Source organism: Camellia sinensis, chromosome 12, assembly GCF_055761805.1.
Source record: "Camellia sinensis isolate YWXY chromosome 12, ASM5576180v1, whole genome shotgun sequence".
NCBI classification, from domain to species: domain Eukaryota; kingdom Viridiplantae; phylum Streptophyta; class Magnoliopsida; order Ericales; family Theaceae; genus Camellia; species Camellia sinensis.
The window spans coordinates 33196072-33340250 of record NC_138972.1 but is presented as its reverse complement, the minus strand read 5'-3'; the positions used below and the strand labels follow the sequence as shown (position 1 = coordinate 33340250).

Genomic DNA, 144179 nt, shown 5'->3' with positions numbered 1-144179 from the left:
TGGCTTTAAGCCCAGAGATATACAGAACGGCCTTAAGCCTGACAGATTTTACAGATTGGCCATAGGCTTAACAGATTCCACAGATTGGCCGTAGGCCTAACAGAGTTTACAGATTGGCCATAGGCCTAACAGAGTTTACAGATTGGCCATAGGCCCAGATATCATCAGAGCAGACTAGTTTCCGAGTCTTACAAAGTTTTAGAGGCATATGAAGATACACACATTCTTTCAATCGTTCATATAAGTTAACATAGTTAATTTACGATTAACAGGGTGCTAATGGTAACATTAGTGATAGGTAAAGTGTACTACTACAGTACTACTACTCACAGTGTTATGGCGGATATCTACTTCCTCCCAGAGGGTGTCTTACACACATACAAAGTCACACATTAATCCAATTCCTTCTTAAATTCACATTTGATTCGATAACTTCAAGTAAATTAAGAAGCATTTTAAAGATTTCAAATACTAATTTTAACCATCCCAGAGGGTCAAACACGTAAAACGGAGTGGGTAAAATTTTACAGCATGGGCCGCACGTGCGGTGGTTGGTCCCACACCTATGGTTGGGAAGTCCCCCACGTGCCTTTTTAGCAGTAGCCAAAACCCAAAATTTTCCCATTTCCCGCACGTACGGCCATGACTCCCGCACGTGCGGCAGTGCTCCCGCAAGTGTGGCAATGACCCCCGCACGCGCGGCGATTCTGTACAATTTCAGTCCGAAATTTCAAGCAACTCTTTACTTAGCAAATTCAATATAAAGCCCAAATTAAGGAAGATTCATGCAACATAATGGTTCAATACTATAATAACATGAATTATAAGTGTATAATGTTACAAGAATTGTAAGTTACAAACCCAACTAAGTTACTTCTTTCAATTTCAAGAACACAACCCAATCCTCTTAATCATACAAACAATACACATGTACTCACATGTAGTTCCAACATGAGAATTCTAGGCATGAGTTACAATTTCCCTCATATAACCCAAATTAGATCCCAAACAAGCAAATAAGAAGTATAATTTTCCAATTAGGCAAGCATCACACACAACTTCAATCATAAACCCTAGTCCTCACAAGTGAGAGGAGAATTCTCACACATGTTCAAAAGAGAGCTTATGTAGAGTAACTTTTACATACCTTGAGTTCAAATTCTACAACCCTCACAAAGTTTCCCAATTTTCTTCTTGAAGAACTTCCTCTCAAACCCTCTTCTTCCCTAAGTTTTCTCTCTCAGGATATTTCCTTGTAATGACTCTAAGTCAAAGGTCCAAAGAACATAGATATATATATATAAAGTGAGTAAAGACAAAAATCAATCAGTTTAATCATCCCAAATCAAATTTTCACAAAAATGCTTACTATGACTTAAAAATTATGCTGATTTCAAATGTAAAATCAATTTCAGATTATTAAGCCTCTAAGGCTCTCAATTCTTGATCCAAACATTATAATCGTAACAAATACTTTCTTATTAAACAGATATAGGTCTCTAATCATAAGACCCATTTGCTTAAACTTAATTTCACATGAACTTTCACATTAAGCATTTAAATGCACAGAATAAGGGACTAAAAGTATACCAGAAACATATGCGAGGGTCGGGTTATTACAGTTCCAGTAATTAAAAATTGGGCTCATCTTGCCCTGTCATCATTCTTTAAAAAAATTTGATTCATGAAGCCTGATTTGAGAAAGGTAAAATGTCGCAAAGCAACTGTGATCATCGGGATAAGTGATTTTTTGATGTTTTAGAATTATATTTGTTTTTGGTTTATTGATGCAAAATAAGAAACAATACATCATCAACATTTTTTTTTTGTTTATTTGGTGTATTAAGGAAATGAATCATTATCAATATCTTTTCTGCAATTGGGGTTGTTGTAGCTGATGAGCATTACAAGATTTCTTTCGGTCCTTTTTTTATCAACTAAAATCAATAACATGCTTGTTCTTTTTCTTTTTGTGTCATCAGAAAAATAAGACTCTTGCAGTAAAGGCAGAACAATGTTGAGCAACATTGATCAAAATTTACCTGAAGATGTTATGAATAAGTTACTCTCAAGGTTGCCCGTGAAATCCCTATTGCGATTCAAATGTGTTTGCAGGTACTAGTACACTCTAATTAAAAGCCCTGATTTCATTAGCAAGCACTTTAACCAGGAAAATTGTTGGGTATACCTCCTTAGTGGAGTAAGGGACCCAATTAGTTTATTAAAATATTTAGTTTGGTTTGGTGTTATTTATAATATATTATTCCTAACTTTTGGAGGCCCAATGGGTATTTAATAATCAGTTTGATAGCAACTAGGGTTTTGTTAAAAAGCCCAAGATTGAATAATATATTGATATATATATTTGCTAGGAGGCAACAGTTGATTATCTTTTATTTTTGGGTTTGGTTTTGGGCAACAACATAGAACTTTGTAAAAGTTCAATTGGTGATTTCCATTGGTACAATGGCTGCATGTAATTTGCTTTGCTTCACTTTGTTTGGACGTTTTGACGACTCTAGCTCCACATTGAAGGTGTTGGTTTTGGTTCATTGTTTTGGATCTTCTACAACTCTGTTTTGAAGACTTTTTGGTAAGGTCTTTCCTTTTGATTATTTGTGATTATTTGGAATTCACCTAAGGGTGGTTTTGTGAGACCATTCGTGTCTCATTTGTAATCGTTTAGAAACTTTTTGGTTGATAGTGGAATCGGATTTCGATCCCGTGGATGTACCTCACATTAAGCGAACCAGGTAAAAATTCCTGTGTCAGTGTTGATTTAATTTTTATGCGTTAGTTTTTATTCCCATTGATTGATTTACTTGTGATAAATCATCTATTTTCCCTAACAACTGGTATCAGAGCTTATGGTTTATTTGAGTTTATTTATTTGTGTAAATCAATGGAGGGGAATGTAGGTCGCATATCTAGCTTCAATGAAAGCAATAGGGTAACTTGAAAAACTAAAATGGAGGACTTATTATTTTGTAAAGATATGTATGGGCGTATTGAGGGTGATAGTGACAAACCCAATGGTATGAAAGATGATGAATGGAAGGGGCTTAATCGAAAAGCCGTTGGTGTTATCCGTCAATGGATTGATGACAGTGTGTTTCATCATGTTGCTATTAAAACTTCATGTCACGACCCAAACTAGCCCCTAAAAGTTTAGACATGACCGGCCTGAACTTAGGCCTCGAACTCAAGAGCAACATATAATCCATATCATAGTAGGGCCTAGCAGAAGAAAATAATAACCAATTGAAACGCCCATTGAGCAATTTCTAAATGCCAGGATCTCAAAACATTTCATCACATTTCATCACACATCATAATACACATATGGTCCACATATATATCTACAAATATATACAAACCCCCCCTTCATGGGGTATAATCAAAACGTTGAGAAATTTAAAGTTATACATATTAAGAACACGTTTGACAAGATCATTAATGACCCATGTGCTAAAAGAGGGAATTCTGCAAAAAGCAAAAGACTCTACTTTGCTCGGCTTGACACAGTAGAGTTAACAAAAGGTTATAGGAACTGAACTAGGGCTGGCCCCCGGGTCCATCACCTACGTAACATACACACAAACGAGTGAGCGAGGCTCAGTGAATAATAGCAATATAAAAGGATTCATATGAATAGACATAAGATACGTAGCATATAAATTCATAGGTTATTTGTTTGCCTCAGACATGAATCCATAGCAAAACAGCCTCGGGCCCAACTTTATTCAGAACGGCCTTAGGCCCAACAGAATACAAAATCAAAACAACCTTCGGTCCATATTTCATATGCTATAGTTCAATCATTTCAGTCATACCATCGAACACAACTCATATAACATATGCCATTCACTAGCAAACTAGATTAGTAATTGAATAAAACATATGAGTACAATACGTGTATAAAGCATATCGTTATACTACTATTACTCACAGTGATGTGGACAAGTAACAGTTCCTTCTTGTACGTGACCTACACATAGCATACACCTCACAAGTAAGTTACTTCCCTTTAGCTTTTTTTTTCTACTAAATGTTCGATTCATTATTCCGTGTGAAATTGTGAGCATTTCTAAAAGATCAAACGTACATATTAATAATTTTAGAGTGTCAAACAGAGCTAAATAAAGTGACAGAAATTTTCTCCATGTGCCGCATGTGTGGAAGTCTCCCACCGCACGTGCGGCCCGCACGTGCTTTTATTGCAGAAAGTTCCAATCTGTCTCCCCTGTTTTCCGCACGTGCGGCTGTGAGCCCCGCACGTGCGGCAATACATCCCGCACGTGCGGCTATACATCCCACACGTGCGGCCATGGCCCCCACACGTACGATCGTATGCTCTGTTTTGAGCAATCCGAACATCTCCAAACACCAAACTTTCCAAGACCAATTTAAGGTGAAAAACAAGCAAATTTTTCCTTCAATATCACCACATGTGAACATAATAAACATGAATCTCATACATAATTAGATCATGACTCATTTAAAAGGAAATTCATGCAATTTGATGATCATATTTCATTTTATCCATTTACATTTTCAAGGTTAACCAAAAGAGAGACAAACATATAGAGATCAAAACTTGAAAGCTTGAAGATATCTTCTCAAGTTAACTCAAACAAACCCAAAATACAAGAATTAACTCTCAAATTAGATAAATACAATGCATCTTGATGCTTTCCATGGATATTTCCTCAAACAAGGTTTTTATATCAAAACCCTAACTTATATGAGTGAAAAGCTTCATTTACATGCTTGATAACAATCAAATGAAGGGAGGTTTAGGATATTTGAGTTGATATATACTCACTTTGATCTCCAATCTTTGAACTCCCTCAAATTCTTCAAGCTTCTAGTTGATTCCCCTTTTCTCTCTCTCTCTTTTCTCTTCTCTTTTCTTCTTTCTCCAGGAATGTTTTATGTTTTTTATTCTAAGTATTCCTTATATCTCTTATATCTAAGGCTTATCTAAGGCTAGTCCAATTAAATCAATTTAATTCATTACGAATCAAATTTTTTTACGAAAATTTATATTATGTCCTAAAAATCATGCTAATCATAAATGTAAAGACAATTTCGAGTTATCGCGCCCCTAAGGCTTTCAATTTCTAGTCCAAACATCTCAATTTCAACAGATTTTCTCATAACCGACAGATATGATTTCGTAATTATATAATTCACCTAATTAAACACAATTTCACATAGAATTTCACATCAAGCATATAATCACACATATAACTAAAGACATAAAGCATATATGAGGGTCAGGTTATTACACTTCAACACATGATTTATGGAAAAAATTAGAAGGCCTTTATGGCAAAAAATCAGCCACAAATAAAGCCTTTTGTAGACACCCCATTTTTTGACCGACCTTAAGACTCAGACGTCACCGATTGAGCGCTCGGTGATATTGCATGTTGTGCTCGTTCAGAAGTTTCAGAGTCTCGGCTGCGAGCCTTGCCTCCGGACTTTCGGGCACTTTCGTGTCTTGTCTCGGTTTGCGAACCAGGCTCCGTTTTCTCTGTTTTCTCTTCCCGAAGGGAGGGAGTGGCCTCGTAGATCATCTCTCAGTGGCCGTAGGCTATGTTTCGTGGTCGTAGGCCATTTTTCCCGTTTGGAGCCCTGTTTCCGGTTTTTCGGAGCCAACGGCCGTGTGCCTCGGTTCGAGACCGCATAACCACCTCCGTTTGCTCCGGTTTTTGGTATACACCCCACCACCATACATTCCAACAACTTGGAGCTATTTTTTAGAGCTTAGGAGCACCATTTCTCAAACCAAGAGCTGCTGGTCCATTGGTCTTCAAGGGTAAGCTTCTTTTCCCTTTTTTTTGTTCCTATCTTGCTCTATATCTAAGCCTTGCTTGCAAGCATTTTTGGGCTCCGACCCAAACTGTAAATAGTCATATTTTGAGCTCCTTTTCATGTTTGATTAAGGACCTTTTGCTGTTTGGGATCTCCTACTATCACTTGCCTCTTTAACTCTCTTTTAGGCCTATTTTTGAATGATATTTTAGGCCGACTTGTGTTTATTTTCGTGGCTTCTCATAAACTATAAAGTGCCTTGTTTTGGGCCCCTCTTCAACATTGTTGAAGGGCCCTCATCTGTTTGAGATCAGCAGTTGCCACTTGCTTCATTATCTCCCTTTCGGGGCCATTTTTGCATGCTAGCTTAGCCCCATTTGTGTTCACTGTTTGGCCTTGCTTAAAACTGTAAATATGCTTTTTTTGGGGCTACCTTGCTTCTATATTCATTCTTCATGGCCAAATAATGCATGCTTGATGTAGCTACAAGTCATTTCATGTGCCTAATCTTGTATTTCGGGATCATTCCTTGCATCGGGTGCCATGTTTCCATGTTTCGGGATTGTTTTGTGTCACATTTCAGTGCTGAAATTTGCATGTTTGCATATCATGTTTCATACCTTGCCATGCTTTGGTAGAGTGGCATTCGTGCCTTAGGTTCGGTCCTCGGTTTGCGTGCATATGTGCACGCATTTTGAGTGTCTCATTTTCATCTCATGGCCACTGATGTGAGTGCGGCTGAGGTCCACTCACATTGGTATAAGTCCATCTTGCATTGTGTATGCCATGTTTCAATGCGTTGTGCATGTTATGTTGTTAGCATTGTGAGTGCCATGTAGTTGCATTGCATGTTTGTATGTTTGCTTGCATGCTTAGGTCGCATGTGCATTGTTGTGCATTGCCTCGCCTCTTGATCAACCATGATTGAGGTTGGGTCCCTTGTATGTTTTGTGTGCATTGCATTTGACATTGAAATGCATACTTGACTCTTTGGCCATCATGCATCGAAATGCGTGATTGGTGGCTCGAGGGTCGAAGGCCACGTTCCCTTGAGTCCATTGCATGATAGGGAGTGTGTCCGTGCATACATTTGCTTGAAATTCCATGCCATACACTGCTTGCCCTCTGCTGCTGTCAATTGTAGGTTCTGCAGGAAGTTTTGGCCGGTCGGCTACATACAGTGCCGACCGGCCAGTATTCTGTGGCCGATGGATTAAAATGCAGCCGGTGATCATCTACTTCAGCCGGTGGTGTTCCTCTTCAGCCGGTGGTACTCTACAGTGTCCAGGGAAGCATCCTTGGGATTTGTGCAAATTTTCGAGGAGTAGAGCAGTGCAAACAGAGGCAGTAGTGCTATGGCAGCGAGTTTCCGGGCAAGATGAATCCGAGCATGCATCATTCGCGCATCCCGAGGCAGGGGCTGCAGCCATCTTCTCTTTGCATTTAATTTTTTAATTAGATTAGAATTTTTGTAATAATTTAGTATTATTTATTCGGTCTGTATTATTCTTTTGGTCCCTCCGAGCGAGGGCAAATTTGTAATAAGTGTGGCTGCGTGTGTGCATGTCTTCCAACCCTCCACTTCTTTCTCCCTTTTACTTACCTGCTTTTGATGGTTAGTATTAGGGCATATTTAAATTAGCATACAGTATAATAACATGCGTGCATCCATACATTTGTCTTACATGCATTGGGCTCGGCACATCATGCTAACTGCATTTGTATTTCAATTCCGGATTAAGTACTTGTTAGTTGCAGCATTTCACATGCCATGTTTAGGATAGTCGAGCCTGTTTGGATTGCATTTTTGCATGTGTTGCATTAGCCATCTTAACATGAACTAGGATCATGCATATGATTACTAACTAGTTTCTGTTTTGGCTTGGAGTACTCGGTAAGCATTTATGCTTTAGCATATCGCATGCGTGTGAGTGTTGCCATAACAGCATGATTACCATGAGGCTAGCTGCTTATGTGATATAACTGCTTGAATGCCTGTGGATGGAGGTTGAATTACCTAAATTGGAATAAGACATTAAAACTGTGAGTTTTAAGCCCACTAAATAGTGGCAAAACCATTTTTTCTAAAGCCCACTCGAAAGTGGCAAAACCTGCATTTTAGCCTACTTGCGAGTAGCAAACCATTTTCAAAACAAACATGCTATGTTTTGTTCCAATTTAGGCGATTTGGTCTATACTTGTTTGCTGTGCGCACAACATAGTAATTCTAGGCTAATAACCGGAATAAGAACACATAACGTTTTCAAAATTGGATATCATGGTTAGTAGAGGCCGATCTTCGGATCGGGCGAGAGGGGGTGCTCATAGCTGACCTTCCCCAATCGTACCCAAGTTCCCGAGTCGAGGCAACTTTGGTGATGACGGACACGTGGCCTTTGGCACCGAGTCAGGGTTTCCTAGATTCCCCCAAAATAAAATATTTAGGTGGCGACTCTGTATCTGGCAAAGCAGTTAATGTTTGGCAATTCTTTCAAAAATCTGTTTTCTCAAAATGATTTGCCGAATTTGGACTCGTTGGTTCAGATTAAGAACCGTGACAATTTGAGTCCGAACTGTAGTAAACCCGCAAAACGAACGGAACGGGACCTCATCCTCTCGTGGCGTTCGGGGACGTCTACAGTTTCTGGCGACTCTGCTGGGGATTTAGAGAACTTGACTCGAACTCGTGATATCCTGTTTTGACTACACTTATGTGTTTCTTTGCATTGCATGTGCATTAGTGCGCCTAGGACACCGTGTTGGCCATCTACTATTCCTGAGCGGTTTGCTGGAGGCTTGTCTTGTCAAGGCATGACCATAAGGCTGACCGGTTGCAGGCTCTGCCAGTATGGGAACACAAACCCCGGTTTTACCGGGGCACCCTTTTTGACCATTCGACCTAGTGCATATTCGAATCTATAGTGACCATTCCAAACTAGGACAGGTTGCTTACCCGATATAGGTTGTTTGAAACCACTGCGTGTGTAGTGAAACCCTAGCTCCTGACAAAATAGGACAAGGAAACCCTACCCCAACATAGGGGTGTTTTGGCTCTCTTTGCTTGCTATGTGCTTTTAGAGTGCGTCTCTACAGGGAATGCATGTATCAGTTTGCAAGTTTGAGTATCAGGCCTGTGGGCATCAGGATCAGTATTTGGGGAATCAGTTTTACCTGAGGGTATCAGTTTACAGGCAGAATTTTGGGCAGAATTCAGTAGAGAGCACACTCATTCAACTATGCTCGTATCTGTTCAGGTGAAATCAGGCTGAGATGCTGTCTATTTTCTATCTTGCTAAGTGGTCTTGGAACCATAGCTTCAGAAGGGTCTGATTTCCCCCGGGTACTCTAGACTTATGTTGTTATGTGATCGGGGATGAACCACTTGCTGTTAGTGCTCAGTTTACTCCAGATGTGATGGATGGCACGCACTATTTTGAGCATTTGTGAGTGCTGCTTATTCTACTTTCTGACTTGGGTATTGAGTCTGTCTCGTTGTGTCGAGTCAGTCCTGTTGAGTCTACCTTGTTATATCAAGTCAATCCTGTTGAGTCTGTCTTGTTGTACCGAGTCAGTCTTGTTTTATTGGAGTCGGGTGATTCTGGGGGTGTTACCTCGGACATCACCATTTTGTTTTGTGTTTGTCTTTTTTGCTTTCTTTTGAGTCTGTTTCTGCCTTGGAGCCAGTTATGCCAACAGATCTGAAGAGAACAGCAGTGATTTTCACACTCTTGTGTTTGCTTCTGCCGTGTGCCAGTTGTGCCAGAATTTCTAAATGAGATGGCAGTATTTGACTAGAAGCTGCGTCTTTTCTGTGCCTTGAAATCATTGTAATGACCTGAGTTTTTCAAAACTTTTCGAACATTGTGGTGAAAACGAAGAGGAAGGAATTCCTCGGGTTTTGCAAAACTTGATCAATTGAGAGAAAGAGAGGCGTGCTAAGCCCTTAATGAATGAGATCATGCTCGTTAGTATGAGTACTAAGAAGGATCCTGACTTGATCCAGATTGGTCCTACACTGTCTTCTGCGCGAGCGATTTGTCGCCTTCTTAAAAAAAAATTTCAAAAAATATTTTGCGCGGTCCTGCGAAGACTTGTGTGGGATCGCTCTTGAGATTGTGCAGCTTAGGATCGCTCTCAGCCTCGAGATTCGACCCCTCAAGCCTTGAACCTGAGTTCAGAACGTTCAATGGTCAACCACAACGTGAGGCCTGTGTGGCCATTTTGAAGCAGCCCTCGAACAAGAGGCACCAAAGTCAGATCAAGAAGATCAGATCAAAGGAAGCTTGTAAAGCTAGATCAGAAGCCCCCCCCCTCAAACTAGGGGCAAAAATGTCAGATATGCTCAAAGAGCCGAAGATGGATCCTTCAGTAAATCAATACAACGGCCACTCTCTTGGATACAGATGGCTTTAAAACCCTAAAACCATTTGGCATGGACTTGTTACACTTTTACCCTTTGAGAGGCTCGCTGGGCCGAAAACCCGGAAGGGCGACCCAGGCAAAAGTTAGAGCAATAGAAAAATACAAAAATAGAAAGCAGAAAATGCAAAAGAAAAGAAAAAAAGAAAGAAAAAAAAAATGCAAAAAAAAAAAGAAAAGAAATGGAGAAAAAAAAATTGAAAAGAAAAGAAGAACAAAGCTCGCAAGGTCGAAAACCCGCAACGGGCGCCTTGGCAAAAGTTAGAGCTTAAAAAGGAGAGATTAATACCCAAGTGTACCTTAACCCCGAACTACGTAAGGCTTGATTCCCATCTTTGGGATACGTAGGCAACTTCATTCCGAAGTCCAGCCATAAACACTTCCAAATCGACTGTGTCCATGCGATCGTTTTGGTCATCTTTGTCTTCTCTGTATCTGAGAGTCTGGTTGTGTTCGTCACTTTGAGGACTGACTACAATGCGCTGCGGCATCATCCAAACAAGGGGCAACTCTCCGTTGCCATTCAGTGTGCTGCGGCGCCATTCAAACAAGGGGCAACTTTCCGTTGCCATTCAATGCGCCGCGGTGCCGTTCAAACAAGGGGCAACTTTCCGTTGCCATACAGCTCTTTTCAAGCATGGGGCAGTTTTCCTTTGGATCCGAGGTTGTGCATCTTAGGAGTAAGTTTCATGCTCGTTGAGCAAGTAGCCGTTTGCGAAAATAGTTTTTGAGAATTTTTACTGAGGTTGACTAATTTTCTCGAAAATTATTTCATTTTCCAAAACTGGACCATTTTCTTGGACCCAAAAAAGGGAAAATTTTCATTTCTCATAGCCTGACTTGCGTGATTTCAAATCAAAAAGTTGAACAAGCATGTTAATCTAACTCTCATGTTGGTCAAAACTGTTTTAGTAGAAAGCAAAAACAAAAAATGGTCCAAATGATGAACTAGGGGCACAGTTGAGTCAGGCTTCCTGTCTTTCCCCATTGTCAACATACTTGCCAAGAAGGACACTCTACCTGCCAGAAAAGGGCACAACAAATGGTAGAAAGCTCTTACATCCTCCAAGCAACGAGGTATCAAGCAAAGTGCGAAGCACGAACTAGAATGGGGCAAGATATTCCACTTCATCATCTGGACAGATCTGATCACGTCCAAACTCCCCAGCAGAGCATCGTCAACCGATGTCAGCTGCAAATTTGCTACACGCCCAGTTGTAGCGCAGCCCCTCTGTGGAAGAAACTCACTGTTGTGAACAAGAAGAAGAATCTGGTAGAATACCAGGAGCAAGAGCCCACAACTTCCTGCTTATCCATCAACCACCCAGGGGAGGGATTGAAAAATGAGAGATTGAAGAATAGAGAGATGTGCGATGAGAGAAAAAGTGAGAAAAGGGCTTTTTCAGAAAAATAGAGCTTGAGGGCCGAGTGATGTGAGGATCACAAATGAGAAAGGGTACGAAGCAATACCCGGTGAAACAGGCTCCCTGTGCACGTCAGTGTGTCGTGTCTTTTGTTTTATTTCGATTCTTGTCTTGAGTCGTTCCGAGCGTGTCTCGATGTATTTAGGTTGTTTACCTTTTGTTTTTCGTTGTTGAGTCTTTTTCACTCTGTTCAGTAGTCGACTCAATACCTGTTTAAGAACTCATTTCTTAATTTCAAAAATAAAATTGTTTTGTGCTCAGAGTGCTGTGCCATTCTTCACGTTTGTGCAAAACAAGATTCGTTCTTTCATAAAACCACAGGGTTCAACCTAGGTCATGTGAGAACAGTAAAATCAGGATCTATCCGAAGCTATATAGGTTCCGAACTGCAAAGCAAAAGAAAAGAGGGAAAATCGAAGCATCTGAGTATGTTTCACCTTCAGCAAATTCCGTGATTGTACTCCGGATGAACTAGGGGCACAGAAAAGCTTCGCTCAAGCCAAGAAAGCCTTGCTCGAGCCAACAACCCAGAAGCTCGCTCGAGCGAAGGAAATCTCGCTCGAGCGAAGAACTCAAACCCTCAGGTCTGTAACCAGACACACGCTCGAGCGAAGGAACTCTCGCTCGAGCGAAGAACGAACCAGCTCGCTCGAGCGAAGAAAAGCTCGCTCGAGCCAAAAACCACTGCTCTCAGGTCTTACTACTAGACGCAATCCTCGCTCGAGCGAAGAAACCCTGGCTCGAGCGACGGACCAAAACAAAGAGCTCGCTCAAGCGAAGAACTGCTCGCTCGAGCGAAGGGTCAAAATTCTGGGCAGCAACCCTTTGCTCCCAAGCTCAACCAACCTGCTACAAACCTGCCCATTGCATCCCCTAACTCAGAAATAGGAAATTAAAGGACGGTAACAACCATAATACAATGACAGGAGCTACGGAACCTAAGTCCGGATACAATAAACTAATGGGAAAAGACCGGGGTCGCTATAACCTCCCCCTCTTAAAAGAATTTCGTCTCCGAAATTAAGCATAAGTTTGTAAAAAAAACAAGTTTTTCTCAATTCCCAAAGATATTATATAGCAATAATAAACAACTTGACCCAATACTGGTCACTTCATCTCTTTATCAAGAGGCATCTCACAATATATATAAAACGACATATATTTCAACCTGCATCACTATTATGCATTATTCCTTTCAATGTTAACAATTCCCATATCATATTCAATTGCATGATATATACAACACATTCAACAATGTAATCAACATATGCAATGTTACACTAAACTTCTATAATGAAGCAAGTTTCAAGATACACCCATTTACCAAAACATACTCAATGTTTTACAACTTAAGACATATGTAAAGCTCTTAAGTTCAACAATATAACAGAATCTAATTATAAGATTACAAATCAACAAACATGTCCGGATATTTCTCGCGGACTTCCAATTCACGTTCCCAAGTGGCTTCCTCCACTCCGTGATGTTTCCACAAAACTTTTACCAAAGGGATGGTTTTTCCTCGCAAAACTTGATCCCGCCTATCCAAGACTCGAATCGGTCTCTCCTCATACGAGACATCCTCATCAACCACTAAATCGGTCCAATCCAACACATGTGATGGATCCGGCTCATACTTCCGAAGCATACTCACATGAAACACGTCATGTACTCCGGACAGCTGCGGCGGCAAAGCTAAACGATAAGCAGCCTCGCCAATCCTCTCAAGGATCTCAAACGGACCAATGAACCGAGGGGACAACTTCCCGCTCTTCCCAAACCTCATCAAACCCCGTCTAGGTGATATCTTCAGAAAGACATGATCACCCACCTCAAACACCAAAGGTCTCCTCCTACGGTCGGCATAAGATTTTTGACGACTCTGGGCTGTAACAAGCCTCTTACAGATAAGCTCAACTTTCTCCGTCGTTTCCCTCACCAACTCCGGACCCAACAGAGGTGCATCCCCCACCTCGGCCCAACAAACAGGAGATCTACAAGGTCGGCCATACAAGGCCTCAAACGGTGCCATACCAATGCTAGACTGGAAACTGTTGTTGTAGGCAAACTCTACCAATGGCAAGTGCCTCTCCCACGACCCACTGAAATCAAGGACACAACCCCGAAGCATATCCTCAAGGATCTGAATAGTACGCTCGGACTGCCCGTCAGTCTGAGGATGATAAGCCGTGCTAAAGGTCAATTTAGTGCCTAAGGCACTCTGCAAACTCTGCCACAACCTGGCAGTGAAACGAGGATCTCTATCTGAGACGATCGTCACTGGGACCCTGTGCAACCTCACTATGTCCCGAATATATAAATCGGCAAGATGATCTATGGAATCTCTAACGCGCATAGATATGAAGTGCGCCGACTTAGTCAACCGGTCTACAACCACCCAAATAGCATCACTACCCCGCTGAGTCCTCGGAAGACCCACAACGAAGTCCATAGTGACGTGTTCCCACTTCCACTCGGCAATAGGCAAGGGTTGCAACAAACCCGCTGGCCTCTGATGTTCGGCCTTCACTTGCTGACAAGTAAGGCACTTAGATACGAAAGCTGCCACATCTCTCTTCATACCCCGCCACCAGAACTGGCGACCCAAATCCCGATACATCTTAGTGCCTCCCGGATGCACCGCAAGGCGTGAATGATGAAACTCTCGGAGTACCTCCTCTCGGCAAGACTCCGGCACAAACAGATGGTCTCGGTATCTCACACTCAGGTCGGAATACACTGACAGACCCTTCTCAACCTTCCCACTGGAAATCTTCTCCCGAAGGGACTCTACCTCAAGGTCACCCCTCTGAGCCTCTAACACTCGAGTCACAAGTGTAGGCTGCGCAACAACAGAAAACAAGGCCGCAGTCTCAACGGATTCGCTCAGAAGCAAATCAAACTCTCCAAGGGCACCCAACATCTCCCACTCTCAGATGGCTATACTAGCTATGTCACCAACAGGTTTCCTGCTAAGGGTATCGGCCACCACATTGGCCTTTCCCGGATGATAATGCAACTCAAAGTCATAATCCTCTATGAACTCCATCCACCTCCTCTGCCTCAAGTTCAAGTCTTTCTGTGTAAACAAATATTTCAGACTCTTATGATCCGAGAATACCTCGAATCTCTCACCATAAAGATAATGCCTCCAAATCTTCAAGGCAAATATCACAGCTGCTAACTCTAGATCATGCGTAGGGTAATTCTGCTCGTGAGTTGTCAACTGACGTGAGCCATAGGCAACCACTTTCCCCTCCTGCATCAACACACAACCCAGACCCTCTCGTGAGGCGTCACAATAGACTGCATAACCCAACCCTCTCTCTAGAATAATCAATACTGGAGCGGTGGTCAGTCTAACTTTCAACTCCTGAAACGACTTTTCACAAGTCTCACTCCATACAAATTTGACTCCCTTCCGAGTCAATCTAGTCAAAGGCGAAGCTAATCTGGACAAATCTTTCACAAACCGGCGATAATACCCAGCTAACCCCAGAAAACTACGGATCTCAAACACACTCTTAGGCTGTGCCCAATCCTGCACTGCCTCAGTCTTAGATGTATCAACAGACACCCCTTCCCCAGAAACTACATGGCCTAAAAACTTCACCTCTTCTAGCCAGAACTCACACTTCCCAAACTTAGCATAAAGCTTATGGGCTCTAAGTAACTCAGGCACCACTCTCAAGTGTTCATCGCGCTCCTCCTCTGAAGGTGAATAAATCAGAATGTCGTCCACAAAGACGACTACAAAACCATCTAAGAATTCCCGGAAAATCCGGTTCATCAAATCTATAAACACTGCTAGTGCATTGGTGAGCCCAAATGGCATCACCAGAAACTCATAGTGGCCATACCGCGTACGGAATGCCGTCTTCGGAATATCCTCCTCCCTGACTCTCAACTGATGATAACCCGATCTCAAGTCTATCTTAGAGAAACAACGGGAACCCTTCAACTGATCAAACAAATCATCTATACGAGGTATAGGGTACTTATTCTTAACCGTAGGCCGATTCAATTTCCGGTAATCTATACAAAGTCTCAAAGCACCACCTTTCTTTCTAACAAAAAGGGCCGGTGCACCCCACGGCGAAACACTAGGACGGATATAGCCCTTATCTAGCAATTCCTGGAGCTGAATCTTCAACTCAACAAACTCGACTGGGGCAAAACGATAGGGTGCCATAGAAATCGGCGCCGTGCCGGGCACTAGGTCAATAGAGAATTCAATCTCTCGATGCGGTGGCAAACCAACAAGATCCTCGGGAAAGACGTTCGAGTACTCACAAACCACCCTTGGCAACACAATCTGAGTCTCATCATCCTCACTTATCGAAAGGTTAGCAAGTAGACCACTAAGCTCACTCCGTCCTCGCGGAACATACCCCGGTGGCAACACACTACCAACCCGGTCCCCCAAAAAATGAAAACACTCTCCGCTCACGGTACAACAAGTGACCCTCTGGCGGTAGCAATCAATAACTGCCCGGTATGACGACAACCAGTCCATACCCAAAATTACATCGAAGCCCCTCATAGGCATAACTACAAAGGAAAATGGGATTCTATGATAATCAACCTCTATATCACAACCCCTAACACCTTGTTTCAAAATCAATTCACCCCCAAGAGGTGACACTACACAAATAGGAGATGATAACTGTGCTAACTCCAACTCCAAAACAGATGCAAATACAGCAGACACAAAGGAATGAGATGCACCCGTATCAATCAAAACATTAGCAACCGAGTTGCAAAACAAAAAGGTACCTCTCACAACCGATGGAGCCGGTACGAGATCCTGCGCAGTAACAGCATACACGCGCCCAGACGACCTCTGATCAACTTGCTCACCCCTAGGAGCATAAGACTGCTGCACAGACTGGGACGATGAAGCCCCCTGATTGGCCCTCGAGGCCTGACCCGACTGTGCTGGCTGCTGACCCTGAGTCTGCCTCAAACCAGATGCACTAGGTGTGCCTCCCAACTGCGGGCAATACCTCTTCAAGTGCCCTGCCTGACCGCACTGAAAACAAGTGAGCGGCTGGCCTCTACCCTGACTCTGGCTCTGAGATCGAGCCGAAGAAGATGCTGCTCCCTGAATTCCTCCCCTCTGAGGACAAACTGGAGACTTGTGGCCCAGCTCACCACACTTGAAGCAAGTGATGTCTCCCTGACTGCCTTTCCCCGAACTAGCACTCGACATAGGAAAAGTAGATCTAGAGAAGCTACTCAGAGACTGCTGAGGAGTGAAACCTCTCTGCCTCCTGCCATCACTCTGGCCATCCTGACTCCTCTTGGAGCCTTTCTGCCCTTCCTCCTCCTCCTGTATCATAATCTCAGTATGAGCTGCCGCATCAACCAGACGCCCATAATCTCGGATCATAGACGCCACAACTCTCAACTTGAGGCCGCGCCTCAACTTCTTCTCAAACTCAATGCAACGGCGTTCCTTAGACGCCACCAACTCAGGTGCAAATCTGGACAAACTAGTGAATGCTGCCTCAAACTCAGCCACAGAAGAACTCGCCTACTTAAGCTGACAAAACTGGTCTCTCAGCTTCTCCCTGACTGCTGGAGATAAGAACCTCTCCTAGAAAGCATTCACAAATGCCTCCCACGTACCTCCAACACGAGCCTTAGTGAACTTCCACCACTGACCCGCATCCCCCTTCAGCTCGAAAGATGGCAAGCTCACCTTCAACCCCTCGTCTTCGATGCCAAGCATCTCAAACGTTTTCGTTGTCTGTTCGAGCCACTCATATGCCTTAAGCGGCTCTTTAGGATCCCCCAAAAATTCGTTCGGATTGGACCGGAAGAACTCCCTCTTCAGAAAAGAAGGTCCTACATCTACAGCAACAACCTGGGCTGGATTCGCAGCCCTCAGAATGCCAACTGATGCCTGAATTGCCCCTGCTATCTCCCGGGCCAAAGCACCCATAGCCTGTTGGCCCACTGGCTCGGCCACATTGGCCTGGCCAACTCCCTCCTGTACTTCCGGAATCTGAACTGCCGGAATCTCCTGTACCACCGGGACCTCCTCCGGCACAGGCACTTCCTGCCTACCCGGCCTACTACGCCTACCGCGTCCTCGTCCTCGTCCTCGTCCTCGTCCTGACATCCTATGAAAGGAAACAAAGACGTTAGCACATTAATAAATGTGCCGAAGCTAAACACTCACGCCCTAATGCATTGGACAACAATAATTCATTCCACGTAAGCACATAATCACATAAGCACCTACGAATTTCATTCCCGGATAATGATAGTCCCAATGCGTTACTATAGTTCCGGTTGGAAGCAGCAGTGATCAAGTGCCTTTCCAACAAGACTACTAGAAACTCAAGGGTCCAATCAACATCCTAGAAACTACATTCCATACCCACATAATCACATAAACATGTTATCACATAAGCATATAACATTACACTAAGTCTCTATCAAACGAGACGAACCCAATGTGATACTAATCACTTCCCACGTACCCAAAGTATTCAAACCCGGTACGCTCTGATACCAAGTTGTAACGCCCTCAAAAATAAACCCATTAAATATATATAACATCAACATGGAATGTTAAAAAGGAAACAATTCATTATAACATTCATCAGAGTCTTACTAAATAAAAGCATTACATGTAACATCAAATTAAATGCCCTACAGGCTTACATCTTTCCAAGCCAACACTTGGACACAAAAGTATGAGTTCTAACTCAAATACAAATAAAGCCCTAGGCTTGAGTGTTTACATGTACTAACAAATAAAAACAAATAACTGAAAATAGTCTTCAAAATCCAAGTCCTTCCAAGCTAAGTCCTTGGAGGTAGCTTATCACCTGAACCTGAAAATGATGTTCCCATATAGGGTGAGCCACAGCCCAGTAGAAATATACTAAACCAAATATAAGCAATGAATAAAACGATAGCATTCAATAGATGATTAACCTAGATAATCAATTACATCATTAAACTGTCTCATGACATTAATGTCTAAGACACGTTTTACTTTCCAACATTATCAATATGGCTCAGAACCTGGCCAAACTTACAACAGTGAACTATATATATCATATTCACATTCTTCCAATGTCAACAAACAAATGAGACTCAGGCTCAAATCAAAACACTTCATACTTCCAGTTTGATACACATTTTAGTGCTGTATCAATAAAAACACTTCAATATAAATAAGCACACATAAAAGTGATGCTAATGGAGTCCATCCCCTATCTCCTCCCAAACAAAATCCGGTTTAGAGGTCCATCCCCTATCTTCCCCTAAACCGTGGAGTACATCCCCTATCTCCTCCCACACAAAACAATGTATGTAAACACATAACATATACAACACACAATCAATACACATAATGTCTGTATTAATTCAACAGTCAAAATTGATGACTTAATCAATGATTAGTTTCAGTTATCCCTAATCCACATGCAGTGTCTACAACAATCACGACTATCCTCCACCGATAGCCCAAAACAGTTATTTCTAGACTTGGAAATAAATAACTCAACAATTAAATGGACGAGTGATTTAAATTAACCAACTACCCCATTTAATCAATAAATTGCTCAACCTCATGAATTTAACTAGTTTCCCCAATGTTCCTTAAATTAAATATACAATTCAATTTATTTAAACAACTAGGGTTTTTCCCAAAATTACCAAAATACCCCCAACATATTAAAATGCCAGAACTTAGGACAAAATGTATACATTGGAGTAGGAAATCCCTACCTCGAAGAAATCAACAAAAATGGAGAAGACGGAGATGACAACCCAAAACCCAAAGTGCTCCAAACTCAAGATTGTTCCGATCAAAACGAAGCCCTCGACCCACTCTATCTTTTTAATAAAGGATCTAAGGTAGAAACTCACACTAAGTAGATCAATCCTAAGAGATAAGGTTTGTAGAGGGAGAGAGAACTCGTACCTAGGGTTTTGGAATCTGAAAGTGGATGAAAAACTGATCTGAAACACGCTGCTGCCTATTTAAACCTGACAGGCTCGCTCGAGCGAAGACTTGGTCGCTCGAGCGACCAGACATAAAAAAGCTTCGCTCGAGCCAAGAAAGCCTTGCTCGAGCCAACAACCCAGAAGCTCGCTCGAGCGAAGGAAATCTCGCTCGAGCGAAGAACTCAAACCCTCAGGTCTGTAACCAGACACACGCTCGAGCGAAGGAACTCTCGCTCGAGCGAAGAACGAACCAGCTCGCTCGAGCGAAGAAAAGCTCGCTCAAGCCAAAAACCACTGCTCTCAGGTCTTACTACTAGACGCAATCCTCGCTCGAGCGAAGAAACCCTGGTTCGAGCGACGGACCAAAACAAAGAGCTCGCTCGAGCGAAGAACTGCTCGCTCGAGCGAAGAGTCAAAATTCTGGGCAGCAACCCTTTGCTCCCAAGCTCAACCAACCTGCTACAAACCTGCCCATTGCATCCCCTAACTCAGAAATAGGAAATTAAAGGACGGTAACAACCATAATACAATGACAGGAGCTACGGAACCTAAGTCCGGATACAATAAACAAATGGGAAAAGACCGGGGTCGCTATAACCTCCCCCCCCTTAAAAGAATTTCGTCCCCGAAATTAAGCATAAGTTTGTAAAAAAAACAAGTTTTTCTCAATTCCCAAAGATATTATATAACAATAATAAACAACTTGACCCAATACTGGTCACTTCATCTCTTTATCAAGAGGCATCTCACAATATATATAAAACGACATATATTTCAACCTGCATCACTATTATGCATTATTCCTTTCAATGTTAACAATTCCCATATCATATTCAATTGCATGATATATACAATACATTCAACAATGTAATCAACATATGCAATGTTACACTAAACTTCTATAATGAAGCAAGTTTCAAGATACACCCATTTACCAAAACATACTCAATGTTTTACAACTTAAGACATATGTAAAGCTCTTAAGTTCAACAATATAACAGAATCTAATTATAAGATTACAAATCAACAAACATGTCCGGATATTTCTCGCGGACTTCCAATTCACGTTCCCAAGTGGCTTCCTCCACTCCGTGATGTTTCCACAAAACGTTTACCAAAGGGATGGTTTTGCCTCGCAAAACTTGATCCCGCCTATCCAAGACTCGAATCGGTCTCTCCTCATACGAGACATCCTCATCAACCACTAAATCGGTCCAATCCAACACATGTGATGGATCCGGCTCATACTTCCGAAGCATACTCACATGAAACACGTCATGTACTCCGGACAGCTACGGCGGCAAAGCTAAACGATAAGCAGCCTCGCCAATCCTCTCAAGGATCTCAAACGGACCAATGAACCGAGGGGACAACTCCCCGCTCTTCCCAAACCTCATCAAACCCCGTCTAGGTGATATCTTCAGAAAGACAGGATCACCCACCTCAAACACCAAAGGTCTCCTCCTACGGTCGGCATAAGATTTTTGACGACTCTGGGCTGTAACAAGCCTCTTACGGATAAGCTCAACTTTCTCCGTCGTTTCCCTCACCAACTCCGGACCCAACAGAGGTGCATCCCCCACCTCGGCCCAACAAACAGGAGATCTACACGGTCGGCCATACAAGGCCTCAAACGGTGCCATACCAATGCTAGACTGGAAACTGTTGTTGTAGGCAAACTCTACCAATGGCAAGTGCCTCTCCCACGACCCACTGAAATCAAGGACACAACCCCGAAGCATATCCTCAAGGATCTGAATAGTACGCTCGGACTGCCCGTCAGTCTGAGGATGATAAGTCGTGCTAAAGGTCAATTTAGTACCTAAGGCACTCTTCAAACTCTGCCACAACCTGGCAGTGAAACGAGGATCTCTATCTGAGACGATCGTCACTGGGACCCCGTGCAACCTCACTATGTCCCGAATATATAAATCGGCAAGATGATCTATGGAATCTCTAACGCGTATAGATATGAAGTGCGCCGACTTAGTCAACCGGTCTACAACCACCCAAATAGCATCACTACCCCGCTGAGTCCTCGGAAGACCCACAACGAAGTCCATAGTGACGTGTTCCCACTTCCACTCGGCAATAGGCAAGGGTTGCAACAAACCCGCTGGCCTCTGATGTTCGGCCTTCACTTGCTGACAAGTAAGGCACTTAGATACGAAAGCTGCCACATCTCTCTTCATACCCCGCCACCAGAATTGGCAACCCAAATCCTGATGCATCTTAGTGCCTCCCGGATGCACCGCAAGGCGTGAATGATGAAACTCTCGGAGTACCTCCTCTCGGCAAGACTCCGGCACAAACAGACGGTCTCGGTATCTCACACTCAGGTCGGAATACACTGACAGACCCTTCTCCACCTTCCCACTGGAAATCTTCTCCTGAAGGGACTCTACCTCAAGGTCACCCCTCTGAGCCTCTAACACTCAAGTCACAAGTGTAGGCTGTGCAACAACAGAAAACAAGGCCGCAGTCTCAACGGATTCGCTCAGAAGCAAATCAAACTCTCCAAGTGCACCCAGCATCTCCCACTCTCGGATGGCTATACTAGCTATGTCACCAACAGGTTTCCTGCTAAGGGCATCGGCCACCACATTGGCCTTTCCCGGATGATAATGCAACTCAAAGTCATAATCCTCTATGAATTCCATCCACCTCCTTTGCCTCAAGTTCAAGTCTTTCTGTGTAAACAAATATTTCAGACTCTTATGATCCGAGAATACCTCGAATCTCTCACCATAAAGATAATGCCTCCAAATCTTCAAGGCAAATATCACAGCTGCTAACTCTAGATCATGCGTAGGGTAATTCTGCTCGTGAGTTTTCAACTGATGTGAGCCATAGGCAACCACTTTCCCCTCCTGCATCAACACGCAACCCAGACCCTCTCGTGAGGCGTCACAATAGACTGCATAACCCAACCCTCTCTCTGGAATAATCAATACTGGAGCGGTGGTCAGTCTAACTTTCAACTCCTGAAACGACTTTTCACAAGTCTCACTCCATACAAATTTGACTCCCTTCCGAGTCAATCTAGTCAAAGGCGAAGCTAATCTGGAGAAATCTTTCACAAACCGGCAATAATACCCAGCTAACCCCAGAAAACTACGGATCTCAAACACACTCTTAGGTTGTGCCCAATCCTGCACTGCCTCAGTCTTAGATGTATCAACAGACACCCCTTCCCCAGAAACTACATGGCCTAAAAACTTCACCTCTTCTAGCCAGAACTCACACTTCCCAAACTTAGCATAAAGCTTATGGGCTCTAAGTAACTCAGGCACCACTCTCAAGTGTTCATCGCGCTCCTCCTCTGAAGGTGAATAAATCAGAATGTCGTCCACAAAGACGACTACAAAACCATCTAAGAATTCCCGGAAAATCCGGTTCATCAAATCCATAAACACTGCTGGTGCATTGGTGAGCCCAAATGGCATCACCAGAAACTCATAGTGGCCATACCGCGTACGGAATGCCGTCTTCGGAATATCCTCCTCCCTGACTCTCAACTGATGATAACCCGATCTCAAGTCTATCTTAGAGAAACAACGGGAACCCTTCAACTGATCAAACAAATCATCTATACGAGGCATAGGGTACTTATTCTTAACCGTAGGCCGATTCAATTTTCGGTAATCTATACAAAGTCTCAAAGCACCACCTTTCTTTTTAACAAAAAGGGCCGGTGCACCCCACGGCGAAACACTAGGACGGATATAGCCCTTATCTAGCAATTCCTGGAGCTGAATCTTCAACTCAACTAACTCGGCTGGGGCAAAACGATAGGGTGCCATAGAAATCGGCGCCGTGCCGGGCACTAGGTCAATAGAGAATTCAATCTCCCGATGCGGTGGCAAACCAACATGATCCTCGGGAAAGACGTCCGAGTACTCACAAACCACCCTTGGCAACACAATCTGAGTCTCATCATCCTCACTAATCGAAAGGTTAGCAAGTAGACCACTAAGCTCACTCCGTCCTCGCGGAACATACCCCGGTGGCAACACACTACCAACCCGGTCCCCCAAAAAATGAAAACACTCTCCGCTCACGGTACAACAAGTGACCCTCTGGCGGTAGCAATCAATAACTGCCCGGTATGACGATAACCAGTCCATACCCAAAATTACATCGAAGCCCCTCATAGGCATAACTACAAAGGAAAATGGGATTCTATGATAATCAACCTCTATATCACAACCCCTAACACCTTGTTTCAAAATCAATTCACCCCCAAGAGGTGACACTACACAAATAGGAGATGCTAACTGTGCTAACTCCAACTCCAAAACAGATGCAAATGCAGCAGACACAAAGGAATGAGATGCACCCGTATCAATCAAAACATTAGCAACCGAGTTGCAAAACAAAAAGGTACCTCTTACAACCGATGGAGCCGGCACGAGATCCTGCGCAGTAATAGCATACACGCGCCCAGACGACCTCTGATCAACTTGCTCACCCCTAGGAGCATAAGACTTCTGCACAAACTGGGACGATGAAGCCCCCTGATTGGCCCTCGAGGCCTGACCCGACTGTGCTGGCTGCTGACCCTGAGTCTGCCTCAAACTAGATGCACTAGGTGTGCCTCCCAACTGCGGGCAATACCTCTTCAAGTGCCTTGCCTGACCGCACTGAAAACAAGTGAGCGGCTGGCCTCTACCCTGACTCTGGCTCTGAGATCGAGCCGAAGAAGATGCTGCTCTCTGAATTCCTCCCCTCTGAGGACAAACTGGAGACTTGTGGCTCAGCTGACCACACTTGAAGCAAGTGATGTCTCCCTGACTGCCTTTCCCCGAACTAGCACTCGACACAGGAAAAGTAGATCTAGAGAAGCAACTCTGAGACTGCTGAGGAGTGAAACCTCTCTGCCTCCTGCTATCACTCTGGCCATCCTGACTCCTCTTGGAGCCTTTCTGCCCTTCCTCCTTCTCCTGCATCATAATCTCACTATGAGCTGCCGCATCAACCAGACGCCCATAATCTCGGATTATAAAAGCCACAACTCTCAACTTGAGGCCGTGCCTCAACTTCTTCTCAAACTCAATGCAACGGCATTCCTCAGACGCCACCAACTCAAGTGCAAATCTGGACAAACTAGTGAATGCAGCCTCAAACTCAGCCACAGAAGAACTCGCCTGCTTAAGCTGACAAAACTGGTCTCTCAGCTTCTCCCTGACTGCTGGAGATAAGAACCTCTCCTGGAAAGCATTCACAAATGCCTCCCACGTACCTCCAACACGAGCCTTAGTGAACTTCCACCACTGACCCGCATCCCCCTTTAGCTGGAAAGATGCCAAGGTCACCTTCAACCCCTCGTCTTCGATGCCAAGCATCTCAAACGTTTTCGTTGTCTGTTCGAGCCACTCATCTGCCTTAAGCGGCTCTTTAGGATCCCTCAAAAATTCGTCCGGATTGGACCGGAAGAACTCCCTCTTCAGAAAAGAAGGTCCTGCAGCTACAGCAATAACCTGGGCTGGATTCGCAGCCCTCAGAATGCCAACTGACGCCTGAAATGCCCCTGCTATCTCCCGGGCCAAAGCACCCATAGTCTGCTGGCCCACTTGCTCGGCCACATTGGCCTGGCCAACTCCCTCCTGTACTTCCGGAATCTGAACTGCCGAAATCTCCTGTACCACCAGGACCTCCTCCGGCACAGGCACTTCCTGCCTACCCGGCCTACCACGCCTACCGCGTCCTCGTCCTCGTCCTCGTCCTGACATCCTATGAAAGGAAACAAAGACGTTAGTACATTAATAAATGTGCCGAAGCTAAACACTCACGCCCTAATGCATTGGACAACAATAATTCATTCCACGTAAGCACATAATCACATAAGCACCTACGAATTTCATTCCCGGATAATGATAGTCCCAATGCGTTACTATAGTTCCGGTTGGAAGCAGCAGTGATCAAGTGCCTTTCCAACAAGACTACTAGAAACTCAAGGGTCCAATCAACATCCTAGAAACTACATTCCATACCCACATAATCACATAAACATGTTATCACATAAGCATATAACATTACACTAAGTCTCTATCAAACGAGACGAACCCAATGTGATACTAATCACTTCCCACGTACCCAAAGTATTCAAACCCGGTACGCTCTGATACCAAGTTGTAACGCCCTCAAAAATAAACCCATTAAATATATATAACATCAACATGGAATGTTAAAAAGGAAACAATTCATTATAACATTCATCAGAGTCTTACTAAATAAAAGCATTACATGTAACATCAAATTAAATGCCCTACAGGCTTACATCTTTCCAAGCCAACACTTGGACACAAAAGTATGAGTTCTAACTCAAATACAAATAAAGCCCTAGGCTTGAGTGTTTACATGTACTAACAAATAAAAACAAATAACTGAAAATAGTCTTCAAAATCCAAGTCCTTCCAAGCTAAGTCCTTGGAGGTAGCTTATCACCTGAACCTGAAAATGATGTTCCCATATAGGGTGAGCCACAGCCCAGTAGAAATATACTAAACCAAATATAAGCAATGAATAAAACGATAGCATTCAATAGATGATTAACCTAGATAATCAATTACATCATTAAACTGTCTCATGACATTAATGTCTAAGACACGTTTTACTTTCCAACATTATCAATATGGCTCAGAACCTGGCCAAACTTACAACAGTGAACTATATATATCATATTCACATTCTTCCAATGTCAACAAACAAATGAGACTCAGGCTCAAATCAAAACACTTCATACTTCCAGTTTGATACACATTTTAGTGCTGTATCAATAAAAACACTTCAATATAAATAAGCACACATAAAAGTGATGCTAATGGAGTCCATCCCCTATCTCCTCCCAAACAAAATCCGGTTTAGAGGTCCATCCCCTATCTTCCCCTAAACCGTGGAGTACATCCCCTATCTCCTCCCACACAAAACAATGTATGTAAACACATAACATATACAACACACAATCAATACACATAATGTCTGTATTAATTCAACAGTCAAAATTGATGACTTAATCAATGATTAGTTTCAGTTATCCCTAATCCACATGCAGTGTCTACAACAATCACGACTATCCTCCACCGATAGCCCAAAACAGTTATTTCTAGACTTGGAAATAAATAACTCAACAATTAAATGGACGAGTGACTTAAATTAACCAACTACCCCATTTAATCAATAAATTGCTCAACCTCATGAATTTAACTAGTTTCCCTAATGTTCCTTAAATTAAATATACAATTCAATTTATTTAAACAACTAGGGTTTTTCCAAAATTACCAAAATACCCCCAACATATTAAAATGCCAGAACTTAGGACAAAACGTATACATTGGAGTAGGAAATCCCTACCTCGAAGAAATCAACAAAAATGGAGAAGACGGAGATGACAACCCAAAACCCAAAGTGCTCCAAACTCAAGATTGTTCCGATCAAAACGAAGCCCTCGACCCACTCTATCTTTTTAATAAAGGATCTAAGGTAGAAACTCACTCTAAGTAGATCAATCCTAAGAGAGAAGGTGTGTAGAGGGAGAGAGAACTCGTACCTAGGGTTTTGGAATCTGAAAGTGGATAAAAAACTGATCTGAAACACGCTGCTGCCTATTTAAACCTGATAGGCTCGCTCGAGCAAAGACTTGGCCGCTCGAGCGACCAGACACAGAAAAGCTTCGCTCGAGCCAAGAAAGCCTTGCTCGAGCCAACAACCCAGAAGCTCGCTCGAGCAAAGGAAATCTCGCTCGAGCGAAGAACTCAAACCCTCAGGTCTGTAACCAGACACACGCTCGAGCGAAGGAACTCTCGCTTGAGCGAAGAACGAACCAGCTCGCTCGAGCGAAGAAAAGCTCGCTCGAGCCAAAAACCACTGCTCTCAGGTCTTACTACTAGACGCAATCCTCGCTCGAGCGAAGAAACCCTGGCTCGAGCGACAGACCAAAACAAAGAGCTCGCTCGAGCGAAGAACTGCTCGCTCGAGCAAAGGGTCAAAATTCTGGGCAGCAACCCTTTGCTCCCAAGCTCAACGAACCTGTTACAAACCTGCCCATTGCATCCCCTAACTCAGAAATAGTAAATTAAAGGACGGTAACAACCATAATACAATGACAGAAGCTACGGAACCTAAGTCCGGATACAATAAACAAATGGGAAAAGACCGGGGTCGCTATACGCACCATTGTGGAAAGAACAAGGTAGCTTTCACTTGCTAAATTGCCAAGATCCTTTTGAGATGAGGCAATGAAGATAGCGGCTGACGTGATTAATTTGTCTCCTTCCTATCCTTTGAATGGTGATGTTCCAGAAAAAGTTTAGACCAGCAATGATGTGTCTTATGAGCATTTGAGAGTGTTTGGTTGCCAAGCCTTTGTTCAAATTCCAAAGGATGAGAGGTCCAAGCTTGATAGCAAGTCAAGACAATGCATTTTTCTTGGCTATGGGCATGATGACTTTGGTTATAGATTGTGGGATCCGATCAACAAGAAAGTCATTCGAAGCCATGATGCTGTGTTTCTTGAAGACCAAACAATTGAAGACTTTGGCAAAGGTGATCAACTTGAGCCAAAAACTAGTGATCTCATTGACATGGATCCATCTCCTTCGTCTTCAATTGATTATCAAAATGGGGGAGATATACAACCACCTCTTGAAGACGTAGATGATGATGCTACTCCAAATGAAGTTGAGCCAGAAATTGAGGAAGAGCATCCAACTCAAGAACCGCCACCACAACTTGAGTTGAGAAAATCTACAAGGGATCGGCAACCTTCGAGAAAGTATCCTCCCAATGAATTTGTGTTGATTTCTGATCAAGGGGAGCCCGAGAGCTACCAAGAAGCAATTGAGCATGCAAAGAAAGGTGATTGGAAAAAGGCCATGGAAGAGGAATTGAATTCCTTGCTTCAAAATCACACTAATGATTTAGTGAAGTTGCCTAAGAGGACGAAAATTCTGAAAAATAAGTGGGTTTTCAAATTGAAGAATGATGGCAAGAATCTGAGGTACAAAGCACGTCTTGTTGTGAAAGGCTTTGGGCAAAAGAAAGGTGTTAATTTGATGAAATTTTCTCGCCGGTTGTGAAGATGTCTTCTATTCGAGTTGTACTTGGCATGGCCCCAAGTATGAACTTTGAAGTTGAGCAACTTGATGTGAAGACCGCATTTCTCCATGGTGACCTTGAAGAATAAATTTACATGGAGCAACCGGAAGGTTTTGTGGAGAAAGCGAAAGAGAAATTTGTTTGCAAATTGAAGAAAAATTTGTATGGCCTCAAGAAAGCCCTGCGACAATGGTACAAAAAGTTTGACTCTTTCATGATGAATAATGGTTTTTCTAAAACCACTTCGGATCATTGTGTGTTTGTGAAAAAAATTTCAGATGGCAAATTTATTATTCTTTTACTTTATGTGGATGACATATTAATTGTTGGTCAAGATTACACTATGATTAACAGGTTGAAATTGGAGTTAAGAAAATCGTTTGTTATGAAAGATTTGGGACTAGCAAAGCAAATACTTGGTATGAAAATTGTTCGTGATCGCAAAAAGGCACTAATTTGGTTGTCTCAAGAAAGCTACATTGAAAAGTTTCTTGATAGGTTCAACATGGATAAAGCAACGCCGGTTGGTTGTCCACTTGCGGGTCACTTCAAGCATAGTTAGAATCAATGTCCTATAAATGAGAAAGACAAGGGAGAGATGCAGAAAATTCCTTATGCTTCAACGGTTGGTTCTTTGATGTACGCCATGGTTTATACAAGGCCAGATATTGCGTACTCCGTGGTGTGGTGAGTTGTTTTCTCTCTAATATGGGTAAAGAATATTGGGCAGTGGTAAAATTGATTCTAAGGTATCTTTGAGGGACTTCGAAGGTGTGTTTGTGTTTTGGGGATGGTAAACCGATGCTTGATGGGTTCACAGATTCTAACATGGCCGGTGATGTTGATTCTAGGAAATCTACTTTGGGGTATTTGATGACTTTTGTAGGGGGAACTGTGGCATGGCAATCTAAATTACAAAAATACATTGCTCTCTCAACTACCGAAGCTAAATTTATTGCCATTACGGAAACTTATAAAAAAGAGTTATGGTTGAAGAAATTTTTGTAGGAATTGGGTTTGAAGCAACAAAGATATATGCTTTATTGTGATAGTCAAAGTGCTATTCATTTGAGTAAAATTTCTACTTTTCATTCAAGGTCGAAACACATTGATGTGAGATACCATTAGATTCGTGATGTGTTAGATTCGAAATTGTTGCAACTCGAAAAGGTTCACACGGATGATAATATTTCGGATATGTTGACTAAGACTTTGTCGAGGGATAAACATTTGAAGTGTCGAACTTTAGAGAGTATGGTTGATATCTCCACCTAAGTCGGTAGTGAGAGAATTGTTGGGTATACCTCCTTAATGGAGTAAAGGACCCAATTGGTTTATTAAAATATTTAGTTTGGTTTGGTGTTGGTTATAATATATTTTTACTATATTATACCTAACTTTTGGAGGCCCAATGGGTATTTAATAATCAGTTTGATAGCAGCTAAGGTTTTGTTAAAAAAACCCAAGATTAAATAATATATTGATATATATATTTGCTAGGAGGCAGCGGCTGATTATCTTTTATTTTTGGGTTTGGTTTTGGGCAACAACATAGAACTTTGTAAAAGTTCAATTGGTGATTTCCATTGGTACAGTGGCGACATGTAGTTTACTTTGCTTCACTTTGTTTGGACGTTTTGACAACTCCGCCTTCGCATTGAAGATGTTGGTTTTGGTTCATTATTTTTGGATCTTCTACAATTTTGTTTCGAAGACTTTTTGGTAAGGTCTTTCCTCTTGATTATTTGTGATTATTTGAAATTCACCTAAGGGTGGTTTTGTGAGACCATTCGTGTCTCGTTTGTAATCGTTTGGAAACTTTTTGGTTGATAGTGGAATCGGATTTCAATCCCGTGGATGTACCTCACATTGAGGGAACCATATAAAAATTCTCGTGTCGCGGTAGATTTAATTTTTTTGCATTAATTTTTATTCCCATTGATTGATTTACTTGTGGGAAATCATCTATTTTCCCTAACAAAAACAATAATGGCCGTCTCATGGTTCATCATTATATTTCTGACATTGATAGATATGCTATCGCACTTTTCCCTGATGAAACATTTGTTGGTATACTGCATTTGCATGAAAATCTTGATCATCTATCGAGCCCAGAAGATATGGGCAATGCTGTTGGCCCCATTGACGGCATATTTTTGCTGCACATTCTTGGGTATTATAGCAACAGCGACCGTATGGCTCTGTGAAACCCTGCTATGTGAGAGTTCAACCACCTCCATGTATTCGAACCTATCTTTCCACCGAATTTTCATGCCCTTACAAATGTGATTGGATTTGGGTTGGGCCCATATTACAAGATTATTTGGATTCGCTACTTTATTGAAAGGATTAGTGATGAAACATATGATATATAGGCTATCCTTATCATGTTGTTGTAATATACACTCTAGGTAAAGATTTGTGGAGACATTTCGATCTTCTTACAATACCTAAAGGCCGTACTATCTATAATTCTTTGTGTGCCACATGCATAAATGGAGCATATTATTGGTTGTCTGGTATGGATTATATTAAATATAGGATCCTTTCATTTGACATGCGGCTGGAGGAATTTAGAGAGATAGAGGGGCCTGATCATTCTGAGCATAAATGGGGGTTTCTTTCATTGTACAATGATTCTATTGGTTTGTTCCTTCGTCAAACTGGTGTGATTTTGCAATCTATTATTGATATATGGGTGATGGAGGAGGAAGGATGTTGGACCAAACTAATAACAGTAAATTCGTTTCTAGAAGTTTTTCTTCTGCGTGGGTTTTGGAATGAGGAGCTTTTGTTTGAAAGTCAGACGAATGAGCTGGTGTTGTACAACCATGAAACCCATGAGATGTGAAATCTTGAAATCTACGGATGTGGCTATGAAGCACGGATACTTCAAATAGGAAGACGTATCTGTATCAGATACTAATACTCCTTGGATACTTATGGATAAGTATCAGATACTTATTAAAAGTATCGGATACTTCTTAATTAATTTTTCATTAATTTTGAAGTATCGGATATTTAGTTTTGAAGTATCAAATGCTCCAAGTCACATATTATCGAATACTTCTTAATTAATTTTGAAGTATCAAACGCTCCAAGTCATGAATTACTCCTTTTACGAAATTAGAATTGTATCATTTCTTGCATAACATCATAATATAATATAACTGCAGGATAAATAGAATATTTTTATAATACTTTGCTTAGTTTTTTTTATAAAAATAACATTGTAAGCTAAAGTAATAGAATTCATCAAATTGACATATCTTCATTGTATCATGCATGTCCCCTATAACTACATAGAAGTAAGGATTAATAAGATAATATAACAATAGTAAAATTAAATATCAATAAATAAATAAGCAAATAAACTTGCATAGAATATTTTTGACTAGTACAAAAGGAAAAAACATAGGGTCAAGCTGTAGATTGTTTTGATATTATAATATCAACATATTAGACTTGATATTGAAATAAAATATTTGCAAGACCTATTGAAAATTTAAAAACTAAACTAGCTACTGGCTTAAATTAATACCTAATTCCTAAAAGATTAGTATTTTGCATTATAAAGTTACTGTGGTTTCTCAATATTCTTGAGCTTATGTGTAACTCACTGTTAATAATTTTTTTATTTTTTATTTTTTACAAACGTATCCTAGCCGTACCCGTATCCGTATCCTACTTTTTTAGGTTTTGTTGTATCACCATATCCATATCGTATCGTATCCGTACCTCGTATCCGTATCTGTGCTTTCTAGGGATGTGGCAATGCTCTTGGGCTTTGGGCTATTTGTTACAAGGAGAGCTTAGTTTCAATGTTTGGACAAAATGATGAGGATGGGAGGAGGAGGGGCTACCAATTCTCTAATGCGGTTCATGACTTCCTTATTACTGGTTGCTGCACGAGCTTAGGACTAGGAATCCAAAACCCGAATAACTTGTTTATTCTTATCCTGATTGTCTATCTTCGGACTCACTCTGTTTTATTATGGGCATGTTTTCTCATTGGTTTATTCTCTATTTTGAAAAATACTACTTTTTTATGGATGCTAAAATTAATAATTTTTTTTAAGTAGTAACTCTTTAACATCCAAACAACCCAATCTGACATTTGTCAGTGCTCAAATTAAGGGAAAATATCATTTAAGTGGAATGTAAGATAAATAATCTTAAATTAATGAAAAACTTTGCAACATTAAGACATAATTTTATATACTTTTTCATGAATTTGGTACTATTTTTTAACATTATACTGACACATTATTTCCCCTAAAATTAACAATTCCAAACTCTCTTCAGGGCACCTAGCCACTAAAACATAACACATCTCTTTGTTTTTACAATTGATGCTTCAATTATTTGGATTACTGATTTATTAAAAATTGAAAGTTAAGTTAAAAGAGAAAACTGTTGAGCTAAATAAATATATGCGTTGTTACCATTTTTTTCCTCCATTGTGATCCATCCAAACACATTGTAGAACAAAGACTTCATTTGTCTTCTTCGTTGTAATTTATCCACAACCACTTTGGTATGCAAAGAAAATGAAGAAGAGATAATAGTATTGGCATGGAGGCCTCCAGTTAAAAAAACACAAAAATAAAAGAAGATAATTTACGATCTCATATTAGACACATTGTGCTCTTGACTTAGGGTTGATTTGGAATGTTCTAAAAAAATGTACTTTTTGACTTATTGGTTTATATGGGTTGCGTTTGGATTGGGTTTGATGTGATGTGTTAGAGAGGTGATGTAATTTAAATAAGATGATGTGACTTAAATAGGATAGTGACTTTTTGACTTTTTGTATTATTTAGGTTATGCCAAGCTTAGCCTTATTGTGTTATAAGATAAATAGGTTTGATTTATTTTTTGAGAAACGAAAAAAGACTACATTATATTTTTTATTCTTTTGTTTTCATTTTTAAGATGCACACTATCCATACCAAAAATGGTAAAAACTATAAAACATAGAGAAATTGTTTAGTTTTATTGGAATAAATATAAATGTTACATGTGCTCTAATTTTATAATTGTTGATATAAATAACACAACTTATCACTTTTGTGTTATTATTCATTCTTCAAATGTGTGGTGTATAACATACAACCTATCCTAAATTATCATGACTTTCTTGATTCAATCGAAAAGGCAAAAAACTATTTTGTTGGCTTTGATTTTAAAAATATATATTAAAAGTTGGAGATTTGATTACGTATGGTATAATTTATTCCTATTTTAGAATACTTATAATTTCTTTTCATAATCTAAAAAAATTAAAAAGTTACTATTCTATTTAAGTCACATCATCTTATTTAAGTCACATCACCTCTCTACCACATCACTTCAAACCCAACCTATACCCAGCCCATATTTCATAAAAAGTCAAAAAGTACAGTTATTTAAATCATCTCAAACCACCTCAAAATGTCCATGTATAAAGATGGTAAATAAAGATCTCATTTTTATTCTGGGATTAATGATTCTTTCTTTTTTTACTTTTTTTCGTTTCAACAAAACAAATGTCTTCTTTATTAAGTTCATTGGGCCGTGATTGGATTGAGTTTACCTAATAATAATAATAATAATTAGCAGCTTGACACATGGGATGTATGTGCAAATTCGTAAAATAAATATAGCTTCAAATAGTGCATTCAATATATTGAATATATAAATTTTTTAAAAACAAAAATTGAATATATAAATAATTTTGGCTGAACTCAGTATCTTTAACTGAATTTAAAATTTTTAAAAATTGAATATAAAAATAATTAAACGCAAATTGAAAGACTAAGGTGCCGTTTAGTAACACTTACATTTTCAGTTTTCTGTTTATATTTACAAAAATTTTAAAAACTCAAATAAAAACTTGTTTGGTAAATTTTTAATTTATAAATCAGTGGTCTCAGTTTATAAATTTGGCCAAAAAATGTAAACTCAAAAAATGTGTTTTCGTTTTGAGTTTTGAGTTTTTTTTTTTTTTTACCACCCAACATTAGCCACCACCCGCCACTATTTTCCACCACCGTCTTCCGCCGCCACCACCACCACCACCACCTACCCCCTACCACCACCTGCTATCACCACTCACCACCCACCTGCCACCACCACCCATCACCCGCCACCACCACCCACCTGCCACCAACCAACCACCACCACCCACCTGCCACCCACTCGCCACCACCACCCACCCATCGCCACCGCCACCACCACCACCACCACCACCACCCACCTCCCACTTACCATCCACCCTCCACCACCCACCACCCGCCACTACCATCCACCGTCCGCCACTACCATCCACCGCCCCCCGCCACCACTCACCACCCACCTGCCACTACTATCCACCACCCGCCACCACCACCCACCTGCCACCTACCATCACCACCACCCACCCGCCACCCATCTGCCACCACCACCCACCCCCACCACCCACTTGCTACCACCCACCACCCGCCACCGTCACCCACCCACCTACCATTACCACCACTTGCCACCTACCCGTCATCCACCACCCACCTGCCACCACCACCCGCCACCACCACCGCCACCGCCACCGTCACCCACCACCATCCGCCACCGTCACCGTCACCCACCAATCCACCATCACCACCCGCCACCTACTCGCTGCCACCACCCACCCGCCACCACCCACCACCACCACCACCATCCACTCGTTACCACCCACCACCCGCCGCCGTCACCCACCTACCCACCACCGCCACCCACCCGCCACCACCTACCACCACCCGCCACCACCACCACCCACTCGCTACCACCCACCACCCGCCACCGTCACCCACCCACCCACCACCCACCCGCCACCACCCGCTACCCATCGTCACCACTTTCCACCACCGTTTTCCGCCGCCACTTGTCACCACTTGCCATTTCTCACTCTTTTTTATATTTTTAAAATTTTTTAAATATTTTGTCAATTACCAAACGTGTTTGTAGTTTATGTTTTTCTAAAAATAAATAAAAAATAAACAAAAACCAGATAAAATTTTTGTAAATAAAAACTGAAAAACGTAAACTTTATCAAACAGACCCCAAACATTTGTAATAAAAGAGATTTGATAAATATGAAAAAAAAAATTAATTAATTCAAAAAAATTTTAAAAAAAAGGGATATTTGCCAATAAATCTCATCTCGCAAACAAGATTCCAATTAATCTCAAGTTTTTTCTATTAATCTATTAAGTCCTATTAGTGGAGAGTTTCTTTCCGTGTGGTTCTATTTGTGATTTTAATAGTGTTTTGTAGGGCTAAGCAAGGAATTCGTAAAATCCGTAATCCGATCCGGTCCAGTTCAATTCAGTAGGTTTGGATTGATTTTTTAAATCCATGGTTCCGTTTCGGATTGAAAAATTAAAAATTCGTAGTCCACAGATCGGTTTCGGATTGAACCCATGGTTCCGAATTGAAACCGATCCGGACCGTATACAAATAGCCTATATTTATATTATACACCCTCCCACATAATGTTTTCTCTTATTCTGTATAAAACATAAACCCAAACCTAAATCCGCATAGTATCTTTTTTTATTGTTTTTGTTTGTTAATTTAAATATTTATGGTGGAACCAGTTTTCTTATGGTTGTTTAAATTCTAAAACAGTATGTCGCTATTGTAGAAAGACATGTTACTATTGTGGAACTGATATGATGCTATGTTTATGTTTTTATGAAATTAAAATGTTTTATATCTTTTTTGTTATTTAATTATGTGAATCTGTGGTCCTAAATCGATTCGATACGTGTTTAAATAGATTGGTTCGGATTGGTTCCACGATTTAAACAGATTGGATTGGTTCCAATTTTTCAAGAACCGTAGATAACGAGCTAGTCCTAATTTTATCTCAATCCGGACCATACTCACCCCTAGTGTTCTGGTGGACAGCTATACCCTTTTATTAATGTGACAGGTATAATGTAATACTCCAATATGGCAAGTATTAATATGTCACTCTAACGATGTGACACTTTAAAAAAATTAAAAATTCTTTAGTGTACTTTTCTTAAATGTTACAACGTGGCAAGTATGATGTCATACTCCATAACTTTTACTAAAAAAAAATAAAAATAAAAAAAATAAAAATTCCTTAGTGTATTTTTCCCAAGTGTGACAACGAGGTGGGTATGATGTAACACTTCAAAAAAAATAAAGACTCCTTAGTATATTTTTCTGAAACGTAACAACATAACGGGTATGATGTGACACTCTAAAAAAAATTGAAAACTCCTTGGAGCACTTTTTCCAAACGTGACAACGTGGCGGGTATGATGTGACACTCTAAAAAAAATTTAAAACTCCTTAATATACTTTTCTCAAACGTGATACGTGACACTCATTAGTGTACTTTTCCCAAACGTGACAACATGGCGAGTATGATGTGACGCTCTAAAAAAATTTAAAAAAAAACTTCTTAATGTATTTTTCTCAAACGTGGCAACGTGGCAGATATGATATGACACTCCAACATGGCAGGTATGATATGACACTCTAAAAAAATTAAAAACTCTTTAATGTACTTTTTCTAAATGTGAAACTCTAACGTGACGGGTATAATGTGACACTAAAAAACTCTTTAGTATACTATTTCAAATGTGATACTCCAATGTGACAGACAAATGAGTCATTATACATTCAAAATGACTAAATGGATCACAAGAAAAAAAAAATGAGACTTATTAATCAATCTCCTCCAAAAAAAATTCAAAGATAATGCAAAAGTATATGGGTGATATATATATATATATATATATCATATCAAACCTTGAAATTGAAATTAGGGGATGGAACATTTTCACATTTTTTATCTCAATCTCTTTATTAATTAACTAGTAGATATTTTGTGCGATACATGATAATTTATTTTTAAAATGAAAAATTAATTTCGAATCTTAATATTTTATGTAAAAAAATTCTAACAACTGAAAGCCAAATTACAAATAGATTTGCTAATGATTGATAAAAATTTATGTCACTACATGTGTTATCCTTTGTAAAAGGCTTATAAAAAAAATTAAAAATAATTTTTAAAAAATTTACATTTTTAACTTGGGGTTTTTTTTTTTTAGATTGGAAAGAAGAAAGAACTAAAGAAAAATCAAATTCTTGAGTTGGATAGTTAGGTATGGTGAGCCTATTTTGGGGCATGTTATAAAAATATTAATACAAAAAATTGAGATGGTTGGATATTAGTAGTTATATTTTTATATCAAATTTATCTTAAAAAAATAGACAGGAATATAATTTTAATGATAGACCATTCTTTTTTCATTTGGTGTATTAAGGAAATGAATCATTATAATAATTAATTAATTCAAAAAATTCAAAAAAAAAAGGGGGGGTACTTGCCAATAAATCTCATTTCACAAACAAGATTTCAATTAATCTCAAGTTTTTTCTATTAATCTGTTAAGTCCTATTAGTGGAGAGTTTCTTTCCGTGTGGTTCTGTTTGTGATTTTAATAGTGTTTTGTACGGCTAAGCAAGGAATTCGTAAAATCCGTAATCCGATCCGGTCCAGTTCAATTTAGTAAGTTTGGATTTATTTTTTGAATCCATGGCTCCGTTTCAGATTGAAAAATTAAAAATTCGTAGTCCACGGATCGGTTCTGGATTGAACCCCATGGTTCCGGATTGAAACCGATCCTGACCGTATACAAATAGTCTATATTTATATTATACACCCTCCCACATAATGTCTTCTCTTATTCCGTATAAAACATAAACCCAAACCTAAATCCACATAGTATCTTTTTTTATTGTTTTTGTTTGTTAGTTTAAATATTTATGGTGGAGCCAATTTTCTTATAGTTGTTTAAATTCTAAAACAGTATGTCGCTATTGTAGAAAGACATGTTACTATTGTGGAACTAATATGATGTTATGTTTATGTTTTTACGAAATTAAAATGTTTTGTATCTTTTTTGTTATTTAATTATGTGAATATGTCATCCTAAACCGATCCGATCCGTGTTTAAATAGATTGGTTTGGATTGGTTCCACAATTTAAACGGATTGGATTGGTTCCAATTTTTCAAGAACCGTAGATAACGAGCTAGTCCTAATTTTACCTCAATCCAGATCATACTCACCCCTAGTGTTCTGGTAGACAGCTATACCCTTTTATTAATGTGACAGGTATAATGTGATACTCCAATATGGCAAGTATTAATATGACACTCCAACGATGTGACACTTTAAAAAAATTAAAAATTCTTTAGTGTACTTTTCCTAAATGTTACAACGTGACAAGTATGATGTCATACTCCATAACTTTTACTATAAAAAAATAAAAATTCCTTGGTGTATTTTTCCCAAGTGTGACAATGAAGCGGGTATGATGTAACACTTCAAAAAAAATAAAGACTCCTTAGTATATTTTTCTGAAACGTAACAACATAACGGGTATGATGTGACACTCTAAAAATAATTGAAAACTCCTTGGCGCATTTTTTCCAAACGTGACAACGTGGCGGATATAATGTAGCACTCTAAAAAAAATTTAAAGCTCCTTAATATACTTTTCTCAAACGTGATACGTGACAGTCTTTAGTATACTTTTTCCAAACGTGACAACATGGCGAGTATGATGTGACGCTCTAAAAAAAAAAAAACTTCTTAATGTATTTTTCTCAAATGTGACAACGTGACAGATATGATATGACACTCTAACATGGCAGGTATGATATGACACTCTAAAAAAATTAAAAACTCTTTAATGTACTTTTTCTAAATGTGAAACTCTAACGTGACGGGTATAATGTGACACTAAAAAACTCTTTAGTATACTATTTCAAATGTGATACTCCAATGTGACGGACAAATGAGTCATTATACATTCAAAATAACTAAATGGATCACAAGAAAAAAAAAATATGAGACTTATTAATCAATCTCCTCCAAAAAAATTCAAAGATAATGCAAAAGTATATGAGTGATATATATATCATATCAAACCTTGAAATTGAAATTTTTTTCGAAAATCTTACTTCCCCTCTTACTTCCCCCCCCCCCCCCCAAAAAAAAATCTGAATATCTATTCCTTACTCATTATTTTTTCTAAAATAAGTAAATTTTCATAATATATTTTCAACTTACTATTCTCAACCATCCAAGAAATAAGAATTTTTTTTTTTATTTTTTAATATTTTATTATTATCATTATTTTTTGTGTTTCAAAAAATGTTTAAGAACATCCTCATTCTTTTTTTGTGTGTGCAATTTTTATTTTATTTTTTTGGAAAAGTTTGGAATACTATTGTTTTGGAAACAATTTGAAAATTGAAAAAGAGTCTACCTACATTTTAAAGAAATATAGAAAGAAAAAAAAAATTGAGAACACAATGAATAAAAAAAAAATTATTCCCTTTTTTGTTTTCTTTTTCTGACTTCTCTATTAACCTGTTAAATCAATATGCAAAATAAACAAAGAACTTTTTCTTTTGAAGAACACAATGTCGTAAAAACTTTATATATATATATATATATATATATTTAAAATGTTTACAAAAAAATTATATAAAAATAAGTTTAAACTCAGAATGCTACCCTATATAATTTAAATTCACTAGAAACAAAAAAAAAAACTAAAAATAATAGAAAAAAATACTAAAAATAAAAAAACTCAATTTCAAAAAAATTGAATTCAGAAAATTGGAACCCGGTGAATTTTTCATCTCAAAAATGAAAAAAAAAAGTTTAAACATTAAATAAATTCTTTAGACAATAATAGAATTTTAATTTTGTTTTACCCACTTAATTTTGAAATTACTATAAGTCGATCGATTCTATAAAAATTAATTTGGGGAATAATCTAGTTACAAGTATGTGCATGCGTACACATAAAGTAGCCAATAAATTTTCGACTCAATTAGTTTATTCAGTATGGACTCTGGATAATTTGAAACTTAAAAAGATAATTCTAAATGAGGAATTTTATATATTTTTATTATTTTTTTGTAAAGTATATTATTTAAAATTTAATTTGTTTATATTTAGGGGACTTATTGATTTTTAAGGCATAGTTTGGAGGTAAAATAAAATTCCAAATTAAATTTAGTGCTAAGTCAGCAAATTTCGTTTGATTGTAAATGAAAATAGACGACGAGAAGTAAATTGGACAATTTTTTTTTCAAAAAATAAGAATTAAATTAAAATAATACAAAATCTTAATGCCAAATTAATTTTTGTATAATAATTTAAAAAACAAAATAATATTTTCTTGATATTTTATCTTAAACTATTTTAATATTTTTATTTTTATTTTTATTTTTATTGACACCAAAATACATCATCCCATCGTTCAAAAAAAAAAAAAAAAAGGGATGCATCAATAAATTCCAAATTAATAACTTATACACTGTTTAGTCCTAAAAGTTTCTTATAGACTGAAAGGTCCCATTACAATGTTTCAAACATTAGATTAATGTTTCGAATATTAGATTTCGAACATCAGATTAATGTTTCGAACATTAGATTTCGAACATCAGATTAATGTTCAAACATTAGATTGATGTGCAAATAGAACTAAATGGAGCATAAGAAAACTTTTAGAACTAAATGGTTCAACTTTTCAGAAACTAGGACTTATGGGTAAATTTTCCAAAAAAAAATACATCATCCCAAATCAAACCACCCCTAATTCACCCCAACAACATCTCGTTTCGTTCATCGTATTTGTGAGAAACTCTCTCGTCTCCCTCTGGCTCCTCCTCCTCAACTTGTCGGTTGCCGCCACCGCCGTCGCTAGCCTTGTCGGTCGCCGTCGATCATCCTCTCAGATCGCTGATTTGGTAACGGGTAAGTCTCCCTTTCTCTTTGCTTTCTTATTTACTCTCCAGATTTGTTTCTCTTGCTCTTCTATTTACTCTCCTTTTGCTATCCAGGTTGTGGGCATTTTTTTAATATTATTTTTTGATCTTGGAGTGCAATGACCACAGTTGTTTGTCTGTATTAGTTTAATTTGGACTGACTAATATTATTTTGTGTTAGATTGTGGCTGTTCTTATTAATCTCTCCTGTTGAAATTGTGGAGATTTTAGGTATATAGACATCTCTCAACCACATCGCCCGAAGCAATCTCTCTCTCTCTCTCTCTCTCTCTCTCTCTCTCTGCGTTAACATTTGAAGCTGGTTCTCTCTTTTTTACTTTATTTTTCTGTGCTTCTTATCTGTCAATTGTCTGGTTTTTACCGATCTATTCATATGTTTTTGGTTTATTGATTTATTTCCATGTCTTAGAATCTCTCCATCTATTCCTCAGAAATTCCATATATTTCTATAGGTGAACTTGTTTATTAGGGGGGAAAAAAGAAAAAAGAAACAAAAAACTCCAAAACTAAAAACTAATCGGATGAGTTTTTTTTTTTTTTTCACAGTTCCAGAAATATTAATAAATTTTTTGAATTCTCAAAAAATAATATTTCATCTTTTTCCAAATGCAACACTTTGCCAAACGTTAAGACTTTTGAAGTGCAATGTTATATCTTTGCTATTAGTTCAAAGTTGTCAATTCATTCCTTATTCTTTGTTTTAGGTAGTGTTCTGCTGTCACCTTTCTTAAAAAAGGATTTGATTCATGAAACATTATTTGAGAGAGGTAAAATGTCGCAGAGCAACTGTGATCATCGTGATAAATGATTGTTTGATGTTATAGATTTTTTTTTTGGATTTATTGTCTCAAAATCACATACGATACGTCAACCTATATTTCTTTTTATATTATTTGGTGTATTAAGGAAATGAATCATTATCAATATCTTTTTTGGAATTGAGGTTGTTGCGGCTGGTGAGCATTACAAGATTTCTTTTTGTCCTTTTTCACTCAACTAAAATGCAGGTTTGTTCTTTTTATTTTTGTGTCATCAGAAAAATAAGGCTCGACAGCAGAGGTGGTAAAATGTTGAGCACTAGGGATCGAAATTTACCTGAAGATGTTGTGAATGAGATACTCTCAAGGCTGCCCGTGAAATCCCTATTGCGATTCAAATGTGTGTGCAGGTACTGGTACACACTAATTAAAAATCCTGATTTCATTAGCAAACACTTTAACCAAAAAAACAATAATGGCCGTCTCCTTGTTCATCATTATATTTCCGACATTGATAGATATGCTATCGCTCTTTTCCCTGATGAAACACTTGCTGGCATACCGCCTTTACATGAAAATCTTGATCATCTACAGATCCCAGATTGTATGGGAGATGTTGTTGGCCCCATTGACGGCATATTTTTGGTATACACTTGGTATAGTGATGGCGACCGTATGGCTCTGTGGAACCCTGCTATGAGAGAGTTTAGACGCCTCCATGTACTCGAACCAATTTTTCCACCAAATTTTCATGCCATTAGAAATGTAGTTGGATTTGGGTTGGATCCATTGACTAGGGATTACAAGATTATTTGGATTCGCAACTTTTATGAAGTGATTGGTGATGAATCAGGTGATGAATGGGATGATGACATATATTATCCTTATTATGTTGTTGCAGTGTACACTCTAGGTAAAGATTCGTGGAGACATTTCGATCTTCTTACGATGCCTACACGTCGTTCCATCTATAATTCTTTATGTGCCACATGCATAAATGGAGCATATTATTGGCTGTGTAGTGTAGTTAATGATGCTAATCGATATGGCATCCTTTCATTTGACATGAGGCTAGAGGAGTTTAGAGAGATAGAGGTGCCTGCTAGTACTAAACATAAATGGGGGTCTCTTTCATTGTACAACGGTTCTATTGGTTTGTTCTTTTCTCAGACTGATTTGACTTTGGAATGTATTATTGATATATGGGTGATGGAGGAGGAAGGGTGTTGGATCAAACTAGTAACAGTAAAACCCTTTCCAGAAGTTTCACGTCTGTGTGGGTTTTGGAAGGAGAAGGAGCTTTTCTTTGAAACTCGGACGAACGAGCTGGTGTTGTTCAACCATGAAACTCATGAGATTAGAAATCTTGAAATGTACGGAGATGGCGGTTTTCTTGCGCTTTGGGCTGTTTGCTACAAAGAGAGCTTAGTTTCATTGTTCGGACAAAATGATGAGGATGGGAGGAGGTGCTACCAATTCTCTGATGCGGTTCATGACTTCTTTAGGAAACCAGAGCCTAGCGTTTAGGGAACCAAATCCAAAATGAACTATTATTATTGTTATCTGATTGTCCTCTTCGGTTTCCCCCTCTTTTTTTTCTTTCTTTTTTTTTTTTTTTTTTTTTTTGTTGTTGTGTGTGTAGGTTGTCTCGTTGGTTTATTTTCTCTCTTCTGAAAATTTGTACTTTTTTTTATGGATGTTGAAATTAATAAATCAAAATTATATATGTTGACCAACGAATTGTACTTTTTATTATTATTTTGAAGAGTAATACTACATCTCCTAATTTCTACCCCCGAACTCCCTCGAATGATACCAATTTATTTTTTGCCATATCATTGGGTGAGTTTGGAAAAATTAGGGGATGGAACATTTTCACACTTTTTATCTCAATCTCTTTATTAATTAACTAGTAGGTATTTTGTGCGATACATGATAATTTATTTTTAAAATGAAAAATTAATTTTGAATCTTAATATTTTGTGTAGAAAAATTCTAACAATTGAAAGCCAAATTACAAATCGATTTGCTAATGATTGATAAAAAATTGTCACTATATGTGTTATCCTTTGTAAAAGGCTTATAAAAAAAATTCAAATAATTTTTAAAAAAATTATATTTTTAACTTGAAATCAAACCATCATTTGTATTAATCTAATTTATCAAAAAAATTATGAATTTCACTTATATCGAAATATTTTTTTATGAAAAAAATAAAAATAACGAAAAAATTTATAATATATATAAATATTGACTTGATTATAACTCATGATGTAATTTTTTTGATTATTAATTGAAAAGACTTTTGCTAATTTTTTTTGTTTTTAATTGTATCTAAAGTGATGCATCAGGTCGTTAATTATATCTTAAGGTGGATTTACTCAAAGGTGGGACAGTAAGAGTTATTCACATTGATGCATAAAAAATTACAAATTCAAATCATAAATAGTGTTTTTAAAAGGAATTAGGCACAAAATTTCTATAACTTTAATAGTTTCAGTTCTTAAAAAGATTCTGATTAATTATATGACACATCATAATAATTGCAAATTTTTTATTCCAGCTAAATTATTTTTGCATACATCTTTTGGCAGGGCTAATGAAGGTACATTATCAATAATATGAAAATTTCAAAATTTTTATTTAAAAACTACTCAAGAAACATCAATAGGTGCCTTAAATATGTACAATTATTTTTGATGAATCATTATTCTTTAAAATAATACTCTACCATTTATCATTTGGCATTTGTTAAAAATTTAACAAAAAAAAATATTGAATTCTATTATTTTAATTAAACAATATTAAATTGAACGCTACACGTGTATATAAATTATTTTTAAAACTAACCGGATGAGTTTTTTTTTTTTCACAGTTCCAGAAATATTAATAAATTTTTTGAATTCTCAAAAAATAATATTTCATCTTTTTCCAAATGCAACACTTTGCCAAACGTTAAGACTTTTGAAGTGCAATGTTATATCTTTACTATTAGTTCAAAGTTATCAATTCATTCCTCATTCTTTCTTTTAGGTAGTGTTCTGCTGTCACCTTTCTTAAAAAAGGATTTGATTCATGAAACATTATTTGAGAGAGGTAAAATGTCGTAGAGCAACTGTGATCATCGTGATAAATGATTGTTTGATGTTATAGATTTTTTTTTTTTTTTGATTTATTGTCTCAAAATCACATATGATACGTCAACCTATATTTCTTTTTATATTATTTGGTGTATTAAGGAAATGAATCATTATCAATATCTTTTTTGCAATTGAGATTGTTGCAGCTGGTGAGCATTACAAGATTTCTTTTTGTTCTTTTTCACTCAACTAAAATGCAAGTTTGTTCTTTTTATTTTTGTGTCATCAGAAAAATAAGGCTCGACAGCAGAGGTGGTAAAATGTTGAGCACTAGGGATCGAAATTTACCTGAAGATGTTGTGAATGAGATACTCTCAAGGTTGCCCGTGAAATCCCTATTGCGATTCAAATGTGTGTGCAGGTACTGGTACACTCTAATTAAAAATCTTGATTTCATTAGCAAGCACTTTAACCAAGAAAACAATAATGGCCGTCTCCTAGTTCATCATTATATTTCCGACACTGATAGATATGCTATCGCTCTTTTCACTGATGAAACACTTGCTGGCATACCGCCTTTACATGAAAATCTTGATCATCTACAGATCCCAGATTGTATGGGAGATGTTGTTGGCCCCATTGACGGCATATTTTTGGTATGCACTTGGTATAGTGATGGCGACCATATGGCTCTGTGGAACCCTGCTATGAGAGAGTTTAGACGCCTCTATGTACTCGAACCAATTTTTCCACCAAATTTTCATGCCATTAGAAATGTAGTTGGATTTGGGTTGGATCCATTGACTAGGGATTACAAGATTATTTGGATTCGCAACTTTTATGAAGCGATTGGTGATGAATCAGGTGATGAATCGGGTGATGACATACATTATCCTTATTATGTTGTTGCAGTGTACACTCTAGGTAAAGATTCATGGAGACATTTCGATCTTCTTACGATACCTACAGGTCGTTCCATCTATAATTCTTTATGTGCCACATGCATAAATGGAGCATATTATTGGCTGTGTACTGTAGGTAATGCTAATCGATATGGCATCCTTTCATTTGACATGAGGCTAGAGGAGTTTAGAGAGATAGAGGTGCCTGCTAGTACTGAACATAAATGGGGGTCTCTTTCATTGTACAACGGTTCTATTGGTTTGTTCTTTTCTCAAACTGATTTGACTTTGGAATGTATTATTGATATATGGGTGATGGAGGAGGAAGGGTGTTGGATCAAACTAGTAACAGTAAAACCCTTTCCAGAAGTTTCACGTCCGTGTGGGTTTTGGAAGGAGAAGGAGCTTTTCTTTGAAACTCGGACGAACGAGCTGGTGTTGTTCAACCATGAAACTCATGAGATTAGAAATCTTGAAATGTACGGATGTGGCAGTTTTCTTGGGCTTTGGGCTGTTTGCTACAAAGAGAGCTTAGTTTCATTGTTCGGACAAAATGATGAGGATGGGAGGAGGTGCTACCAATTCTCTGATGCGGTTCATGACTTCTTTATTACCAGTCGCCAGAGCCTAGCGTTTAGGAAACCAAATCCAAAATGACCTATTATTATTGTTATCTGATTGTCCTCTTCGGTTTCCTTTTTTTTTCTTTTTTTTTGTGTAGGTTGTCTCGTTGGTTTATTTTCTCTCTTCTGAAAATTTGTACTTTTTTTTATGGATGTTGAAATTAATAAATCAAAATTATATTTGTTGACCTGTTTTTACTTTTTATTATTATTTTGAAGAGTAATACTACATCTCCTAATTTCTACCCACGAACTCCCTCGAATGATAACAATTTATTATTTGCCATATCATTGGGTGAGTTTGGAAAAATTAGGGGATGGAACATTTTCACACTTTTTATCTCAATCTCTTTATTAATTAACTAGTAGGTATTTTGTGCGATACATGATAATTTATTTTTAAAATGAAAAATTAATTTTGAATCTTAATATTTTGCGTAGAAAAATTCTAACAATTGAAAGCCAAATTAAAGAACAATTGCATCCTTTATTATTTTATTTATGATCAGATACATTGTATATTTATACAGATACCATGTAACAAACTTCTAACAAACTATAACAAACTCTAACTAACTTTGAGTTAACAAACTCTAATTACTAACTAACCTGGGTTCAACAAACTAACTGCTTAACTAACTATCTTGAGTTCTTGAGCTTGCTGCAGACCCATCTGGTGCTTCTGATGCAAAGTGAGAATCTGGTGCAGAGAGAGTCTTATGGGACTGCTGCAGAGAGACTGCTGCAGAGAGAGTCTTATTATCATCCCCCTGCAAGCGGATGGGAGGAGAAGTGACCAGCAGCTTGGATTAAAGGTACTGAAACCGAGCAACAGACAATGGTTTGGTGAAGATATCTGCAATTTGCTCTGCAGAGGGTATGTAGTAAACAAGAAGCTTCTTGGAAGCAATTTTGTCACGAATAAAGTGACAATCAACTTCGATATGTTTGGACCTTGTGTGAAACACATGATTTGAGGCTAAGGCAATGGCAGATAAGTTGTCACACCAAAGAATGGGAGTGGTTACAATAGGGAGAGAAAGATCATGAAGAAGCATTTGTAACCAACTAAGTCCAGCTGTAGCATGAGCAAGAGAACGATACTCCACTTCGGTGCTGGATCGGGACACAGTAGGCTGCTTTTTAGCAGACCAAGAGATGATGTTAAAACCAAGGAAAACACAGTAGCCAGAGGTAGATTTGCGATCAACAGTGTCACCAGCCCAATTTGAATCAGAAAAGGCCTGAAGCTCAAACGAACTAGGATGAAAAGTCAAGCCATAAGAAAGGGAACTCTGAACAAACCGAAGAATGCGTTTGAGCAGAGTAAAGTGAGCATTAGTAGGGGCATGCATGTATTGACAAGCTTGATTGACAGCGAAAGACAGATCGAGACGAGTAAGAGTTAGATACTGTAAAGCACCTACCAAACTTCTGTATAACTGAGGCTGATGAAAAGGAAGATTAGCAGTAGGAGTATCAACAAGTTTCATTGACAGAGGAGTAGGACATGGTTTACAAGAGGTCATTCCAGCTTTAAGAAGAATGTCAGAGGCATATTTAGATTGAGACAGAAAATAAGAGTCACCCACTGCTTGAATAGAAATACCCAAGAAATAAGAAAGATCACCCAATTCTTCATGGCAAAAGCAGAGTGCATCTGGTGAATGAGAGCTTGAAGATGAGAGGGACTATTACCAGTAAGTAAAGTGTCGTCGACGTACACCAGAAGGACCGTTATGCTAGTGGAAGTCTTGTGAATAAAGAGAGAGTTATCACAATGACTATTGACAAACCCTTGAGATAATAAGAACTTGGAGAAAGTAGAATACCAAGCACGAGGAGCCTGTTTGAGGCCATAAAGAGCTTTCTGAAGTTTGCATACATGATGAGGAGAGGAAGAGCTAACAAAACCCGGTGGTTGAGTCATATATACTTCCTCATCCAAACTGCCGTGAAGAAAGGCATTGCTGATGTCTAGTTGCTTTAATGGCCAATGATAATGTAATGCCATACAAAGCAAAACCCGGATAGTGGGATGTTTAGCCACAAGGCTAAAAGTTTCAGTATAATCAAGGCCCCCTTGCTGTAAAAATCCCTTAGCAACCAACCGAGCTTTATATCGGGCAATAGAACCATCACTGTTGCGTTTGATTCGAAAAACCCACTTACAACCAATAGCCTTCTTAGTAGAAGGAAGAGGGACAAGAGACCAAGTACCCTGAGCAAGTAAGGCATTATATTCTTCAAGCATTGCTGAATGCCAAAGAGGGGAAGCAAGAGCTTGTTGATGAGAAGAAGGTTCAATATCAGAAAAGGAAGGAGTAGTACAAGCGACAAGACCCTTAGTTTTAGATCTAGTAAGCATGGGATGAGAATTAGTAGAAAAAGAGAGAGGAGGAATAGATGAAGTGAAAGGAGGTAAAGAAGGTAAATGAATAAAAAGCGAATCAATTGGAATAGGGTGAGAAGATGCAATAGGTTGTGAGGAAGGCCCAGATAAAGGTGGAGCAGAAAGTTGGACAGCAGAACAGGGCTGAGAAACTGGAGAAATAACAGCAGCAGTGCTGGCCGGAGAACAAACCAGAGGAGCTAGAGAGGATGCAGGCAGAGGTGCTGGTGAGGAACATGGGTGAGGAACTGAGGAAGGAACAACAGGAGGTCTGTTAGAAGAACAGAAAGGAGGAGCTCCAGAGGAAGAAGGCAAAGGGGCTGCGGGTGAACAAGACGGAAGAGCAGCAACAGCAGATCGGGAGGAAGGTGGAGCAGGAGTAGATGTAGGCCAAAAGAAAGAATGAAGATGAGAGAAAGATTGAGTAGGGGCAGATGAATAAGTAGAAAAAGGAAAAACATTTTCATGAAATTCAACATGTCGAGTAATATAGACTTGACCCGTGGTCATGTCCATACAACGATAGCCTTTATAAGATGAGTGATAGCCAAGAAAAACACATAAAAAGGATCGAGGCTGCAACTTAGAATGAGTGTAAGGTCTTAACCAAGGAAAGCATTGGCAGCCAAATACCTTCAAAAAAGAATAATCAGGTAAGACATGATAAAGGAGCTCAAAAGGAGATTTGTTAGACAATTTTACACTGGGCATTCTATTAATGAGATGAATGGCAGTAGCAACTGCATCAAACCAGAATGTAGTGGGAACAGAAGAATGGTGAAGCAACGCAATAGTAGTCTTAACAATGTGTCTATGTTTACGTTCAGAGACACCATTTTGTAGGGGAGTATAAGGACAAGATAGTTGATGGACTATTCCTTGAGCTTTTAAGAATTTAGTCATGGAAGAGTTCACAAATTCAGTGCCACCATCAGTCCTTAATACTTGAAGTTTAGTAGAAAATTGAGTCTCAGCATAGGCTTTAAATTCTAAAAATTTGGAGAAAACTTCACTTTTGTAACATAGAGGATAAAGCCAAGTAAAGCGACTACAATCATCAATGAAAAGCACATAATACTTGTATTCAGATGAAGTAGAATGAAAAGGTCCCCATACATCACTATGAATGAGAGAAAATGGATTATTCACAGTAGAATTTGACAGTTTAAAAGGAAGTCTATGACTCTTAGCTATACTACAATGTGTACAAGAACTAAGATCAGACTTTGTTTTATTAAAAGAAAAAGGCAAATGCTTCTTTAAAACAGTAAACTTCAATGGAGATGGATGGCCCAATCGTTTGTGCCAAGTATCTGCAGAAGCACAGGCAGAGGTCTTTGTTAAGAAGGCAGTAGATGAGGCTGGAGAAGGATGCATAGCAGTAAGATGATGAGAAGAAGACAACAGAGATGGAAAGTGATACAGGCCATTAGCATTATATCCTTTGTGCAAAATGGCCTTGGTGGTCTTGTCCTGAACCACAAAGGAAGAAGCATCAAAAGTAATAGTGCAATTATTATCTTTGGTGAGTTGATGAACAGAGAGAAGATTGGAAGAGATGGGAGCATGAAGAAGTTTATTTAGTTTGAAAGAAAAATGAGGAGTAGGAAGGAGTCCTTTACCTGTGTGATGAATAGGAATAGAAGTGCCATTTCCAACCATAATCTGATCAGAACCAGTATAGGATTGTGATATGTTGAGATTGGAGAGATCATTAGTAATATGATCAGAGGCAGCCGAATCAAGGTACCAGGGAGCAGTCTCAGATAGAGAAGGAGGAGGCACAGAAGTAACATAGGCTCTTGGTGAAGGATAAACAGAAGAGAGTTCAGAAACAGACTGTGATGAAAAAGTTGGAGCAGAAGCATGTGGAGGAACAGTCTGATGAAAGTTCAGATCCAGTCTGTGCCAACAATCAATAGTCGTATGATTACCTTTGCCACAGATTTGACAAAGTTTAGCAGATGAATAGAATCGACCTCTACCTCGAGAATTATGTCGTCCAGTACCACGAAAAGAGCCTCGATAGCCTCCTCTCTGATTTTGAAAAGAAGATCGTCCTCCTCTTGAAGAAAAAGATCCACTGGTGGATACATAGGCAACTGTGTTTTCATGAGATTGTAATTTTTTCTGTTTGAAGTCTATATGAAGAGACTCAGAACACAAAAGAGAAGATAAGTCCACCATGGAAATAGGCTCAATTCGAGCACGGATAGCAGTTTTAAGAGCATCAAACTCATCCGGCAAGCCATTCAGAGTGATCAGTACCAAATCTTCATCATCCATAGGTGATGAAGCAATAGCTAATTTATCAGCAAGTTCTTTGATTTGAAGCAAATATTCTTTAATTGATTTGGAGCCTTTGGTTAACTGAGTCAATTGATTCTTGATTTGATGGATGTGAGAACGAGACACCATGGTGGACCGGTTGCAAAGAGCAGTCCAGACCTCAAAACTGTGTTGCAGATGAAGAACAGCGGAAAAAAATGTAGGTGTAAGAGTAGCAGTTATACAACTGAGCAGATGAGCATCAGTCTTGTTCCAAATGACTCGATCTGGTTTCAAAACTTCAACACCATTAGAGTTGGTGATCATCAATGAAGGACATGGAACTGATCCAATTGCAAAGTCTAACAGATCTGTAGCTCGTAGAACATTCTAAAATTGACTTCGCCATATAAGAAAATTGGTAGAATCGAATTTAATAGTGATAAAAGAATTCAGATTGGAAATCAAGAGATTAAGATTTGCAGGTAAAGAAGAAGAAGATGAAGAAGATGATGAAGCAGCCATATATGAATATATGGATTGAAACTATGCTCGTAGGAGCTCTATGGAGGCTCTGATACCATGAAGAACAATTGAATCCTTTATTATTTTATTTATGATCAGATACATTGTATATTTATACAGATACCATGTAACAAACTTCTAACAAACTATAACAAACTCTAACTAACTTTGAGTTAACAAACTCTAATTACTAACTAACCTGGGTTCAACAAACTAACTGCTTAACTAACTATCTTGAGTTCTTGAGCTTGCTGCAGACCCATCTGGTGCTTCTGATGCAAAGTGAGAATCTGGTGCAGAGAGAGTCTTAGGGGACTGCTGCAGAGAGACTGCTGCAGAGAGAGTCTTATTATCACAAATTACAAATAGATTTGCTAATGATTGATAAAAATTTATGTCACTATGTAAAAGGCTTATAAAAAAATATTCAAATAATTTTTTTAAAAATTATATTTTTAACTTAAAATCGAATCATCATTTGTATTAATCTAATTTATCAAAAAATTATGAATTTCACTTATATCAAAATATTTTTTTCTGAAAAAAATAAAAATAACTAAAATTTTTATAATATATATAAATTATGACTTGATTATAACTCATGGTATATTATTTTGATTATTAATTGAAAAGATTTTTGCTAATTTCTTTTGTTTTTAATCGTATCTAAAGTGATGCATCAGGTCTTTAATTATATCTTAAGGTGGGTTTACTCAAAGGTAGGATAGTAAGAGTTATTCACATTGATGCATAAAAAATTATAAATTCAAATCATAAATAGTGTCTTTAAAAAGAATTAGGCACAAAATCTCTATAACCTTAATAGGTTCAGTTCTTAAAAGGATTCTGATTAATTATATGACACATCATAATAATTGTAAATTTTTTATTCAAGCTAAATTATTTTTGCATACATATTTTGGCAGAGCTAATGAAGGTACATTATCAATAATATTAAAATTTCAAAATTTTTATTTAAAAACTACTCAAGAAACATGCCTTAAATATATACAATTATTTTTGATGAATCATTATTCTTTAAAATAATACTCTTACCATTTATCATTTGGCATTTGTTAAAAATTTAACAAAAAAAAAAAGTATTGAATTCTATTATTTCAATTAATCAATATTAAATTAGACGTTACACGTGTATATAAATTATTTTTAGAAATGACCGTCGGAACTTTTTGTTAGTAGTTTATCCGAGTTGAATAGAGCGAGTTAACTGGGACAGACAGATATTTGAACAGTCCTAAATCCCAGATTGTCAATCCGCCTGCCCCACTCCCTCAATTGAGTTATCAGATTACAAGTATTTTCATAGAATTTATAACTAAATAATTTTTTTCCAAATAAATAAAGAAATGATAAATAAAAAGTAAATTATCATTAAATGGATATACATGGACACCTGATGAAAGTAACACATTGGCCATTTATTAGTCTTGTAACTTTCTGCTAGAATCAATTAGGCCCAACATAGCCCAACCTCTAAGATCTCCAGTGCAGCCGATGTTCAAAGTACACTGGTGTTGCCTTTCTTGTAATTAGGGATGACAATTTACATAATCACATAGAAAAATGAAAAGAAATGTTACTAAAACAGTATGTCGCTATTGTGGAAAGACATGTTACTATTATAGAACTAATATGATGCTATGTTTATGTTTTTATGAAATTAAAATGTTTTATATCGTTTTTGTTATTTAATTATGTGAATCTGTGGTCTTAAACCGATCTGATCCGTGTTTAAATAGATTGGTTCAGATTAGTTCCACGATTTAAACGGATTGGATTGGTTCCAATTTTTCAAAAACCATAGATAACGGGCTAGTTCTAATTTTACCTCAATCCGGACCATACTCACCCCTAGTGTTCTGGTGGACAGCTGTACCCTTTTATTAATGTGACAGGTATAATGTGATACTGCAATATGGCATGTATTAATATGACGCTACAACGATGTGACACTTCAAAAAAATTAAAAATTCTTTAGTGTACTTTTCCTAAATGTTACAACATGACAAGTATGATGTCATACTCCATAACTTTTACTAAAAAAAAAATAAAAATAAAAAAAATAAAAATTCCTTATTGTATTTTTCCCAAATGTGACAACGAGGCGGATATAATGTAACACTTCAAAAAAAATAAAGACTCCTTAGTATATTTTTCTGAAACGTAATAATATGACGGGTATGATGTGACACTCTAAAAAAATTGAAAACTCCTTGGAGCATTTTTTCCAAACGTGACAACGTAGCGGGTATGATGTGGCACTCTTAAAAAAAATTTAAAACTCCTTAATATACTTTTCTCAAACGTGATACGTGACACTCTTTAGTATACTTTTCCTAAACGTGACAACATGGCGAGTATGATGTGACGTTCTAAAAAAATAAAAATAAAAAACTTCTTAATGTATTTTTCTCAAACGTGACAACGTGACGGATATGATATGACACTCCAACATGGCAGGTATGATATGACATTCTAAAAAAATTAAAAACTCTTTAATATACTTTTTCCAAATGTGACACTCTAACGTGACGAGTATAATGTGACACTAAAAAACTCTTTAGTGTACTATTTCTAATGTGACACTCCAATGTGACGGACAAATGAGTCATTATACATTCAAAATGACTAAATAGATCACAAGAAAAAAAAATATGAGACTTATTGATCAATCCCCCCCCCCCCCCCAAAAAAAAAATTCAAAGATAATGCAAAAGTATATGGATGATATATATATATATATCATATCAAACCTTGAAATTGAAATTTTTTTCTGAATATTTATTTCTTACTTCCCCTCCTCCCCCCCTCAAAAAAAAAAAAAAAATCTGAATATCTATTCCTTACTCATTATTTTTTCTAAAATAAGTAAATTTTCATAATATATTTTCAACTTACTATTCTCAGCCATCCAAGAAATAAGAATTTTTTTTATTTTTTAATATTTTATTATTATAATTGTTTTTTGTGTTTCAAAAAATGTTTAAGAACATCCTCATTCTTTTTTTGTGTGTGCAATTTTTATTTTATTTTTTTGGAAAAGTTTGGAATACTATTGTTTTGGAAACAATTTGAAAATTGAAAAACAGTCTACCTACATTTTAAAGAAATATAGAAAGAAAAAAAAATTGAGAACACAATGAATAAAAAAAAAATTATTCCCTTTTTTGTTTTCTTTTTCTGACTTCTCTATTAACCTGTTAAATCAATATGCAAAATAAACAAAGAACTTTTTCTTTTGAAGAACACAATGTCGTAAAAACTTTATATATATATATATATATATTTAAAATGTTTACAAAAAAATTATATAAAAATAAGTTTAAACTCAGAATGCTACCCTATATAATTTAAATTCACTAGAAACAAAAAAAAATACTAAAAATAATAGAAAAAAATACTAAAAATAAAAAAACTCATTTTCAAAAAAATTGAATTCAGAAAATTGGAACCCGGTGAATTTTTCATCTCAAAAATGAAAAAAAAAAGTTTAAGCATTAAATAAATTCTTTAGACAATAATTGAATTTTAATTTTGTTTTACCCACTTAATTTTGAAATTACTATAAGTCGATCGATTCTATAAAAATTAATTTGGGGAATAATCTAGTTACAAGTATGTGCATGCGTACACATAAAGTAGCCAATAAATTTTCGACTCAATTAGTTTATTCAGTATGGACTCTGGATAATTTGAAACTTAAAAAAGATAATTCTAAATGAGGAATTTTATATATTTTTATTATTTTTTTGTAAAGTATATTATTTAAAATTTAATTTGTTTATATTTAGGGGACTTATTGATTTTTAAGGCATAGTTTGGAGGTAAAATAAAATTCCAAATTAAATTTAGTGCTAAGTCAGCAAATTTCGTTTGATTGTAAATGAAAATAGACGACGAGAAGTAAATTGGACAATTTTTTTTTCAAAAAATAAGAATTAAATTAAAATAATACAAAATCTTAATGCCAAATTAATTTTTTGTATAATAATTTAAAAAACAAAATAATATTTTCTTGATATTTTATCTTAAACTATTTTAATATTTTTATTTTTATTTTTATTTTTATTGACACCAAAATACATCATCCCATCGTTCAAAAAAAAAAAAAAAGGGATGCATCAATAAATTCCAAATTAATAACTTATACACTGTTTAGTCCTAAAAGTTTCTTATAGACTGAAAGGTCCCATTACAATGTTTCAAACATTAAATTAATGTTTCGAATATTAGATTTCGAACATCAGATTAATGTTTCGAACATTAGATTTCGAACATCAGATTAATGTTCAAACATTAGATTGATGTGCAAATAGAACTAAATGGAGCATAAGAAAACTTTTAGAACTAAATGGTTCAACTTTTCAGAAACTAGGACTTATGGGTAAATTTTCCAAAAAAAAATACATCATCCCAAATCAAACCACCCCTAATTCACCCCAACAACATCTCGTTTCGTTCATCGTATTTGTAAGAAACTCTCTCGTCTCCCTCTGGCTCCTCCTCCTCAACTTGTCGGTTGCCGCCACCGCCGTCGCTAGCCTTGTCGGTCGCCGTTGATCATCCTCTCAGATCACCGATTTGGTAACGGGTAAGTCTCCCTTTCTCTTTGCTCTCTTATTTACTCTCCAGATTTGTTTCTCTTGCTCTTCTATTTACTCTCCTTTTGCTATCCAGGTTGTGGGCATTTTTTTTAATATTATTTTTTGATCTTGGAGTGCAATGACCACAGTTGTTTGTCTGTATTAGTTTAATTTGGACTGACTAATATTATTTTGTGTTAGATTGTGGCTGTTCTTATTAATCTCTCCTGTTGAAATTGTGGAGATTTTAGGTATATAGACATCTCTCAACCACATTGCCCGAAGCAATCTCTCTCTCTCTCTCTCTCTCTCTCTCTCTGCGTTAACATTTGAAGCTGGTTCTCTCTTTTTTACTTTATTTTTTTGTGCTTCTTATCTGTCAATTGTCTGGTTTTTACCGATCTATTCATATGTTTTTGGTTTATTGATTTATTTCCATGTCTTAGAATCTCTCCATCTATTCCTCAGAAATTCCATATATTTCTATAGGTGAACTTGTTTATTAGGGGGGAAAAAAGAAAAAAGAAACAAAAAACTCCAAAAACTAAAAACTAACCGGATGAGTTTTTTTTTTTTTCACAGTTCCAGAAATATTAATAAATTTTTTGAATTCTCAAAAAATAATATTTCATCTTTTTCCAAATGCAACACTTTGCCAAACGTTAAGACTTTTGAAGTGCAATGTTATATCTTTGCTATTAGTTCAAAGTTGTCAATTCATTCCTCATTCTTTGTTTTAGGTAGTGTTCTGCTGTCACCTTTCTTAAAAAAGGATTTGATTCATGAAACATTATTTGAGAGAGGTAAAATGTCGCAGAGCAACTGTGATCATCGTGATAAATGATTGTTTGATGTTATAGATTTTTTTTTTGGATTTATTGTCTCAAAATCACATACGATACGTCAACCTATATTTCTTTTTATATTATTTGGTGTATTAAGGAAATGAATCATTATCAATATCTTTTTTGGAATTGAGGTTGTTGCGGCTGGTGAGCATTACAAGATTTCTTTTTGTCCTTTTTCACTCAACTAAAATGCAGGTTTGTTCTTTTTATTTTTGTGTCATCAGAAAAATAAGGCTCGACAGCAGAGGTGGTAAAATGTTGAGCACTAGGGATCGAAATTTACCTGAAGATGTTGTGAATGAGATACTCTCAAGGCTGCCCGTGAAATCCCTATTCCGATTCAAATGTGTGTGCAGGTACTGGTACACACTAATTAAAAATCCTGATTTCATTAGCAAGCACTTTAACCAAGAAAACAATAATGGCCGTCTCCTTGTTCATCATTATATTTCCGACATTGATAGATATGCTATCGCTCTTTTCCCTGATGAAACACTTGCTGGCATACCGCCTTTACATGAAAATCTTGATCATCTATAGATCCCAGATTGTATGGGAGATGTTGTTAGCCCCATTGACGGCATATTTTTGGTATACACTTGGTATAGTGATGGCGACCGTATGGCTCTGTGGAACCCTGCTATGAGAGAGTTTAGACGCCTCCATGTACTCGAACCAATTTTTCCACCAAATTTTCATGCCATTAGAAATGTAGTTGGATTTAGGTTGGATCCATTGACTAGGGATTACAAGATTATTTGGATTCGCAACTTTTATGAAGTGATTGGTGATGAATCAGGTGATGAATGGGATGATGACATATATTATCCTTATTATGTTGTTGCAGTGTACACTCTAGGTAAAGATTCGTGGAGACATTTCGATCTTCTTACGATGCCTACACGTCGTTCCATCTATAATTCTTTATGTGCCACATGCATAAATGGAGCATATTATTGGCTGTGTAGTGTAGTTAATGATGCTAATCGATATGGCATCCTTTCATTTGACATGAGGCTAGAGGAGTTTAGAGAGATAGAGGTGCCTGCTAGTACTAAACATAAATGGGGGTCTCTTTCATTGTACAACGATTCTATTGGTTTGTTCTTTTCTCAGACTGATTTGACTTTGGAATGTATTATTGATATATGGGTGATGGAGGAGGAAGGGTGTTGGATCAAACTAGTAACAGTAAAACCCTTTCCAGAAGTTTCACGTCCGTGTGGGTTTTGGAAGGAGAAGGAGCTTTTCTTTGAAACTCGGACGAACGAGCTGGTGTTGTTCAACCATGAAACTCATGAGATTAGAAATCTTGAAATGTACGGAGATGGCGGTTTTCTTGCGCTTTGGGCTGTTTGCTACAAAGAGAGCTTAGTTTCATTGTTCGGACAAAATGATGAGGATGGGAGGAGGTGCTACCAATTCTCTGATGCGGTTCATGACTTCTTTAGGAAACCAGAGCCTAGCGTTTAGGGAACCAAATCCAAAATGAACTATTATTATTGTTATCTGATTGTCCTCTTCGGTTTCCCTTTCTTTTCTTTTTTTTCTTTTTTTTTTTTTTTTTTTTGTAGGTTGTCTCGTTGGTTTATTTTCTATCTTCTGGAAATTTGTACTTTTTTTTATGGATGTTGAAATTAATAAATCAAAATTATATATGTTGACCTGTCTTTACTTTTTATTATTATTTTGAAGAGTAATACTACATCTCCTAATTTCTACCCCCGAACTCCCTCGAATGATAACAATTTATTTTTTGCCATATCATTGGGTGAGTTTGGAAAAATTAGGGGATGGAACATTTTCACACTTTTTATCTCAATCTCTTTATTAATTAACTAGTAGGTATTTTGTGCGATACATGATAATTTATTTTTAAAATGAAAAATTAATTTTGAATCTTAATGTTTTGTGTAGAAAAATTCTAACAATTGAAAGCCAAAGTATAAATAGATTTGCTAATGATTGATAAAAATTTATGTCACTATGTAAAAGGCTTATAAAAAAAATTCAAATAATTTTTTAAAAAATTGTATTTTTAACTTGAAATCAAATCATCATTTGTATTAATCTAATTTATCAAAAAATTATGAATTTCACTTATTTCAAAATATTTTTTTCTGAAAAAAATAAAAATAACTAAATTTTTTATAATATATATAAATTATGACTTGATTATAACTCATGGTGTATTATTTTGATTATTAATTGAAAAGATTTTTACTAATTTCTTTTGTTTTTAATCATATCTAAAGTGATATATTAGGTCTTTAATTATATCTTAAGGTGGGTTTACTCAAAGGTAGGATAGTAAGAGTTATTCACATTGATGCATAAAAAATTATAAATTCAAATCATAAATAGTGTTTTTAAAAAGAATTAGGCACAAAATCTCTATAACCTTAATAGGCTCAGTTCTTAAAAGGATTCTGATTAATTATATGACACATCATAATAATTGTAAATTTTTTATTAAAGCTAAATTATTTTTGCATGCATATTTTGGCAGAGCTAATGAAGGTACATTATCAATAATATTAAAATTTCAAAATTTTTATTTGAAAACTACTCAAGAAACATGCCTTAAATATATATAATTATTTTTGATGAATCATTATTCTTTAAAATAATACTCTTACTATTTATCATTTGGCATTTGTTAAAAATTTAACCAAAAAAAGTATTGAATTCTATTATTTCAATTAATCAATATTAAATTAGACGTTACACGTGTATATAAATTATTTCTAGAAATGACTGTGGGAACCTTTTGTTAGTAGTTTATCCGAGTCGAATAGAGCGAGTTAACTGGGACAGACAGATATTTGAACAGCCCTAAATCCCAGATTGTCAATCCGCCTGCCCCACTCCCTCAATTGAGTTATCAGATTACAAGTTTTTTTATAGAATTTATAACTAAATAATTTTTTTCCAAATAAATAAAGAAATGATGAATAAAAAGTAAATTATCATTAAATGCATATACATGGACACCTGATGAAAGTAACACATTGGCCATTTATTAGTCTTGTAACTTTCTGCTAGAATCAATTAGGCCCAACATAGCCCAACCTCTAAGATCTCCAGTGCAGCCGATGTTCAAAGTACACTGTTGTTGCCTTTCTTGTAATTAGGGATGACAATTTACATAATCACATAGAAAAATGAAAAGAAATGGTGACAAATGCTCTATAAATGCATTTGTCCCTAACATTTGTTACTTATCTTTAAAATATTTAATAATTTTAATAACACATACCTTAAAGACACATATCAATAAGTTTTTAAATATTATACATTTTGCAAGAAAATATAAAATTTTCTTAACCTATGTAAACAAGAGCTAATATTTATATTTTAGAAATAGATCAATAGTTAGAATTTGCCCAGTTGTTCATATTTTAATTTGATGAACTCCTCTCACGTGTGGAATGATTTAGTGTACATTATTATGATCAGATTTTAATATATAGTATATAACATGCGTACATGTTACTACTATCTAGGCCAGCTTTTGCTTCATTGTTCTTGGACATGAAAAGTTGCAATTACTAGATAGTTTGTCCAAAACATGAGAAATTATTCAAGAATTTGTTTTTTCTTGGGGTTTTTGCCTAAGAGTGAACATTTTCGTTATTTAGGGTCGATTATCACAACAGCGGGAGAGATTGATGCAGATGTGGCCCATAGGATTAAGGCGGGATGGTGTAAGTGGAGAAGTGCGTCTGGGGTATTGTGCGATAAACGAATACCCACTAGACTAAAAGGTAAGTTTTATAGAACGGCTATTAGACCAGCTATGTTGTATGGGACAGAGTGTTGGACAACCAAGAAACAACATGTAGATAAGATGAGTGTGACTGAGATGAGGATGCTAAGGTGGATGTGTGGTAAGACTAGACAGGACAAGATTAGGAATGAGTGTATTCGGAAATGGGTAGGAGTGGCACCGATAGAAGATAAGTTGAGAGAGAATCGTTTGAGATGGTTTGCTCATATTCAACGGAGACCAACAGAGGCAGTAGTGAAGAGATGCGATGTTATAACGGTAGATGGAAGTGTTAGGGGACGGGGTAGGCCTAGATTAACATTGACTAGCGTTATAAATAGAGATATGAATCTACTTAATTTGACTAATGAAATGGCCTTTGATAGAGCCGCGTGGAGAAGAAGGATTCATGTAGCCGACCCCATTTGATGGGACTTAAGGCTTGGTTTGGTTTGGTTTGGTTTGGTTTGGAAAGAAGAAAAAAGAACTAAAGAAAAATCAAATTCTTGAGTTGGATAGTTAGGTATGGTGAGCCTATTTTGGGGCATGTTATAAAAATATTAATACAAAAAATTGAGATGGTTGGATATTAGTAGTTATATTTTTATATCAAATTTATCTTTAAAAAATAGACAGAAATATAATTTTAATAATAGACCATTCTTTTTTCATTTGGTGTATTAAGGAAATGAATCATTATAAATATCTTTTTTGCAATTGGGGTTGTTGCAAGTGGTGAGCATTACAAGATTTCTTTTGGTCCTTTTTTTCTCAACTAAAATCAATAACAAAATTGTACTTTTTATTTTGTGTCATCAGAAAAAATAAGGCTCTTGCCGCAGAGACAGTAAAATGTTGAGCAACAGCGATCAAAATTTACCTGAAGATGTTGTGAATGAGATACTCTCAAGGCTGTCCGTGAAATCCCTGTTGCGATTCAAATATGTCTACAGGTATTGGTACACTCTAATTAAAAGCCCTGATTTCATTAGCAAGCACTTTAACCAGGAAATTAATAATGGTCGTCTCCTTGTTCAGCATTATATTTCCGACATTGATAGATATGCTATCGCTCTTTTCCCTGATGAAACACTTGCTGACATACCACCTTTGCATGAAAATCTTGATCATCTACAGAGCCCAAAAGATATAGGAAATTTTTTGGCCCCATTGACTGTAACGCCCTCAAAATAATACATAAAATCCATCATTTTAGACTTGCAATGATATAAGAGGAATTAACACCTTTCTATTCACCAGAGTAGTTCTTACAACAATATTACATGTTAACAATAAAAGCAAATGCCTTAGAGGCTTACAGCTTTCCAAGTCAACACTTGGTTACAAAGAGAAGAGTACTAACTCTATACAAAATAAGCCCTTGGCTTGAAATACATGTAATACAAACAAAATAATCAAAAAGAGCCTTTTACTCCCAGAACCATCCAAGCTATGTCCTTGGAGATGGCATGCTACCTGTACCTGAAAATGATGTCCCATAAAGGGTGAGCCAACGTCCAGTAGAGATATGCTAAACACAACATGAGCAGTAACTAAGACATTAGCAATTGATAAATGTTTGACTCACATAAGCCAATTCATACACCATTTTCATTGCATGACAACTGTGTCCATGTTTCCTTTCATTTTTCCATTTCTTATCACATTCTCAATTCATGACTATGGCTCAGAACCTGGCCAACAATTTAATAGTAATTTATACTAAACATTTCCCATTTCACAATAGATAAGCGCACTAGCTATATCAACTCCTCGATAGATAGGCATACAAGCTATACCAACATTCCAACAGATAAGCATATGAGTTGTATCCACACTTCAACAGATAAGCATATGAGCTATATCAACACTTCCATAGATAAGCATATGAGCTATATCAACACATTAGCTAACAAGCATATGAGCTGTGTCAACGTAGTCCATCCCCTATCTTCTCCCATACAGTATCCGGTTTAGAGGTCCATCCCCCATCTTCTCCTAAACCGTGGAGTACATCCCCTATCTCCTCCCATACACACAACGTATATACACATAAGTCATATGCATAATCAATCAATACATAAAGTTAATGTATTCTGTCAACCGTCATACTCTATGACACATCTAATTGATTAGTTTTAGTTTTCCTAATCATCATGCATTGTCTACAACAATCAAGACTACCCTCCACCGGTAGCCCAAAGCAATTATTTCTAAACAGATAAATAATGCATCAACAAATAATTTATCCATATTTCCAAAAGTGAGCGATTAACAAATCCAACTTCACTATTCCATCTCATAATGAACCAATTTCATTATATTCAACTCAATTTCACAAATCCATAACTTTCCTAAATTAATTATACCAATTAATTTATATACAAATTAGGGCTTTCTTCCCATTTTCTCAATATTAACCCAATGGTTCAAATATCAACAACCAACAACAATAACTTCATTTTGAAACCCAAATTACACATTTAAGAATTAAAATAACAAAACCCTCTTTCATAACTTTTGAAACCCTAAGTCCCAAAACCAAACCATCTAAACAACATGCTCAAAATCTAGGTCAAAACCCATAAGAGTGAGTAGGAATCCCTACCTCAAATTCGGAGCTCAAAAGAAGAAAATGACGAAACTCAAAGTGCTCCAAAACTCAATATGCTAGGATCAAAACGTAGCCCTCGACGATCAACACAACTTTTGTAAAGGCCCAAGGTGAGGAAATCACTCATACAAGATCAATACCTAGAGAGAAGTTGAGGTTCTAGTGAGAGAAGCTCTCCAATGGTGTTTTTGAAAAGTAAGAGAGAGAAATGGAGTTGAAAAAGTGATCCAAAAAGTCGGATCTCGGAGTGATATACTCGTCGCCCCGCTTGAGCGTGGAAACCCCTGCTCGAGCGTCACTCACAGACTCCTGCTCGAGCGTCCAAACCGCCGCTCGAGCGCCGGATACACGCTCCCAGAACTTTTGCAGAACCAAGTCCCCGCTCGAGCGTCACACACACAAACTCCCGCTCGAGTGTCCAACGCTGAAGAGGAAAATACTGGGAGATGGATTTTCCCACTCGAGCGCCAAAACCCCCGCTCGAGCGGACAGGCCAAAATCTAGGCAACTACTTTTGGTTTCTAAGCTCAACCAACCTGTTTCAAACCTGCCCAACACAACCCAAGACTCAAAGAGTAAAGGATGTAAACAAGATATACACAACAACCAACTCCACGGAACCTAAGTCCGGATACAACAAATAAAGAAAGGGAAGCCGGGATCGCTATAACCTCCCCCCCTTAAAGAATTTCGTCCCCGAAATTAAATATGAGTTTTCAAAAACAAGTTTTCTCCATTCCCAACAATATTACAACATAATGTTAAACAACCCGACCCATTACCGGTCAATTTCATCTCTTTTCAAGAGACAAATCCCAATATATAAAACAACCTGCATTATCAACATGCATTCCTTTGAAATTTGAAAATTTCATCACATTTTCCATAATTCCATAACACATGCAACATTAATATCATGCTTGCATTTCCACAACATACTTAACATACACAATGTTAACACAAACTTCCATTTTGAGGCAAGTTCCAAAGCATACTTCCATAAACCAAAACATCTACAATGTTTCACAACTTAAGACATATATAATGCTCTTAAAGTTCGATAATATTACAAAATTTCAATGCATGATTACACATCAACAAACATGTCCGGATATTTCTCGCGGACCTCCAACTCACGTTCCTAAGTGGCTTCCTCCACTCCGTGATGTTTCCACAAAACCTTTACCAAGGGAATGGTCTTGCCTCGCAAGACTTGATCCCGCCTATCCAAGACCCGAACCGGTCTCTCCTCATACGAGGCATCCTCATCTACCTCTAAATCGGTCCAATCCAACACATGGGACGGATACAGCTCGTACTTCTGAAGCATGCTAACATGAAACACGTCATGTACCCCGGACAACTGCGGTGGCAAAGCCAAGTGGTAAGCAACCTCCCCAATTCTCTCAAGGATCTCAAAGGGACCGATAAACCAAGGGGATAACTTCCCACTCTTCCCGAACCTCATCAAACCTCGCCTAGGTGATATTTTCAAGAAAACATGATCACTCGTCTCTAATGCCAAAGGCCTCCTCCTACGGTCGGCATAACTCTTTTGGCGACTCTGGGCTGTAACAAGCCTCCTACGGATAAGCTCCACTTTCTCCGTCGTCTCTCTAACCAACTCCGGGCCCAACAAAGGGGCATCACCCACCTCGGCCCAACAAACTGGAGACCTACACGGTCGGCCATACAAGGCCTCAAACGGTGCCATACCGATACTCGACTGAAAACTGTTATTGTAGGCAAATTCCACCAATGGTAAGTGCCTCTCCCACGTCCCACTAAAATCAAGGACACAGTCCCGAAGCATATCCTCCAGGATCTGAATAGTACGCTCGGACTGCCCGTTAGTCTGAGGATGATAAGCCGTACTAAAGGTCAACTTAGTACCCAAGGCACTCTGCAAACTCTGCCACAACCTAGCAGTAAAATGAGAATCTCTATCTGAGACGATCGTCACTGGGACCCCGTGCAACCTCACTATGTCCCAAATATAGAAGTCGGCAAAGTGATCTACCGAATCTCTCACGCGCATAGGGATAAAGTGCGCCAACTTAGTCAACCGGTCTACAACCACCCAAATAGCATCACTACCCCGCTGAGTCCTCGGAAGACCCACAACGAAGTCCATAGTGACATGCTCCCACTTCCACTCAGCAATAGGCAAGGGTTGCAACAAACCCGCTGGCCTCTGATGCTCGGCCTTCACTTGCTGGCAAGTAAGGCACTTGGACACGAAAACTGCCACATCTCTCTTTATATCCCGCCACCAAAACTGGCAACCCAAATCCCGATACATCTTAGTGCCTCCCGGATGCACCGCAAGACGTGAATTGTAAAACTCTCGGAGTACCTCCTCTCAGCAAGACTCTGGCACGAACCAACGGTCTCGGTATCTCACACTCTGGTCGGGATACACAGACAAACCCTTCTCTACCTTCCCACTGGAGATCTTCTCTTGGAGGGATTCTACCTCAAGGTCACCTCTCTGTGCCTCTAACACTCTAGCCACAAGTGTAGGCTGTGCAATAATAGAAAACAAGGCCGCAGCCTCAACAGATTCGCCCAAAAGCAAATCAAACTCGCCGAGTGCACCCAACATCTCCCATTCCCGGATGGCTATACAAGCTACATCACTAATGGATTTCCTACTAAGGGCATCGGCCACAACATTGGCCTTTCCCGGGTGATAGTGCAACTCAAAATCATAGTCCTCAATGAACTCCATCCACCTTCTCTGCCTCAAATTGAAGTCTCTCTGTGTGAACAGATACTTCAAACTTTTATGGTCCGAGAACACCTCGAACCTCTCACCATAAAGGTAGTGCCTCCAAATCTTCAAGGCAAAGATCATTACCGCTAACTCTAGGTCATGTGTAGGGTAATTCTTCTTGTGTATTTTCAACTGACGTGAGCCATAAACTACCACTTTCCCCTCTTGCATCAACACACAACCCAAGCCCTCTCGTGAGGCATCACAGTAAACCGCATAACCCAAACCTCTCTCCGGAATAATCAAAACTGGAGCGGTGGTCAATCTAACTTTCAACTCCTAGAACAACTTTTCACAAGTCTCACTCCATACAAACTTGACCCCTTTTCGCGTCAATCTAGTCAACGGTGAAGCCAGCCTGGAGAAATCCTTCACAAACCGGCGGTAATACCCAGCTAATCCCAGAAAACTACAGATCTCAAAAATGCTCTTAGGCTGTGCCCAATCTTGCACTACCTCAGTCTTGGATGTATCAACAGACACCCTTTCCCCAGAAACCACATGGCCTAAGAACTTGACTTCTCCTAGCCAGAACTCACATTTCCCAAATTTGGCATACAGCTTATGGGCTCTAAGCAATTTAAGCACCACTCTCAAGTGTTCCTCGTGCTCCTCCTCAGATGGCGAATAGATAAGAATGTCGTCCACGAAGACGACCACAAAGCAATCCAAGAATTCCTGGAAGATCCGGTTCATCAAGTCCATAAAGACTGTCGGTGCATTGGTAAGCCCAAATGGCATTACTAGAAACTCATAATGGCCATACCGCATACGGAATGCCGTCTTCGGAATATCCTCCTCCCTAACCCTCAACTGGTGGTAACCCGATCTCAAATCTATCTTAGAGAAACAACGAAAACCCTTCAATTGGTCAAACAGATCATCTATACGGGGCATAGGGTACTTATTCTTAACCGTAGCCCGATTCAACTTTCGGTAGTCGATACAAAGTCTCAAGGCGCCATCTTTCTTTTTAACAAAGAGGGCCGGTGCTCCCCACGGCGAAACACTAGGGCGTAAAAATCCCTTATCTAGCAATTCATGGAGCTGAATCTTCAACTCACTCAACTCAGCTGGGGCAAAACGATAAGGTGCCATAGAAATCGGCGCCGTGCCGGGCACTAAATCAATAGAGAACTCTATCTCTCGGTGAGGTGGCAAATTAACGAGATCCTCGGGAAAAACATCCGAATGCTCACAAACCACCCTCGGCAATACAATCTGGGTCTCATCACACTCACCACTCATAAAGCTAGCAAGTAGACCACTAAGCTCACTCCGCTCTCGCGGATCATAAACCGGTGGCAACACACTACCAACCCGATCCCCTAAGAAATGGAAACACTCCCCGCTCAAGGTACATACCGTGACCCTCTGGCGGTAGTAATCAATAACTGCCCGGTATAACGATAGCCAATCCATACCCAAAATAACATCAAAACCCTTCATGGGCATAACTACAAAAGGAAACGGAAGCCTACGATCGGTGACCTCTATCACACAACCTCTACATCCGTGTTTCAAAATCAATTCACCCCTAGCAGGTGATACAACACATATAGGAGATGCTAATAGTGCCAACTCCAACTCCAACACAGATGCAAATGCAGCAGATACAAAAGAATGAGATGCACCCGTATCAATCAACACCCTAGCAGCCGAGTTGCAAAACAGAAAGGTACCTCTCACCACTGATAGAGCCAGTACTAGGTCCTGCGCGGTAACAGCATACACGCGCCCTGTAGGCCCCTGATCCACCTGCTCACCTCTAGGAGCAAAAGACTGTTGCACAGACTGGGATGACGAAGCTCCCGGATTGGCCCTCGAGGCCTGCACAGACTGAACTGGCTGATAACTCTGCGTCTGCCTAGAACCAGACGCTCCTAAAGTGGCACTCAACTGTGGGCAGAACCTCTTTAGGTGCCTAGGTTGACCACACTGATAGCAAGACAAAGGCTGGCCCCTGCCTTGACTCTGGACCTGAGGTCTAGCTGAAGAAGAAGCAGCTCGCTGACCCCTCCCTTCTGCGGGTAAACCGAAGACTTGTGACCCAGTTGGCCACATGTAAAACAAGTCAAGCCTCCCTAATTACCTCTCCCGGAGCCTGCACTCTGCATTGGAAAGGTCGATCTAGCCAAACCACCCTGAGACTGCCGAGGGTTAAAACCCCTCTGTCTCCTGCCATCACCCTGACTATCTTGGCTCCTCTTGGAGCCTCTATGCTTCTCATCATCCTCCTCCTACATCATAAGCTCCATATGAGCTGCAGCATCCACTAAACGTCTATACTCTCGAATGAAAGATCCTTCAACCCTCAGCTTGAGTCCACGCCTTAACTTCCGCTCAAACTCAAAGCAACGGCGTTCCTCAGACGCCACAACCTCAAGTGCAAACCTGGACAAACTGGTAAATGTAGCCTCAAACTTGGCCATTGACAAGCCCTGCTGTTTAAGCTAGCAGAACTGTTTCCTCAGCTTCTCCCTAGCAGCTGAAGACAAGAACTTCTCCTGGAAGGCATCTACAAAAGGCCCCCACGTACCACCAACACGGCTCTTCTCGTACTTTCACCATTGACCCGCATCTCCCTTAAGCTGGAAGGATGCCAAGGTCACCTTCAATGCTCCGTCCTCGATGCCAAGCATCTCGAACGTCTTACTCATCTGCTCCAACCACTCGTCAGCCTTAAGTGGCTCTTTCGGGTCCCCAACAAACTCGTCCGGGTTAGACCGGAAAAACTCCCTCTTCAAGAAAGAAGTCCCTACCTTAGCAACTTGATTCTCAGCTCTGAGAATACCCAAAGCTCCTGCTATCTCTCGGGCCAAGGCACTCATGGCCTGTTGACCCACTGGCTTGGCCACATTGGCCTGGCCAACTCCCTCTTGCTGTTCCGGAATCTCATCCGGTAGAGGCACCTCCTACCTCCTAGGCCTACCACGCCTACCTCCCCGTCCTCGTCCTGACATCCTAATAAAGGTAACGAAGACGTTAGCACATTCATAAATGTGCCGAAACTAAACACTCGCGTTCTAATGCATGGACAACTGTAATTCACTCCACGTAAGCACATAAACACATAAACACTTACGAATTTCATTCTCGGATAATGATAGTCCCGAGGCGTTACTAAAGTTCCGGTCAGAAACAGTATTGATCAAGTGCTTTTCCCACAAGACTCACAGAAACCCAAGGATCCAATCAACATCCTAGAAATTAAATCTCATACCCAAATAGTCACATAAGCATGTTATCACATAAGCACATAACATTACATCTAAATCTCTAACCAAGCGAGACAAACCCATTGTGATACTAATCACTTCCCACGTACCCAAAGTATTCGAACCCGGTACGCTCTGATACCAAGTTGTAACGCCCTCAAAATAATGCATAAAACCCATCATTTTAGACTTGCAATGATATAAGAGGAATCAACACCTTTCTATTCATCAAAGTAGTTCTTACAACAGTATTACATGTTAACAACAAAAGCAAATGCCCTAGAAGCTTACAGCTTTCCAAGTCAACACTTGGTTACAAAGAGAAGAGTACTAACTCTATACAAAATAAGCCCTTGGCTTGAAATACATGTAATACAAACAAAATAATCAAAAAGAGCCTTCTACTCCTAGAACCATCCAAGCTATGTCCTTGGAGATGACATGCTACCTGTACCTAAAAATGATGTCCCATAAAGGGTGAGCCAACGCCTAGAGATATGCTAAACACAACATGAGCAGTAACTAAGACATTAGCAATTGATAAATGTTTGACTCACATAAGCCAATTCATACACCATTTTCATTGCATGGCAACTATGTCCATGTTTCCTTTCATTTTTCCATTTCTTATCACATTCTCAATTCATGACTATGGCTCAGAACCTGGCCAACAATTTAATAGTAATTCATACTAAACATTTCCTATTTCACAATAAATAAGCACACTAGCTATATCAACTCCTCGATAGATAGGCATACAAGCTATACCAACATTCCAACAGATAAGCATATGAGCTGTATCCACACTTCAACAGATAAATATATGAGCTATATTAACACTTCCATAGATAAGCATATGAGCTATATTAACACATTAGCTGACAAGCATATGAGCTGTGTCAACGGAGTCCATCCCCTATCTTCTCCCATACAGTATCCGGTTTAGAGGTCCATCCCCCATCTTTCCCTAAACCGTGGAGTACATCCCCTATTTTCTCCCATACACACAACGTATATACACATAGGTCATATGCATAATCAATCAATACATAAAGTTAATGTATTCTGTCAACCGTCATACTCTATGACACATCCAATTGATTAGTTTTAGTTTGCCTAATCATCATGCATTGTCTACAACAATCAAGACTACCCTCCACCGGTAGCCCAAAGCAATTATTTCTAAACAGATAAATAATGCATCAACAGATAATTTATCCATATTTCCAAAAGTGAGCGATTAACAAATCCAACTTCACTATTCCATCTCATAATGAACCAATTTCATTATATTCAACTCAATTTCACAAATCCATAACTTTCCCAAATTAATTATACCAATTAATTTATATACAAATTAGGGCTTTCTTCCCATTTTCTCAATATTAACCCAATGGTTCAAATATCAACAACCAACAACAATAACTTCATTTTGAAACCCAAATTACACATTTAAGAATCAAAATAACAAAACCCTCTTTCATAACTTTTGAAACCCTAAGTCCCAAAACCAAACCATCTAAACAACATGCTCAAAATCTAGGTCAAAACCCATAAGAGTGAGTAGGAATCCCTACCTCAAATTCGGAGCTCAAAGAAAGAAGATGACGAAACTCAAAGTGCTCCAAAACTCAATATGCTCGGATCAAAACGTAGCCCTCGACGATCAACACAACTTTTGTAAAGGCCCAAGGTAAGGAAATCACTCCTACTAGATCAATACCTAGCGAGAAGTTGAGGTTCTAGTGAGAGAAGCTCTCCAATGGTGTTTTTGAAAAGTATGAGAGAGAAATGGAGTTGAAAAAGTGATCCAAAAAGTCGGATCTCGGAGTGATATACTCGTCGCCCCGCTCGAGCGTGGAAACCCCCGCTCGAGCGACACTCACAGACTCCTGCTCAAGCGTCCAAGCCGCCGCTCGAGCGCTGGATACACGCTCCCAAAACTTTTGCAGAACCAGGTCCCCGCTCGAGCGTCACACACACAAACTCCCGCTCGACCGTCAAAACGCCCGCTCGAGCGTCCAATACTGCAGAGAAAAATACTGGGAGATGGATTTTCCCGCTCGAGCGGACAGGCCAAAATCTGGGCAACTACTTTTGGTTTCTAAGCTCAACCAACCTGTTTCAAACCTGCCCAACACAACCCAAGACTCAAATACAAAGAGTAAAGGATGTAAACAAGATATACACAACAACCAACTCCATGGAACCTAAGTCCGGATACAACAAATAAAGAAAGGGAAGCCAGGATCGCTATATTGACGACATATTTTTGTTGCACATTCCTGGGTATTATAGCAACAATGACCATATGGCTTTGTGGAACCCTGCTATGAGAGAGTTTAACCGCCTCCATGTGCTTGAACCTATCTTTCCCTTGAATTTTCATGCCCTTACAAGTGTGGTTAGATTTGGGTTGGACCCATTGACTAGGGATTACAAGATTATTTGGATTCGCAACTTTGTTAAAAGGATTGGTGATGAAACATATGATATAGACTATCCTTATCATGTTGCTGCAATATACACTCTAAGTAAAGAATCGTGGAGACATTTCGATCTTCTTACAATACCTAAAGACCGTAATATCTATAATTCTTTGTGTGCCACATGCATAAATAGAGCATATTATTGGTTGTCTGGTTTGGATTATAGTGAACATAGGATCCTTTCATTTCACATGCGGCTGGAGGAATTTAGAGAGAGAGAAGAGCCTGATCATCCTGAACCTCAATGGGGGTTTCTTTCATTGTACAGTGATTCTATTGGTCTGTTCCTTTGTCAAACTGGTGTGATTTTGCAATCTATTATTGATATATGGGTGATGGAGGATGAAGGGTGTTGGACCAAACTAATAACAGTAAATCCATTTCCAGAAGTTTTTCTTCCGCGTGAGTTTTAGAAGGAGGAGCTTTTGTTTGAAAGTTAGACGAATGAGCTAGTGTTGTATAACCATGAAACCTATGAGATGAGAAATCTTGAGTTCTACGGATGTGGCAATGCTCTTGGGCTTTGGGCTATATGTTACAAAGAGATCTTAGTTTCAGTGTTTGGACAAAATGATGATGAGGGGCTACCAATTCTCTAATGTGGTTCATGACTTCTTTATTGTTGGTTGCTGCACGAGCTTAGCATCTCCAACGCATGAGGCAAACGGAGGGAATTAGGCATTTTGCCTATTGAAGCTGCATTTCTAGGGTTCCAACGCATGAGGCAATGGTGAGGCATTTTGCCCATTCTCGTTTTGGTTCTCCACAAGTAGCCAGCCTCCATTGCTAGGCAAAGTGTGTTCTCGCCAACTCAGGTGACTCTCTTTCTCTTTTCTCTCTCTTTCTCCCTTTCCCATTCTTCCCCATCAACGATCTCTCTCAACCCACCTCCTGCACTACGAAACCCTTCCCCTTCTGTTTGATCTCGCTAAGCTTAGTTTACTTCTTGTGATTCAGGAAGATTCAAGAGGTCTGAACATTGGATTTCAAGGTCAGAACTCTTTGAACCCTAAATTAATACATTTGCTTCACTTTGATTTCTTTCTTTGTTTCCTAGTATGTTTGTCATCAATTTATTCGACTCAATGAGGTTCCTCTTAATGTTTATAATAGTTTTCTTTTAAAAATTAGTTAAGTTAGTTTGATTGGTTAGCTAAAATGAAGAGTATGATTAGAGTGTACACTAGTTAAACTAGTTAGGCAAAATAAAGAAGGTAGTTTTCTGTGTACTTTGAGGAGGCATTTTAGAGAGTATGGCTGGAGATGCTCTAGGGTCTAGGACTCCAAATTCCGAATAACTTATTTATTCTTGTCTTGATTGTCTATCTTCGGACTCACTCTGTTTTACTATGGGTATGTTTTCTCAGTAGTTTATTCTCTGTTTTGAAAAATACTACTTTTTTATGGATGCTGAAATTAATAATTTTTGTAATAACTCGGATTTATTTATTTTTAAATCATTACATAATTTAATTGAATGGTTGTCGCACCCCGTGATTGGTGATATTTGTTTTATATGAAAAGATCATTTGTAAATGGGTTTATGATAATTGAAAAATAGTTCTTTATTTGTTACACAAGTTCGAGGTGAAATTTGTGTCTCTCGAGTTGAAGACCTTGCTTTTGTAAAATTTTAAAAATAGTAGTATAGCTCTAACACTGACGAAAATTTTATGAAGTGTTTACGCATGAGTATTTATTTTCTGAAAATTTAAGAATTGAACAGTGTTAAGTTTAATGTACAGTAGAATTTTTGTGTTGATATTTGATATTAAAATCATGACTTGAGGTAAAACTTATTTGGTTTAGTTTTGTATATATTTGGGGCATGTTTAGTTAGTTCATGGGTGGAAATTTAATTCAAGAGCCATAATTTAGAATCAATTTAATTTGGGCTCATGTAATACATGTTTAATTGTTTGGTCCTTTTTAACTACATGAATGGAAAGTACCACTTCGAGAGTTGTTATTATTTGTTATATTGTATTATAAATGTTTGAAATGTGAATTTATGGTGTGTTTTATCAAACGGAAAATATATTTTGTGATGAGACAAATTATATTATTTTATGTTACAAAATATTAAAATGTTGTTAAAATAATTTTAATTGATGTATATATATAGATATATGTATAAATTAAAAATAAGTAAATAAATAAATAAAAAAAAAAAAAAAGAAGAAGAGGCAACCCACGTGGGGCTGCCCCCACCCCATTTCCTTTTTACCTTTTCTTTCCTCCTTCTGCTTCATTTTCTTTTCCTTTGCCAGAGAGTTGGTTCCGTCTCTCTCTCTCTCTCTCCAATTTCCACCATTGTTGCTCAAGCTTTGAGCTTAGAGTGGAAGTCCTTAGAGCGAGATTTTGCACAATCTTTGTAAATGGAAGTTGGAGAGCCCGCTGCACTTTTCACACCGGTAGTCTTGGATTCTTGATCCGGCAAGCTTGCATTTCAGATTTGTTTTTCTTCATATTTTGAGGCAAGGATCTCTTTGATTCTTTTCAATATATCACTATAGATGGATATGTGGTACTTTTTATGGCATGAAAAACATGAGTTTACAAGTGATTTTTTTTGAAATACATGTAGATGAGATTTAGGGTTTTGAATCAAATAGTTTAATCTCATATTTTGTTGTTGATTATGGAAATTTAAGCTAATAGAACATGTTTATGATGGTTGAAATATAAAGCCCTAATTTTTAATTTAATGTTTATGAGAATGAAAAGAAAAGATGGTATTTTTTTATATATAAATATTGAGTCATGTTGATTTTTTTGTGAATAAGAAATGTTAAATGGGAAGAGAAGGAAATTTAAATGGTTGATCTTGTGATGTCTTGGTTAATATGATGAATGGATGCTATTAAAAGTTAGTTATGAAGTTTAAAATGAAAAACCCTAATTTTTATTTGATGGTTATGTAATATGAAAAAGGGTTAATGTTTATGAATGGTTGAGCTAGGTATTGTCATTGGTAAATTGAAAAATTTGATAGTTAAAAAGTAATTAATAGATGATTGTAATAATTATTGTGAACTAGAAATGGAAAGTAGAGAGAGAATGAAGTAAATGATTATCATGAAATTGGTCTATGTTGTAAGTATTGGTGATCAAAAGTAGTGGAATCAATTGTGGACATTACGAGATGGTATAATTTTTAATCTAACTCTAGACAACGATGGTAATATTGAGGTATGGAAATGTTATGAGAATCACACTATCTTGTTTATAAGAATTTATATTATTACTATTAAATGCTTAGAGGTTTTGTCCTTGGCCATCGATGAAGGATGGTATTACTTGTTGTAGAATTGATGTGAAATAGGTTGATATGAAACCTTATGTGTTGTTGAATAACTGCATAATTACATAATTATATGTGAATGGATGGAAGGAAATTGAGATGCACGTGTTATGGAATGTGGTTGTGCTATTTAGAGGTAACGCGATCCTTTCAACTAGCAACCGGTAAAGCGGGCTGATGTGCTATATAGAGGTAATGCGTTCCTTCCAATTAGCACCCGCTAAAACAGGTTGTGCTATGTAAAGGTAATGCGTTCCTTCCAGTTAGCATCCGGTAAAGCAGGCTATGCTATGTAAAGGTAATGCGTTCCTTCCGACTAGCAACCGGTAAAGCAGGCAGACGTGGGTCTTGGCGAGACCACGATGGTAATGTGGGGCTTGGCGAGACCTTGAGTTGTTTATTTTATTATGAGATTTTATTGCTAATGTGTGTATATTTGTAGAGATTATTGTTGACGAAAATATGTATTGAGAATATAGTTGAAGTTGTGTTATGAGGTGAATTGATTCTATTGAGAATATAATTGTTATGTTTATTAGTGTTGTTTGATGTAAATGAGTAGCACGAGAGTATAAAGGATTAATTGTGGATTGATTTTGAAAATAAACAACGTGATGAAATCATTTGGATTATAAAAGATGAGTCATAGAGTTGCCGAAATGGTTATTGTGTGTGATATTCGAGATGTGACTTCGGTTTGGAAATCTTTTGAATTGAAAATAATGAGTTATGAAGGTCTGAAAAATGGATTTTTCTTGAAATGATAAAGAACGATTCTTTTGAGAAAAGTATACGTATGTATGTATATTTTGGATATGCAAAACAACACTATCTATGTATATTTATTGAGCTAAAGCATTCATGATCATATATAGTTATATTTTACTATTGTTTAGAATCACTGGGATCTCTACTGGACATTAGTCTTCATCCCACGTTGTTAACTATTTTTCAAGTGAGAAGTTTGGAATATTGTTCAAGACCATAGAGTCTCCTTATTTGTTGACCACGGGGTCTATTACTTGTAGGCGGAATGCCATCTTATTGTAATAAGGGTTGATCCCTTTTTATTTATTTGTTTTGTTTTATTTTCTTCTATGTAAGCCTAAGGGCACATGTTATAAATTATTATAATTGAATAGTTTATCATCTTGCATACGAGAGAGAACATTTATTGCTGAGCTATTTATTCTTGCTTCCGCTTTTATTATTATGGAAATGAACTATAATCAGGGATTGGATAATGATATTCGAGTAATAAAACATGAGGTGTTACAATTTTTTTTAAGTAGTAATCTTTAAAACAACCCAGTCTGACATCTGCCTGTACTCAAATTAAGAGAAAATATCATTTAAGTGGAATGTAAGATAAATAATCTTAAATTAATGAAAATCTTTGCAACACTAAGACACTTTTATAAACTTTTGCTTAAAGTTGGTACTATTTTTTTAACATTATACTGACATATTATTTTCCCTATAATTAACAATTCCAAACTCTCTTCTGGGTGCCTAGCCACTAAAACATAACACATCTCTTTGTTTTTACAAGTAATGCTTCAATTATTTGGATCACTGATTTATTGAAAATAGAAAGTTAAGTTAAAAGAGAAAACTGTTGAGCTAAATAAATGTATGTGTTGTAACCACTTTTTTCTCCATTGTGAGTCTTTGATCCATTCAAACTAGGGGTGGGTAACGGTTTATCCGATCCACACAACCCGCGCCAAACCGACCCTACCCGCACAAATCTGACCCTACCTGCATGCATAAATAGTGCGGGTGCGGATCTATTTTTTCATATAAAATCGGGTTCGGGTCAGACCCGACCCTATCCGTGCAAATCCGAAACCCGCCCGCATAATCCGCAGATTATGTTTTAAAAAAAAAAAAATCTCTTTACATGTTAATTCATTTTTTGATCCTTTCATTTTTTTGATCCTCCTTTACTGTTTCTCTCTCTTTCTCTCATCTAGGTTTCTCTCTCTCTCTCTCTCCCTCTCTCTCTTATCTCGCCTACTTCTCTCTTCCCTCATCCCCGTCACCGTCACCACCACCATCTCTCGCCCCTTGCTCGCCATCTCTTTCATCTCCTCATCGTCGCCATTTCTCTCATCTCCTCTACCGTCGCCGTCGTCTCTCGCAGATCAACCTTACTCCATCGCCGTCGTCTCTCCATCTTCTTCTCTTCTCCCTGTCACAGTGTCGCCGTCGCCCAATCGCAAACTAGATCTGGAGATGCCAGATCTGGAAGATCTACTATGTATTTGGGATTTGCTCATGCTCTGTTTCGTGTTTTGATTTGAACAAACACTTTTGGAGTGAGGTCCAGACACTTAGGCCTCCTGGGGTTTTGTTTTCATTCTTGGTTTCTTGTCAAGATCAACTTGTATTAGCTGGATTGTGCAATGGCCCTCGTGGCCCGGCGTTTAATTGGTGGAAGATTGATGAGAAAACAATGGAGTTCAGTAAGATAGCAATCATGCCTCAAGACTTGCTTTATTGTTTGTTTGATAGTGATGGCTTTGTAACTTTTTGCTTCTTTTATTTAATAAAAGAAAATGCTTTTGATTGTATTGTGTTGTGGGCAAGATGATATAGATCCAGAAAATATGACTTACGAGGGACAAGTTTATAGATATACACTACAATCTTTTTCATTTTGTTGTGTGAATTTCATACTAAATTCAAAGCAAAAAGTTATAAATATTTCAGTCTAATTTTTGTCCCATACAGAACCTCCAACTGCAATTGAAATACAAAAATAATTTTATTTTTTTCAAAAAAAAATCTAATTCACAAACTGCCTACATCACCCGCACAACCGCATGACCCACCCATTCAATCCGCAACCCGCACTGCGGGCGGACGTGGTTCCATTTTTTCCCAACCCACACTCCATCGGGCGGGTCCAACCCGTTATCCGAACCGCACGAAACCAATCCGTGAACACCTCTAATTCAAACACAATGTAAAAACAAAGCCTTCCATTTGTCTTCTTCGTCGTGATTTATCAATAACTTCCCACTTTAGTATTCAAAGAAAATGAAGAAGAGAGAATAGTATTGGCATGGAGGCCTCGAGTAAAAAAACACAAAAATAAAAGAAGATAATTTATGGTCTCACATTAGACACATTGTGCTCTCAACTTATTGCGTTAAGAAAAATACATTTAGTCTTCGTTTGGCATTGGCTTTTTTAGTTGGCTTTTTTGTGTTAGGACTTTTTTAGCCTCGTTTGGTTTGGCTTTTTTTTATTTTTCTGACTTTTGTGAGAGAAAAAGTATAATAATTATGGTTTGGATGTGATATTTTATCTTATTGGCTTATGTAGCCAATTTTATCTTTTTGTCATTTTTTAGCCAAAAATCAAATGCCAAATGAATCTTTAAATTAATATTTTGAGAAACAAAAAAAACACTATATTATATTTTTTATTCTTCTATTTTCATTTTTAAGATGCACACTACCCGCACCCAAAATGGTAAAAACTATAAACATAGAGAAATTGTTTAGTATTATTGGAATAAATATAAGTGTTGCAAGTGGCGGAGGGAGTGAAGGCTCAGAGGGGTCACGTGCCCTCCTTAGATTTTGGAATTTTTTTTAATTTTTTTTTTTTTGCAAACATAAAGAAAATATTTTAAATAAAAAAAATTACAAAAATATTATTAGAGTGAAATGTTAATGACATTTTAGAAATTATGAGGATAATAATAGTTGTTTTAATTGAAAATGACAAGACTACTATAAACCATAATATCTATGAAAATTTTTGAATGTAACGGTGATGTCATTATTATTGACATGCAAGTATAAGATAGCGTTTGGTAGAATTTTCTAAATATGATTTGAGAATAAGAGTTGTATTTTGAGTTTATAAGTTTTGGAATTATGATTTGAGTGTGGAAAATTTATTTGGTGAATGAATTTTGAAAATAGTTTAGAATTGAGTGGGAAATTTTTGATGTGACATATGATATTTGATACAGAAACTTACAACTCATAACCAAACACACAACTTAAAATTCTATTCAAAACTCATAAAAAAATTTAAAAATTCCAAATTTTGTTTATTTAAAATATAAAAAATAATAGGTGCCAATTGTTAAAAATAATAAATAAATAAATTGCACTGTTCCGATCAACCGGCCGAACATCCGGGAGGATGACCAGTTAGTCCAAATTTTCCCGCCGTGGAAAGAGTTTTCAAAAGTGAATGTGGAATTAATTTTTGAAAACTGTAACCAAATACCACGTGCAAATCAAGAGGTATAATTATATTTTCAAAGCTCTTCCAAACCGAGCCTTAGATTCACAATTTAGAAATTAGATTCTTACCTAAAGTCTTCAATTAGTTAGATATTAGCACAATCTTGAAGAATTCAAGCCAAAGCCTTCAATTTCTCTTCAATTCCTACACTTTCTCACTCTAAAAGTGAACTCACTCTCTCTCTAGAATACAATCTTAGATTTTTGCTCTCAACAATGGGCAAAGATGAGCTCAAATGAGCTTAAGGGTCACGTTTATATAATTATAGTGGCTTAATACAATAATTAGAACATTTGGCCAACCAAACACAACTTAATTAAGTAAACTGAATCAGTTTTTAATAAAATTTGTCATATGATTCTAAAAATTCCGAATAACATATTGATGTAACCAATTTTGGTTTCGGAGGCCAATAAGGCTTTCAGTTTTCAAATCAAAGCAGAATTCCAGATAGATAGTTCTACAAGTAACAGATAGAAAGCCAAATAACATACAAAATACACGATAAACATATAATTTATTTTAATCACTTAATTAACATCGTTAATTATGGATTACTAATTAATTACGGATCGGGATTGTTACAGCTAACAAGTACCTGCTAGGCATTGTTCAATTTTGAAAAGTGTGTAAAAAGTATCTTAAAATATATATAAAAATGTTAAAAGTGTATTAATTTCAATAAAAGTGTATTAAATTTAGCAAAAAATGACTCGTATTTTTAATTCTTTTGTTTTTTAGTTGTGTCTTAGGGACACTTGTTTGCAAGACACATCAATCAGTCCTTCTGCGGTAGAGGGTTGCACGTCAAGCAGATCAATCCCTCTGTAAAGTGGTTTAGGAGTTTTTTTTAGGTCTATTTTTAATAATTTGAATTGTTTATATTATATGATTTGTCAAGTATATTATTTATAAAAAAAATAAGTTAATCATACATTCTTAACCGCAAAATTAGGTTCCAATTATTTTTAAAAAATTATCTAAATCATGTTAAGTATTTATTTTTGAAAAAATAAATGTGCTTATGGTATGGAGCTACAAATATTCAATCAATTGAATTTTATTACATGAATGATCTAGTCAATAAAATCTACAATATGAATAATTCAGATAATTGAAAAAGACTTGAAACAATTCCAAGAATCTCAACTCCAGAGATTAATAGGAATCCTAGCTCCAAAAATTAACATATTAAGGTCTCATTTAGAAACAGGTTATTTTAGTAATTTTTTTGTTTTTTTACTAAAATATGAGGTAGAGAGATGTGTTTTAGGGATAAAAAGTACGAAAAGTTGTTTGGTTTGGTTTTTTTCAAAAGATGTTTTGGAAAATTATTTTGAGAGAGAGTTTTGGAAAAAGTGATTGATTTGATGTGTGTGAGAGAGAAATTTGTTTGGAAAACTTGTTTGGTTTACAAGTTTTGAAAAAAAAAATTTGGAAAAATTTGTTTGGTTTGATTACTTTTAAAAACTTATTTGTAGAGAAAATTTCTCAAAATTTTTTCCGAAATACAAACCAAACGAACCCACTGTTTGGAATGACTTTTTAATTTTTTACGAAAAGATATGCAAAAAGTAGAGACAAAAGTGAATCTTTGACTTTTTTGTATAAGTTATAAGTTTTTTGATTTTTTGAATAACTTTTTGACTTTTAGGCTAGAAGTGTTGTTATGCCAAACGAGACCTAAGAAACGTTGTGTCCTTGGGCTTCGAAGCAAAGCACTTATTAGTCTCGTTTGGAAAGTTTGTTATTTTAATATACTATTTTAGTTTTTAACTCTTTTAGTAAGTTAAAATTTTTGTATTTAAGAAGATGGTTGGATTTTTTTGTAATTGAATGTGATATTTGTAAAAGAAAAAGTGAAATGATTATGGGTTTGATGTGACATTTTGTCTTATTGATTATTTTAGCCTATTTTGTCTTGTTGTAAATTTTAACTTTAAAAAAGTTCTAAATCCGATTCCCAAACAGGATTAGTCCTTTTTTTTTATTTTTAGAAATTAGTAAGTTGGATTATAAAAAAAAAGGAACACAATCATTAAATCGATTATCTGAATCTCTAATTCTCTCACTATTCTTAAATTTAGGTAACAATTGGTTTATTTTTCAAAACTCAACTTTGTTTTTAAATTATGATTTGGATCAAAACTGATAATCAAACAAAATTTTAAAATACAACTCAAAATTACTTTCAAAACACCTCTTTTTTTCCTTTTTATTATTATTAGCCAATCAATCAATCAATCACTTTTTCTCACTCATCTCTCCTTTCACATTCTCACATATTTTATATATCAATCAATCAAATAAAAAAAATTACAAATAATCTCAAACTTATTTTTAAAACTCATAACCAAACAAATTTTTTCTTTTCAAATCATTGTTCAAAAATTTAAAACTTGAAACACAACATTTTACTCAAATCATAATTCTAAAGTTAAACCAAGCCAACCACAAATTTTCTCACTATCCCAATACAATTACATAATGTTCTGGACAAACTACCTCTTCTTCCCGTTCAAAAAATAATAAAAATAAATAAAATAAAATAAAACTGCCTCCTCTTCGAGGCTTGAGCTCCCGCAATATCCACGTGATAAATTATAAGGAGTAATGATTGAGACTCTCATCTTATAAGATCCTCACAAGACTCTTCTAAATTTGAATCACTCATAATATAAACTCTACATATATATATAAAAGTGAACCCTATACATATATGGAGGACCAAGATTACTTTAGGAATATGGGAGTCATCCTCAAAAGATCTCAAACATTCTCCAATTGTAAGTGCTTTGACGACGGTTCCATTATAGGCCCATGGATCTAGCCTTGGGACGCATGGAAGTCGTCACAAGATTCACGCTTTGTCGTCTTGCTTCCGGGAAGAATCACGCTTGTTACCAACAATGCTTGCTAATTATTCAGTAATCCCATGATATATGAATACATGATATTTTATAACATTATGTGTCACGCCCCCAAACCGCCCCTAGTAGTTTGGTGTCGTGATGGCCAGTAATCCGTAATTACCGAAGGCCAACTTTTCAAAACTTAACACAATCAGAGTATGAATATAGGGGGCTCACAAATGCGGAAGCAATAAATCAAACACAAGTGGTCCATAAGAGCTGTGCGTAGATCAAAGCAATGCCAAACATTCCAATTAACTTTACAACTTAAATACAACAAGGTAAAAAGATACATGTTACATCTTGATCAAAAGGCTTCTCGAGCCGACATATACAAAATACAGCTAATACAAGTCAAGAAGCATGATTTTCAAGATTTGCCGACGTGCAAAACAGGGCATCGCCGACGTAAATACAAAAGCAAGCCGACATAAGTACAAATCCAAAACAAGCATCCAAACGATCTAGGCGTCGCCGCCGTCCTGCTCATCACCTACATATATATAGAGGGGTGAGTACAAAACTCAGTGAATGGTACTAAAAATAAAGGTTTTACATGAATAAAGCCGAGGTCCTTCAAAACGAAACGCATCAAACTTAGCAAGGTAAGGGATGAACCGTATTCATCAATCAAACATTACAAGTATCCAAAGGTGTTTACTGACATAGGCAAAACAAGGGATGAACCGTATTCATCATACAAGTATCAAAACATCGGCGAAGCAAGGGATGAACCGTATTCATCATTCAAGTATCATAACATCGGCGAAGCAAGGGATGAACCGTATTCGTCATTCAAGTATCATAACATCGGCGAAGCAAGGGATGAACCGTATTCATCATTCAAGTATCATAACATCGGCGAAGCAAGGGATGAACCGTATTCATCATACAAGTATCAAAACATCGGCGAAGCAAGGGATGAACCGTATTCATCATACAAGTATCAAAACATCGGCGAAGCAAGGGATGAACCGTATTCATCAGTCAAGTATCAAAACATCGGCGAAGCAAGGGATGAACCGTATTCATCATTCAAGTATCAAAACATCGGCGAAGCAAGGGATGAACCGTATTCATCATTCAAGTATCAAAAGCTATACGATCCGTAATCGTTTGGTCAAAAGTATTGCGAAAGTTTAGAGTCCTCCAATACAAGGGACTTGTGTTACTTAGGCCCGTAGCCCGTTTTAACAAGGACCGTATCCTTTTACACTGGGTACTGCGAAAGTTTAGAGTCCTCCAGCACAAGGGACTTGTGTTACTTAGGCCCGTAGCCCGATTTAACAAGGACCGTGTCCTTTTACACTTGGTACTGCGAAAGTTTAGAGTCCTCCAGCACAAGGGACTTTCCGAGGTTAACAATCAAACAAGGCCATTTATTCATGCTTAGCAAATACCACGTCAAAACAAACAAAACGAGATTTATCAAGAACAAGTGTAACATAGCTTTATTAGAAATACCACTCACCTAGTTCTTCAGGTGTAGACTCAAAGCAAACATCAAGGACCTACAATCACATGGCAAGTCACATTCTCAAAGCAAGCTCTATATACATGCAAATGATCTCGGCATTCATGCCAGATCTAAGTCAAAGACAAAACAAAACAAGCTGGGAGCTTAACCACTGCTCCCGTTTTCTCGAAAACACACTGGGTACTGTCCAGGGTTAAGCCGAGGTCCCGTTAAACAAAGTCAGGAAAGACCTGGGTTTTCCTTTGAAGAATATGAAGAGCATGATCATTTGAAAGATGGATGCAAGTTCACAACTTGTTACAAAAATCTGAGTCTTCATGCCAAGAGTTCAAAATATGGACCTAAGTACCCATTCAAGAAGGTCATGCAAGAACAAACACAAAAACATGGTTTTCGTTCCAAACTCTACGATCAAAATGAGACTTTGTTCAAGAACACATGAAAAACCATTCTCTCTTTCTAAAACCAACTTCAAAACGATGCATGACATGCAAAACAAAACCGATCATGCAATGCAGCTAGGTATTTAGTAAGAACAATCAAAGGAGATCAAGATTCTAACCTCAAAACTCGGATCTAACGGTTCAAGCCACAAGGATCAAGCTTGGAAGACAACTCTCACTCAAGAACTCTTCTTCCTCCTTTCTAGAGCTTCTCTCTCTAAAACAAAGATTTGAGACAAGAAATGATTTGTTTCAAGGTCTGTCGGCTGCCTTAACAAACAGCTCGGACACGTGGCATTATCGGGTTGGTTCAGCTCCAAAAAGGTGATTGATAGACAAGACAAGTCTCTGACAAATCGTATGCAGCAAGCTCGGGCAAGACACATCGGCAAAGAGATGACATCGGCTCTAAACAAGGATCCAGCAACAGGATAGAAAAACATCGACTAGGGAGGACGACACTTGACTAAGCTGTGCCACACCTTGGCCGGGGTGCGCCACATCTCGGCCTAGGCCATACCTGCCTGCGGACAAGGTTCAAGTGCGGAACATCTCGGCAAAGAATGCCCGAGGTGAAGATGGGGTTGAACAAGACCTCAAGATGGTTCTAAGTACAAGGGTCAAAGGCGGACTAAACTCAAGATGATCTCGGCTACGCACACGCACTAAGCAAGGAACAAAATCGTGCAAGCAACTTAAGCAAATCAAGCCAAGATAAAACCTTTAAATTAACATAAGCAGCAAGACCATGCAAGAGTGTATGCAAGTATGGCAAGAGTAAGGTGAGGGTTGTTACATCCTACCCCCCTTAAAGAAGTTTGGTCCCCAAACTTAGATTACCTTGCTCTATGAACAGCTCTGGATAGCGGATTCTCACATCCTCATCCCTTTCCCACGTGGCTTCTGTGCCATAATGTTCCTTCCATTCGACCTTTACCATCGGTATCGATCTGTTCCTCAATTGCCTCACTTGTCGGTCAACAATCCTCATTGGCTTCTCCTCGTAGCCCAAATCTTCATTAACTGTGATCTCGGAATGATCAATTACATGTAGTGGATCTCGGATGTACTTCCTCAACATCGAAACATGAAACACATTGTAGACTTGGCTCAAATCTGGCGGCAAGGCAAGTCTGTAGGCAACAGGATTAATTCTCTCAAGAATTTCAAATGGCCCAATATAGCGAGGTACTAACTTACCTTTCCTTCCAAATCTGGAAACTCCTTTCATCGGTGAGATCTTCAGGAATACGTGATTCCCAACTTCGAACTCTAACTCATTCCTTCTCTGGTCGGCGTAGCTCTTTTGTCGGCTTTGGGCAGCCCTAATCCTCTGTTGGATAAGTTTAATCTTCTCTGTTGTCACTTGAATCAATTCGGGACCAAGCAGGGCTCTGTCTCCGACTTCGGTCCAACATGTCGGCGATCTACATTTCCTTCCGTACAAGGCTTCATACGGCGCCATGCCAATGCTAGCTTGATAACTGTTATTGTAAGCGAATTCCACTAAGGGTAGATGTGTTCCCCAACTTCCTTGGAGGTCCAATACACAAAGTCTAAGCATATCTTCAAGCGTCTGAATTGTCCTCTCAGTCTGCCCATCTGTCTGGGGATGAAAGGTTGTACTAAATCTCAGCTCGGCTCCAAAAGCCCTCTGTAGACTCTGCCAAAATCTAGAAACAAATTTAGGATCTCGGTCTGAAACAATTGACATCGGTACTCCATGAAGTCTGACAATCTCGTTCACATATAGCAAGGCAAGTTGATTGGCGTTGAAGGTAGTCTTAACGGGTAGAAAGTGTGCTGACTTAGTTAACCTATCCACCACAACCCAAATTGAATCCATACCCTTTGGCGTTTTCGGCAAACCAATCACAAAATCCATGGAGATGTCCTCCCATTTCCACTCAGGAATCGGCAAAGGTTGAAGAAGTCCTGCTGGTCTTTGATGTTCTGCTTTCACTTGCTGACAATGTAAACACTGGGACACGAATTCGGCTATTTCTCTCTTCATATTTGGCCACCAGAAGGTCTGCTTCACATCTTGATACATCTTGGTGTTCCCTGGATGGACAGCAAATTTAGTGCTATGAGCTTCCTGCAAAATCTTTTTCTTCAGCTCTGGGATGTCGGCCACACATAACCTTCCCTCAAACTTGAGTACTTGGTTTTCGATGGTATACCCTGGTCTCGGCCTTGTGCCAATTTCCTCGGCTATTTTCTTGAGGAAGTTATCCTCCATCTGTCTTGTCTTTACTTCATTAACGATAGTCGGCTCCACTGACATCACGGTTAAACACGCCAAATTTCCATCTGACTTCCTGCTCAAAGCGTCGGCTACACTGTTAGCTTTCCCGGGGTGATATTGAATTTGCATATCATAGTCCTTCAACAATTCAAGCCACCGTCTCTGTCTCAGATTCAATTCCTTCTGGGTGAATAGATACTTTAAGCTCTTATGATCTGTAAAAACCTGACAAGTAGCTCCATACAAGTAGTGACGCCAAATCTTTAAAGCAAATACTACGGCCGCCAATTCTAAGTCATGGGTAGGGTAATTTTTCTCATGAGGTTTCAACTGACGAGATGCATAAGCTATAACCTTACCCTTTTGCATTAATACACAACCCAAACCCTTATGCGATGCATCACTATAGACATGAAATTCTTCGTTACCTGATGGTAGTACAAGTACTGGTGCTGTAATTAACCTCGTCTTCAGTTCCTGGAAGGCTGACTCCCGATCTTTAGTCCATTCATACAGTGTTCCCTTCTTAGTCAGTTGCGTTAACGGAATTGCAATCCTTGAGAAATCTTTCACAAATTTTCTGTAGTAACCTGCCAAACCCAGAAAACTACGAATCTCGGACACATTAGTCGGCCTCGGCCAATTTACTACGGCTTCAACTTTGCTAGGATCTACTGCAATACCTTCTTCATTAATCACATGGCCCAAAAATGAGATGGTAGAAAGCCAAAACTCACACTTGTTAAACTTCGCATACAATTTCTGTTCTCTCAAAATCTGTAAGGCAAGTCTCAAATGGTTTTCATGTTCAACATTGCTCTTGGAATAGATCAATATATCATCAATGAAAACAACTACAAATTCATCTAAATATAGTTTGAAGATTCGGTTCATTAAATCCATAAATGCAGCAGGGGCATTGGTCACTCCAAAAGGCATTACTAAAAACTCGTAGTGGCCATATCTTGTTCGAAAAGCAGTCTTCTCAACATCTTCGGCTTTAACTTTAAGCTGATGGTAACCAGACCGAAGGTCGATCTTAGAAAAGACTCGTGCTCCTTGTAACTGATCAAGCAAATCATCAATTCTAGGTAACGGGTACTTGTTCTTGATGGTGACCTTATTAAGTTCTCTATAGTCAATACAAAGACGGAGTGTGCCATCCTTCTTCTTAACAAATAAAACAGGTGCTCCCCATGGTGAAGTGCTCGGCCTAATAAATCCCTTATCTAACAACTCTTGCAATTGCAGTTTCAATTCTCTAAGTTCAGCGGGGGCCATCCTATAAGGTGTTTTGGAGATCGGCTGTGTTCCCGACACGATGTCAACAGTAAACTCTATTTCTCTATCGGTCAAGTGGCCAGGCAATTCGTCCGGAAAGACGTCGGGGAAATCACTAACAATCGGAATGTCGGCTAAGTTAACATTTCCATTCTGATCACTCAGTATACTACACAAGTAACCTCGACACCCTTTCTGAATTAACTTACAGGCCTTAATGGACGAAATCAAGTATGGTGGGGGCACTACCCCTTTACCCTGGAAAGTAACCTCGGCTAGGTTTGGGGGTCTCAGTGTGACACTTTTCGAAACGCAATTAATAGATGCATCGTTCGCAACTAACCAGTCCATTCCCAGTATAATATCAAAATGAGCTAGGTCTAGAGGCATTAAATCTACTAGCAATTCAACATTCTCAATCGCAACAACACATGCTCTTTAAATGGATGCAACAATCATAGATCTCCCAGACGGAGTAGACACAGATAACACATAATCAAGGGGCTCTAGTTCTCTATTAATTTTCTCGGCAAACTTAGCAGATATAAACGAATGAGTAGAACCCGAATCAATCAATACATAGGCATCTTGGGAGCAAATTAGTAAAATACCTGACACCACTGCCTCAGCATTCTGAGTGTCTCCTGGTACTAATGCAAACACTCTGCCCTGTCTCATCTGTCCTTTCCCAGCATTTCCCTTCTGAACGGAACCCGAGGTATTCTCACTTTTCTTCTTGTCATCAGTCTTTGTTTTGGGGCAATCCCTCACATAATGGCCCATCTCGCCACATTCATAACAGGCTCCAGACGTTCGTCGGCAGATCCCGAAATGCTGTTTCCCACAATCCGAACACGTCGGTTTAACACTCCCTTCCTGCCTTAGGTTACCAGTACTGTCCATGTTCGTTCTCTTCTTGGTGTTCAGCTGTCCTCGGCGATTGTCATAATTCTGCCTCTTCCGCTGATTTTCTCCCGAGCTCTGGTATCGGTTCAAATTAGCTTCGGCGTGAATGGCTTTATCCAATACTTCGGCATAAGTCGGCATATCGAGTAAACTCACCCGGTCTTGAATCGGTCCACGAAGCCCACACTCGAACTTCCTGGCCTTCATATATTCATCGTTGGTCATGTGAGGTACAAACCTTACTAATTCAGTAAAAGCGCGGTCATATTCCGCCACTGTTTTGTTGCCTTGCGTCAGAGTATGAAACTCGGTAGCCTTGCGGTTTCGAACACTTAGGGGAAAATGTTTCTTGTAAAATAACTCTAAGAATCGGGTCCAAGTCAAATCTGGATTGCTCCCTCTAACCGTCATCCACCACCTGCGGGCGTCATCATCCAATGTGAATGCTGCCAACGTCACTTTCTGTGCGTCGGTGCTAGGGAAGATCTCGAATAACTTTTCCATTTCCAACACCCATGCTTCAGCCTTCATCGGCTCTATACCCCCGGAGAACCTTGGTGGTCTCATTTTCTTGAATTCCCTGATCAAAGCTATCGTCCCATCCCCATACAAGGCTGGTTGCGGGGGAACCTGCGGCACTGGAGGAGGTGGAGGTGGAGCTACATTTCGGCCGTTGGTCTGCTCGGCCTGAGTCAACGTAGCACTAGCGAACTGCTGTCTGGTTTGCCTCAGCTCGCGGGCCAAACCTTCAACTAATCTTTCCAATCTGTCCATTCTGTCTTCAGGCTGATCTCGGCCAAGTGGTGGTCTACCCCTCCTCATGATACTATGAGTATGCAAGGTATGACTTTAAAACATTTAAGCAAATAACCACATAGGTAAATAGCAAATAAGCATATCAAGACAATGCACACTTCACTCAAACAACAAATACCATGATGCAACCCTAACACCCTTCTAAGGGAAATCCTATGCTCTTCAGGACTCAAAGTGTGTGAATAACGTATACCGAGGAACTTGTGCTCTGATACCATTCTGTCACGCCCCCAAACCGCCCCTAGTAGTTTGGTGTCGTGATGGCCAGTAATCCGTAATTACCGAAGGCCAACTTTTCAAAACTTAACACAATCAGAGTATGAATATAGGGGGCTCACAAATGCGGAAGCAATAAATCAAACACAAGTGGTCCATAAGAGCTGTGCGTAGATCAAAGCAATGCCAAACATTCCAATTAACTTTACAACTTAAATACAACAAGGTAAAAAGATACATGTTACATCTTGATCAAAAGGCTTCTCGAGCCGACATATACAAAATACAGCTAATACAAGTCAAGAAGCATGATTTTCAAGATTTGCCGACATGCAAAACAGGGCATCGCCGACGTAAATACAAAAGCAAGCCGACATAAGTACAAATCCAAAACAAGCATCCAAACGATCTAGGCGTCGCCGCCGTCCTGCTCATCACCTACATATATATAGAGGGGTGAGTACAAAACTCAGTGAATGGTACTAAAAATAAAGGTTTTACATGAATAAAGCCGAGGTCCTTCACAACGAAACGCATCAAACTTAGCAAGGTAAGGGATGAACCGTATTCATCAATCAAACATTACAAGTATCCAAAGGTGTTTACTGACATAGGCAAAACAAGGGATGAACCGTATTCATCATACAAGTATCAAAACATCGGCGAAGCAAGGGATGAACCGTATTCATCATTCAAGTATCATAACATCGGCGAAGCAAGGGATGAACCGTATTCGTCATTCAAGTATCATAACATCGGCGAAGCAAGGGATGAACCGTATTCATCATTCAAGTATCATAACATCGGCGAAGCAAGGGATGAACCGTATTCATCATACAAGTATCAAAACATCGGCGAAGCAAGGGATGAACCGTATTCATCAGTCAAGTATCAAAACATCGGCGAAGCAAGGGATGAACCGTATTCATCAGTCAAGTATCAAAACATCGGCGAAGCAAGGGATGAACCGTATTCATCATTCAAGTATCAAAACATCGGCGAAGCAAGGGATGAACCGTATTCATCATTCAAGTATCAAAAGCTATACGATCCGTAATCGTTTGGTCAAAAGTATTGCGAAAGTTTAGAGTCCTCCAATACAAGGGACTTGTGTTACTTAGGCCCGTAGCCCGTTTTAACAAGGACCGTATCCTTTTACACTGGGTACTGCGAAAGTTTAGAGTCCTCCAGCACAAGGGACTTGTGTTACTTAGGCCCGTAGCCCGATTTAACAAGGACCGTGTCCTTTTACACTTGGTACTGCGAAAGTTTAGAGTCCTCCAGCACAAGGGACTTTCCGAGGTTAACAATCAAACAAGGCCATTTATTCATGCTTAGCAAATACCACGTCAAAACAAACAAAACGAGATTTATCAAGAACAAGTGTAACATAGCTTTATTAGAAATACCACTCACCTAGTTCTTCAGGTGTAGACTCAAAGCAAACATCAAGGACCTACAATCACATGGCAAGTCACATTCTCAAAGCAAGCTCTATATACATGCAAATGATCTCGGCATTCATGCCAGATCTAAGTCAAAGACAAAACAAAACAAGCTGGGAGCTTAACCACTGCTCCCGTTTTCTCGAAAACACACTGGGTACTGTCCAGGGTTAAGCCGAGGTCCCGTTAAACAAAGTCAGGAAAGACCTGGGTTTTCCTTTGAAGAATATGAAGAGCATGATCATTTGAAAGATGGATGCAAGTTCACAACTTGTTACAAAAATCTGAGTCTTCATGCCAAGAGTTCAAAATATGGACCTAAGTACCCATTCAAGAAGGTCATGCAAGAACAAACACAAAAACATGGTTTTCGTTCCAAACTCTACGATCAAAATGAGACTTTGTTCAAGAACACATGAAAAACCATTCTCTCTTTCTAAAACCAACTTCAAAACGATGCATGACATGCAAAACAAAACCGATCATGCAATGCAGCTAGGTATTTAGTAAGAACAATCAAAGGAGATCAAGATTCTAACCTCAAAACTCGGATCTAACGGTTCAAGCCACAAGGATCAAGCTTGGAAGACAACTCTCACTCAAGAACTCTTCTTCCTCCTTTCTAGAGCTTCTCTCTCTAAAACAAAGATTTGAGACAAGAAATGATTTGTTTCAAGGTCTGTCGGCTGCCTTAACAAACAGCTCGGACACGTGGCATTATCGGGTTGGTTCAGCTCCAAAAAGGTGATTGATAGACAAGACAAGTCTCTGACAAATCGTATGCAGCAAGCTCGGGCAAGACACATCGGCAAAGAGATGACATCGGCTCTAAACAAGGATCCAGCAACAGGATAGAAAAACATCGACTAGGGAGGACGACACTTGACTAAGCTGTGCCACACCTTGGCCGGGGTGCGCCACATCTCGGCCTAGGCCATACCTGCCTGCGGACAAGGTTCAAGTGCGGAACATCTCGGCAAAGAATGCCCGAGGTGAAGATGGGGTTGAACAAGACCTCAAGATGGTTCTAAGTACAAGGGTCAAAGGCGGACTAAACTCAAGATGATCTCGGCTACGCACACGCACTAAGCAAGGAACAAAATCGTGCAAGCAACTTAAGCAAATCAAGCCAAGATAAAACCTTTAAATTAACATAAGCAGCAAGACCATGCAAGAGTGTATGCAAGTATGGCAAGAGTAAGGTGAGGGTTGTTACATCCTACCCCCCTTAAAGAAGTTTGGTCCCCAAACTTAGATTACCTTGCTCTATGAACAGCTCTGGATAGCGGATTCTCACATCCTCATCCCTTTCCCACGTGGCTTCTGTGCCATAATGTTCCTTCCATTCGACCTTTACCATCGGTATCGATCTGTTCCTCAATTGCCTCACTTGTCGGTCAACAATCCTCATTGGCTTCTCCTCGTAGCCCAAATCTTCATTAACTGTGATCTCGGAATGATCAATTACATGTAGTGGATCTCGGATGTACTTCCTCAACATCGAAACATGAAACACATTGTAGACTTGGCTCAAATCTGGCGGCAAGGCAAGTCTGTAGGCAACAGGATTAATTCTCTCAAGAATTTCAAATGGCCCAATATAGCGAGGTACTAACTTACCTTTCCTTCCAAATCTGGAAACTCCTTTCATCGGTGAGATCTTCAGGAATACGTGATTCCCAACTTCGAACTCTAACTCATTCCTTCTCTGGTCGGCGTAGCTCTTTTGTCGGCTTTGGGCAGCCCTAATCCTCTGTTGGATAAGTTTAATCTTCTCTGTTGTCACTTGAATCAATTCGGGACCAAGCAGGGCTCTGTCTCCGACTTCGGTCCAACATGTCGGCGATCTACATTTCCTTCCGTACAAGGCTTCATACGGCGCCATGCCAATGCTAGCTTGATAACTGTTATTGTAAGCGAATTCCACTAAGGGTAGATGTGTTCCCCAACTTCCTTGGAGGTCCAATACACAAAGTCTAACTTAATTTTATGGCTCCGCCACTGACTACACTACAACAACACCTCTCACATGGGCTGTTTGTTTGGATTTTTTTGAGCTAATTTATAATTTTTAACTTCTAACTTTGAAAAATTTATTTTGGACTGTTTGGTTAAATTTATTTCAATTTTTTTTTAATTCTAACAGCTTATTTTAACTCAAAAAAATTGATTCTGAGAAGCAGTTTACCCATTACTTCTGATTATCAGCTTCTACGGTAGACATGTTAATTTAGGGCTATACTGTTAGATTTGATTTTTTTTTTTTTGAAAATAGAAAAAAAAAATCAAATGGATTATAGATTATTGTTATTTTTTATGAAAAATGTAGACAAGTAATGAATAACAAAAAAAAAAAATTTAATTGAAAAAGTTACTTCACAACTTAATTAGCAAATACTACATAACAAATTAAGTATATAATTCAACAATTACACCAAATAGAATAATAATTTCTGATTAAAATTATAATATATAATCTATTAAAATATAATCTATAATCTATAATCTGTTTTAACAATTAAATCAAACAACAATGTTACAGACCCCAGTACGAACGACCTCCACCGACCCCCAGTGCCACGTGTCAGCCTGAGATTGGCCGAGAACTTAAAAAAAAAAAAAAATTATTTTTTTTGTCCAATCATGAGCGACCCCAGCACCCCAACTGGGTCCAAGTCATTTTTCTTACATCAAAATCTAACTATACTGCTCCGCTGTCAAACGGCGAAGTGTTGTCATCTCGCTGTTTGGTCTCTGGTGGGTGGTGAAGTGGACCCCACCATTAATGTCACTTGTAGGACACGTTGTGGCTTCTAACGAACTGCGCCACATGCAATATTATTTTTAAATTGCCAGCTCTCTCCGTTACATAGGTGGCCTGACCTCACCTTCCTCCCTTAGGGTACGTTTGTGACGTGGGCTGATTTTTTATTTTTTAATTATTTTAATTTAGATTAAATTTTTTTTATTTGGGATGGACATTTTAATTTTTTTGATTTTTGTAAAAAAAAAATAATAATTATAGTTTAAATATGATATTTTATCTTATTAATTTATTTTATTTTTTATGACTATTTTAACCTAAGATTAGGATGTCAAACGAAGACTTAATTGTTGTCTATTATTTTGTTAATTATACTTCATCACGCATTTGCCCCTCATATTTTTTTTGTTCAAACAATTTTTTATCTACAAATTTCATATTTGTAATTAGGCCTCCTGTGATATTTATAGAGGTGAGTATAGTTCAGATTGATTCGAATTAAGAGTAAACTAGGATCAAATCATTACTTATGGTTCTATAAAATTTGAAATCAAACCAAAATCATAAAAATTTTGAAACCAAACCAAACCGAACCAATAAATCACTATTTAGTTCAGTTTGAAATCATGATTTTTTGAAATACTGTCATCATTCACAACACAACCATGAAATATTATTCGCAACTTAATAATTATTTAGAATTAGTTCTACCACTATACAAAAATAAACTTGTAAGAGTGAAATGTTACAACTTATAAATATATATTTGATATTACTAAGATATTTGAATGTTTACGGTAGATAACAAATTATATGTGTATACACTAAACGGTCCAGTTTGGTTTTAAATTGGATCTGTAACTATAAAATCACAGAATGAACCATGAAGTACAGTTCCCTTATTTTAAGAATCAGGACCGAATTATATATTGAGAAAACCAAACCAAACCGTGTGTACGATTTGGTTTGGATCGAATCAGTTTGCAATGTTTCAATTTCTTATTAAGCTCTATTTATCATTTTGATAGGTTTGTTTGAGGATATATAGGGAGGATATAGAACAGATAACTAGTTACCACTAATCTTATATATGAGTAATTTTAATGGTAAAAGTTAAAATTATTTTGTTAAAATTATTTTTTAATTTATTATGATATAAAAAAAGAGTTAAAATTATAACCACTCTCTTTAGTTTCCATTTTCAGAATTCACTTTTTAAAATTTTTTATTGTTTCAATTTTTTGTATTTTTTTTGTTTTCACTAAATTTTTTTTAATATTTCAAGCAATTTTTTTTTTTAAATTTTTAGACACACCTAACATAAATACACTTAAAAAGCATAATATTTGTGAAAAAAATTCACTAAATACCAAAGATACAAAAAAAAAAAAACATTTAGTATATTTTTAATATTTTTGTGTATTTATTAATTTTTTAAAATATTTTTTCACAAATATTTTACTCTTTAGATACATCTAAAAAAAAGTAAAAAAAAAAAATGCTTAAAATTTTAAAAATATTCACTAAAAACTAAAAAATACGGAAAACAAAAAATTTAATTTTCAAAATAATGAATTCAAAAAATTAAAACCAAACACACTGAATATTTTTTTTGGTTATACTATTTTAATAGTGGGTTGTCATTTTAGTACAACTAGTTTTGCAATATCATTATCTATTAATTTTTGTTCATTCAATTAAGGCTTTTGGTTTAGTGATTTTATGTAGCATTAGGTTTCGTTTGTCAACTATAGATTTTAGTGAAAAAGTTAAAAAGTTACTATAAGTTGTCACATCACTCTCTCTATTTTTTTACACATCTTTTCATAAAAAATTAAAAAAAATATTAGAATAGTCTGTTCCCAAACGAGACCATTTTGTAGTATGAGATTGTGGATTTAACTCCGATGGAAAGGAGTTTGTTTTTCTCTAATTATGAGGCTAGCTGGTGATGATTATTGGGCTTGGTGATTGTATGAATATCAAATTCTTGCTTCTTTTTTTTTTAAATTTCTTTTTCTTTAAAGATAAATACATTTTGATTAGTGGTGCAATTTATTTATTTATTTATTTGTAATTATGATTTTTAGTATTGTCAAGTTTTACTAATTTGTAGAATTTTACGTAGTTTATTTATTTATTTTATTTTGAGTTTTTATTTATGAAAATTGTGAACTTTGGCAATGAAAAAAAAAGTAAAATTTTTATTTGGCTCATTGTTGGATAGGAATTTTGTCTTTTGTGTGTGTGTGTGTGTGTGTAAAATAAAGGATTTGACAAGCCTTTTGACTTGATTTCTCAAACCGATTGATTGAAATAGATCGAAATTGTAGTTTTCGATATGTTTTTCAAAACATACTTATGTGTATTAAAATGTGATCACACAACCAAACTGAATCCTACTTTGAGATTCTAAGAACAAAGTCGAAAAGCACGTGCACTATGACGCTCCAAAAATCGAGAACATCAAGGAATACATTAACAAATAAATATAGGATTTTTCTACGGTTACAAGTGTGGCATTCCAAGATTTACTTTAAGGGTGAAGTTTGGGAAACGTCACTAATGAGTCTTTTGGTTAATAACCAAGTAAGATCCTAGGAAAGATCAGAAAAGTCAATATAATTTTCTTTCAAAGTCCAATCTCCTTAGATAACAAAATTACCTTTTTGATAGATCTTAACAAGATATTAATACAAGGTCTACATGAAGTGACGGAAAATAAGGATATGTTACAAAAGATATGTATAGATATAGTAAAAGAATACAATTATCCAAACAGGATTACAAAACGAGATTCAACAAAACCAATTCCTAATTCTTCTAAGATAATCATATGTTTTCAAATGCTCCAACTTCGTCTTTATTACCTGGCATGAAATGCTATGAGCTTTATAGCGATTCCTGTTGTGACCCGACTATTGTTGTATCCCAAACTCAGGTTTAATGGTTTTATATTGTTGGTTATATCTTGCTTCCCTTGTGTTTATTAGAAATTTGGTTATTAGGTTGTTGTGGTTGCGTTTGGAACAGGTTGGTTACATGGGTTTCAAACCTTTTGTTGCCGAGGATTTTGCTCCTCCACTCGAGTGACACTTCTTGTGCTCGAGCAGGCTTTGTGAACTCTCAATATTTTTGCAGGTCTGCAAAATTAAAAATATTGGGAGAGTGTATTCTACGCTTGAGCGACCTTTCTTGCACTATAGCGTTGGTCTGTTATCTGCAAAACTACTAGGAGTGTGCATTCTATGCCCGAGCGTTACTTTTTGCGCTCGAGCGGAACAATTTATTGTGTCTGACGCTCGAGCAACACTTCTTGCGCTCGAGCGGACTATGCATATATCAGTTCGTAACAAGGTCATTTTACATCACTTTTCAGATCTATTTCTCTCTAAACCCTAAAGTTGAGACCCTCTCTCTCTAAAACCTACATTTTCTCTACTTTTTCATTTAGATCTAGTGATTTTTCCACTTTTGTGCCTTTGTTAAAAAGGTAGAATGCCTCAAGAGCTCCATTTTGGTCTGAACAAGATTTGATTTCGGTGTCTTTCAAGTTCCTCCATTGTTGTTTTGGTCTTCTAAGCTTGAGGTAGGGACTTTCTATACTCTATTATAAGTTTTAACTTAGTTATCTGTTGATGTGTAAGAAATATTGAGATTTGAGGTAATTTTGAACAAACCTAGGGTTTTGGTTTAAAATCAAAAAAGAGGTTTTTGAATGGATGTATTAGAAATGGTTATGGGAGTAAGTATGAGCTTGTGCTAGGTTAAAATGCTAAACCAAACCAAACCAAACGAAGCCTTAAGTCCCATCAAATGGGGTAAATTCTTGTAAATTTTTGCAGTTGTTCTGTTTGCAGGTGTTGGTAATTTCTTTGCTATATTTTTGTTTCCCATACTTATGTATTATTTTCAGTTTGGCGTGACTGGAGCAGCCATTTCCATTGTTATCTCTCAGTATGTATTTTCTGTATTTATTCTATTTTAAAATTTTCTTCTGCTTTATTGAAGAATGACTGTGCTAGGTTTTCTATGTTTCAGATATATCGTTACCTTCTTAATGATCTGGCATCTTAATAAGAGAGCTGTGTTATTGCCTCCAAGGTTAAGAGATCTGCAATTTGGAGGTTATATAAAATTTGGTAAGTGTCTCTTTATTTTAAGATGCTGCTGGTGTGATTAAAATCTATTAGCATGCGTCTGAAAGATGCGATTTACGCTGACATTTTATTGTAATTCTGTGAGAGTATGGAATTTGAATATTAATATTACACTGGATTAGGACCATAAGTCCTGTCTAAGGTGGATTAGTTCTAGTAGTTCATCTAGCGGCAGAACACTGGGACAGACTGTTTTGTTGCATGTGGGAGCTAACCTTTCTAATGTGACTAGTGTTGGAAGGCACACTCAAATGGAGTCTGTAAGTTCATATATCCTTGCTTGTTGCTTCCTAAGGAGCTAGTATTGTACCCAAAAACCTTGAGGTTCTCATGAGCATTGTACATTAACTTCCTAGTGGCGCGGGTTTGAGTCGCAGAAACAATCTCTCAAAAATAACAGCAAGGTTATGTACATTTTGCCCTCCCTAGATTGTGCTTTCGTGGGAGCCTTGTGCACTGGTTGACCACTTTTGTGTTAAATATGTCGGTATATTAGCTTCGAAGGAGGAGGAAGAATTTTAGGTATATGTTGTCCATTAGTTGCAGTTGAAGTAAAAAGAGTATGAAACTAGGGTTAAGGTTTGAGAAAGAGAGAGAAGAGAGGTGAGAAGGAGAAGAAGTTTGAACTAATTGGCTTAGAGTTTTAATTAACCCTATACCAATAGTATATATATAGTTATGGTGTCCAATATTACATGATGACCAAAATACCCTCAACATAATAACAAAAATATCAATAACACCCCAACTATTCTAACAGTCGCTATTCTTTTTTTCCTACTGTTCTAAAGTATACAAGACAGGTACTGGTTGGCAATATGACTTGAGTGATAGTCATGCACCATTCTGGTGCTTGAAGAATGATCCTTGGTGATAAGACAATTATCCAAATATGCAAAAATTTCTGAAGTGTTGGATTGATGATGTTGGGACATCATGACTTTCATGATTTATTTTATATGGATGGTAGCTTTTCTCAACTTCTAAAGGATTCTTAAATCTTGAGGGAAAGATGGTTTCACCACCATGGTGCTATGTATGGAGAACAATTATGCTGTGCGGTCAATACTAATCACTCCAAGTGCATGGCATGTACTTTTATACCTTACTCAGTGGCAGTGTTATAGGACACCTTGGAGAGAGTCTCACTTTTAGGATCAAGTTTAATAAGAGTGCCCTTTATTTTCTCCATATGCAACATACAAATGGTCGAGTTCTGGTTGACTTATTTTTGCATTGAAAAGCAGAACACAATGGTCAATTTGTGCCTCATTGGCTCTGTTTTTCAATATTTAAAATGACCTAACACAAACACGAAATCATTAGATTTCATACATAAAATAGTTTGTTTTTCACCCTTTGTGGTCTTGTTCTTTCTAGAATCCTAGATTGTGATGCTTTTTACACATTCTTCACTCCTCTAGGTGGTTTTCTTATCAGCAGAACTCTTGCTATTCTTGTGACCATGACACTGGGGACATCAATGGCTGCTCGTCAAGGAACGGTAGCTATAGCGATCCCGGTTTTCCTTCCTTTATTTATTGTATTCCGGACTCGGTTCCGTGGATGTATTGTTATCTCATTCTCATTTCCATCCTTTACTCTTTATAGTTGAGTCTTGGATTGTGTTGTGCAAGTTTGAAACAGGTTGGTTGTGTTTGGAAACCTAGAGTTGATGCCCAGAATTTGGCCTTCACGCTCGAGCGGGGCTTTTGACGCTCGAGCGGGCCCTTCGTTGTTGCTTCTCCGCTCGAGTGGGGAGTTTTGACGCTCGAGCGTGAATTCTCATCTCCCAGTATTTTTCTCTGCAGGTCGTCGGACGCTCGAGTGGGGATCATGTCTACAAAACTTCTACAGGTGTGCAATCGACGCTCGAGCGGCGCTTTGGACGCTCGAGCGTGAATCTGTGTCTGACGCTCGAGCGGGGGTTTCCATGCTCGAGCGGGAAGTCGATTATATCAGTCCAAGATTTCACTTTTTGGATCACTTTTTCAACACTCTTTCTCTCTCTTACTTTCCCAAAAACGTTTTTGAGAGCTCCTCTCTCTAGAATCTCCCTTCTCTCTAGGGTTTGATCTAGCTAGAGTGTTTTCCTAACCTTTCGCCTTTGTAAAAAGTGTGTTGATCGTCGAGGGATTCCTTTTGATCCAAAAATTTGTGGATTTGGAGCACTTTGGTTTTGGTCTTCTTCTCCTTTTGAGCTCTAACTTCGAGGTAAGGATATCCTACTCCATCTTATGAGCTTTGTCTTTAAATTTTAGCATTTTGATATGTTGGGGGTTGTTGGGTAATTTTGAGAAGGTTTGGGATCATGATGTAATTTTCAAAAGATGGGATTTTCATATATATAAACCCACATGTATGTAATACATTGAGAAAAGGAATAAATGTTGGATTATTGATGAAAATGGAACCTTAGGGTTGTTGTTTGAATTATGGGAAAATGCCCTAATTAGTTTGATAAATTAATTTGTATAATTAATTTTGAGAAATGAAAAATTGAATTGAGAATAATGGAATTGAAAGGATATGGAATCAAAGGGTGGAATTGGATTTGTTTATCGCTCACCTAGTCAAAATGTCGATATTATGTCCATTTGATGCATTTATTTTCTGTTTAGAAATAACTGCTTTGGGCTATCGGTGGAGGATAGTCTTGATTGTTGTAGATAATGCATAATGATTAGGCAAACTAAAACTAATCAATTGAATGTGTCATCGAATATGATGGTTGGAATAATACATTAACCTTATGTATTGATTGATTATGTATATGATAATTGTTTATATACATTGTGTTATGTGGGAGGAGATAGGAGATGTATTCCACGGTTTAGGGGAAGATAGGGGATGAACCTCTAAATCGAAAATTGTTTGACATCGATACAGTACTACAATGTGTATCAATTGTGAAGTATGGAAGTGATTGTTTGATTTGATACAGCACTAAAATGTATATCATTATCAATTGTGAAGTATAAAAATGTTTCTATGTTTATTTGATACAGCACCAAAATGTGTATCATGTGTGAAGTATGGAAGTGATATCATGTGTTACTGATACGGCATCGAAATGTGTATCTGTTATGATTTTCGAAAGTATTTTAATGGTGAATTATAATCTCATTAAACTGGTTGGCCAGGATCTGAGCCTTATTTTTGAACTTAAAGTCGAATGAGAAATGGAAAAAGGAAATGTAGCATGGACATGATTGTCATGAAACTGTAATATGATATGAGTTGGAACTATCAACTGCTAATCTTTTAGTCATTGTTTATAGTTGGTTTAGTATATTTCTACTGGGTTGTGACTCACCCTATATGGGACATCATTTTCAGGTACAGGCAGCATGCCACCTCCAAGGACATAGCTTGGGAGGCTAGAGGCAGGCAGACTTTTGTTGGATTGCTTTCTTTTGATGTATTACATGTAAATTCAAGCCAAGGGCTTAATATGTATATGAGTTAGTACTCATTTCTTGTAACCAAGTGTTGGCTTGGAAAGTTGTAAGCCTTTAAGGCGTTTACTTTTATTGTCAACATGTAATACTTTTGTAAGAATTACTCTGATAAATAAAAAGATGTTTATTTTCCTTATATTGTTGCATGTCAAGAATGATGGGTTTTATGTATTTTTTGAGGGTGTTACAACTTGGTATCAGAGCGTACCGGGTTTGAATACTTTGGATACGTGGGAAGTGATTAGTATCACAATGGGTTTGTCTCACTTGTTAGAGACTTAGATGTAATGTTATGTGCTTATGTGATAACATGTTTATGTGACTACCTGGGTATGGGATTTAATTTCTAGGATGTTGATTGGATCCTTAGGTTTCTGTGAGTCTTGTTGGAAAAGCACTTGATTAATGCTGTTTCTAACTGGAACTCTAGCAACGCCTCGGGACTATCATTATCCGGAAATGAAATTCGTAGGTGCTTATGTGATTATGTACTTACGTGGAGTGAATTACAGTTGTCCAGTGTATTAGGACGTGAGTGTTATAGCTTCGACACATTTGTGGATGTGCTAATGTTCTTCGTTACCTTTATTAGGATGTCAGGACGAGGACGAGGACGAGGAGGTAGGCGAGGTAGGCCTAGAAGGCAGGAGATGCCTATACCGGAGGAGATTCCGGAACAGCAGGAGAGGGTTGGTCAGGCCAATGTGGCCGAGCTAGCAGGTCAGCAGGCTATGGGCGTCTTAGCCCGAGAGATAGCAGGAGCTTTGGGAGAGTCTATGGGCATTCTCAGAGCTGAGAATTAGGTTCAGGCCCACGTTACTGAGGCAGGGCCTTCCTTTTTGAAGAGGGAGTTTTTCCGGTCGAATCCGGACGAATTTGTTGGGAATCTGAAGGAGCCCCTTAAGGCTGATGAGTGGTTAGAGCAGATAACGAAGACGTTCGAGATGCTAGGCATCGAGGACGGAGCATTGAAAGTGACCTTGGCACCTTTCCAGCTTAAGGGAGATGCGGGTCAGTCGTGGAAGTTTGTGAAGGGTCGTATTGATGGCACTTGGAAGGCTTTTGTGAATGCTTCCTAGGAGAAATTCTTATCTCCAACTGTCAGGGAGAAGTTGAGAGACCAGTTCTGCCAGCTCTTGCAATTGAGTTCTTCAGTGGCCGAGTTTGAGGTTGCTTTTACTAGTCTGTCTAGGTTTGCACCTGAGCTCGTGGCGTCCGAGGAGCGCCGTTGTATCGAGGTTGAGAAGAAGTTAAGGCGCGGCCTCAAGATGAGGGTTGGGGGTTCTATGACCCGAAACTATAGGCGCTTGGTTGATGCTACAGCCCATATGGAGATCATGATACATGAGGAGGAGGGACAGAGGGGCTCTAAGAGGAGCCAGGATGGCCAGGGTGATGGCAGGAGACAGAGGGGTTCTAACCCTCAGCAGTCTCAGGGAGGTTTTATTAGATCAACCTTTCCAGTGCCAAGTGTAGGTTCTGGGAGAGGCAGCCAGGGAGGCGTGACTTGTTATAAGTGTGGTCAGTTGGGCCACAAGTCTCCAGCTTGCCCGCAGAAGGGAGGAGGTTAGAGAGCTGCTTCATCTTCGGCTCGACTTCAGGACCAGAGTCAGGGCAGAGGCCAGCCTTTGTCGTGTTATCAGTGTGGTCAAGAGGGGCACCTGAAGAGGTTTTGCCCGTAGTTGAGTGGCACATCTGGTGCATCTGGGCAGAGGCAGAGGCAGAGTTTTCAGCCAGCTCAGTCAGTTCAGGCCTTGAGGGCCAATCAGGGGGCTTCATCGTCCCAGTCTGTGCAGCAGTCCTTTGCTCCTAGGGGTGAGCAGGTGGATCAGGGGCCTACAGGGCCCGTGTATGCTGTTACCGCGCAGGACCTAGTACCGGCTCCATCAGTTGTGAGAGATACCTTTTTGTTTTGCAACTCGGTTGCTAGTGTGTTGATTGATACAGGTGCATCTCATTCTTTTGTATCTGCTGCATTTGCATCTGTTTTGGGTTTGGAGTTGGCATAGTTAGCATCTCCTATTTGTGTTGTATCACTTGTTGGGGGTGAGTTGATTTTGAAACAAGGGTGTAGAGGTTGTGATATAGAGGTAGCAGATCGTCGACCTCCGTTTCCTTTTGTAGTTATGCCCATGTCGGGATTTGATGTTATTTTGGGTATGGACTGGCTATCGTCATACCGAGCAGTTATTGATTGTTACCGCCAGAGGGTCACAGTATGTACCTTGAGCGGGGATTGTTTCCATTTCTTGGGGGATCGGGTTAGTAGTGTGTTGCCACCGGTGTATGATCCGCGAGGGCGGAGTGAGCTTAGTGGTCTTCTTGCTAGCCTTTCGAGTAGTGAGTGTGATGAGACCCAGATTGTATTGCCGAGAGTGGTCTGTGAGTATTCGAATGTTTTTTCCGAGAACCTCGTTAGTTTGCCACCTCACCGAGAGATTGAGTTCTCTATTGATCTAGTGCCCGGTACGGCACCGATTTCTATGGCACCATATCATTTTGCCCCAGCCGAGTTGAGTGAGCTGAAGATTCAGCTTCAGGAGTTGCTAGATAAGGGCTTTATTCGCCCTAGTGTTTCGCCGTGGGGAGCACCGGCCCTCTTTGCTAAAAAGAAAGATGGTGCCTTGAGACTTTGTATCGACTACCGGAAGTTGAATCGGGCTACTGTCAAGAATAAGTACCCTATGCCCCGTATAGATGATTTGTTTGACCAATTGAAGGGTTCTCGTTGTTTCTCTAAGATAGATTTGAGATCGGGTTACCACCAGTTGAGGGTCAGGGAGGAGGATATTCCGAAGACGGCATTCCGTACGCGGTATGGCCACTATGAGTTTCTGGTGATGCCATTTGGGCTCACCAATGCACTGGCAGTGTTTATGGATTTGATGAACCGGATATTCCGGGAATTCTTGGATCGTTTTGTAGTCGTCTTCGTGGACGACATTCTAATTTATTCACCTTCTGAGGAAGAGCGTGAGGAACACTTGAGAGTGGTGCTTGAGTTGCTTAGAGCCCATAGGCTGTATGCCAAGTTTGGAAAATGTGAGTTCTGACTAGGAGAAGTTAAGTTCTTAGGCCATGTGGTCTCCGGGGAAGGGGTGTCTGTTGATACATCCAAGATAGAGGCAGTGCAGGATTGGGAACAGCCTAAAAGTGTTTTTGAGATCCGCAATTTTCTGGAATTAGCTGGGTATTACCGCCGGTTTGTGAAGGATTTCTCCAGGCTAGCTTCGCCGTTGACTAGATTGACTCGAAAGGAAGTCAAATTTGTATGGAGTGAGACTTATGAAAAGTCGTTCCAAGAGTTGAAGGTTAGATTGGCCACCACTCCGGTTTTGATTATCCCAGAGAGAGGTTTGGGTTATGCGGTTTACTGTGATGCCTCACGAGAGGGTTTGGGTTGTGTGTTGATGCAAGAGGGGAAAGTGGTAGCTTATGGCTCACGTCAATTGAAAATTCACGAGAGGAATTACGGTACACATGACTTGGAGTTAGCAGCTGTCCTTTTTGCATTGAAGATTTGGAGGCACTACCTTTATGGTGAGAGGTTCGAGGTATTCTCGGATCATAAGAGTCTGAAGTATCTGTTTACACAGAGAGACTTGAATTTGAGACAGAGGAGGTGGATGGAGTTCATTGAGGACTACGATTTCAAGTTGCACTATCACCCGGGTAAGGCCAATGTTGTGGCCGATGCCCTTAGTAGGAAATCCATTAGTGATGTAGCTTGTATAGCCATCCGGGAGTGGGAAATGTTGGGTGCACTTGGGGAGTTTGATTTGCTTCTGGGCGAATCCGTTGAGGCTGCGACTCTGTTTTCTGTGGTTGCGTAACCTACACTTGTGAGTTGAGTGTTAGAGGCACAAAGAGGTGACCTTGAGGTAGAGTCCATCCGAGAGAAGATCTCCAGTGGGAAGACTGAGAAGGGTTTGTCTGTGTATCTTGACCTGAGTGTGAGATACCGAGACCGTCTGTTTGTGCCGAAGGCTTGCCGAGAGGAGGTACTCCGAGAGTTTCACCATTCACGTCTTGCAGTGCATCCGGGAGGCACTAAGATGTATCGTGATTTGGGTCGCCAGTTTTGGTGACAGGGTATGAAGAAAGATGTGGCAGTTTTCGTGTCTAAGTGCCTTACTTGTCAGCAAGTGAAGGCTGAGCATCAGAGGCCAGCGGGTTTGTTGCAACCCTTGCCTATTGCCGAGTGGAAGTGGGAGCATGTCACTATGGACTTCGTTGTAGGTCTTCCGAGGACTCAGCAGGGTAGTGATGCTATTTAGGTGGTTGTAGACTAGTTGACTAAGTCGGCGCACTTTATCCCTATGCGCGTGAAAGATTTGGTAGATCATCTAGCTGATTTGTATATTCGGGACATAGTGAGGTTGCACGGGGTCCCAGTGACGATCGTCTCAGATAAAGATCCTCGTTTTACTGCTAGGTTGTGGCAGAGTTTGCAGAGTGCCTTGGGCACTAAGTTGACCTTTAGCACGGCTTATCATCCTCAGACTGACGGGCAGTCCGAGCATACTATTCAGATCCTTGAGGATATGCTTCGAAGTTGTGTCCTTGACTTTAGTGGGTCGTGGGAGAGGCACTTGCCCTTGGTGGAATTTGCCTACAACAACAGTTTCCAGTCGAGTATCGGTATGGCACCGTTTGAGGCCTTGTATGGCCGACCTTGCAGGTCTCCAGTTTGTTGGGCCGAGGTGGGTGATGCACCGTTGTTGAGCCCGGAGTTGGTGAGGGAAACAACGGAGAAAGTCGAGCTTATCCGTAGGAGGCTTGTTACAGCCCAGAGTCGCCATAAGAGTTATGCCAACCATAGGAGGAGGCCTTTGGCATTTGAAACGGGTGATCATGTTTTTCTAAAAATATCACCTAGACAAGGTTTGATGAGGTTCGGGAAGAGTGGGAAGTTATCCCCTTGGTTTATTGGTCCCTTTGAGATCCTTGAGAGGATTGGGGAGGTTGCGTACCGTTTAGCCTTACCGCCGCAGTTATCCGGGTTACATAACGTGTTTCATGTTAGTATGCTTCGGAAGTATGAACTAGATCCATCCCATGTGCTAGATTGGACCGATTTGGAGGTTGACGAGGATATCTCATATGAGGAGAGACCGGTTCGGGTCTTGGATAGAAGGGATCAAGTCTTGTGAGGTAAGATCATTCCCTTGGTAAAAGTTTTGTGGAAACATCATGGAGTGGAAGAAGCCACTTGGGAACGTGAGGTGGATGTCCGTGAGAAATATCCGGACTTGTTTGTAAATGCTTGACCTTGTATTGGGATTTTGTAATGTTAGTAAATTTTAAGAGCATTATATATGTCTTAAGTTGTAAAATATTGTGTATGTTTTGGTTTACGGAGATAATTTGAAACTTGCCTCGAAATGGAAGTTATTGTAACATTGTATACGTTGAATGTATTGTAAAAATGGAATATATCATGAATATTGAATATGATATGGGAATTGTGGAATAAATGTTGAAATCGTTGAATTTCGAGGAAAAGCATGCTAATAATACGTATTGAGTTATATTGTGAAATGCCTCTTGAATAGAGATGGAATGACCGGTAATGGGTCAGATGGGTGAGTAATGAATTGTAATATTGTTGAGAATTGAGAAAAACTTGTTTTTGAAAACTTGTACTTAATTTTGGGGACGAAATTCTTTAAGGGGGGAAGGTTATAGCGATCCCGGTTTTCCTTCCTTTATTTATTGTATTCCGAACTCGGTTCTGTGGATGTATTGTTGTCTCATTCTCATTTCCATCCTTTACTCTTTATATTTGAGTCTTGGGTTGTGTTGGGCAGGTTTGAAATAGGTTGGTTGTGTTTGGAAACCTAGAGTTGATGCCCAGAATTTGGCCTTCACGTTCGAGCGGGGCTTTTGACGCTCGAGCGGGCCCTTCGTTGTTGCTTCTTCGCTCGAGCGGGGAGTTTTGACGCTCGAGCGTGAATTCTCATCTCCCAGTATTTTTCTATGCAGGTCGTCAGACGCTCGAGCGGGAGTTTGGACGCTCGAGCGTGAATCTGTGTCTGACGCTCGAGCGGGGGTCTCCATGCTCGAGCGAGAAGTCGATTATATCAGTCCGAGATTTCACTTTTTGGATCACTTTTTCAACACTCTTTCTCTCTCTTACTTTCCCAAAAACGTTTTTGAGCTCCTCTCTCTAGAATCTCCCTTCTCTCTAGGGTTTGATCTAGCTAGAGTGTTTTCCTAACCTTTCGCCTTTGTAAAAAGTGTGTTGATCGTCGATGGCTTCCTTTTGATCAAAAAATTTGTGGATTTGGAGCACTTTGGTTTTGGTCTTCTTCTCCTTTTGAGCTCTAACTTCGAGGTAGGGATATCCTACTCCATCTTATGAGCTTTGTCTTTAAATTTTAGCATTTTAATATGTTGGGGGTTATTGGGTAATTTTGAGAAAGTTTGGGATCATGATGTAATTTTCGAAAGATGGGGTTTTCATATATATAAACCCACATGTATGTAATACATTGAGAAAAGGAATAAATGTTGGATTATTGATGAAAATGGAACCTTAGGGTTGTTGTTTGAATTATGGGAAAATGTCCTAATTAGTTTGATAAATTAATTTGTATAATTAATTTTGAGAAATGAGAAATTGAATTGAGAATAATGGAATTGAAATGATACGGGATCAAAGGGTGGAGTTGGATTTGTTTATCACTCACCTAGTCAAAATGTCGATATTATGTCCATTTGATGCATTTATTTTCTGTTTAGAAATAACTGTTTTGTGCTATCGGTGGAGGATAGTCTTGATTGTTGTAGATAATTCATAATGATTAGGCAAACTAAAACTAATCAATTGAATGTGTCATCGAATATGACGGTTGGAATAATACATTAACCTTATGTATTGATTGATTATGTATATGATAATTGTTTATATACATTGTGTTATGTTGGAGGAGATAGGGGATGTACTCCACGGTTTAGGGGATGGACCTCTAAACCAGAAACTGCTTGACATCAATACAACACTACAATGTGTATCAATTGTGAAGTATGGAAGTGATTGTTTGATTTGATATAGCACTAAAATGTATATCATTATCAATTGTGAAGTATAGAAATGTTTCTATGTTTATTTGATACAGCACCAAAATGTGTATCATGTGTGAAGTATGGAAGTGATATCATGTGTTACTGATACGGCATCGAAATGTGTATCCGTCATGATTTTCGAAAGTATTTTAATGATGAATTATAATCTCATTAAACTGGTTGGCCAAGATCTGAGCCTTATTTTTGAACTTAAAGTCGAATGAGAAATGGAAAAAGGAAATGTAGCATGGACATGATTGTCATGAAACTGTAATATGATATGAGTTGGAATATAAGTGTTGACCATCTATCAACTGCTAATCTTTTAATCATTGTTCATAGTTGGTTTAGTATATTTCTACTGGGCTGTGGCTCACCCTATATGGGACATCATTTTCAGGTACAGGGCTTAATATGCAGACTTTTGTTGGATTGCTTTCTTTTGATGTATTACATGTAAATTCAAGCCAAGGGCTTAATATGTATATGAGTTAGTACTCATTTCTTATAACCAAGTGTTGGCTTGGAAAGTTGTAAGCCTTTAGGGCGTTTACTTTTGTTGTCAACATGTAATACTTTTGTAAGAATTACTCTGATAAATAGAAAGATGTTTATTTTCCTTATATTGTTACATGCCAAGAATGATGGGTTTTATGTATTTTTTGAGGGCGTTACAGTAGCTATGCTTGCTCATCAAATATGCTTACAAGTATGGTTGGCTGTATCTCTCCTCACAGATGCATTGGTGGCATCTGGTCAGGTACAAAATTTTGTTTGTAAAGATTGTTTGATATATGCTCTCCCAATACATATGTACTTGTTTGGACTTGTGGTCTCATTACAATCTATATGGTCATATTATCTGAGTTAGGATGGGACGTTGCTTGTTGATGCTGACTCCACTCAAAACTGCCAGAATTGTCACTAGGAAAAGAAACTGTGCATCTACAGAGTTTAGTGTGTGTTTTTCCTCTCTGAAATCAAATTTGTGTTTCTTGTAGGCCTTGATTGCAAGTTCTTCTTCAAAAGGTGATTACAGAACTTTGAGGGAGGTTGCAAACTTTGCGTTAAAGGTTAGTCATTCCTGTATGCCTCCCCATTATGCTTCGGCATTCTTCTACTTGGGACCAAATGAATTTTAGGTTTACTAGGTGTTTAGGCTCTTTGTGTTGGAGTTGCAATATTTCTTGATAGTGGTTCAAATCTTATTCACATGTTTTTGCAGATAGGATTGCTCACAAGGTTTCCTTGGCTGCAATTTTGGGTTTATCTTTTGGTTCTTTAGCTACCTTATTCACTAAGGATGCTGAAGTCTTAGGAGTTGTCAGAACTGGGGTTTTGGTATGTTTGCTCGCCATGTCATCCTATCTATCAATTTTTGTTAGTTTATCTGAATGGTCAAGTGCTAAGATCTTTCTTGTGTGGCGTTTCCTGAAATTGTTACATTTTGTCAGTGCCAGCCAACCTGTAAATGCTCTAGCTTTTATTTTTGATGGTCTTCATTATGGTGTTTCAGACTTCCCATATGCAGCTTGTTCCATGGTAAGCTTATACAGTTAAATTTCTCTGTGATGCTATTAGCTGGCTGTGAAGATTGTACAATGGCCTCTATTAACAATTTTTAAATAAATTACAGATGGTGGTAGGGGCAATATCTTCTGCATTTCTGCTATATGTTCCTTCAATTTTTGGTCTTCGTGGTGTGTGGGCAATCTTGGCTCTTTTTATGGGGCTGCATACGTTGGCAGGATATATCAGGTAAACTATAGGATATTATGGCATGTCTGTTGTCTCTTAAAAATTTCTATTTGCAATTCGTGTTTTCTTGTCTATGACGTGATTATTCTATTTTTACCATGAACCTCCATTTCAGTTTAATTGAAAACTGGTGTAATATGAGAGATAGGGCATTGGTTACGTTGTTTAGAGTTGGTTTTCCGATAAATAATTTCATGAACATATTTGTGGTTTAAAGGCATGCCAAAATTTTTGGTACTGCTTTCTAGTGCAATTTTAATGACATTGTTATTGAAGAACTGTGCTGCGTTTTTCTTGCATTTTTCACTAGGATAGTATATTTATTGGTCCTCTCTTTTCTTTCGCTTTTTTTTTTATACTTTTTTTCAATAGATATTAATTGTTATTCCACTTGCATGTTCAGAATATCATCCAAAAATGGTCCATGGTGGTTTCTGCATCAGGGATTGAAGGGATCTGAGGTTGGTAGTTTTTTGTTCATTGCTTTCTCTGTATTATATTAGTTGAAACAATCTGCCTTTTTATTGTTGCTTTTCCTACTATTTTTACCTGTTTGTCTTGTTTTTGCCATTGTCACTAATTTACTAATTTTTACCTATCTTGCATCAATGCTTGAGATGGGTGTAATCAGGATTCAGGAATCTATTGCTTGTCATTATCTATTCGTTAAGTATGACTTGTAATCCCTGATTCCTATCTAAAATGGTGAGTAATGCTATTTGATGATTTAGTCCTGTGGGCTGATGCCCACTTTTTGGTTTTCAAATGTTACAACGAGAATACTTTTACCAGAGCCTTGGAAATCTCTCTCTCTGTCTCTCTCAACACCAAAAAGTGAAACTATATGTAAATTGAAAATTTCTTATTTATGTATTGATGCCCACTTTTTGGTTTTCAAATATTACAATGAGAATCCTTCTAATAGTCTTGGAAATCTCTCTCTTTCTCTCTCTCTCTCTCTCTCTCTCTCATTAAGCCTCGACGGTTTAACCGAAAGAAAGTGTTGGTTCAGTTTGGACGTATGCATTTTCGAAATCCAGTTGTGGTCATGGTTGTTTGAACCCTAGTTTGTTTACTAGGAACATAATTTCCAGTTCTCCAACTTCATTCATGGTTGGTTTTTTTTTGGATCAGCAACAAAAAGTGTTTATTAATAATGAAAAAGGAGACACAAAGGGAGGACAAGAAGTCCTCTTACAAGGAAAGAAAACCAAATGAAATAATTAAGCCACCCATAGCACACCAACACCCTTTTTTAGTGCACCTGGAGCTTTAGCTTTAATGTTGAGCATAATCCGTTGGGTCGTAAGGTCAATCAACTCGGCAATGAATCCCTTCTTCCTCTTAGGGTTCCATTCCATGTCCTTGCAGAGTTGATCATTGTACCTATATGAAGGGTACCAATGCAAGATCTCTGATAGTACTTGTCAGATTATCGCTTCATGTATTTATCCCATTCCAATACATCTTTTCCCGTCTCTTTAATGCTGGGTAGCTTGATTGTGCCATCAAGAAGCTTTGCTAGCCATCGGCACCTTATCTCTGAAATATATAGGTTTGCTATACTCTCCGAGAATCCAATTATCGCTAGCTGTGGAATTCGGGGATGAATGCATCCCTTTGAAAACAAAAAGTTAGTATCGATATGCTTCTAGTCACCGTACCCTTGCTTAGAACATCTCCAATGGATGGCTAAATCAGCTGCCAAAGCCATAATATAGCAGTTTGGTAAATCTTGGCTTCTCCAATGGCATGCTATAACAGCTGCCAAATCTGCCAAGTCACCCAAAATTAAACTGTTTTCTTTCTTCCCTCCTTCCCTTTCAGTTTGGGATTTTCCATAATGCTTGAAGTTTTTTTTTTAAAGAAATGAAATTCACTAAGTCGTTTAAAATAGAAATCATCACAAATTAATCATAATGAACAAGAATTTCAGCAAATTCATCAATATTCATACCAAATTCATCAAGAATTTTAGCAATATCACAAATTCATCAATGAACAAGAATCTCCAAATATTCAAAGAATCAATGAACAAATTCATCAAAGAATTTTTGCAATGAACAAGAATCTGCAATATTCACAAATTCATCAATATCAATTTCTTTAATATTCCAATATTCACAAATTCTCCAATATCAATATTCACAAATTCATCAAGAAAAATACCTGGATGAGAGAAGGTTGATCCGAAGGTGGATGATCTGGTGGTGGATGAGAGAAGGTTGATCTGAAGGAGAGAGAGAGAGAGAGAGAGAGAGAGAGAGAGAGAGAGAGCTTCGGGTGAGAGAAGATGGGAGCTTCGGGTGAGAGAAGGATGATCTGATGAAAATCATTGTTCCGAAGCTCTCTCTCTCTGATCTTCACTGATCCAAGAAACAAGAAGAGAGAGAAGGCGAGAACCAGCCGTTGATTAATGGGCAGGAGTGTTTCGAAGTGATCTTCACTGATCCAGAGTGTTTCGAAGCTCTCTCTCTCTAATCTTCTCTGAAGTTTATCTGAAGTGTGCTATCTCTCTCTCTGAAGTTTCGCAGCTCTCTCTCTCTCTGATCTTCTCTAAAGTCTCTCTCTGAAGTTTATCCGAAGTGTTTCGAAGCTCTCTCTCACACAGACACATGATTAATCTCAGTCGTTGATTAATAACAATCCAACGACTGAGATCCAAGTGTGCTACTTTATTCATTAAAAATTAAATAAAAACATAAGTGAAACATATCCACTACGGATATAAACGATCATATTTTTATATTAAAACGGCTATAAAAAAACGGCTTTTTTTTTTTATAAATACAAACCTTCTCTCCTCTGTTTTTACTCAATTTTATTTCACAACAAACTTTCTAAGTTACATTTTTATTTATATTTTCTTTACACATTCGGTATGGAAGATTCATCAAAAATAAAGAGAGGAAAATCATTCACCATTGCTGAAGATATGACACTTTGTAAAGCTTAGTGTCACATTTTTGAAGACCCAATTGTTAGCAATTCACAATCTTATGCTCACTTTTGGGGAAGAATTTATGCAAATTATTGCTCCCTTCAGAATGATCAGTCAAGAACACAAGTTTCTATCCAATCTCGGTGGGGTACAATCATGAAATGTTCTAACAAATTTCGTGGATGTTTAGCGCAAGTCGAAAATCTACACCTATGTGGGATGTCTCAAGTTGATCTAGTAAGATTTCATCTTCATTTATTACGTTAGTTTTTTATTTTATTTTATTTCGTCTCATATAAAAATTAAATAATTACTTAATTTAATATTTTATTGATACAAATGCTTCAAGGAAAACTTTTATACCATCAAGATGAAAAGAAACATTTTGCTTTTGAACATTGTTGGTCAATCTTGCAAAACAATATCAGGTGGCAAGATGTAACTCCTACGAATACGGTGAAGTCAAGGATACATACACCATTTTTCCCTGATTCAGCCTCCGATTCCCCTATGGATAACTGCATTTCTCTTGAAGATCACACCAGTCCAAGTGTTGGTAACAATCCAACTGTTGGTGAGGGCAGTGTCTCTGCAAGGGGTAAAAAGCCTATGGGTAGGAAAGCTTCAAAAGAATTATTTCGGAGGAATCAAGTGGTTGAATTTGAAGTCCAAAAAATGAGCATACAATTGGAGACATTTAACTAACACCTTGTTGAGAAGGAAAAGAAAAAAGATGAAAGAGAAGAAAAAAGGATTCAAGTACTGCAAGAAATGAAAGAACTTGAGATCAGAAAAGAAGAACATGAGATAATGACTACGGACATTTCTCTTTTGGACCCTCAGACAAAAGTATATTACGCAATGCGAAAAAATGAGATTTTCGCCAAGTGGTCCTCAAATGTCAGTAGCCTAAATTACTATTTTCCCATGCCTCCTGATGAATAATTACGGGATAATGTATTTTTAAATTTAGCAATGTCATTTAATTTTTAATTTGGATGGTTGTTGGTGGTTGGTGGGTAATTGGTGATTGTTTATTTTTTATGTGTAGTTAAAAAAATTTATTAAATATGTAGTGATATATTTTTTGGTGGGGTGAATTAATCAAACAAATTTTTTTTTCCAATTTTTCATTTTTTTAATTTTTTATATTTGTCTAGTTGGGAATAATATAAATATATAATTTTTTTAACAAACAGGTAAAAAAATATCACAAAAGACAAAATAAACAAAAATAAAATCACAAAAAAATTTATATCCAAACAACACCTACAAACTTGGAGGGAAAGTTGGTTAAGATTTGCTAAAAATAGCAAATGACCATTGGAGCACCATTGCTATAATTTGGCAAAATAACACTATTCAATGTCAAATTATAGCAATAGCATTATAGCAATAATGATTGGAGATGCTCTTAACAATATAGTCATCTAAGATTTTACTTTTTTTGATGAAGTAATCTAATATTTTGGGAACATCATATCTACTTACTAATAAGGGGGTATGTGACCATTTTCTAGAAATATATAAACAAAATTACCACATGACTGCATGCCATTAAACCACCACACGATTGAACTGAAATTTTTGACTCACCTAATATTTTTTGCTTTTGCAATTTTAATTAGTCAAAACATTTTATGCTGATTAAATTCAATGCATATTTTGACTTTATGTTTTGATATTAAATTTCAGCAATTACAACTATGGACAAGTTGGAGAGGCCTTAGGGTTGGATCTCCTAAACAACCCTGATCTAGTAGAAACTGACCTGATCATCTCATTCAAGATAGCCTTATAGTTCTGGATGACCCCACAATCACCAAAGCCTTCGTGCCACACGGTCATCACCGAAACTTGGATGCCGTCTACAGCTGACCAATCAGCAAGTTGGGTTCCTGAGTACGGTGTCATCACAAACATCATATATGGCAATCTCAAATGCAGTCATGGCACGGATTCAAGGGTTGAGAGTCGCATTGGGTTCTGTCAAAGGTATTGTAATGATGAAATATTCGGGGTTAGCACTGGTTGACTGCAACAACCAAAGGCCTTTCGGATTCAGACACTTGCTTGACTCTACGTAATTGCAACATCCCTACAGTTTTTGCATCAGTGCAAAACTGCACAAGCCACTGTCGTACTAAGTACAATAAGTGTACAATAGTAATGACTCTTTTAAGTTTTTCTGCCCTGGGTCCAAGTAGTTGCAATGAATTAATGAACTATTTACAATATGTGATCCAAATAAAATAATAGGTAGATGTAAGAGTACAATTTGTTCAAAAATTGTCCCTATCCCATCCTAACGTTCCGTTTGTTTGACTGAAAACATATTTTGAAAAATATTTTTTATTTTTTGACATTCTAAAAAATTTAACAGAAATTCAAAACAAACTCATTTGAAAAAAAAACAAGTTTTATTTTTGAAAGTGATAACGTTTTCCCAACTAAATCTTACTAATGTTGCCACTACACCACCGTCACCCCCACCCACTTGCCCCTCCACCTCCACCTCCACCACCAGCACCACCAACACAACCACCTTCACCACTACTAATACAACCACTAGCCAGCACATTAGTTTTAAGGTTGCAACCAAACATAAAAAAATGTGATCTACAAAGAACATTTTTTTAATAAATATTTTTGTAAAGAATTTTTTTGCCAAATCAAAGGAAATCCAAGTAACACTACATTAAATATTACTTAAAAGCTTATTCATGAATTACAACAAAATTGGCTACTACTAACTTCCATTACACTACATTTCCTGCCATTAGATATGTCTGTGTGGGATAGATCCAACCTGTATGGGCACTGTTCAAACCTCACCAATGGAAGAACTGGAGGAGATGCCGCAAATGGGATGTCTTTATATATGCATACCAATTGCAGAGACTTTAAATTTCTTGTACCCGGCCTCGTAGAATATGTCATGCCTATATCTCCTCAACAACCCCTTCAAGCTTTGGTTTGCTCTTGGCTCAGCCACATCGTTTTACATCTTTACCCAACAAAAGCTCTAATGCTTTCTCAAAGGTTATATCATTCGGCTTCAAGTTCTGTACAGAAGGTTTAAATAGATGAAAACCAAGTTAACAAAATAAGAATTCTCAAAGATGACAAATATATGAATGGAAAAAAGTGACTATCAAAACAAATAATATGCACTCTGAATGAAATAATCTGAACAGGGACCAGAGAATATTTTTTAAAAAGAATTTTCCTCTGCTCCACCCCATCTCAACAAGTAACTGAGATGTATACTGTTCATTAGACTATTCATTAGACTTCTTCCGAGCTGTACTTGCCTCTTTGGATCTTTCAAGTTACAGTGTGTTTCGTTTCTGTTTCCCCTTCTACTAGTAGACAATGGAGTTGGGATCTGAAAACTTTGACTCACAATCTCATGCAAACTTTCCAAGTCGCACTAAATCTTTGCATCATGGATGGGCAGTAAATTTAACATGGTTTACCAATTAGGGTGAATGTTATGCGTGTATTACTATGTTACACGGACTCTTCTGTTTCCCCCACAATACCCGTGTCCACCGGATATGACATTGGTATGGGTGTGGGATATGTGTCCGACGCTCGTACCCAATTTAGACACTCAGATCCTTTAATTTATGACAATACATGAAGAAGAAGAAATTCATTTTTGTTTGTAAAGCAATATTTTTAGGCTCCCACATGAATTAGATATAGAAATTTCATATTTTTTCTGAATCATATTTAATTTCTAATATATTTCAACATAATTTAAAACATCTCATCTGAGAATATTATATAATATGCAATATATATGTACATATGACGTGTCCCCATACCCATATCTAATTTTGGATATGTATCCCAAGATCCTAAGATTTAAATTTATGAAGGTCTGACGCTTGGATATACACCCGCACCCGACACTCGTACCCGAGTCCATGTAACATAGGTGTATTATTTTTTTTCTCTTCTTTTTGATGTGAAACAAATTCAATTAAAAAATACAGACTTAAGGTTCAAACAGCAGTCTCTCGGAAGCAAGAAAAACGTGTATGTATTGAACCAGCATAGGAAAACAAATACAAAAGCTAATCAAGAAGTAATAATCTCACCAACACAGTGAATCCACATCAAATTTGCTTGATATGCATTTTAAAGATCTTAATATCACAAATCTGCACTTGAGTTTGTGAAAAGATTTTTCTTTTTTTTTTCCCAATTCTTGATCCAATTTTCCATCCACTTAATCCAAATTTTAAAACATTTATGATGGGAAGATTTACAAGAGGAATTCACCAGTTGAGTTCAAGGGAAAATAATTGTTTGCCAGTAATGATTTGCATTCCTCGGACATCACTAAATGTATATCACATATCCATTCCAAACAACACTCAATCTCTATGACTACACTCCTAAAGGTTTATTTAATTATAAGCCCACCAAATTCAATGCATCACTCCTAAAGGTTTATTTAATTATACGCCCACCAAATTCAATGTATCATACAGTGTGCAGCTGTTTGTCCATATATCAGCCCGCCTACTCAATCCTATTACTGCACTCCTAACGGTTCATTTAATTATAAACCCACTAAATTCAATGTATAATACAGTATGCAGATCGGCCAATCTACTCAATCCTTATGACTGCACTCCTAAAGGTTTATTCATATATTTATTATTTAAATTAATAGTCTATATTTTTCTTTTTTTTGGGTACATTGGAGGCTGTAGCCTAAGGGAAGTCTTGCCTGTGACAAGACTTAAAATCTTGACCTCCTAATGAGATGTAGGTGTTCCAGCCAACTGGATTATTCCAGTAGGTCATAATCTTTCTCTTCTTGTTAGTTTAAGAGGGCAGCCCTCTAGCAGAGCTGTAGTTCTGCCGCTAAAGCATTTCCGAGGGTCCAATACTTTGGAAAAGTTGTACATTGCTTTTGCAAAAGCCAAAAATACTCCCAATAGTTGTATGTTTCTTTCTTCCTTTCTATTCTTATTTTTTTCATTTCCCTCCTTGTTTTGGAGAGGCTTAATATTTGCCCGTTTTGCCTTAAATTTGGTCTCTGAAATCAAGAACAGAATATGTCTATGGCAGGACCCTTGAGATTCAATCTTCCCACCTCACAAGGGGAAGACAGGAAAAGGAAAAAGGCAATCTCACAAATAAATACACGTGCAATTGGTTGGTACTTGATAGTTAAAAGTATAGCATATGTGCATGGTTCATCATGTGTAATTTAATCAATATTTAAGACATATAGACAACTCAGGCCTGTCGTTACGTGACAAGCATTTCATGCTGGAAATTCATTCTTTTGTTTTGCCAAATTATTACTCAAGTTATGTTTCACAAACTTTCATATAACGCTTTAGTAATTCTTTTCATCGCTGTCTGCACAACTTGTTCAGTATTCAATGTCTTTGACAGTGTCTTCTCATTATTTTGGGACCTCAAAATGACAGTGACGGCAGATATTTCACTCCATAAATAACACTTCCTATATATGTATTAACATAGTTCTCCATTAGGTGTTTCATATCTAATTTTTTAATAAGTACTAGGTGTTCATATTCAATTTTTTATAAGTATTAGGTGTTCATATTCATCTAAAATAATACACCTACCCCCAAGTGCCACATTTAAGGGCAGATTTCGGCTTCTGGCCCATCCAACTCCTATACCTACTTCACAAATTGATAAAAATACTCCGAACTATGTATGGCTGAGAATTGACCTATACACACCAGCTGTCTAGTTTTAAGAACCCATTTGTAAGGTTTTGCTATAGGAGGCTAATATGGTGGCCAATAGCTTATTAGTTAAACTTGCTGTGGATACTTCTCATACTCAAATGAGTACTACAATAGGAGATTCAAGCTGAATTTAGTGAAGAAAAAGAGTTGGAAAATACCATAACTATTTAATAAAGACATGCTTAACAAAGAAAGATATACCTCAGGTACAGGCGCGATTGTGTGTCGATGTCTAATGGAAAATCCAAACTTTTCAAGCTTCAATACAACTGGCTGGCCATCATCAGGATGGTTTCCCTAACATAGATACAGGAAAACTAAGTTTGACAATGATAAATAAAAAAAATTTAAAAAACGAGTATTTAGATGAAGACATACCAATGTTGCAGGCTAGTGCAGCAACTCAATAGCATCTTGCAGGGTAATAGAGTCTATATTTTTTTTATCTGAAATAACAAATGTTACTTGTCAAAAAAAAATTCTGAAATAATAAATGTTTTCAATCATGTATGAATTAAATATTACAACAAATACAAGTCATTTTATTCGTTTATTTTATTTTTTATTTTTTTTTTGAGGGGGGCGAAAGAAGCAGGTAGTGTTTTACAGATGCATGAACTGCCATATCGAAACAGTTCATAAAAAAGTTCTGAACTGAAGCTTGTGTATGATATCTTAAAAAAATAAAATGAAGGCATGGATCAAAGTCGATCTCCCATCTGTAGATGCCTAGATGCACCAAGAGACCTCAGAGAGCATCCACATAATCCATATTTTTAAGATTCTTTTTCTTTTCTTTCTGTTTTTATTATTTATAAATCCATATTTTTACAATTAATCCACAACAGCCAGAATTTTTGAGCACCAAGCTATTGCATCATGGCCAAATGCAATTATCCTCCAGGTACTCCCCTTGGAGGAAAGAATAATTTTCTCCATAATAATAAAAACAGAAACATACTGATGAAAAATATATTAGTGCATATCAACTTTGGTGCTTAAAAACCTTAGTGGAAGCTTCACGTGCTTTAGTAAAGGTTTTTAAAAGGGGGAATTAAACAAACTAGTAAATTTTTTTGACATTCTATAGTTATATGATTGTAAATATGTCATACATTAGTTATATTCTTTTACCTATAAAAAATATCATGCAGGACTTTTCATACTTGCGGATAGCATCTTTTTTGCCCTAGGCACATGATAAAAAATTTTAACAATTAGAGGAAAATAGATATTCTAATACCGAAATCAAATTGTGATACAAACAAAAACTGGATGAAATGCGACTTTTAACTTTGACAAAATCATATTGGCGCAAAACTAGATATTCTAATACCAAAATGTTTCAGAAGTAGGACCAAGACAAGGAAAAGAAGAAAGGGATGAAGTATAAAAGGAAGATTGATGACCAAATGATCCGACAATATGATTGAGAGATAACCAGAGACACTGGAATGGAGTTTCAGCTCAGTGGTTGAAGCACAGTTGGCTCTAGAATAATGTGACAAACATTGGCAAGAATAGAGGGGCAGCTGCCTAAAGCAGAGAAGATTTTCAGGAATAACAAATGAGTCATTATTCAGCCAGTGAGGATCATGCGGGAACAGGTGAACCTTCCAAAAAAAATCAAGAAGTCTAAAAGGACATGAATGGAAGTAGTGAGAAAAACGACCTGCAAGGTCAAGAATAAGGGAAAATTGCTTTAAAGATTAATGGAATTTATGAAATTAACTACAAAAGTAGTAGTGATATTCTGGGAGGATGATGTGACCACTGTCAATTCTATAGGGAGCTGATAAACTGCACTTTTTGTATCCCACTTTTAATTATTCAATACTGATGAAACACAAGGAGCAGAGGCTATATAGCAACAAACAAAAATTATTCATTAACGACAAATTAATATGACACACTATTGGATTCAGATAATAATAAGAACAACGACGACTACTGCATCTGCATCTACAATACTAACAACAAAAGAAAAGAAAAACACTCTAGAAATGGGTATCAACAGAAGAAGCAAGATATTCATGTGGCCAATGGTGGAGCCATCATTGGCCCAGAGGGGGCAGTGCCTCCCCTCAACTCTTTTAAAATTACAAGTTAACCTGTACTTATAAAGTGCTTCAAATTGGCCCCTTTGAAATTTTATACATGCCCCTTAATCTTTTATAATCCATCTTTTTTTCTATCATGCAGTTCACAACACAAATATGCAAAATAAAAGACATATTCCACAAGGTGTATTCTTCTTCCAAGAGAACAAGTGTCAGCACATGAATGCTTGCATAAAGAGAGAAAAGCATGCAAGAGCAGTCTAGAATCTCTAGATATGTTTATGTTCAGTCTTATGTTTATAGATTTTATGATAATATTATGCATAAATTTATGTTTAGATTTATTGATTTCAGTCTGTATATGTATGGATTTTTTGAAATTTGAAGGCCTGATTTGAATAACCAAATTAAACCAAACAGGCATGACCCAACCCTTTGTATCAGATCCACAGATGATCCCTTGATGTTAATTGTTTTGAAGGGGAAAAAAAAGGAAGAAAATTAACATCACAAGACTTCCCTAATGACCAGTAGTGGCTAAGTATTCATCCCTAATTTACTTGAAAAGAAAACGAAGCATAGATGCTTAACTTAAGCATTTACATATATGCAGATAATGGCAGTAGGCCAGGAATTAAAGCTCCAAAAATTTAGTAGTCCCATTACAAATACAAATGAGGCTAAACATACTTGGGAAACCGAGGCTCTTTAGGCAAGTATCCCTTCCTGTCCTCACCAAGCTGAACATAGAACCCATAAGGACCATTCTTCAAGAGAATCTAAAAAATAAAAATAATTCCAATACATACATTAAAAGCAGTAATAAGCTTCTGAAGATGATAAAGATTCATTTTTCACATAATTGATGTTAAATCAAAACAAGGAAAACCTTCTCATTTGATCCAGGGTAAAGGCCTAAACATTTTGGCTCCTCCCCTGTGTCGCTATTCTGAGGAGTAACCTCTTCATCATCATCACCGTACAATGTCTTAGCAATGTACCTGCAAACAACCCAACCATAAAACCTATTTATAGTGACCAAATAACAAAATATTATTTATCCATAAAGATTGTTTGCAATCAAAACTTGAAAAGCTTAAAAATTATAAATGAATAATTACTACTAATTATTTCCTACAATCAGGAATACAAGAAAATGGGTTAAAAAAAAATTGAGAATATACTAATTTAGTGGCTTAAATATGAGATAAATGACTATATCTCATTAAACCTTTAAACACTAGATTGGACAATGTTCCATAACAAAATTGAGAAAGAAGCAAACCCTAATCGCGCAAGTGTCAAAGAAGCTCATCAATGGAGATCGCATAAAGTATGAATTTAGGCACTAGAGTCAAGGATGTAGAGATATCAGGCAATTGGTGATGAAGTCCTCTGTCAAAACCCATTCCAAATTGTGCACTTTGTAAATTTTGGGTTTTGGGTAGTTCTAGTGGTTAGGTTTTAGGTCAACTACGGTGTTGGGTTGAGTAGGAATGATTTGAGGGTAGCAAAGGTAGGTAGGGAAATTGCGGATATTGGTAGGGGAGTGACGGAGGTAAGTAGAGATGATCGAGATAGGTGGAGAGGAGTGGAGGAGTGCTGGAGGCAGATGGGGAAGTTGTAGAGGTGGCGAGGGAGGGTGAAGGAATGTGCGGACGCAGGTTGTTTGCAAAAGACATTGAAAAAAACAAGGCTACTTTTGTTATTTTATAAAAATATGTCATGATTTTTTTAGGTTTTTTGAGTCTTCCATAGTTGTTATTTTTAAAAAGTTGGCACTATTTTGTAACATTAGTTTCAAGAACCCAACCAAACATAGGGAGACATTTTTTCTAAAAATGTTTTTCGTAGAAAATGTTTTCCATGGAAAAATGTTTTTTGTTTAAACAAACGAAGCGCAAGTTACAATAAAAATACAAGTACGGAGGCCTATATTTGTTGCATTTTACTAGGATAAATAAACCAATAAGGAAATGAACAATATATAAAAGGTAACATGATTTATAGGAAATTGCTAAAAAAATGTGAAACTATCATTGCAATTGTAGGAATTTGTATTCAATTCACTACACCATAACAATATCAAAATGATTCTGATGACTCACCGACAAATGGAGCTTATGCAGAAGAGAAGAAGCATTTATGAGCGAAGTAAGAGAGAGAAGGTTAAAGTCTGATGATACCATAACAAGCAACTCCAATTGTTTGAGAGAGTTGAATCTAGTTATCCTTGCAGGTATTGGGAGGACTTGAAGAGAAAAGAAGAAAAAAGTTTTATATAGAAAAATATCCCATTTCCATACACAAAATGAAAAAGTACACTATAAAGAGTAATAATTCTTTCATTTTTTTCATCTCATCTGTTGTCAAAACTAGTGATAGGGTTTGAAGCCGAGGAAGATCATTTGCAATTCCATTGAACATATATATATTGTGTGCCCCTCTCATATGCAACCATGAACCTGATATGCACTTTTTCCAGCCGAGGAACGTCAAGAAAAGAGAAGTATTTCACTTCACCAATATATGCAAATGTGGTAAGACCAATAGAAAAAATCTCAAACTGCTCCACTCCATAGCATTTATGCACAATCAAAATCTTCAAATGGAGGGATGGACCATGAATGCATAAAGTTTCAGGTAGAATACTGTTCTTTAGCCTCAACCATTCAAGGTTTAAACAACTAGAAAGGATACTGTTAGGACAACTTTGATTTAGAGGCACATGTTCTAAATCAAGGGATTTAAGAAGACGAGCCTGCTTACGTGATTAGGGGTTGGCCTTAGGTTGCATGATTTTAGGCACAAATATTTTAATTGAGATTAATCACCTTGAGGTTGAGGAAGAAGCTGACAGGGAAAATCATATAAGTTATTACTTTGGCTTTTCAGTTTTCATTATAATTGCAAATCTAATCCACCTATCAACATAACCAGCGTACTCGTTACCAAGACAAAAACAAATCCTGAGAGTGAGTAGCCTTTGACCATTGTATAGCTCCAAAATTTGATCAACTCCAGTTACAAACTTACTCTTATCCTCCCATGAGATATCTGAATCTCCATTTGAGTACCTTGCTTTGTAGTTGATTCCGAGCACAGTATGAAGATCAAAATCAAGATTCAACATGAATGGACAGATATATTTCCATCTTCTAGATAGTATCCTTGCCTTGATAGAATCTCTAATACTCAAAAACGAGAGAATGAAAGAGAGAATGTCATCTGGCATTTCAGTAAGATGATCAATGGGTTTGAGGTCATTGCCCTAACATATTTCAACCAACGAACATGTATATTAGCAAACAGTAAATTACTTTAATGGGCACAAGTATTTTCTAGGGCTGAGCAAGAAATTAGTATAATTCGTAATTGGATATTTAGTTTGATCTGATAAATTTGAATTGGTTTTTTGAATTTGTGTTTTGGTTTCGGATTGAAAATTTAAAAACCCGTAAGTCACAAACCAATTTTGGATTGAATCTCACGATTCCAGATTGGAACTGATCTGGATCATATAGAAATAATTTATATTTATATTTATACTATATACCCTCCCATGTAATATAATTTATTGTTTCATATAAAAGCTAAAGTCTAACCCTAATTCATTCACGCCACACAGTCTCTAACACTCTCATCTCTCTCTCGGTACTCTCTCTCGCCACACTGTCTCTAACACTATTATCTCTCTCTCGGTACTCTCTCTCTCTTCTCTTTCTCATCTTAGATTGAGTTCTCTCTCTCTCTCGATACTGTCTCTCACACTCTCATCCATCTCAGATCAGATCGGTGAGCTACTTGTCTCTCTCTTGGTGAGCTGTCTCTCTCTCTCTCTCTCGATGACACTGTTTTTCTATTTCTGAAATTGGTGTGGGTGTGTAAGTAAGAGTTTTTATTTTTATTTTTTTCTATTTTTATCTTAAATGGGTGTGTGTATATTTTTTCCTGATTTTATTTTTTTCTAAAACAATGACTTCTTTATATAAGGAGAGAAATAGTGTATCTTAAATGGGTGTGTGTGTATTATATGATTCCTGTTTTTATTTTCTTCTTTGGTTTCTGTGGTGTGGATAAATTTTTTTTCTTTGATTTCTAGTATGATTTCTGTGGTATGGAGAGAAACCGTGTATATTTTTTCTTTGATTTCTGGTATGATTTCTATTCTCTAATAATATTAATCCTATTTTTTTGATGTATTTCTTTTTCTTGTTTGATAGATGCGTACTGGAGAGACAAATGATGTCATGACCTCTCTCAGTCTCAGTCTGAGCCAGAGTATGATCCTCAACCTGAAACTCCTTCTGGTTCAAAGGTATGCCCCCCTTTTAAAACCAGTTTATCTCTGTTTGTTTGCTTAGAATTTGTGGAAAGGGAAATGCCTACTACTGTTAAATTTGTTTGTTGTTGTCTACTACTACTGCTATTTGTTTGCTTGGAATTTTGTTACATAAGATGACATTTTGGAGAATTGGTGATACTATTTTAATGGGTTTTTGTTATTTTATATGTTGATCAGTTCACACATGATGCTGTTTGCTTTTGTTTGCTTTAAATGTTCTATATTTTTTTTGTTATTTAATTATGTGAATCTGTAATCCTAAATCGATCCAATCCGTGTTTAAACAGATTGGTTCAGATTGGTTCCACGATTTAAACGGATTGGATTGGTTCTAATTTCTCAGGAACCGTAGATAACGGATTGGTCCTAATTTTACCCCAATCCGGACCATGCTCACTCCTAGTATTTTCACAATTTCTAACCACCATACAGAAACCAAAGTGGCATAGATTGGTCTTTTTCCCAGGAGAATTATTGAAGGATTATGTTCCTAAGAGATAACCGAGACAAAAGTACCATTAGTAGTGATAGCATATCTACACTTATATTCATGTATGGTCTTCTTATAATGTATAGCATCTCTATTTAGTATAGTCATTAAGGCGTTTACTTTCTAACAATGGTGAAATATCATGTTATCTGTTGTTGTATTAGGCAAGTTTCATTGCCAAGGAATGAAAGATCATTAATCACATCACTTTGGATCTCTTTGCAACGTCAATATAAACATTTGAACACTTATCTACATTTTTGTTGATGGTTTTAACTTTCAACCAAGATCTAGTGCAAGCTCTAACAAAAACTACTTGATTTGCGAAACTAATTGGTATTGTAGTGTAAATCATATGTGTTTTTCTCATGAAGCATTGACAATACACACTATTGGGGTTGTAGTTTGACCCAATGATGCTCTTCCATGAGATAGATAGGGAATGTATTGTAAATTGGTCTCGTTAACTTGTTCAAATTGTCTAACTATTTATAGACAGAGATAAACTATTTGTTATTATTTTAATGGAAATAGAATAAAGTCAAAGATAGTATTGCTCATATAAAATTTCTAGCTCTCAACGGTAATTTGGTTGGATTTTCAATTTCAACACTTCAACATATTGTCCAAAAATTAGCACAAAATGACTTGCATTTTCTCCTATAATAAGGCAACAGTTAAGACTTATCCCGTATAGAAATCTGCAAAGTAGGGTCATGCTTATAATATGGGGCAGTTACAGGCTAGTCCTATGAACCGTACCAAAAAAGCCTGCTCAAGCTTTCAACGATTAAAAATAAATCAAAACTCGCAAACAAAAACCAAAATGTCCCAACCATTTATCAGTTTTATAAATTTTTCACTATCATTACCAGTACCAAATGATTATTCCACAAACATAAAATATAAAATATACATCTAAAAATTCTAAAAAAATTCTCATTATCAAAACGAGAGGTAAACACGTAAAATTTTTTACTCAAGACTTATGAGTCTGGTCCAGTCCATAAGATCCGCCAGTAATTATCCCTTATAGTAAAATGTTGTGTTATGTTATTTTGAATACATATCATTTATGTTTAAATAATTGAATCACTTGAACTACAAAAAATCTTGTTTTATTGCCTCAATTGTGTCCGATGGTAGGACCACGAACAGAGAGAGGATTTTACACTGAAGGGGGGCAACTAGTGCCGTCTTCATAAATTTTTATTCAATGCGGCGTTCAACAGCAATTTTTTTCAACTTAACCGGCCTTGTGTCACGTACCAACTCATTAGGGATGTAAGTTCTACACCAAGCACCTTGCAAGCGCATTAGTTTGTAAGCAGCAAGGCAGGTAAGGTAGATCTCTATTGCATTTACTGAGTTAGTCCGTGGGTGTAATTCATGGGATATGTAGTATCACTCGTGAAGCCGGCTTCTCGGGGGATGACAAGCGCCTAGTCCGTGTCACTTGGCAGGTTGAAATTTTCATCACCCACATCCAAATCAGACTGGCCAGTGAGTTGAATTCTTTAAGCGATTTCGATTTGGTGGATTAGGCAGGTTGAGTGTGTGTTAAATCTGGAATCCAAAATTTGGACTTTCTTTTTCTTTTTGACACGATTAAAATCTAATCGACGCCGACCAAGGAAAAGAAAATTTAAAAAAAAAAACTACATATACATCCTCAGAATACAAGAAACTTCCAATAATCATAATCATAAACAAAATACAAACAACAAACATAGAAATATAAAAATTATCAAAAAAAACATATTAGTTACAAAAAAAATGAACTTCGTATACATCTCACAAAATCAACATTCTTACACATCAATACAAGAAAAAATTGAAACAAAAAACACAGTCTGTACAAACAAGAAAAACAAAAGCAAATCTTTTTTTTTTTAATTAGAAGAAGGAAAAAAAACACACACACACACACACACACAAAAGTGGGGAGTTTTCGGTAAATGACGTCCAAAGGGTGCCTGAGGGCAGGGGTTGCAAACTTGCAGTTGCAGCAGTGTGGGCATGTGGGGAGCAGAGAGAGAGAGAGTACCTTGGAGGCGACGCCGGAGTGACTGGTTGAAGTAGCGAACGCCAGTGGTTGGATGAGTCTGAGGGTGTGATCGACATTAGAGAGACATCGAGATCTGCATGACAAAAAGCGCCGTTCCAGTGTGTGTCCAGATACGTCATTTTGGGGCAAAATTTACACACACACACCCAAAATAAAATAAAATAAATTGAGAAGAAGTAGAAGACACAGAGAGAGGAGACGAAATGTAATAACCTGACTCTCGTATGTGATTCTGATATATTTTACGTCCCTTATTCTGTGCTTTCAAATGCTAAATGTGAAACTTCATGAGAAATTAAGTTTAAGTATATATATCTTATGAATTGAACCTGTATCTGTTAGGTAAGGAAAGTATCTGTTACATTTAGAATGTTAAATCAAAAATTGAGGACCTTAGAGGCTTGAGAATCCCAAATTGATTACATAATTGGAATCAGCATAATTTTTAAGTAATAATGAGCCTTCCTATGAAATTTTAATTTGGGATGATTAAACGATTGATTTTCGTCCTATTCCCTCCTTATGTATATATGTGTATTCTTTGACCCTTTTGATAAAAGAAGTTTCTAACTCAAACACATCTCCTGAGAGAGGGTTAGGGAGAGAAAGAGAGCTTGAGAGGGAGGAGAGGAGGAATTGAGAGAGAGTTTGTGAAGATTTGGCTCAAGGTATGTATGAATCACCTCCTTTCTAACCTCTTCTTAAACTCCTCTTACTTTCATGGAGTTTGACATTGAGAACATGTATGTGGGCATTATTTTCTTGGGAAGTATTCTTATCATTTGATTGTGTTAAAGGTAAAGTAGGTATAAAGAGGAGTTGTAACTTATCCTTTGAATTTTCATGTAGAAATTACATGTGGCACATGAATATTGTTTGTATGATGAAGAGAATTGAGTGGTGTTGCAAAATTGGGAAGAATTAATGTAACTGAGCTTGTGGTTTATGATTATTGTGGCATCATATACTTATAATCCATGTTATCATGATGTTAAGCTATGGTATTGCCTTAATTTTCCCTCGTTTGTGCCTTAACATGTGCCTACCAAGTTGTGGGTTTTGTCTAAATTTCAAACTGCAGATTGTGCAAAATCGCCGCACGTGCGGGGGTCATGGCCGCACGTGCGGGAAGCCTTGCCGCACGTGCGGGGCTCACAGCCGCACGTGCGGAAAACAGGGGAAAATTCGGCGATAGACACTGAAAAAAAGGCACGCGCGGGACCCTTCTGCCGCACGTGCGGGAGCCACTGCCGCACATGCGAGGCTCACAGCCGCACGTGCGGCCCATGCTGTAAAATCCTGTCTGCTCCGTTTTATCTGTTTAACCCTCTGGAATGGTTAAAATTAGTATTTGAAGTTTTTAAAATGCTTATTAATGTACTGAAGTTATTGAATCAAATGTGAGTTTAAAGAAAAAGGAAGTTGACTAATTTGTGGGTTCTATGTGTGCATAGGTCACATACTAGAAGGAACTGTTGCGCCATCAATGCACTGTGAGTAGTAGTACTGTTATAGTACGCCTTTCTACAGCTAATGATTTCTATGCGCGTTCTGTTAATGCATGTCAATTATGCAACTTCTAGGAATGTTAGAAAAGATGTGAATGAATGATGTAAAAGAATGGAAATGTTTTCATATGACCCTGCAACTACTCTGTTTTTCGGTTATGATTAGTGGCCATCATTAATGTGATATAACTTGTAAGTTACTTATGATTTCGTATAAGAATTACATATGAATTATTAATATTGTGCAATTGATTGATGAAAAAGGAATTAGGGACGTAAACCCCGTTTACAGAAACATAATCTTTTGAATGTCCTATTTTGGACTCCTATAATCTGATTGATTTGGCGCACGTTTTATGTCACTGATATCTGCCTAGAATGGATTATCGAAATGAATACTCGGATAACGTCAAAGAATCGAATATCAACAATATTGTTATATGACCCAAGTTAGGGCGTGAATTGGTCCGTCCTCATGAATAGTGCTGTAATGACACCTGTGACTTTTGTCGATGAGTATTGTTAATGTTCTGATATGCAAGATAATTATGTTAATTTGTAAGAACCCATGGGGTACCTTATGAACACTATTATGGAATTATCTTCTTATGAACCCGGGAATATTCTGTTCTGTTTAATCGATATGTTTATGCCATGACGTGATATGAATGGTTCTGTTCTTAAAACCTATGAATTTCTGGTATGGAGCAAAGTGTTGTACGGAACTAAGTGCTGCAGTGCGAGTCACCTCTAGAATCCGTACGAGCCACCTCTTGAGTCCATACTTGTGTGTACTAGGCTTAAAGTCGTTTTGTGAAAGTTAAGAGGCCTATGGCCACTCTGTGAAAGTTATGAGGCCTATGGCCGTTCTGTGAAAGTTATGAGGCCTATGGCCGTTCTGTACCATCTGTGAGGCCTATGGCCAATTTGTGACATCTGGGCCTATGGCCATTCTGTATGATCTGTTAGTATGAAACAAAGTGCTGCACGGAACTAAGTGCTACCATGCGAGTTACCTCTAGAATCCGTGCGAGCCACCTCTTGAGTTCATACATTCTGATAAGGGCTGTATGCCATTCTGATAAGGGCGTTATGCCATTCTGATAAGGGCTTAATGCCATTTTGATAAGGGCTTTATGTCATTCTGATAAGGGCTTAATGCCATTATGATTATGGCTTAATGCCATTCTGATAAGAGGCTTAATGCCATTTTGATAAGGGCTGAATGCCATTCTATTTAAGGGCCAAATTGTGAAGTTATGAATCTATGAGGCCGAGGGCCAATTTGTGAATGTGTGAACCCATCAGGCCAAGGGCTAATTTGTGAAGTTGAAAACCGACAAGACCGCTTTGAAATTAGTACAAAATCAGCTTAACCACATGATCTCTGCATTTACATACACATTGTTATGTATCATGATTTAAGTTGTTCATTGAGTTATTAAAGTACTATTATTCACTGAGATCATCTCACTTTGAATTTTGTCTGATTCTGTAGGTAATAATCTGGAGGTCAGCCATAACCCTCGATGCTCGTCTCCCTTTGTCAGCCTCTGTGTGTCCAGGCATTTGGGTGAAGTCTGCCCGTTTTTGTGTAGTCTACTATGTTTCGGCTTATACTCTGATTGTCTGCAATATATTGAAATTTCCAATGTTTTGTTATACGCCCAATCAAGGGGCGGTGTTTTGTTTATGTATATGTTAATATTTATCATCTGATACACTGTTTGTGATCCTGGCATGATAGTGGTCGCTCAGTGGATGTAATTCTTTTTACTTTATGTTATTTTTTATATTTAATGCTTCCGTTCAGGCCCCGTATGTTACGTATACCAGGTCAATGTCCGTATCTGAAGTAGTCATGCCCAAACTTTTAGGGGCGGGTTTGGGGTGTGACACAAAACTTCTCCGGCACACTCTCGGCAACTCACACCACCGCGACCCCTACTATTCGGCCACTCTCTGACCCCCACAGCACCACTGTCGCAAACTCACTCATCCTCTTCCTTCTTGTTCTTCTTTCTCTTCCGATTGAGGAGGTTGGTTGCGGTGGCGGTCGCTAGGAAGGAAGAGGGCACAAACAAGATTTTCTTTTCAAAATCTTAGAAAGCATCACTGTGTGTACAAATCTCACTTTGAAACCAAAACCCTCAATCTTTCCCACCCCATTTTCAGAGATTTCAACCATTATTGACTCACATAATTCTTTTTCAAACTTCAAATCTTCAACCCTCAAACCTTTTTGTGTTAATTATAATTATATTCCAATACTTCACTCATCAAATACATAATGAATATAACCTTATTTGTTGGACTCTTTCTGAAATATTATCCATTCTAAGGGCTATCAGAAGAAGTGTGAAAATGGGTCTCTGTTTTTTGGTTTTGAATATGGGTTTAGATTTGGTGGGTGGAGAGGTAGTGATGGGTTGGGTTCCTGCGATCTGAGTCTGTAGAGATTGAATGATCTGAGATGATGTATTTGATGGGTTCCTGTAAATGGGTTGGGTTCCTGCAAAACCATATTCAAAACCACCTGAGTTTGGATCTGAGTCTGTTGAGGGAAGGTTGAGTTCGTGGAGGTGGACTGCGAATAAGGGTGGGCGGAGGTGGATTGCGGCGGCGAGGTGGTGGTGCGCCGATTGATGTATAGAGGGAGCGGGTGGAAAAGAGTTTGGGATGGCGATTCTTCTCTCTGTCTTCTCATTTTTCTTTTTTCTTTTTTTTTTTCTTTTTTTGGTGTAAATTTTGTCCCAAAACGACGTCGTTTGGGGACACTACAGGAACCATGGCAAGGAACATGGCAGAGGATCCGGACTCATGTGGGATAGAGATAAATATAGAGTTATGTTAGGGCCCAAATAAATTATCAAATTATAAATTATTAAATTTTTTATCAAATTTAGGGGTTGTTTGGGGTGTCCTAAATAAGTGCACTTTTTGTCTTTTTAGACTAAAAAGTTGAGGAAAAAAATATGAATGTTTGGGTTAACTTTTTGCGAACCCGCTAGGTAGCTTGAAAGATGGGAGGCTCGACTGGCTCGAGACCAAAACGATGTCTTTTGGTTTTTTTTTTTTTTTTCATAACTCACAAGTTCCATAGAGAAGGAAGAAAGAAGAGAAGAGGAGAGGAAGAACCAGACAAATCAAACCCAAAACTCAAAACCAAAAATCAAACTCACAAATCAAACCCACAAATTAAAACCAAAAATTCAACTCAAAGAGATTCAAATCAAAACCAAAAATCAAACCCACAAATTAAAACCAAAAATCAAACCTAAAGAGATTCAAATCAAAACCAAAAATAAAACCCAGAGAGATTCAAATCAAAGCTGTGTGTGGCAGAGAGATGAGATGAGAGACAACCATAATAATAGAGAGGCCATTGAATGCTTCACCACCCACCTTACCTAAACTTCATTAATAAGTAGCTCATCAAGCTCTCCTAACACACAGACACACACAAGAGAGAGAGAGAGAGAGAGAGAGAGAGAGAAAAAGAGTCTCATTTGTGTGATATATACAGATCTGTTTGTATATAGATCCATTCCTCCTCTCCATTTTTTTTTCTCATCCTCTTCTTCCTCCTCTTTATCTTTCCTCCTTCTCTCTCTCCATCTTCTGTCGATTTCAAAGAAAAAAAATATGTCGATTTTCAGATCTATTCCCCCTCTCTGTAAACGAGAAAGAAAAAATTGAAAAAATAAAAATAAAAAATACCCAAAACGACGTCGTTTTGGGTATTCAAGCCAGTTCAAGCCACATGTTTTTCAAGCTACGAAGTATTTTCTAATTTTTTTTTATCTTTTTACAAAAAATGTGTAATAAAAAATTATATAAATAAGTGTATAGGAGAAGTAAGTGTAATGGCCTGTACGACACCTTTTTCTAGGCAGAGTGCAGGAGATAAGGACATTATTACCTCCTTCACGGGCAACCATTTGGACTGTGTTATTCAGCCCGTGGGGCCCACCACGAGTCCCATTTTGATCATCTGAACCGTTCAATTTATAGAACTCATCGAGTATTATATGCCTGTAAAAAAATCACATTGATCAGATATCGAAATCACATTGATCGGATTAGTTTTTGTTCACCAGTTAACTATAACACCATCCATTTTTTTTTATACAAAACTGATTTGATCATATAGTTAGCGATATCCGATCAACGTGATTTTTTATAGGCATATAGTACTCAACGGGTTCTACATATTAAACAGTTCAGATTATCAAAATGTGATCCGTGGTGGCCCTCACGGGGCGAACATCACAGTCTAAATGGTTGCCCGCGAAGGAGGCAGTCATTTCTAGATTAGTACAGCATGCTAATCACGCGGACAACCCATCACTTCAGCAAAAAATTGAGTTGTATTTTTTTTATGTGTAAATTTATTTTTATTTTTTTGTGTGAATAGTGATAACTTTTTATCTTTTTAAGTAACTTTTTGATTTTTTGTCTTTTTCAAGACGTTCCAAACCAGGCCTTAGTATGGAACTTACACAAATCACATGGATTCCACATTTATATGAAAGATTTGGTAAAAAAATTAGTAATTTATTTGAGATCCATAGCATTTTTATAAACCTATTCTATTAGGTTAATTTCGGTTTTTCCCTAAATTATCACCAATTTCCCTATTTCATTCCCAGATTATTAATTTAGTTTACTTTTTATATTTATGTTTATGTGATTTAATTGGAGACGATTTTACAAATTATTAATCGTTGAACCCTAATTTAATGGGCAAGAAGGTAATTTTATTTTCATTTGAAACAACTTAAATTATACAACCAAATGGCCATTAAATTAGTTGTGACGTGTTGTTTGTTCAAAAAAAAAAAAGAAAAATGAATATTTTGTTATATGATTTAAGTTGTTTAAATTTTGAAATAAAATTTGAAGAAATTAGAAATAAATAAAACCCAGGGTTTGCCCTTAGTAAAATATCAAACCCTGAGATTTTTATTTCTTCAATTCCAACCATAAGTTTTTGAAATAAATTAAATTTGAACCATTTGTCCATATCTAATTAAAACCATTAACGAAGAAAATTATTTTGCAATACCTAGCATTATATTATTCACTCTTCCAACTCTAAGTCAATTACAATTTCACCTAAACCACACATAATCACAACCATCTTTACCAATCATCATACCCTTCCATCACCACCTTATTATGCATCTCACTATACTTGATTATCCTCTTCCACTCCTTCTTGCCCATACCCTATTGTCACGACCCAAATCCGCCCCGATAAGTTTAGCATCGTAACCGGCCAGTAATCCTTGGATTACCGAAGGCCTTCCTGTATAATCAAAATAATCGGGGCTTGCGAAAGCTATAAACAAAACACCAATAGTCCAACGAGCTGTGCATCTACTTGAACAAATAATCATATGCAAAAGCGTTAATTTACCCACTTACATTACATAACATATAACACAATATCTTATACAAAAAAACAGATGTACGGGACAAAAATGTATAACATAACAGAAAGCTTGCTAACGGCCTTCCAGGCCTAGCCCCAACTCGGAGGCACCCAAAACACTTGGTAGGCTTCAAAACAGTGGCTCAGTAAAAATCCTCCTACACTTGCCCTCCAGAACGCTCATTTATAAATATATATATAAAAACAGTGAGCTAGAGCCCAGTGAATAACGTTAAAGTAAAGGGGTTAGTGAACGAATTCCAAATATATCATATCCGTAAAACAAATCATGACACAATCATTCATATCAATCTCATATCAGAACATAACATAATGGTACATCTCATAGAACATATTACATATCGTCTTTCGACTAGAGTAATCGGTTCCGGATACCGATTAAGCACATATCACCACAATGAAGTGGCTAACGAGATCTTATATTCACATTTATGTCATGGACTCGCATTTACATGCCGTTCCCCATGACTTGGGACTATCTATGGATGTCATAGTAGATTTCAAACATGGGACATTCGTTCATGTAAACAATATCATTTCAGAAATCATAACATATCATAACTCGTTTGGAACATAATTCATATCAACATATCTTTACAGAAATGTTACTCACAGTGGGCTTCCAGAAACGGTTGGTCAGTCTTTGAGTCTTGACCTACAAACATAAATGTACATGGCACAAAACATGTCTCATTATTACTCATTCATGTGGCCATACATGGCTTAGCTTTCTCACTTAATTTCCCATTCATTCCATGCTACATAACTTGTTCATATTGCCCATATACTCGGATTCAACACATAATTTCTAATTCACTTACTTATGTTGTTTCTTAGCTTATTAATCTTTAACGGCTCATAAATCATGCCTAAGAATGCCTATAAAGAGATGGGAGTGAAGATATGTACTTAAAATATCTTTTGAAAACATGCTGAAAATAAGTTGATGGCTAGAGCCAGCAGAAGGCAAAAATAGAGCTCGCTCGAGCCAGCTTCTACAGAGTTCAAAATTCTGAGAGCTCGTAATGTTGGCTCGAGCCACCACTTCTTCGCTCGAGCCAACTGTAAATTTTTGGGCACCAAGCTTAACAAAAATGGCTTCCAAACCACTTTCAAACCTTAGGGTCTTGCATGGTTTGATCAAACACATAAAATAGCTTTAGAAAACTTCAATACAAGACCCTTGAAACATCTTTTATTCAAAAACTCATCAATTCTTGAAAGATTTGAATCAAAATTCCTTCATGCAATATTTCAACTCTTTTCATGGTTTTCATAACATGCAATTGGTGATCAAGAAACTCATGAATTTCTGAAACATTAAACATGATAATCTCTTGAAGATGACAAGTAAAATTCACATCCATGCAAAGATTTCAAGACCAAAACCCAAAACATGAATGAACAAGGTATAATCTTCCATAAACATGCATACAAGCCACTTTCTTGCTCAAAACCCATCTTCATTTCAAATTCCATTAGATGATTCAATAATTTTCTTAATACATGATGCATGGAGGAATAGCTACAGAAATTAGACATAGAATCCTTACCTACAGCTTTAATTTCATAAATGTGAGTTGAATCTCCCTAGTTTCTTCAATCTCTAGCACAAAAACAAGCTTCTCTCTCTAGAATGAGCTATCTCTCTCTCTAGCTCAAGACATGGATGAACTCAATGAAGCCAAATGAATGATACAACATTCCCAACTCATCAGAATGTACACAACACACACCTCACTTTGAGCACAATACACGTGCACACACATGCAAAATTCCAACACACACACACAAGGGTTTTAATCCCCTACACTCAACACCACAAAATGTCTTAGCACATCATACACTTAATCACATCTTGGATCATTAATAGGATTAGATTAGGTACCAATCATGCATCATTTAAATCAAACACAAGTAACCTTAATTAGTCAAGGTTAGCACAAAATTCAATTATTCAAAAATAGTTCCAATTAAAGCTTAATTTAATCACATGCAATTTTACTAAACTGAATCAGTTTTTAACAAAACTTCTCAGATGGTTCCAAAAATTCTAATTACCCAATCCATGTGCTCAATTTCAATTTCTGAGACCGTTTAGGCTATCAAATTCATATCAAAGCATAAATCATTTCATATCAAAGCATAAATCATAATAAATATTACTACGAGTAGCAAATTGAAGGCCCTAATAACATACAAAATACATAATAAACACATAACTCTTTTTAACCACTTAATTAACATCCTTAATTACGAATTAGTAGTTAATTACGAACCGGGGTTGTTACACCTATCGTGATCCAACCCTTCCTATTCAACTTTACATTCCGCTATAGCCATTGCTAGTCTCCCTTTCCCTTTGCCTGCAACTATCTATCACTATCCTCCCATTCACTACCTCCTTCCCCTCTTCCCTCTGCCAGTGCCCCTACCTCAATTGCCATTGTCTTTGCTACTATCTTCCTCTCATTCAGCTTCACCACCATTTCATTCCCTTTCCGTCAACGACAACCACATCCTTCATTCCCTTTCATTGGCGACTACCACCTATTATTTTATTTTATTTTCCAATGGCGACACCACCTCCTCTTACTTTCCACATACGACCACCACACACTTTCTTTTTTCCACCAACAATTACTACTTCTTCATTTTCCACAACAACCACCACGTGTTCTCTCTTTTCCACTGATGACTACCACCACCGTCTCCCCTTCTCTGTTGGTTCCTATTGCTCATTCTCATCGATCACTATTCTTATACTTCTTGATCTACATTCCCCATACCTATTGATCCTCATTCCCTCTTTCCCTTTTCATACACAACTAGTGCCTCCCTCACCAAATTCATACCCATATTAAAGCTGCGAGTCAAATGTAGATTTTTAGATAACAAATTTTAAAGATTTTCAGATCTCTATCTCCATAAATGCCTGCGATTTTGCTTGTTGGTTTTGTTTAAATCTCTATTGAGAACGGGAGAGGATGAATGTAGTGCTAGGGAAGGAGAAAGAATAAAATAAGGTTGATGTTAAAGAACAATGGAATGAAGAGTGAGAATGGTGGATCAAGGCAATGGTGGTTGCATCTAAGGAAAGAAAAACATTGTTGAATGTTGAGAATGGGTGGGAGAGATGAAAGAGTGGATGTGGAAAGAAATAATGAAAGCAAATGACTAAAAGACCATTTTCTATTTATTTTACTTAACAGAGATGGACGGATGTATGAAATTGGGATCAAATAAAAAACTCAGGGTTGAAATTGAAAAAAATAAAACCTCGGGGTTTGATCTGTTACTTGAGTCAAACCTTGGGTTTTTTTTTTTGTTGTTGTAATTTTCCTAGTATTTTTTATTTTTCAATTAAATTAGACTTTAACGGTTAATGATTTGTAGAATCATCTCCAATTGGACTACATGAACATAAATTAAAAAATTTATGGACTAAATAGACATAATTAATAGTTTAGGGATGAAATAGAAAAAATGGTCATAGCTTGGGAAATAAAAGTGAAATTAACCCACTCCATTACCATATAACGTTATCCCACATCGAGAAGGCAACAAAGCATTAGTTATCCCACCTTCTATAAATAACGGTGATTTATCATTTTGGCACAATTAGGTTCACATCACCATTATCCTATCATTATCATTTTATCTCGTTGATCTAGATGAATATCAAGTTTTTGATTTTGTGATTTCTTATTGTTTGAAGATAAATAAATTGTGATTTGGTGTTATTTAGGCCTTGTTTTGTAATCATTTTGTTTTCAGTTTTCAATTTATATTTACAAAAATTTTAAAAATTATCATAAAACTTGTTTGGTAAATTTTTTGGTTTATAAAATAGTTCTCAGTTTGTAAATTTGACCCAAAAAATGTAAACTCAAAAAATGTGTTCCCATTGGTTTATAAACAGAAAAACGTAAGCCACTGTAGCAGAAGTTACTGTAGCGGAGCTACAATAAATGAGTTGTGGGCAGAACGACCACGGTTCGAATCTTCGGAGCACCACATTTCAATTTGTTTTCTCCAACGGTAATAAAACTTGTATCTAACCTTATCATCTTCTTTCTTTGCTTCATGTTGAAAGAATCTTGAAGATCAGGTGAGTCTCTCTCTTCTCTCCCCTCTCTTCTTTTTCTCTTCTCTCTATTCCCTCTCTTCTCTGTGTTTTACCACGCTTCCATGTTTTTTTTTCCTTCTAAAACATTACTAATGTTGCAAATCTGCAGATCTTCGCAGATCTTCCAAGCAAATCGATCTCAGGTCTCTCTCGCTCTCTCTCTCTCTCCTCTCTCTTCTTTGTGTTTCATCGAGCTTTTATGTTTTTTTTTTCTTTCTAAAACAACAAATCTGTTGCAAATTTCCAAACCAAATCAATCTTAGGTCACTCTATCTTCCCTCTCTTCTCTCTTCTCTCTCTTTCTCTCTCTCTCGTTCTCATTTTCACAGAGAGCTTGAGCTTCTGTTTTTTTAACAGCATATCTACTGTATCAATGGTTGGTATTATATTGTATCAACATATTTATTTATCTATGGTTGGTATTGTATTTATTTATCTATGGTTGGTATTGTATTTATCAACATATGGTTTATGAAGAGAAACCCTTTCGAATCCTTGATCGGCAAGTCAAACAACTAAGGAGCAAGACTATCCCAATGGTAAAAGTGGAATGGAGGGAACATCATGGAAGTGAAGCCACTTGGGAACGAAAAGAAGAAATGTGACAACGATATCCATAATTATTTTCTACTTGAGGTAAACAAGTTTGGGGGACTAAACTTCCTAAAGGGAGGAAGACTGTGATAACCTAACTCGTACTGTGCTTAATTATGCATGTGATTATGTGTTTGATATGAATTTGCAAGTTTAAGTATGGAAAATATGTGAATTTGGAAAAGTATTTGTTGCAATTGAAACTTTAAGTTGAAATTGAAAGCCTTAGAGGCGCAACAAACAAAAACTGACTTCATATCTGTGATTAGCATGATTTATAGAGCTTACGGTGAAATTTTGAAAAATTATGATTCGTAATGAATAAATTAAGATTTATGAATTAAGTTGTATATGTTTAGTCCTTTTTTTGTTCTTCATTGTTGGAGGAGAGCTCTAAGAGTGAGTTAGAGAGAGAGAAAGAGAGAAAGCTAGGGATTTTGAAGAGAAACAAGGGGCAAACCTTAGATTGTGGTAAGGTATGTTAATTTACTTACAATATTTGTCTCTAACTCATCTTTGTTATGAAATCAAGAAGAAATTAGGAATTTTGAGCTAGGGTTTTGAGTTGTGTGATGGCTTAAGCTAAAGGCATAAAATTGAACCCTAATCTCTTCATCTTTGTTTGATTTGAGTTCATTCTTGTGATTGATCCATGAAACAAACCCTAGATGATTCATGAAAATAAGATTTGTTGGAGGATTATTCATGGGTTATGTATTTTGAACTTGTTTATGTAATGTATGAATATGAGAAAGAAATAAGTCCATGAATTTGATGTTGATGCAAGATTGATATGTTTAATATGGAATTACACTTATATCATGCTTATATATCATGTTTTTGAGTTGGTTTTGCATGAATTTGGGCTTGGAAATGAGGTGGGAGAGTTTGTATCTTTGTGCCATTTTTAGACTGTCTAGGTGTGCCCAGTCGCTCGTGCGGCCACGGGGCTTTGCACGAGTGGCCCATGCCTTGAACCAAAAATGGACTGCACTGTGCACTCAAGTGATTGTAATTTCTGCAAGTGTAGAGCCAGACCGCTCGAGCGATTGGATCGGCCGTACGTGCGGCTAGGCAAAAAAAATCTGTGTTGTTTTGTGTTGCTACTCCCGACCTCTGGAATGCATTCCTTATCTTATTTACACCCTTTTAGGAGTGAAATGATGATTAGAAATTCATTAAAGAAGGTTGCGAATTATGAAAGATAAGTGTTCGAATTGAAACAAATGATTTATCGAATGTGTGCGTGAAATGTTTGTGTAGGTCGTGTGGCAGATGAGACGCCGCGAAATCAAACACGCTGTGAGTAGTAATATTGTACATTTATGCTTTTTATTGCGTACCTTAAAGCATGAATGGTGAATGGTGCCAACATTATGAATTGATTGGAAATAAAGAAAATTTATTAATATTATATGACATGTCCTCTATGATTGGGCCCAAGGCCACTTGTTATATGATTGGGCCTGAGGCCACTTCTTATATGATTGGGCTCAAGGCCGCTTCTTATATGATTGGGCCTGAGACCGTTTGTTATATGATTGAGCTTGAGGCCGCTTATTATATGATTGGGCCCGAGGCTACTTAGTTTATATGATTGATGGATACTGTGACAACCTTATGATCATCTATTTACATTGCTTTACTGTATTATTACTCATTGAGCTTCACTCACCCAATTTTATGTATGTACATGTAGGTGATCCGCAACATGGAGCATACCCCTAGAGTCAGCTTCAAGAGCCTTTTTGTGACCCAATCGAGTCATGTCTCTGTGGCAGAGTTTTGTCTTTGACTCGTACCATACCTTGGCCTTGTTTTGTTTTTGCTTTTATGGTCTTCAGTTTGTAAACACTATGTACAAATTTCCTTTGGCTCTCATATTTTTGTTGGGCATGTAAATGCATTAATGTGCTACGTGTTTAACTCTATAATTTTGCTCATGATTGGCACAGCTCAATGGACTTCTCTTTATTATATGCTTCTGTTTATGGCCCCATTAGCATAAATATTTTGTTTGATAGTATGAGGCCTTCGGTAATCTACGGATTACTGGCTGGTTATGACCCAAACTTTTAGGGGCGGGTTCAGGTCATGACACACCCTCATCATTTAACAATGTTTTTCTTCCCTCAGATGCAATCACCATTGCCTTGATCTACTATTCTCTCTATTCCTTCTATTGTTCTTTGACAACAGCCCTATTTATTCTTTCTCCTTCTCCAACACTACATTTATCATCTCCCATTCTCGATTGAGATCTAAACAAAATCAACAAGCAAAATCACAGGCATTTATGGGGATAAAGATCTGAAAATCTTTAAAATTTGTAGTCTAAAAATCTGTATTTGACTCGCATCTTTAGTATGGATATGAATTTGGCGAGGAAGGCATTGGTTGTATATGAAAATGGAAAGAGGGAATAGGGATCAATAGGTATAGGGAATGTAGATCAAGAAGTATAAGAATAGTGATTGATGAGTATAAATAAGGAAACAAATGGAGAATGGGAGATGGTGGTGGTAGTCATCGGTGGAAAAGAGAAAGCAAGTGGCGGTTGCTGTGGAAAAGGAAGAAGAAGTAGTAATTGTTGGTGGAAAAAAAAAAGTGTGTGGCGGTCGTAGGTGGAATGTAAGAGGATGTGGTGTCGCCATTGGAAAAAAAAAAGTAGTAGTCATCAGTGGAAGGAAATGAAGGATGTGGTTGTTGCTGATGGAAAGGAAGGGAAGTGATAGTGATTAAAGATGAATGAGAGGAAGATATAGCAAAGACAATGGCAATTGAGGTAGGGGCACTGGCAGTGGGAGGAGTGGAAGGTGGCAGTGAATTGGGGGATAGTGATGGATGGTTCCAGGCAAAGGGAAAGGGAGATTGGCGATGGCTATGGTGGAATGTGAAGTTGAACAGGAAGGGCTGGATCACGATAGGGTATGGGCAAGGAGGAGTGGAAGAGGATAATCAAGTATAGTGGGATGTATAATAAGGTTGTGATGGAAGGTTATGATGATTGGTAAAGATGGTTATGATGATTGGTAAAGATAGCTGTGATTATGTGTCGTTTTGGTGAAACTGTAATTGACTTAGAGTTGGAATAGTGAATAATATAATGCTACGTGTTACAAAATAATTTTTTTTTGTTAATGGTTTTAAATAGATATGAACGGATGGTTCAAATTGAATTTATTTCAAAAACTTACTGTTAGAATTGAAGAATTAAAAATCTCAGGGTTTGATATTTTACTAAGGGCAAACTTGGGTTTTATTTATTTATAATTTCTTCAAATTTTATTTCAAAATTTAAACAACTTAAATCATATAGCAAAATATTTATTTTTCTTACTATGTTGAACAAACAATACCTCACAACCAATTTAATGAGTGTTTAGTTATATAATTTAAGCTATTTCAAATAATAATAAAAAAAATACATTCTTACCGATTAAATTAGGGTTCAACGATTAATAATTTGTAGCTTAAATTAATAATTTGGGAATGAAATACGGAAATTGGTGATAATTTATCTCTCTCACACACACACACTCGAACGGCGCTTCTGTCATGCAATCTCGATGTCTCTCTCTAATGTTGATCACCCCCTTAGACTCATCCAACCACTGGCGTACGCTACATCAACCGGTCACTCCGGTGTCGCCTCCAAGGTACTGTACTCTCTCTCCCTCTTCTCCCCCACATGCCCACACTTCTGCAAGTCTGTAACCCCTGCCCTCAGGCACCCTGTGGACCTCATTTACAGAAAACCCCCCACTTTTGTGTTTTTTTTTTCTAATTAAAATAAAAAAGATTTGGTTTTGCTTTTCTTGTCTGTATAGACTGTGTTTTTTGTTTCATTTTTTTCTTGTA

The 144179-nt window shown here is 37.6% G+C and overlaps 6 protein-coding genes and 1 long non-coding RNA gene across 9 annotated transcripts; 5 read left to right on the top strand and 2 right to left on the bottom strand.

The window, feature by feature from the left end:
* The first annotated feature begins 30727 nt into the window (after positions 1–30727).
* LOC145803490 (uncharacterized) lies at positions 30728–31578 on the top strand. The gene is made up of 2 exons (XM_082896772.1): positions 30728–30900; positions 31269–31578. Exons 1-2 carry the CDS (start codon positions 30728–30730, stop codon positions 31576–31578), a joined length of 483 nt encoding a protein of 160 aa, XP_082752898.1.
* A 9824-nt stretch (positions 31579–41402) lies between these two features.
* On the top strand, positions 41403–44062 carry LOC145804446 (putative F-box/kelch-repeat protein At3g22730). Of its 2 annotated transcripts, XM_082898321.1 has the most exons (3): positions 41408–41546; positions 42615–42746; positions 42931–44062. In XM_082898321.1, exons 2-3 carry the CDS (start codon positions 42735–42737, stop codon positions 43861–43863), a joined length of 945 nt encoding a protein of 314 aa, XP_082754447.1. In that variant the 5' UTR covers positions 41408–41546; positions 42615–42734; the 3' UTR covers positions 43864–44062. The 2 variants fall into 2 exon arrangements, with proteins under 2 accessions (XP_082754446.1, XP_082754447.1); XM_082898320.1 differs by having other exon boundaries at positions 41403–41546; positions 42615–44062.
* Positions 44063–45721: 1659 nt separating this feature from the next.
* LOC145804445 (putative F-box protein At5g62060) lies at positions 45722–47131 on the top strand. Its single transcript, XM_082898319.1, has one exon. The coding sequence runs from the start codon at positions 45737–45739 to the stop codon at positions 46973–46975; it is 1239 nt and encodes a 412-aa protein (XP_082754445.1). The 5' UTR covers positions 45722–45736; the 3' UTR covers positions 46976–47131.
* A 10999-nt stretch (positions 47132–58130) lies between these two features.
* LOC145803489 (F-box/kelch-repeat protein At3g06240-like) lies at positions 58131–59236 on the top strand. The gene has a single exon (XM_082896771.1). It carries the CDS (start codon positions 58131–58133, stop codon positions 59049–59051), a length of 921 nt encoding a protein of 306 aa, XP_082752897.1. The 3' UTR covers positions 59052–59236.
* Positions 59237–72266: 13030 nt separating this feature from the next.
* Positions 72267–112193, top strand: LOC114269820 (protein DETOXIFICATION 45, chloroplastic-like). The gene is made up of 12 exons (XM_082896770.1): positions 72267–72846; positions 98389–98485; positions 98570–98670; positions 100113–100192; positions 107328–107331; positions 109898–109977; positions 110219–110294; positions 110443–110558; positions 110664–110759; positions 110854–110975; positions 111379–111436; positions 112110–112193. Exons 1-12 carry the CDS (start codon positions 72267–72269, stop codon positions 112191–112193), a joined length of 1494 nt encoding a protein of 497 aa, XP_082752896.1.
* Positions 112194–116531: 4338 nt separating this feature from the next.
* LOC145804444 (uncharacterized) lies at positions 116532–123453 on the bottom strand. Of its 2 annotated transcripts, XR_014346163.1 has the most exons (7): positions 123012–123453; positions 122616–122727; positions 122417–122505; positions 120801–120855; positions 120045–120112; positions 119868–119963; positions 116532–116981 (listed from the first exon to the last, which is right to left on the bottom strand). It is a non-coding gene; the product is annotated as an uncharacterized LOC145804444 (long non-coding RNA). The 2 variants fall into 2 exon arrangements; XR_014346162.1 differs by lacking the exon at positions 120801–120855.
* Positions 123454–124604: 1151 nt separating this feature from the next.
* On the bottom strand, positions 124605–142086 carry LOC145803488 (putative F-box/LRR-repeat protein At5g38386). The gene is made up of 2 exons (XM_082896769.1): positions 142012–142086; positions 124605–124997 (listed from the first exon to the last, which is right to left on the bottom strand). Exons 1-2 carry the CDS (start codon positions 142084–142086, stop codon positions 124605–124607), a joined length of 468 nt encoding a protein of 155 aa, XP_082752895.1.
* Between the last annotated feature and the right edge of the window lie 2093 nt (positions 142087–144179).

Bases quoted from the DNA above. Each gene is read 5' to 3' on its own strand.
- LOC145803490 (XM_082896772.1), top strand. From the start codon at position 30,728: ATGGTTCATCATTATATTTCTGACATTGATAGATATGCTATCGCACTT. The intron at 30,901-31,268 runs GTATTATAGCAA...TATTAAATATAG, and splicing joins TTTTTGCTGCACATTCTTGG to GATCCTTTCATTTGACATGC.
- LOC145804446 (XM_082898320.1), top strand. From the start codon at position 42,646: ATGTTGAGCACTAGGGATCGAAATTTACCTGAAGATGTTGTGAATGAG.
- LOC145804445 (XM_082898319.1), top strand. From the start codon at position 45,737: ATGTTGAGCACTAGGGATCGAAATTTACCTGAAGATGTTGTGAATGAG.
- LOC145803489 (XM_082896771.1), top strand. From the start codon at position 58,131: ATGGGAGATGTTGTTAGCCCCATTGACGGCATATTTTTGGTATACACT.
- LOC114269820 (XM_082896770.1), top strand. From the start codon at position 72,267: ATGGCTTTGTGGAACCCTGCTATGAGAGAGTTTAACCGCCTCCATGTG. The intron at 98,671-100,112 runs GTAAGTGTCTCT...TCACTCCTCTAG, and splicing joins TGGAGGTTATATAAAATTTG to GTGGTTTTCTTATCAGCAGA. The intron at 110,559-110,663 runs GTATGTTTGCTC...AAATTGTTACAT, and splicing joins TTGTCAGAACTGGGGTTTTG to TTTGTCAGTGCCAGCCAACC.
- LOC145803488 (XM_082896769.1), bottom strand. From the start codon at position 142,086: ATGACTCGATTGGGTCACAAAAAGGCTCTTGAAGCTGACTCTAGGGGT. The intron at 124,998-142,011 runs GTACATACATAA...GAAATATGTTAG, and splicing joins ATGTTGCGGATCACCTACAT to GGCAATGACCTCAAACCCAT.